At 40.1% G+C, this 144,179-nt stretch overlaps 2 protein-coding genes and 1 pseudogene across 6 annotated transcripts; 2 read left to right on the top strand and 1 right to left on the bottom strand.

Moving 5' to 3' along the window:
* The first annotated feature begins 25,735 nt into the window (after window positions 1-25,735).
* Window positions 25,736-25,845, top strand: LOC116632488 (annotated as a pseudogene).
* Window positions 25,846-46,593: 20,748 nt separating this feature from the next.
* On the top strand, window positions 46,594-108,775 carry TCERG1 (transcription elongation regulator 1). Of its 5 annotated transcripts, XR_004299412.1 has the most exons (24): window positions 46,594-46,680; window positions 53,075-53,300; window positions 55,568-55,720; window positions 56,612-57,017; window positions 61,302-61,544; window positions 65,872-65,934; window positions 67,097-67,297; window positions 68,013-68,125; window positions 68,881-68,969; window positions 77,271-77,431; window positions 79,085-79,141; window positions 79,488-79,554; window positions 80,648-80,698; window positions 82,043-82,178; window positions 83,002-83,091; window positions 91,370-91,488; window positions 95,596-95,746; window positions 100,067-100,231; window positions 100,472-100,654; window positions 102,597-102,776; window positions 103,452-103,535; window positions 104,869-104,969; window positions 105,782-105,875; window positions 106,152-108,775. XR_004299412.1 is itself a non-coding variant. In XM_032404436.1 (23 exons), exons 1-23 carry the CDS (start codon window positions 46,622-46,624, stop codon window positions 106,351-106,353), a joined length of 3,300 nt encoding a protein of 1,099 aa, XP_032260327.1. In that variant the 5' UTR covers window positions 46,594-46,621; the 3' UTR covers window positions 106,354-108,775. The 5 variants fall into 5 exon arrangements, 4 of the variants coding, with proteins under 4 accessions (XP_032260327.1, XP_032260329.1, XP_032260328.1 ...); XM_032404436.1 differs by lacking the exon at window positions 105,782-105,875; XM_032404438.1 differs by lacking the exons at window positions 65,872-65,934; window positions 105,782-105,875.
* Window positions 108,776-110,230: 1,455 nt separating this feature from the next.
* On the bottom strand, window positions 110,231-111,484 carry GPR151 (G protein-coupled receptor 151). Its single transcript, XM_032403548.1, has one exon. The coding sequence runs from the start codon at window positions 111,482-111,484 to the stop codon at window positions 110,231-110,233; it is 1,254 nt and encodes a 417-aa protein (XP_032259439.1).
* Window positions 111,485-144,179: the final 32,695 nt, after the last annotated feature.

Genomic DNA, 144,179 nt, shown 5'->3' with positions numbered 1-144,179 from the left:
AGATGTCAGATAGACACCTGAAACTATCTGTGCAAGGCTGAATTCCTGATCTTCCTCACTAAATCTTCTCTAGCCCAGCTTTCCCCATCCCAGTATATTGTAATTACATCCTTCCAGTTGCTCAGGCCAAAAACCTCGGAGTCATTCTTCAGTTTAATTCATCAGCAAATCCAGTTAGCTCTTCCTTCAAAGTCTATCTGCCTACTTCTCACTGCCTCCACAGCTACCACCTTAATCCAGGCTGTCATTACATCTTACAACAGCCTCCTGACAAATGGGGTCCTCCTGCTTCCACCCTTGCCCCTCAGTCATCCATTCTCAACAAAACTGCTAATATAAGTCAGCTCACGTCACGTTTGTGCTTAAAACTGTTCCCTTGGGGTAAATATCAGTCTTCATAGTGGCCCACAGGGCCCTGCATGATCTAGATTCCTGCTGCCTCTCTGACCTCATCCTCTACTACTATCCCCTCGCTCACTGTTCCACAGTAAGGCAAAAACACCAGGCCTCTCTGAATTAGGGTCTTTGCATAACTATTCCCTCTGCTTGGAATGCTTTTTCCATGACTATTTGTTTGCCTATCTTCCTCTCCTCCCTGAAATTTACTCAAATTCCATCCACTCACCTTCTGACCATCCTATACAATACTCCCACACCCAGTGTTCTTCATTCTCCTTACCTTGCTCGACTTTGTCTTTTCTGTAATAGTATCAATAATTTTCCAATTTATTTATTACTTTTATAGTCTATTTTCTGACTCCTTGTAGAATTTACATTCTAAAGGGCAAGGATCATTGTCTGTTTTGGGGATGTAACTTTCCCAAACCTCTGGAGCAGGGTTTCTCATCCTCAGCACTAAGACCTTTGAGCTGTAGAACTTTGCCATGGGGTCTGTTCTGTGCACTGTAGGATGCTTAGCAGACTCCATGGCCTCTACCCATTAGTTGTCAGTAGTAGCACCTAGCTGTGACAACCAAAAATGTCCCCAGCCATTGCCAAATATCCCCTGGGGGACAAAATAGTCCCTAGCTGAGAACAACAGTTCTAGAAGAGCGCCTGCCACTCTTAATAATTATTTGTTGAAAGGAAAAAAAAAAAAGATGAGGAATTTTAGGTCCATCTATTTCTCCAGGATTCTCCCAGCATTTATAGTTCACCATGGTCATCACCAGGACCAGCTTTCACCCTAGAGCAGGGAAAGCTAAATCTTAGGTACTCAAAAGACTCAATGGCTGGCTCCATTATTGTTTTTGTGCAAGATGGCATGTGGGGGAGAAAGGTGTAAAGTTAAGGGTAGTAAAATAAAATTATGCATCAGAAGAAAGTCACACTGAGAGGCATGGTGCCTATGAGAGTCGTGTGGATTTACTCAATGGGATTTCTAGATCTTGGGACACTTAGCACTTTCCCATACTGCTTCCATTTCCTTTTTATAGCCATCTTTGTTTCTCAGTATACCTAGGAATCAGTTTCAACATCTGGTTCTCTCTAAAACACTAGTAATAAAGGAGATATTAATAGTAAGAATAATGTCTGCTGAGCACTTACGTGCCAGGTCTAATGTGCTGTCATTTAATTCATGACAACCTTGGGAGGCAGGTCCTATTGTTAGCCCCCATTCTCCGTATGAAGAAACTGTGGCTCAGAGAGGTTAAGTAATTTGTCCAATGTAGCACAGCTGGGATTGAGAATGAGCTGAAACAATATAGTAAGCATATTAATTTAAGTATATTAGAAGTATATTACACATAACATTACTTATAAATAATAGGGATAGTAAGATAGTACAATCACAGACCCATGCAAAAGTCAGTCTCATTAGTTGAGAGCTATCAATGCCATCTGAGGCCATTATACTTCTTTTTTTTTTTTTTCCACAATCAGAAAATATAGAGCACACCAAATCATAAGGACAATAATAATTAAAAACTTTTTGCTGGTTCTTTGACTTGAGTGTTCTTTTTTTATTTTCAAAGGAAGACTACTCTGTAGGAAGGAATGAGGCCATCAGTTCTGTTTAGTGAAAAGACTCAGTGGACTTTAGCATAATTTGAGAGAGAAGGAAAGGCTGCCCTTACCAACGAGTATTTTTTGCTCATGGATGGGTCCCAGGAGCCAAGATTCCTTTGAGTCTGTTTGTTTATGATGGCGAAAGGCAAATCAGGCACATGGTACAAAATTTAAAAGGGGAGGGGGGTGCAGATGTAGAGTGAAAAGTAAGTTTCCATCCCTCTCTAGTCTCCTGTTCCTCTTTCTAGAGGCAACTCTGGTCTTGAGTTCTCTGAGTCCTTGCACTCTGTTCTCAGCTTAAACTGGCATAGAGGTAGATTTAAGGCTCCATCCATAGATGATTTTCCTGTTTCCAGAGCACAGCGCCCTGCCCTTCTCTTCTGATCTCTCAGCAAACAGCCCAATTGTATGGAAGAAATCTATTGATCAGCCCCATGCGTGTCCCCTTCACAGCATTCCTCTGGGGCCCTGAGACAGTTAACAAGGTCTGGCATTTGTCCCACAAGTCACTGCTCCTTCTCCACCTTCTTGGAAAAATCAGGAAATGTCTCACAGGTATTTAGTCCTAAAAACCAAATAAAGTGGAGAAGCATGTGCCAAGGTTGGCTTTTAAAAAAAAGTAGTGATCCTTGAATTTCCCTTCATATGCACACTTCTCCCAGCCTCTGCTGGGCTCAGATGACAACTGCAGGTTGCCATGGTCCGAAGAAGGACCTGTGGGTCTCCCTTGGCAGATGCTGCCACTGTTTTAGCCTGAGGGCCCTGCAGGCAGCCCCTGGCAACATTTTTAATTCAACATCAAACTTCAACTTGGAATTTGAAAAAGAGGGGAAAATGACAAGATGTCAATGTCTCGGAACCTAGCAAGTAGGGCTTGTAAATGTACCCAATCTGGATTGCTTTGAGCAGGGGAGAAGTTTTTTTACTTTCTCATTTTTTGTGGCCGCTGAAAGTGATTCTACCCATGAAAGGGGCCCTTAGGGATGCTGAAAGAGCTCAAAGAGGATGTTATGTCTCAAGAAGAGACCTCCAGATCTGGTCAGAGAGCCTTCTAAACAAAGGCAGGTGGACAGCTGTCCAGTTCTGTTCAGGGCAAAGCTCAGTGAAACTATGTATATAAAAGGTGCCATCTTTGGAAAAACACTATGTGTGTAAATGCACAGCAAAAAGTTCGGAAGTCTATACCCCTAAAATTCATAGTTGTAAGATTGTATCATATTTTAAAGTTTTCCTTTGTGTCTTTCTCTGTTGTCTGATTTTTTTTTTTTTGCAAAGACCCTACATATTACTTTCATAAACACAAAAATGTTATTTGAGTAAAATTCAAAAATTAAAAAGATAACAAAGCGGGGCTCCTGGGTGGCTCAGTTGCTTAAGCGTCTGCCTTCGGCTCAGGTCATGATCCCAAGGTCCTGGGATTGAGCCCCGCGTCAGGCTCCCTGATGGGCAGGAAGCCTGCTTCTCCCTCTCCCACTCCCCCTGCTTGTGTTCCCTCTCGCTGTCTCTCTCTCTGTCAAATAAATAAATAAAATCTTAAGAAAAAAAAGGTAACAAAGATGGGTTCCTGTGCTCTCAGTGCCCACAGACTCCTAGAATTGAAAGTAACAAGTCCTCAAATGCCTAGGCAGCTGGGCTGATTGCTCAAATTTCCAACTATCTAGGACTCAGGGACCAGCTCCCTTGGCAGTGTGCTGGGCACATTGTGAGCGAGAGCTCGGTAACCAGAGCTTCCCTCTGAATAGAGCTGCACTGTTCACCAGCGATCTCGTCCTTCCATGTGCTCTCACAGCAACTCTGCGAGGTATACAGAGCAGCCACGTTTTTCCCCCTCGATTTCAATGTAAAGAAACTGAGGCTCAGAGACATTTAGGAGGTAGGTGGTAGCCTTGGACTGAAAGCTTGTCTTCAGACTTGAAGTCCACCACACTTAGCGCTGCATACTTGAAGATACGTGTGCATTTGGGAACAATCTTGTGAAAACCTGACCATACCCTGCTCAAACTGGGGGGGGGGGGGGGGGGGGAACTTTCCTTTAGGACCAGAAGTGTAAACTCAGGAATCATTTGGGGCAAAAGATTCTGAAGGTCATGCATTATCAACCCCTGTTAGATGCATTGCTGGGTAAAGAGCTGATGTTCTCCAAACTGTGCTGTCCTACCAGACCTCCATGAAGACTTTGCAGGATTTTAAGGGAATGAACTTTTGGCAGGGACTGGCTGTCCCTTGTTCTGGGTTTGGCTGTGGCACGGAGTACATGTCTGATACACTGTGACACTCTTTTTTTGAGGAATAAAAGAATGAATGAACTCTGATCAGCTCTAGGGGAACTTTAGGGAACAACCTTCTTCCCTTTGCCCATGCTGAGTCTGGTTGTCCGCAAGGCTCACCTCTGGTCCTCTCTCCCTCTCTGCTCCTCATCTCCCACCAGACTGACATCCTGCCTGCTGGTTCAAACTTCGATGCAGAAATGAGTGGGATGGAGAGTAGAGCTGAGGGAAATGTGTGTGTGTGTGTATGTGTGTGTGTGTGTGCGTGTGTGTGTGTGTATGCTATGTTAAGAAGAGGGATGAGTGGCAAAATTGAAGCTGTAAAAAAAAATGTCTCTTTGCTCCCCCATCTCCCAGAAAAGGAGCGCATTTTCCTCTCAATTCTAGCTGCTCTGAGCTCTAACTATAAAAATAAAAAAATGAGAAATGGAGCCGGTTATCATTTCAAATATAAATGGGTGTGTACATTCAGCCTTTATGATAACTCCCACCTCCCGTGCTCTGGGTTTATTGGCTTTGACTTATTGATAGCGCATCCTGGGGCCTCAAGTCCTCCTTCCCACAGAGCAAAGACACCATCAGCAACCGCTTTCTCCTCTCGACCCATGAATAATAATGTGGAGGATGATGCCGGTGTTATTATTATCATTTGGTATTTAGCCAACGTCTTTCCCCGAAGTACTTAAAGCACTTTATAGGCATTGCCTTATTATTCCTCACAATACCTCCCTGGAGAGAGGGCGAGAACAGAGATTTGATTTCCATTTCACTGAGAGGAGAAGCTGAGACCCAGAGCAACGAAAGGGCTGCTCCAAGGTCACCTGGAGGAACCAGGCTGAGGTCAGGAGAAGAACCAAGGGCTTGTAATGGCTGTTTAAGGGCGCCTTCCCACCCACCCCAAGGGAGAATGAGTCATTAGCTCATTCACCGAGTTGTAAGTGTAATAAGACATTAAAAGGAAACTTTTGGCTGAGGTACATTCTAAAGTAAGGTGCTGGAACCAGATACAAACATTTTCAAAGTAGGTGTCTGAGAAACCCCTCGCTCATCTCAGGGGTGTATGAGCACCATTAGTTGGGGATTAGAGGATTTTTGAAGAGGATTTCTTCACCCCTAGGGGAGGGGGGGCTACACTTCATCTGAGCACGAGGAAAAAGACTTAAAGGAGACCACTCAAAGAGCTTAAAATGAGTCCTTTGCTGCTTCTGATGTACAGTGGATGTGTATGAGCTGTGCCCAAGAAATCTAAGAGCCTGAGTTTGGTCGAAGTGACTTCTGGTGCTGAATGGAGGGCTGAAATGTGGGAAGTCATCGCTCTGCTAGAGTGCAGTGGAGCTCGTGAGTGTTTTCCGTGATCAGATATGGACCACGTTTAAGAGAGCATCAGTGTGGGACCATCTTAGATTTTGGCCAAGAGGACCAGCAAAAGAGGCAATGGGAGCTTGGTACAGGAAGTGGAATCCAAGATACCCAGGGCTATGGATGGAGCTGTAAGCAATCAAACAGAATAGGAATACATTCATTCACGTCAAGGAAACTGAAGGAGCAATCTACATTGATGGAGTCTCCAAAGAACACATGAAGGCCCCTCAAGAGAGTCAGCCTTACACTTCTGCCAAGTCTAACATTAGCATTGTAGAGTGAGAACGTTACTTATGTTACCTCTTCTTCCTCAGCCCTCCTGGCCCTGCAGGAGCTGGGGTGGGGGGTGGAGAATGAAGCCTGTCACATCCCATTCCCCAGCTCCAGGACAAAGGGGGACCTTTAACAACATTTAACTTTAAGTCATACTAGACATATTTATTAAAACACGGGGGCTGGCCATTTTAATTACCAAATTGGGGCACCGTTTTATAAATTAAAGTGACCGAAGCTACTGAAGAGTAAACAGAAGTCATGAGACCTACCTGAAGTTTCATACAGTGAGGAGGTCCTTTTGTGCCTCTTCAATGCCCAGTGCTCCTCCTATGCCTCTTCTTCGATGCCCAGTGCTCCTCCTATGCCTCCTCTTCGATGCCCAGTGCTCCTCTTATGCCTCCTCTTCAATGCCCAGTGCTGCTCCTAGCAACGGAGGCACGCATTTAACCTTTCTGTTTTCTGCAAGTCTATATTGCAGTCTGCAGCCAGCCCAAATTGAGTATGGTGAGCTCAGCACAATGTCTCGGTTGCTGGCATTCAAGGGGTAGCTACTGACCGGCTGATGCTGCTTACATACAAGTGTGGTCTGTGGAGTCATTCATCTGCCATTTACTAGCAGTGTGATCTTAGGTGAATTACCAACTAATCTTAGGTGTGATCTCCCTGAGCCTTGGTTTCTTCATCTGTGAAATAGATTGATAATGCCTCCCTGGGAGGGCATCTGGGGGGATTGAGTAAGTCTCTTATCACTCTATGTACCTTTAAAAGTGATATGTTGTATGAATCACTAACTCAAATGCTGTCTTGTATTATGCCTTATTCACACACTTATGCCTTATCTTTCCTATCAGACCAGAGACTCCAATGGTGTGGGGCCGCTCTCATCTTCTATACAAGTGTTAGGCAGACAGTGTCGGGGGGGACACTAGTGGCTGATTAACAGTATCTCTGCCATGGAAGATTGCCCCATCGGGAAGCCCTCCCATGGATGTAGAGAGGTATACAGTCAGGGAAGTGCATTTCAGGGAAGTGAAGTAATACAGGTGCTCGATTAAGTTGCTAGATGATAAAAAATATATGTTATGAGCCAGTCGATATCCTAAGTGCCTTACATACAATCTCATCGAGTCCTCACACACCCCTATGGAGTAGACTTAATTGTTGCATCCTTTTTTTTTTGCTTTGTTTGATTTTGTCTTTTTGTGGCTTGAGGAAATTGAGGCTTAGAGAGGTTAAGTGACTTACTCGAGGTCACACGACTATTATGGGAATGATGGTATTGAAGTGCATTAACCAGTACTGGACCTACGAAGTTTACTTTCACGGATTCCTATTTCTCATCTCCCCTATCCACAATTCCAGTGCTAACCTAGTGTGACATTCATTGCTTCCATGTGTTTTCTTATTATCTATTATTTTGCAAGAATTTTGAGTGCAGGGACTGTGTCCTCCTCATCTTTGTGTCTTTCCAGGGCCTTCCTCGAGCATGTGCTCAATAAATGCTTGTTACATAGTCTATCGGCCAGGTCTACACCCAAACTATGTATCACTTCTGTTCCCTTCCCTCCGCTGCCTACAACTCCAGTTCAAGCTGCTAACATCTGCCCTGGAGAACTACATACCAGCTTCTGGCTTCCGACGGTCTCTGTCTCTATCCTTGGCCCCTTCAATTTCTATACTGCAAGTGTTGGGTTCTTTTTATACCATTTATAACAGGAATAATAATGTGAAGATATTAAACCAAGGTATCATTCTTTTCCCCGTCAAGAGCAGTCTCCAACAACTAATCTGTTACTGCAGCGTCTGGTAAGAGTGAATGGTGATGTCAATTCTGGAGGAAAGAAAAAGTGAGGTGGGAAATCCACACTGGAGGAATTAGGGGGCAGAGATGGTGAAACATGTGTGCTTGATCTCCCCTGTTAGTAGCTTGACGGGACATTTTCGCCTGGCTTCCTGATTCTGATTTAGACCCTGGGAGGGCCCCTACTTTGCAGGGTACCATCCAGGCAAATATGAAACTGTCACATCAGGGTAAAACTGATGTCATGGCATGCATAGAGCTAAATCATAAAAAATCTAGCATTGGCTCCTTACAGCATGGAAGGTGTCCAGAAGCTACCATGGACGCCATGGAGGGATGTGGTGGAGATGTTTGGAAAGGTAACTGACCTTGGAAAAGCTGAGGATGCAAGGCTGACCCCCGCGTCCGGGGATGACTGGGAATCAAGGGTAGGCTGCTGGTCTGCGGCACCAGCAAGATCAAGGCTGGGGTGTTGGAGGATGGAGAACACAACTAGGGCTAAAACAGGCATGCTCAGCAGTTACGGCCTTCTGCAGCAGGGAGGTCAGATGAGGAGAGCAAGCACTGTGCCGCAGGGGCTGAAAAGACTCTGAGAGCCACAGAAGGACCCACATTAGGTCCAAGGCCCTCCCCTGCCATCACGAGGATCGTGTGTAAGCTCCCCATATCCTAGAGGCCATCTTGGGGAAGAAAAGGACAAACGTGTTCTGGCATTTTCTGAGTGTGAGATACAAATATTGAAAAGTCAGCTTTCTCCTGGAGTTAGGAGAAGCTTAAGGTTTGGATCCATGAGAGGAAGTAAAGAGACTACATTCTCCTCACACATCTGAATGCAGCTGAGTCAGGTTTTCAGCTGCAAGTAGGTCACTTCTAGGCCCCTTCCCATGGCCTACAAGGCTTGGCATTGTCTGGACCAAGTCACACTTCCCCAGCTCCTCTCTGGACTTGCGTCAGCTCTTAGAGCACGCAAACCTCCTTCCTGTGGACTTGCATCGCTGCCTGCCCTCCCTGGAGCCCCCTTGGCCCTGTGTTCTCACTACTGGGGCCTCCTCTAACTTCAGGACTCAGCTTACAAGTCATCTACTCAGAGAAGCCTTCTTGACTACCTAACCAAAAATGGGTCCCTCACTGCCTTGTCTGTTAACCTCTCTCCTGCTACTCTATTTCCTTCAGAGCAGTGATCTCAGTTTGGAATTATTTTGTGTGTTTCTTCATTTGCTTGTCCACTATGTGTCTCCTCACAGAGACTATAAGCTCCCTGAGGACTGGTTTGCTTTTTTTTTTAAGATTTCATTTATTTATTTGACAGAGAGAGACACAGCGAGAGAGGGAACACAAGCAGAGGGAGTGGGAGAAGCGAAGCAGGCTTCCCGATGAGCAGGGAGCCTGATGCGGGACTCGATCCCAGGACCCTGGGATCATGACCTGAGCCGAAGGCAGACGCTTAACGACTGAGCCACCCAGGTGCCCCAGGACTGGTTTACTGATAAATATCTGTTGGACGGAGTGAGGAGAGGAAAGAGAGAGGGTGGAAGAGGAAGGGGAGTAGTGGGGGAGGAAGGAGGGGAGATGAATAGAACTGCTCAGTCATCCTCACAACTAGTTCTTGAGCCCTGGAGCAGCTGCTGGTGGTACCCAGCCTGGGTCCCTTGACCAGGTCCGCACACACCACCCCCTGCTGCTGCACCTGTTGGACTTGTCACCAAAGGGCTGTTTTTGGTTGCAGAGCCTCTTGGTGGGACATGCCTGGGAGTTCACGCGCATCCCAAGGGCAGGTGTGGCATTTGGCTGACTGATGGGGGGAATGTCACAGCCCAGCCCTTTCCCCTGGGCAGGACCACCTCTGAGGTGCAGTTTATCCTGCAGTGCTCCAGGGTGGGGGCAAGGGGATCAGGTCTAGGCTAGATTTTCCTAAGTCCCATCTTTGTCCAACACTTCCCACCCCCCGCCGCCCTGCCCTGTTTCTCCCCCACTTCCCATGACAGGTTTCTCCTGAAGGCGGTCCCTCAATAAGGCACTTGCAGAAGAATCCCCATCTCGGCCTCTGCGTCTAGACCACCTGACCCGAGTGGACTCTCTTCGGGGTCCGCCACTGGGCTGGGCCTGGGAGCCAGAGGAGGAGGGGTGCGGAGAAGGGGGCATGGGCTGCCGCTGAGCAGGAGCCCGCAGCAGCGCCACCTTCCTCTTCCCCATCCTGCCCAGCCTGACTCAGCCACGCAGATGCCACGGCTGTACCACTCAGAACGCCATCAATTATTGAAGAAGCTCTGAAAGGAGGGAATGGAAGCGAAGATGAAAGATTCCAACGGAAGACAGACAGGTCCCATGGCTTGGGAAGAACTTTGGCTCTCATGTCTGGGAAAAGAGCATTTTCGTTTCCTGCCGTGGGAAAGCTCCAAATGCTTTGGAGGCTAAAGAAGCAGTTGTGACAGAGACAGGAGCGGGTGGGCGGGGCTGACGGGTCTTTTCATCTGCCCCTCTTTGCTGATCAAGAGGCAGGGCATGCATCTGATGGCAAGGCCTGAGACAGTAGCAGCCCTCCTCTTTCTCTCCCCTCTTGTTTCTTGGAGACCCGAAGGGCTGGGAAGCCAACCAGGCCCCTGGAAGGTGGCAGCGGTGAAAGGGGAGGGCTCAGGCCAGAAGGAGGGTAGCCCTGGGCCTCAGAAAAGATGGAAAGGCCAGTGTGCGGGGCGAGATGTCAGGGCCTTCTCAGTCACCCTGAGTCATGTCAGGCACTTGCAGAAGGAGAGCAAATTCAGGTCATCATGAAAATCAAAGCGGGAACTCTTTTAAAGGTATATTTAAATGAATTGTTTTCCTCTGAAGCAACTCTCCCTCTCCCTCTTTTGGAGCCCCCAAATGTCCAACAGCAACTACAAATATTTATGAAGAACTCGGAATGTCCACATCGACATAAATCCCAGCCCCAAACGGAGAAAGGCTCCGCAGTGGGTTGAGACCGGCCAGGGATTGCAGGCATGCTGAGGACCTGGCCCTTGTATCACCCGTGGGGACCAAAGTCCACATTTATGATTCGGCCTCAATCGGGATGCTGGGGAGCCTGCCAGCCGGTGTCAGGGAGCTCTGTCTGCCCTCCTCCCCACTGTTGAGAACGGTGGCTGGAGCTGGAAGGGGCTCCGGACGGTGTGGAGAGAAAGAACCAGTGGGCAGGATAAGTGTGCCGACTTGGGATGCGCTGATAATTCAGTTCCTTTTCTCATGAGCAGGGTTTCTTAGGCAAGATATCTTGAATTTCCGGAGCTGCAGTTTGTTCAACTCTAACGTGAGAAAAAGATGGAATCCTGCTCCCCGGGTCGTTCTGAGGGGTAGACAAGCTGTGACGTACACGCACAGTGAATGGCCCGGAGGAAGCTTGAGCAGATGGCAGTTACTGCTATTGTGGAGACTTGTACATTTCTTATGAATAATAAAATGAACAATAAAATCAGGACTTCATAGGAGTAAAAACTGAATTGCAAGGACATCTGTGAATACATAAAGTAAAACGAAACAGGGCAGTGAAATCCCAGTCATCCTGACCAATCACTGGAAAAACTGTCAGAAAGAAATAAGGCCATTCTTAGTTGTCAAGAAACCTAAAATAGCAATTTTGAAATCAAGGAGGCAGTAATGTGTTACAAAATCCAGTGTGTCTATTCACATCTATTTCAAAAGGCTCAAAATTAAATGATCATAAAAAGATCTTTGAGAATATACCACGAAGGGGAGAAAGCAAGTTATCTAATTATGCATTGTGTGAATTATTCCTAATTCGAATCCAGATTTAATATAAATGCATTCATTTATAATAAGAACCTAATGATGATTTAAAAACATCCTACTCAGCTTTGATTTTAAAGTGAAATACTTTTTCCCTTACACAGATTTGATGTGATATGTCTAGGAAAGCCTATGAATATTCATAGCCTGCATATGAATTCCACGTCCACATCCGTATAATAGACACTTCTTACCCGGGCTGAAGGATCCACCCTGTTTCCTCTGGAAAGAAAATTGTTACGGTGTAGTTGAAAGTGGAAAAGCCAACAGTCCCTTAAATAAAAGTTGCAGCATCCAGAGAGGCTGCCAGTCTAATAAATTGTTTGTTTAACTGGTTTGGGTTGATGAGGCTGACAAGCCAACATGAAGCTTAAAAAGGAAATCTGCCAGGGTGGCCGATATGCCTGGGGCTCCAGCCGCCTCCGGTGCCTCCATCAGGCACAGTGAAACTCTTCAAAGCCCCACATGCTCTGCTGGAAGCAAAGACACCATTGGCTGAACTGTGTCAGTCGGAAATCTTGCTTCGCCCTTCCAACCGCAGGCAGTCCTGATCTTGGGGCCCAGGGGCTTCTTCTCCACTTAATACTGCATCTGGCTGCTCCACCTCTCAGAGGACCACCAGGCACAGAGACATCTCAAATGAGAGTTTGGGGTCTTGAGCAAGGATGTGCCCATACACAAGTGCACCTCGTTTTACTCACTCGCTGGGGTTCTCAAAATAACTTGTGTGGGGAGAAAAAGAGTTGTCTACATTGACTACCTTTTGCCCTGTACTATAATATAAAATAATCTTATAGCAAATTCTGTTGCAAAATAGGGAACATTTTTGGAAAGCTCTTCTATAATTACGGGGTGGACCCTGATGGGCACATACTGAGCAGCTTGATAATGAAGTGCATGGCCTTCAGGGGGCAGATAGTCCACATGTGAGTTCGGATTCTACCATGGAGTTGACTAGGGTTGTTCACCCTAGCTAAGCCCCTTAAGAGAGGAATCCTCGTCTCTAAAATGGAGATCCTGTCTGCCCTAGAAGGGAACTGAGAGAATGACATGGGCACTGGCACAGTGGCGCAGGAAGCCCTCGCTCAGTGTTAGCACTCCATAGAGCTGATGCTCCTTGAGTGGGAGAGATACCCCGCAAGACGGCTGAGTCAAGGCTGTGACTAATACAGGACAGGAGAGGGAGAACGTCTGGGCGGATTTCATTGTTCCTTGCCTGCTCCGCAGCCTTTGCATGAGCCCCCGTGAAAGCCCTTATCCTACTCTCCGCTGGTTGTTTGCATGTCTTTCCACCTCTCTACACTGAAGCTCTTTCAAGTGTTTTAGTAGATGTGTCACCATGGCCCAGCCCAGCGCCTGGCACGCACTGACTATGGAACTGAATTAATTAAAACTGCAATTATAACTATCCCCAAATGTGGCTTTGGGTATCAAGAAGAGGAGAAAGAAAGCCCTGTAAGTTAGGATGCCTTTATTTGTAAGTACAGAAAACCCAGACTAAATTGGCTTAAAAATAGGGCACTGGAAAGTGCAGGAGTGGGATTGGTTCAAATGATGCTGTGAGGAACTGATTTCTCTTCCTCTCTTGGCACTGCTTTCCCAGATTGGCTCCATTTCAAACAGGCTGTTTGCCTCCAGCTAGCAAAATGGCTGCATAGCTCCAGACCTAAAGCTTTCCCAGTTTCTAAACCAGCAGGAAAAAAAAAAATCAAGAGTTTTTGTCCCAGCAAAACACTCGTTGCAACTTTAATGTGCTCGTGTGTTCATCTCTGAGACTATCCTGATGCCATGAGTCAGTTGGCTCAGACCTGAGCCTTATACTCCCCCCGCTGAGTGGGAGGGGAGACTAACTCCCCTTTAACCATGAATTGAGAACACTTGGGGTGTTCTCAAGGTTGATCCTTGTTTTAAAGTCTACTTGGAGTTGGTTATTCCGATAAGGCCAGGCCAACACAGGGAGAGAGGTTTGCCACCGAAACGATAGTTTGTTACCCACAGTTCCCAAGAGGAGGGGGCCAGCCACACCAAGCAGGGCCACATGGAGGAAGCACCAGGGGGCAGGGGCAAGAGTAAAGAAAAGAAAGCAGGGCCAAAGCCTTTGTTGTGGTTTTCATGGGAAGGAATGGGCAAGAAAGGGTCAACAGGTGGCCAGGTTTAGGACTGGATAGTTCAAATAATGGAATTATTTTAGTGGGCTCTGGGCTACAGGGGGGGTCCCTAGCTATCTCATACCTGGCCTTAGGGTGATGTAGGGCAGGGGGATAGTGTCCACTGCAGGAGCCTGATAAAAAGGAGGTGGATGGGGGAGGGAGGTATGGATTGGTTTGCATATTAAAAGGGTGCTCACAGGCAAGTTGTTTGTTAATTCTAGGAATTAGGTACCCCTGGGAGGGGCAGTCCCTTGCTGGGTCTGTGAGGCCCCAAGATGGCAAAGCATCATAAAATATAGAAAACTAAAACATGATTAATACCTCGCTGGGTGGCAAAAAGCCATAGATATCTACTACGAAGACCAAGGTGCAACATAGGGATGTTATCTCATTCATGCACTCACCATGTACTGAACGTTCCTGATGTGCCACACACTGAATTAGGTGCAAGGGACAGAGAAGAGAAAGAAACAGGCATGGTCCCTGCCCTCCTGATTAGAGTCACTGAGCAAGTAATCAGAATTCCTAAAAATGCTTAGTTCAGTCCTACTAGGGACTATCCCACATCATACGGAATCAAGTATTTCATTTTTAAAGGTTTTAATCCACTTACTTCTTTTAGGCTGTAGTGACATGTTTAGCCTGGAAATGTATTCTGGGCCTCTGGAGAAAAGATTTGATACCCATAAATAAAAGTGCTCTCACAAGGGAGGCTAATCCTCCATGACAGGTATAGCATTTTAGAGATTACAGAATGCTTTATTCTCGAGATATCCCTGATGGAGATTATTATCATCTCATTTTACAGCTGGGGAAGCTGAGGTTTTAAGAAGAGGTGAAGTGATTTGCCTGAGGGTTTAGAGTCTGCAAACAGCCAGGCCAGGCCTCCAAACCAAGTCTGGTTCTCTTTCTACTTTCCAAACTGTGGGACTCCTACTAGGGGCACACAGATAGAGCATCTGTGAATACATGACCTCGCATGGTGAGAAGTTTATTTCCATTCCAATTCTCCTTCAATCCTTGTAGTTGTGCCAAGGGCAGGGTCTCATATCTGTGCTAATGTATCTTTAACACCTTTCACTTGCTAATCAATCTCTCTCGCTCGCTCTTTCTCTTTTTTCATCGCTCTCTCTCTTTTGAAACCAAGAAAATACAGGACTCAATCTTGGAATTTTTGGCAGGTAAATCAGATCTAGAATCTAATAACATCATTTCACTTTATTTAAGACAAAGGATAATGGTTTTAACATTTGTAAAGTTTCTTTACCAAAATTTTATTTTTGAAGTTAAAAAAGTATTGATTTAAAACAAGTGCTAAATAAATAACAAGATAGGTGGTTTGTGGAGATGCACAAGCTATGGAAATGATACCCAAATTACTGCCATCTGGAAATGCCATATAGACCAAGCAAGGAGGAAGAGACTCTTGGAAGGAATAGAGGGTTTCTCTCACTTCTCTCTTGTCCAGGGCGGAAGAGGACAGGGCTCCGTGTAGCAGACATGGTCGCCAGCCTGTCAGACAGCGATTCTCAAGCCAGGGTCCACAGGCTGATGCCAGTCCAAAAGGTTGTCTCCAAATCCTTGGTGAGAAGAAAAATAAGAACAATGTGAGTATCAGTGCAAGAATGCCAATTGTTCAGTCCTAGGTAAGAATGCGTTTATTCTGGAATTACCTCCTTCTCCTCCTCCTCCTTTTTTTGGTTCAAGTGCCTGTGTGTTAAATGCTCATTCTTTCATGATTACTTGATGATAGTAAATGGCCATTGTTTATTGTTAATATCTTTGTTTGGCCAAACAAAAGGGTGGCAATTTTATTTTAACTACTCCTTCATCTTTTTTCTACATATCACTGAACCTCTGGTCTAAGGAGACTTCAATTGCAGGAAACAGCTTGCCTTCTATTGTTAGAGGAAAAAGATATTGATAGACCTGGCATAATAACTGTGGTTGATAGTAATGCAGAACAGCAATCCATAACTCCTTATTGAGCCCAGCTGCGGCTGTTTATCATTGAAGAGATCCTTCTTTCTCTCCAGTGTCACTAAATAAAGATGGGAGATAGCAAAATAAGATAGCTGTTAAAGAGGAAAAAAAGTTCAAGTTTCAAAGAGGCTGTTACAAAAACAAACAAATATAAAAACCAACCGACCCCCAAACTCCTGGACTAATTTGTAGCTCTCAGTGACCCGCTTAGGATGGGTGAGCTGACAGCGCCCCCAAAAGTGCCAGCCCCACCCCCTCTCAGACTCTGATCTTGGAAATGTACGCTGGCATAACAGATGAACTCTTTGACTTGGCAATTCCTTTTCCACTCATTTGCCTGAGAAAACATCCTCACTGGGCGCAAATAATTAATTATAAGGATGTTCAGCAAAACCATTGCTTACATAGTGGAAAGCTGGACACAACTTAAATAGCCAACCCCAACAAACTGGTTGGGTAAATCATGGCACATTCATACACTAGATTATTGTGTAAATATATAAAAATACGCTGTAGAAAAATACTCAATGTCCTGCAAAGATGTTAAGAATCTATTGTTAAATGAGAAAAGCGAAACAGAGAAATGCTTTCAAACGTTGGATACAGTATCATTTGTTTTATTTAAAAGACGCACTTGTGCGTATGGTGACGGTGAAGGTATTCTACTTTTACTTTAAGAAAAAACAGTGATGTCTTTAAGTGGGGCCTCATTTAACCTGGTTAAAATGGGTCAGCGACCACCAGCATCGGCTGGAAGGTGTGTGTTGTGGGCTCGCGTTCTGCGGTGCTGACGTGCTTCCCCGAGAACCGAAGGGAGACACTAAACCTCTGCGCAAACTCTTTGTAGATTCCCATCTGTGACTTGATAAATATTTGATGTGGTGGCCAGTCAACATCCCTGCATTAGTGAAGCTTCTGCCCAGGAGCAACTGCACAGCTCTGGGCAATGAGATGGGAGTAAGTTAAAAAGAGTGTATTCATTAGCCACTTCAAAGGGTTTGGTTTTTCTGAGCTGGCAGTTTTGCAGGCTGCATTATTGGCTTGGCTATCTACTGTGTGATGACCAAAACACGTACTACTAGAAGGAGAAGCTTGCTTCTTCCCGGAACGATATCTTCTTTGTGTTCACAGGAGGCACGTGCAGCACGACTCACCCCTCCCTTCCCCTCAGTTAACAGCCGTGACCGGCTCAAGCGAGTGTAGGATCTACCCGGTAACCTTGTTGCCAAAAACCTGGAGTCTAGTCCCCCTTTCTGATGTAGTTTTGTGTGATGGGATGGGCTCCTTATTCTCTCTTCAGGTCCATGGTTACAACTGATAATTAAAAAGTTAGCACTTTTGTTCCTAAATATCCTAGCAGCCAAGTAGAATGGGTAAACAAAAGCAGGAGGGCAGGGAAGGGACCTGAAACTCGCGGAAATGAATCTCAACTCCAGGGCCTTTCAGAAGGACCTGGGCCAACTTCTGCTCATTCTTCAAACCTCTTGGCACCTCCTCCTAGAAGCCTGCTAAGATCCGTCTCCACTGCTCCAGGCTTGGTGACCTTCCTTTGAGCTTCCCGAGCTTCCATGCTTCTCTTGTGAGAGCTATATTATAGTTCCCTGCTTGTTTATATCTCTCCTAGGAAACTGAGTTTCAAGAAGACTGTGCTGTTCATCACTACCTCATATAGTATCTGGCCCTTTAAAAAGAGCTGAATAAATATTTACTGATTCTTGAAATTGCTGCTGTAGAAGACTTAGAAAATTACAGGATCATAGGATATCAAATTTGAAAGTTTCCTTCATTCATTGCTCAATGTCTTACTCCCCAGAGCTCTCCAAGCAAGCAGACTGGACAACTGTAACGGCAAGGAGTTCACGTCCCTTCAAAACTGTCAGAGGCAGGCTAGGAGGATGATTAAAGTAAAAGACAAACAGGACAGGTCCTGGACTAAATTGGGAAGGAGTTAATCTAGCTTCCCCTTTACCTGCAGGGCTTTGAGCTCACCTAACAGCCAAGTAAACCCTACCAAGGTAGCCACTGATGGCGGTTGAGGGCTCTGCTATTCAAACCAGAGGAGCAGACAGAATGCCAGAGAGCTTTAAACTCTAAGATGAACGTAGAATCCCTTCTGAAGTGTCATTTTTACTTGAAGATCTGGAAGAAAAACATTATATACACACACACAGTATGGAGAAAAATGTGTGTATGATTTTAAAGATTTTATTTATTTATTTGACAGAGAGAGACACAGCGAAAGAGGGAACACAAGCAGGGGGAGTGGGAGAGGGAGAAGCAGGCTTCCCGCTGAGCAGGGAGCCAGATGCTGGGCTTGATCCCAGGACCCTGGGATCATGACCTGAGCCGAAGGCAGACGCTTAACGACTGAGCCACCCAGGCGTCCCTGTGTGTATGATTTTAAAGAGACAGCACAAGAAATTGATCAGAATCTTTTGGGCTGAACCCAAAGAGTTAAGAATTCATTCTTGGTCTGATGGGTTATTTTGGTGGAAAAAGTCCGAGAAATACCACGGGCTTCGCATGTTATCATCTTAGGCTCCCTGGAAGTGTTTCTGGTTTCACTGGTTTCTTTTGTAGACTGGAAAGTCTTTGAAACAAAAAGCCATCAGTGCCTAATGATGGCCTTCCAGGGGTAGAGAGACTGATCTTTCCCAGAAGAGGCCCTGCATTCCCTGGAGTTCCATCAGCCCTTAGCAGCCAGTCCCCATCAGGATGGGCACAGTGAATGTACACTTGATTCAGCTTTGACAGCATCTGGGCAAGCAACTTTGCCTCTCCAAGCCTCAGTTTATAGTCCTAGCTGTAAAGTGAAATTGGAATGTTTACCTCATGGAGGTGTTGTGAACCATTGTATAAGCGGTAACAAGCTCAGTGCCTAGCTCATAATAAGCACTTAATAAGTATTAGTTATTATTGGCCACTCCCCCTGCTTGTGTTCCCTCTCTCGCTGTCTCTCATTCTCTGTCAAAAAAAAAGAAAAGAAAAGAAAAGAAAAGAAACTCGATGAATATTGTGCTGCTATTGTCACACAAGGTTGGTTAAATACACAACATCTATTCTCTTAATAATATCACAGCAATATCTTATATCCCTATTTATTTGTTTATGAGTTTCCTTGTTGATTATTCTTGTTCAGTTACTGTTACTTTAGACTTTTTTTTACAGTTCTTGTATTTGCATAGGCAGGTTTTTTTGTGTTGTTTTGTTTCTTTATGTATTTTTGGTTGTAAGTAACATTGTGTGTTCTTTTAATTGAGAACCTAAGTATTTCCACTCCCAAATACTTTCCTTGGCCAGAGCTGCTTATGAAGACTGACTAACAAAATACTTTGTCTTTGAACTTAAAATTTAACAGAGTTTCTACAGTTCCTCCATTTGAAAAAAATATTTTATAATAATATGAAATATTACATTTTCCCCATCTTTATCCAATGGAAAATTATTAGGCAACCATTTGAATCAGCTTATGTTGTTCTGGAAGCATCCTCATGATTTAAAAAGATCACGACAGACTTTTTGTAGGGTCACTTTCCTGTAAACGGTAAAGATTCAAAGTACCTCTGAAACAAATAATACATTATATGTTAAAAAAAAGAAGATAGTAGGAAGGGAAAAATGAAGGGGGGGAAATCGGAGGGGGAGATGAACCATGAGAGACTATGGACTCTGAGAAACAAACTGAGGGTTCTGGGCGGGGGGTATGGGTTAGCCTGGTGATGGGTATTAAGGAGGGCACCTATTGAATGGAGCACTGGGTGTTATACGCAAACAATGAATCATGGAACACTACATCAAAAACTAATGATGTAATATATGGTGATTAACATAACATAATAAAATAAAAAAATGTGAGAAAAAAGTTTCAAAGTTTTTATTTTTCTCATCCAATTTGCCAATTTTTTTTGGTAATTTCTTTATTGTCTAATGGGCAGGCCAGAATTGCATTTATTTCTTCTAAGTTGTGAATTTTATATAAAAAATTATCTTTTTCATTGTCATCTTTTGATCAGGGAAAAAAACCCCTTTAGTAAAGAACATAAAGTCATAGTCGTTTTATCTGACTGTTCAGGTTGTAGATTTGCTAAGAATACTTTCCTTGCTTATTTTGTTTTGCTCAGTCAGTAAGTCTTTGTTCAGTAAATAATTTGTAATGTTTGTAAATTGTATGTGGGTCATGCTTAGTGGAAGTCTATTTACTTTCATTGTCTGCAATTTAAAAACATTGAAGCAGCCCACTTTTTCGTTCATTTTCTTTTCAGCCCTTCCTCTTCTGAGCTCCCCTTTCATTATGTGTGGTTGTATCCCAATACCAGCTTGTTCTCATTCTCTATGATCTATAGGATTAAGAGATTAAATGTAATCATAGTCAAATATTCCAACTTTGCCTGTACTTCATCAAAAATGTAATTAAAGTAAATGTTAAAATATTGAAAAATTAAAATTATTTTTCCTGTATGGTCTCAAAAAGTTATTAAAGAGCAAAAAAGAATAATTAATGAAGAGTAAAATCTGAACAAAAATTATTCAAATAAAGCTTAGTTACTTGTTTTAAAATTTATATCTTGGGGCACCTGGGTGGCTCAGTCAGTTAAGCCTCCAACTCTTTATTTTGGCTCAGGTCATGATCTTAGGGTCATGAGATTGAGCCCTGTCTGGGGGTGGGGGGGTCTGCACTCAGTGGGGAGTCTGCTTGAGATTCTCTCCCTCTACCCCTCCCGCTCTCTCATAAATAAATCCTTAAAAAATTTACTTATATTTTATAAAATATTTTTATAAATATAAAATTGCATGCAATTCCTGTGTGCATGACCATCAGTTGCTAATGCAAAAAATTGGGATTATGCTTCATGCTTCAAGTATGCCAGGTCTAGACTACGCATAAAAAAGAATTAAGAATGATATTATTTGGGGTACCTGGGTGGCTCAGTCGTTAAGTGTCTACCTTCAGCTCAGGTCATGATCCCAGGGTCCTGAGATCAAGCCCCGCATCGGGCTCCCTGCTCAGCGGAGAGCCTGCTTCTCCCTCTCCCACTCCCCCTGCTCGTGTTCCCTCTCTCACTGTGTCTCTCTCTATCAAATAAATAAAATCTTTAAAAAAAAAAAGAATGATATTATTTAATATTGCAAACTGTTCTTTGGTTGCTATATGTACTATTGCTAAGACTGCAGTAATGTGTGAATACTAATAGGTCTGTCAACTGGAACTTAAAGAAAGCAAGAAAACACATGCTAAGTACTCCTGGGAAAAGATACTTTATTATGCAAGAATCTATAACATTGATGATATGCGAGAAGAAGGATTTGACAAGCTAATTAATTTGTCTCTTCTCTTACCTAAGTGCTTCCACAGCTCAAATCTTCCTCACACTCCTAAGCAATGTCCTTCCTGGCTGTTGGCAGAACAACCTACAAGTCCTCACGACATTGGAGAAAGTCACCAATTGTTTTGAGAATAGAGGGCAAGAGATGCAGAGAAACACTTCCTGTGGCCTATGTGATGTGAGTCCCAGCGTGGACTCTAGTGTGTGACTGCTCTGTGTCAGCCGTGAGTACCTGATCCCTTAGGTTCTTTAATATATTTACCTTTGCACTGTGTGCTTGTGACTTCCACACTGTAACCCATGAGGTCTGAGGTAGGAGCCTCTCTTGGCCAGGTGTAAGGGCTGTCCTGAGCTCGATAAAATATTCAACACAACTTACGCGTATAACCCACATGTATAGAATAGATATAGCTTTCCGCGACCAGTACCTGAATAAAGTACCGTGTAAACAGTTTGGTGTTTAATTTTCTAGGCATCTTTTATACTAACCTACATAGATATATGTATTTTTTACATAAGACAGAAAATACACATATACACAAATGAGATCATAATATAAAAGCTTTAGTAAGCTTCTTTTCCTACTTAACAATATAATATGCACTGCTTTCCATGTCGTTACATAATACTCAGCATCAACTTTATCTTGTTAATAACTACATGATACACACTAATTTTTTTTAGTCATACTTCTTAAATGGTTTTTTCCCCAATTTTTAAAAAAGATTTTATTTATTTATTTGAGAGAGAGAGACACAGCAAGGGAGGGAACACAAGCAGGGGGGGTGGGAGAGGGAGAAGCAGGCTTCCCACTGAGCAGGGAGCCCGATGCGGGGGCTCGATCCCGGGACTCCGAAATCATGACCTGAGCCGAAGGCAGACGCTTAACCCACTGAGCCACTCAGGTGTCCCTGGTTTTTACCTCAATTTTTGCCATTATAAAAATTGTACAGCGAATACCCTTGTGTGGGTGACTTGGTTTTCATTACGTAAAAAAAAATAACCTTTATCCTTTGGAATAATTTTAGACTTACAGAAACATTGCTAAGACAGTGCAGAGAGTTACTGTAGACTCTTCAGCGAGCTTCCCTGAATGGTAACATCTTCCATAACCAGCATTCATTTGTCAAAACTAAGAAATTAACATTAATTCAACATTATTGGCTAAATTACAGATTTCATCAAATTTTCCACTAATACCCTTCCCTTTTTTATTATCGTGGTAAGAACACATAACGTGAGATCTACCCTCTTAACAACTTTTCAAGTGCATAGTTAAGTATTCTTAACTACAAGTACAATGTCATACAGCAAATCTAGAACTTTTTCATCTTGCATGACTGAGACTTTATACCTGTTGAACAGCACCTCCCCCATTTTCCCCTCCCTCCAGCCCCTGGCACGCTCACCCTTCTAGGTTTTTACTACTTTTAGACTCATCAGAGGGAGAAGCAGATTCACGCTGAGCTCGGAGCCTTACGTGGGGCTCGATTTCACAACCCTGAGATCATGACCTGAGCTGATATCAGGAGTCGGATACTTAACCGACTGAGCCACCCAGGTGCCCCACTACACTATGCTTTTATAGTAAAGTCCAGATGTGGCAAGAGAAGCAAGAGACACAGGACATGTAGCTCTCCGGTTTGGCTGCACAGGTAGTGGGGAAGAGAGTTCTTGACTTCTCTCAGTAATGAATGATCAGCCCAAGGTGGCAGATACCTCTGGGCTTAAGTGGAATCAGGTAATTACAAGCAGCAGGATCCTGAAGTTAATGGCACCAAGAGAATAGGAAGAGGCATAAGGTTACAATTCAGGGCTCAAACTTATTTGTTGAATAAATGAATGAACAAATAAATCAATGGAAATGATGGGAAGATGGTAGCAGGGACAGTGAGGTTTTTAAATCTTCCGAAATCCCCTTTAAAAAAAAGACATAAACTCTAATGGCAGGGCGCCTGGGTGGCTCAGTTGGTTGGGCGACTGCCTTCGGCTCAGGTCATGATCCTGGAGTCCCGGGATCGAGTCCCGCATCGGGCTCCCTGCTCGGCGGGGAGTCTGCTTCTCCCTCTGACCCTCCCCCCTCTCATGTGCTCTCTCTCTCTCTCTCAAATAAATAAATAAAATCTTTAAAAAAAAAAACAAAAAAACAAAAAAAAACTCTAATGGCAAAATCCAAGGCCCAATGTCAACACCTTAAAAAATCTAGATGAACACGGTATCTTCATGAACCCCAAAATACGAGCAGGTGAAGGAAAACTACCAACAACTAAGGACACAGTGTCTATCCATGTCGCAGGAGGAAGCAGCGGGGTAGCTGAGAACTACTAAAACTGACAACAGGACTCAAACGCAGAGTGAAGCAGTTTGAGAACAACTGGAATGAGGAGGAGTTTTGCACACTCCAACAAAGCTGTGGCTGGGTGGGGTCCAAGGTAAGATCTGAAGGAGCTGGTACAGTCTTGGCTCTGTGAACTTTCAAAATTACAAAACTCCTTGGGGCGCCTGGGTGGCTCAGTCGTTAAGCGTCTGCCTTCGGCTCAGGTCATGATCCCAGGGTCCTGGGATCGAGCCCCGCATCGGGCTCCCTGCTCCACGGGAAGCCTGCTTCTCCCTCTCCCACTCCCCCTGCTTGTGTTCCCTCTCTCGCTGTGTCTCTGTCTGTCAAATAAATAAATAAAATCTTTAAAAAAAAAAAAAAATTACAAAACTCCTTTTCAGGAGAAAGTCTCACACCAAGGGGAGAGTTCTGAGAGTAGAATCCAATTGGGGAAGGACAGGGTAGAAGAAAGGAAAAAGGAAGTCTAAATGAAAGAGCAGAGGAACCACATGTCAGAAAGCGTAAGGCCATTAAAAAAGAGGATGCTGTAAGAGGAAGACCTAGAGCACTGAAGCCAGAAAAGTTGTCCTGACTCACCCCTTGTTCATAAAGAAAAACTGAATTCATATAAAAAGAAACAATAGCATTAGATTGTGTTCAAATCCAACATGAAGCTGGTTGTGTTAACTTTTTACATTTTACAAGTTTTTTGTAAATTTTTTTACATTTACATTATTTTTACATTTTATAATATACATACATAAAATCATTGAATTGTATACCCTAAATTTACACCATATTATAGGTCAATTGTATCTCAAACTGGTAAAAAAAAATCTAACACTAATTTATCATAGAAAAAAAAAATACAGAACATAACAGCCCAGCAATGAAAACATAACAGAAAGACATGCTTATAAAACAGCTGAAAAATATAACTTATTATTTCAAGATGAGCTTAAAAACTAGTAAAACATTAAATAAGAAAGGACTATAATCAAAATTAGAAAATCTCAGGAATGAGGTAGGAGAACTCAGAATTAATATTATTTGAGAAATGGAGACTAAAATGGAATCTAAAGGTGAATAAATATAGGAGATAATGACTTAAAATAAATAGGAGGTGAAAGGAGTGAATTTCAACAAATCAAAGAGATTTAAGAAAAAGTGGTAGATATAGAAGGTGAGCAAAGAATATCAACACACATACACATAGGTTGAATAATCACCTATTAGAAGACCTACAAAGAAGAAAATAAAAAGTAATGGAAACTTAAAAAGTAATTTAAATTTAAAAAAGGTAACATTTAAGAAAACTTTCCTGAAAAATAGAGATTTGACACTAGTACCTAGGAAATCAGTACTGAATGATCATTGTCAAGATATATCCTAAAAGACATCTGGAGTTTACAAAAAAAAAAAAAAATCATTTGGGCATTTAGTCAAAATATCATGACTTAAGTGATTGTCTTTGGACTTTATTCCAGAATAAATAGAGCAACATATTGAAAATATTCAAAGAAGGGAAACATAAGGCAAAGATTTTATATCTAGACAACATGTTAAAAGTTATGAACATGAGAGAATCAGAGAACATAGCTCCCATGTGCCCTTCGTAAGGAAACGTTTTTTAGGCAACCAAAAGGGAAAGACATTGACTAAAGGACTATGGATGAGCATAAATATGTAATTACCCATAAAACTATGATGGTTATAAGAAAAGTACATGCCCAGTCCACTTGAAAAACAGAATATACTTGTTGATTGTTTTATAGTTACTGATGGGGTAAAAGGATATTTATTCAAGTGAGAAGCTGGTAAATTGGGATGACAGGAAAGAAATTATTAACTAATTAAATATTGTTGGGGAACCAATAGATAATAACAAAAATAAGATGGTGTGTGTGTGTGGAGAAACTAAGGTTATTTTAGCTTTAATACAAAACTAACCATTAAAGGCATACCTGGGTAGCTCAGTTGGTTGAAGTACCTAACCCTTGATCTCAGCTCAGGTCTTGATCTCGGGCTTGTGAGTTCAGGCCCTGTGTTGGGCTCCAGGCTGGATGTGGAATCTATTTAACAACAACAACAACAACAAACTCATCATTAAAGTAAGTACAAATATATTTGAGAAAGCAAATAAAATAGATCACACAGAGAAAAATTAGTGCTATGAAAGACTTGCATATATGTAATATAGAACAATAGGAAATGAAAAGAATACCGTGCAAAGAAGTATATACCATACACTACCAGTTGAATAAAAAAGAAGGCAAAATAAGGACATATGTATGTATATGCATATATATATGTATTTGCTTATTTTTGCAAATAAGAAAGGATAAACCAGAAACTAATAAAATTTGTTATGTATGGGGATTGAAGAAAACTTCTCTGAGTTACCTTTTCGTATGATTTTGACTTTTGAATTATGGTACTGTTTTACATATTAAAAAATCATATTAGCACTCCCTTCAGCAGCACATATACTAACAGTGGAATGATACAGAGAAGAAGAATAGCATGGTCCTTGTACAAACATGATATGTAACTTCATGAGGTGTTCCATATTTTCATGATGGATGTTAACTAAACTTATTGTCATAATCATTTTGCAATATATACATATATCAAATCATTATGTTGTTCACCTGAAACTAACACAGTGTGAACTATACCTCAATAAAATTGGGAAAAAAAGTAAAAATAATAAAATAAAAAAAATAAAAATAATAAAAAGCCCACTACCACAAAGAAAAAAAAAAATCAACATGGAGAGGAAAACCCTAATGTGAAGAGAAACAAATGAACTTATTTCAGGTTTAGAGGCTTTTAGACACACTATTACCTTTAGTGAGCTATATTCTCAGGATAAAATAAAAACTGTAAATAATCTTGTACTTTATCAGTAAGTTTGTTGTGGTATAGACATAGTAATTCTGATACTATTCAGTGTATTGTAGAGAGCAGTAAATGAGCAAATATACTAATGTTGGTGACAGACAGAGGCGGGATGCCTGGGTGGCTCAGTTGGTTAAGCGTCTGCCTTCAGCTCAGGTCATGATCCCCCTTGTCCTGGGATAGAGCCCAATGTTGGGCTCCTTGCTCATCAGGGAACCTGCTTCTCCCTCTCTCCCTGTAGCTCCCCCTGCTTGTGCACTCTCTCTCTCTCTGTCAAATAAATAAATCTATAAAATAAAATAAAATACACTTCCTGGCTCTGTCCCCTAAAAGGGCTTAGAACCAGTGACACCCCATTTGCCATGAGCACCCTTATCACTCAGTTCTTGGTTTCTAACAACTGTTTCTCACTGAAAAGAACCAGGTCTGATCCCAGGTCTGGGTCAAGGAAAGTACAAGATGAGCTTGGGACTTCCTTTGCTAGAAGAGCAAAGAAGTGCTCAAAAACAGATAGGGATGTGTCAGAAGGATACAGAAACCAATTCTAAAGGGCTCCCGCTTTGAAGGGGACAAATTCGGGACAAACTGAAAATCAAAAAGAAAGTGGTAATGAATATTCTGAGTTCATCATGATATTCAAGAAAATTGCAAAAGTGTGTGTGAGGGAAGAGAAAACTTTCTTAAACAGTGGAGTGCCAGGTAATGAATGTAGAAAAAAAATGATAGAATTTTTTAAAATTGTGATTTTTGCAGTCACTAATATAATAGTTGATTCAGGCAAGCCTTATTAATTAAAACAGTGGCTGAAAGTTGTGGGGGCATGAGATCTTCTCATATTTTCAAAGTACAATCCCTCAGGTTACTTATTAATCCAAAGGAGAAAGAGATGCCTTTACGACGGAGAGTTCTACCAGACAGCACCCCAATCAACTGATTAAACTTAGCGTGACCAATGAAAGAACACAATGGCATCATGTGCCTTTTGTTGTGATGCACTGAGAAGGACCCAGCCTCACCTCTGCAGAGTTTCTGCTGAAAATCTTTAATTGGATATAATGAAGAAACAACCAGACAACCCAAATTGTGGACATTCTATAAAAACACTGGACTGGGGCACTTGGGTGCTCAGTTGGATAAGCATCTGACTCTTGGTTTCAGCTCAGGTCAAGATCTTGGGGTTGTGAGATTGAGCCCCACATCGGGCTCTGCACTGAGTGGGGAGTCTACTTAAGACTCTCTCTCCCTCTCTCTCTGTCCCTCCCTGCTGCACTCTCTCTCTCTAAAATAAATAGATAAATCTTTTTAAAAAAATGAATAAATAAACAACTGGCCCTGAAAGTCAATGACAGGAAAGACAAAAACAAAACAAAACAAAACAAAAAAACCAGGAGAATTGTTTTGGAATAAAGGAGAGACTGTAGGATGACTTTAAAACAGTCTAATTCTTGATGAATCCTGGATAAGAACAAAAGACAAACCCAGAAAAGCTCCAAAGGATATTACTGGTTATTTAGAAGAATGTCCTTGTTGGGGTGCCTGGGTGGCTCAGTTGTTAAGCGTCTGCTTTCAGCTCAGGTCATGATCCCAGGGTCCTGGGATCCCCTGCTCTGCGGGGAGCCTGCTTCACTCTCTCCCACTCTCCCTGCTTGTGTTCCCTCTCTCGCTGTGTCTCTCTCTGTCAAATAAATAAAATCTTTAAAAAAAAAAAATGTCCTTGTTTTTTAGGAGGTATATCCTGAAGTTCTTTGGGGTGAAGCTTCATTAAGTCTCTAACTTTGAAATGATTCAGTAAAAAAAAAAAAAATGTCCTTATATAGGGGAATATGTACAATGTATGTAGTGTATGTAGCTAAATGTTAACAACTGATGAATGAATCCTATATAAGCATTCATTGTATTATTTTCTCAACTTTTCTGTAGGTTTTTAAGTTTTCATAATAAGAGGTTGGGGTGGGGGGATAAACACATGGACTGGAGGTATAGATGCATGACTCCAAGGCAATAAATCTGCAGGGTAGCCAGCTAGTGACCTAGGACCTGAGTGACCTGGCCTGAAAAGATGAGCTGTACTGTATCTGCTGGGATCCTTTGGGCTTCAAGTAACAGGATACCTGAGTCAAAGTTGCTAAAACTGTAAGGACATCTAATTATCTCATGTAACAAGAAGTCTAAAAGTAAATGGCTACAGGGTTGGTTAATCCGTCAGCTCAAGGATGTTGTAGCCCTCTGTCAGTTCCTCTCTAGTTCTCTTGGCTTTACTTCATGGTTGCAAAATGGTTACCACAGCTTCAAGTATCACGTCCTCACATGACATGTCCCAAGCCGGCAGGAAGCGCTCGGGCTGACTCTTCCATAGGCTTTGCCCTCCGGGATCAAGTATAAAATGTTTTCCCCTAAACCTCCCCACCCTTCCTGAAGATTCCTCTTACATCTCTTTGCCCTTCCAAACCAATTTAGTTCACCATTTGGGGTTGTTCTCCTGAACAAAACTGACTGGGAGGGATGGTTGTTGGATGGGCAGCCAACCGTGTTTGCCACACGAGTCAGACTCACTTGGCCAGGAATCTGAGCCAAGAACCTGGCCTGGGTTTGGTGTTAGCATTCATGCTCTTGGTGAATGGACAAGAAGCTGAGTCTAGGCCATGGCATGCCAGGCTGTGTACAGACCAAGGTTAGGACGAGAGAAAACTCTAGAGAGAGGGTGAGGACGTCATTTGGTAGGGAAAGGAGAACATAGCACTTGTGCCGAGAAGGGTGGGGCTGCCTTGAGGGCTAGAAACTGTCCCTCAAATGCCTAGATCCCTTGTTTCCTGGTTATGATTTCAGTTCCAGGCCACAGAGAACATACCAGTTGGGACTCATTTGCCAGTTACAGAACAAACAAACAAACAAGAAACTGCCCTAGCATGAAAGAGCAATTAGTTATAATTGTACAGGCATATCTTAAATGACCCAAAGGCAGGAAGTTTGGCCTGTCTGGAAAATGCTAGAACTAGGTGACTCCTTTCTGCCTCTTCCTCTGTGTTTCTCTGGAGTTATTTCATTCTTATCTCTGCAGTAGGATATCTCTGCTTGCTGGCCCGATGGTAGCCTACATTCTTCCACTCTTCTAAATTTGCGTTCAAGTCTTGACCCCAAAAGAACCCAGGTGGTAGTCAGCCCCTAGGTCCTAGTTTCAAATTCCCACAGGAGAGAAGCTGAGAGGCCTAAGTTGGGTCAGATGACCAATGTACCAAGCCCATAGGCTTCAGGTCACAGCAGCCAGGCATGGGACAGGGAGGAGAGACAGTGCTAGGAGAAAGGGGTCATTGACCCAGGCTGGAAACATATCCCCAAAGTTATCCATCATGATCTTTAAGATCGTGGTTTTCAAGCTTTGGGTGGAAATTGGACACCCCCCAGGGGGACTTTTAGCAATGTCTGGAAACATCTTTGGTTATCACAACTTAGGGGGTCGGAGCTACCTGCATCTCATGGGCAGAGGCCAGGGATGCTGTGAAACATCCTAGGATGCTCCCACAACAAAGAACTATCTAGTCCAAAATGTCAGTATTGCCGAGATTGAGAACCTCTGCCTCCCTTTTGATTCTAGCAACTATTCTTTTAATCAAGCGGAGTATCTGTACCCACCAAGGACAGACCCAGGCCTGGTAAGTCATAGGGCTCAGGCAGTATTTGTGGGGCAGAGAGTGAATGAAAACACCATTCCTTAGAATGTGTGTGGCTGCTGATTCTGTGGCTGATTACCTGGGTTCAGTGGGCACTCTTGGTGCAGGAGCCCACAAAGGCAAGAGACCGTGAGGTTCTTGCCCTGGATGGGGGGACTGTTCAATAAAAAAAGGAGCTGGAATAAGCAGAAACATACAAGCAGAAGACAGAAGTATAAACCCACACACTTGGCTCTTACAAGTGCTCCAAACACAAACAGCAGCTGCCTAGCTGGTACCTGCTCCTCCCCACACACCATAAGGGAGAGCTGGAAATCCTTAAGTCCCAAACAGCTAACACTAACTTGTCAGGCAGAAAGGGAGAGGCTCCAGGCCACTGGGTTTCTTTTTGGCTTAGTCGGTATAACATCTGCTTTCCTTTCCTGAGGAGTGTTGTCAGCCCGAAATCTTAAAAAAAAAAAAAAAATTCTATAAATGGTACAGAGTGGAGAAGCCTTCACGAACAAGGAGAAGAAAGAGTTTGTAAGGCTGGACATTTTCCTGAAATTCCTGATAAAACCACGTCTACTATTTGGCAAAGGGAAATACGCTCTCTGGAGTTTTTCCAGCATAAACGGCAGAAGGTAGATAACTCAGGGTCTTTGCTGCCCTCTACTGATAGTAGTGAAGACTAGCAGGGGGTTCAGGGAAGGAGAGAGGCTTTTCAGCAGAGTGCTTCATCCCTTCATTGAATTTTTTCAGCACGTATTTACGGAGCTTATACTCTGCGCAGATGCTGGGCTAGGCATTAAATACAGTCGTGAGAAATACACACTAAGTCCCTGTTCTCATGGGATGTACATTCTAGCAAAGGTGATAGACTGTTAGTCAAGAAATAAGAAATATTTTAAGGATGTTCAAAATGCTCTGAAAGTAATGAACAGGGTAACTGGGGAAGAGGGGACAATTTAAGATTGGATGGGACGGGAGGGGACACAGGAGCTGAGGATGGAAGGCTGAGACAAAGCCAGCAGTGCTGAGAACGGGACCCAAGGCTTTCCAGGAAGATCAAGAAGTGGCTGTAAACTCAGGATGCAGGAAAGAGCTTGGTGGGTCCTGAACCCAGCGTGGAGCAGGGGACAGAGTGGAGGGAAGGCCAGGTCATGATGGGACCCTGCAGTCTGCAAAGGAACTTGGGTTTTATTCTGAATCAATCTTACTCAGTAGAGGAAGCTATTGAAGGTTGCTATTTTTGTTTTTAAAAGATTATTCTTTTGTTTAGTTCTGTTTTGTTTAAAGTAGGCTCCATGCCAGCGTGGAGCCCAACACGGGGCTTGAGCCCATGACCCTGAGATCAAGACCTGAGCTGAAATCAGGAGTCAGACGCTTAAACAACTGAGCCACCCAGGTGCCCCTAAAAGATTATTCTTTTTGATGCAACATATTTACTATGGGATATCAATAAAGATGTTTCCAGAAGTATCAGAAAGTTTACAAAGGTGTATACGTTAAGTAAATAAGTGAATATCTAATGAGCAAACATACTTTGTCTCCTGTGTGGATAACGGAAGGTAGGGCTGGGGACAAGACAAGGATGCGGAGCCGGATAGGGCTATGTGGGAGTCAGCCTGGGCCAGAGCGATGCCGTGGAGGTGGACAGAAACAGATGGACCCAAGGTGCCTTTGGGAGTTGCACCTGCAGGACCTGGGGATGGGTTGCAGGTGGAAGAGGGTGAGAGAGAGCAAGCGGCCAAGGTTACGAGGGCAAAAAAGTCAGCTCTGACATGCGGTTGAAGAGAAGTGGCATTTGCAAGCCTCCGCCCCTCACCCCTTGTGGGCCAGCAGGTGAGGGCCATTCCCTCATGTGCTTTGCTCTCTTTCCTTTGGCTCAGTCCGGGTGATTATACCTGGCAGGTCTCAGGGAGGCATTCCTCATAAAAATGGCTGTAAAGCCTTTTGCTAATATGAAGCCTCCCATAAATGTCAGGGGATGAGAATTACAGCCCCGCAACCTCATAAAAGAGAAAGCGTGTCGTGACTTGAGGAAGCCACAGCAACTGTGAGGGCACCGAGCTGTCTTTGCAAGCTGTATTTTAGTTTCGGGGAAGATATGACCGGAGGCAGTGGAGTGCTGGCTGAGGCCAGAGTGGCTCCCAGGCTCTCTTGAAAGGCCCAGTTATCAAACCTGTCAGCAAAGCCTCCGTGCACCTGGCCTGGGGCTTCTTCAAGGTGAAGTAGAACACATTCTTAACTTGTTCTTACTTTTTAACTGATGAGTCTGAAGGCAGAGTTAATCTTCCTAGCGGTTCTTTGTAACTGTTCTTACTAACTCAGCCAGGAGGAGGAGGGGTATTAGGGGAATCTGGCCTCGGGCAGCCTCTGATTCTGGGGAATAAACAACATACTGCTTCCCACCTCCTCCAGTCCTCAACCCACCTGTCAGCTAATTAGTACTCATTACCCAGGTGTTTTTCCTGCCCTGAGCCACTCCCCTGCTCACCATCTGCCTGACATCCCTTTGATGGACCCCATATGTCGAACAGCCGCGACCCCAATGCCCTTTATTTCCCCCCTTTTATTTCTCTGTCTTTACTACGAGTTCAACATACGGCTCAACATCCCCGGGATCATATGATAAGCATGGCATTGTGCTGAGGTCCTGGAAACTGGGCTGAGGGGCCTGCAATATGATCTGAAGGCCCTGCTCAGAAGGAGGTACTCATCGAGCTGACTGCCCGCCGAGTAACTTCGGGGAGCACATACACACCGAGAAAGTCGGATCAGAATAATGGTGGTCAACGTCCGGACTGAGGCCCAACTGCACGCCAGGCATCTGCCCAAGGGCCTTATCTCAGGGGGGCGTCAGAATAACCTGAGGAGGCGAGTACAATTGCTATTTTCCTTTTCATATGAGGAAGCGGAGGTTTGGGGAGGTGGTGACTATTGCAGGGTAAGAGTTGGTGAGTGCTGGAACCCTTTCTCCGTGTAAGTCGGCCTGATCTTGAAGCCTGTGCACTGCTTTGTCTCTGGCCCATCAGTTGGGATGACAGGAGATTCCTAATGGCATGGGGGATATTCGGCATGCTGCTCCAGCTCTGAAGCCATGCTGCCTTTTTTTTTTTTTTAGAGATTTATTTATTTATTTGGGGGGGTTAGGAGAGAGGGAGAGAGAGAATCTCAAGTAGACTTTCTGCTGAGCGCAGAGCCAGAGTCAGGGCTCAGTTCTCACAGCCCTGAGATCACGACCTGAGCAGAAAGCAAGAGTTGGACGTTCAACCGACTGAGCCACCCAGTTGTCCCACGCTGCCTTTGTTTTTTTCCTAATTCTTCTACACATCTGCATGTGCATGCACACACACACACACACACATGCACACACACACACCTTGATCTATATGCCCATCCCAACTCTTGGACCCTAGTGCATTTTGACATTGAATCAAAATTATACCAACATTATTACATGTTCATTGAGAAAAGTTTTTCAGGAGCAAACACCAATAGCCCCAATAACTTCCAATAAACTCCAACAAATAATAAACCCTCCCAAAACATCAACAAACTTATGGATCAATTTTCTATATTATAAAATATTTTTTACAATTTTTGCTATACTTTTTTATTTACTAAGGTAATGATAATAATAATAGTAAAGTAATAATTCTGTCTTTCTGACAGAATTAAGTGTTCATTTAAATTGCAGAGTGAAGATTTGAATCATCCTGCAGCTTTGCTCGCATCAGATTTTACCAATTTTTATATTGTTTTTGTGAGGGTTCTTCAGTGACTGTTGTTTCTACCAGATCCAACTCTCCTGAGACAAATTCTGCAAATATGCACTGGAAGATTTGATCTTCAGCCAATTTTTTAAAAAAATTTATTAATTTGTTTATTTCATCAGGAGGGGGGTGGCAAGGGAGAGGGAGAGAAACAGACTCTCTGCTGAGCACAGAGCCCAACGTGGGGCTGGATCCCATGACCCTGAGATTACGACCATGAGATCATGAACTGAGCCAAAACCAACAGTCCGATGCTTAACTGACTGAACCACCCAGGCGCACTGATCTTCAGTCAATTCTTAGTCAGCAACCACGTCTTACCACATGCAGTCATAGTCATTTTTGGTTTTAATTCATATTGGTTATTTTTACCAGAAATATCCATTATGTATTGGACACCAGACTAATAGTTTGTATTTATTTCTTAGTCACCCCTGAGAATGTTGAGAGCATTTTATGCAACCAAGAGAGTGAGGTAAAACAGAGAGAAAGATCCAGACATGGAGACATAAATAAAACAAGCTGAGATCAAGCAAAAAGAATAAAATTACAGTAATGGTAATAGCTACTGTTGATTGAGCACTTACTAGCTGCCCTGTTCTAAATACTTTAAATGGGCTTACATTTATTTAACCCTCACAATAACTCTTTGCAGATATATAATTATTATTTCCATTTTAAGATGGGGAAGCTTTGGCACAAAGACTGGAAATCAATTGTCCCCAAATACACAGCACTTAGAGGGCAGATGCAGGATTCAAACCTAGGCAGTCTGTGACAGAGAAGCTACAAGGGTCTTCTCAGTATTGCAGCATCAAAACGTCCTCTGGAACAAAATGGTGACATGAGTCAAAATGTCCTTCTTTCACACCATGCTTTTCTGCAACCTGAAATGCCCTCCCACACCGTCTGTACCTGATGCAATCATATGCTTCCTGTAGAGGAGCTGGCCTGGCCCGCAGGAGGAGGGGCCCACTGCCCACAGGGGAGGCTGGGGCTCTGCCCTTCTGTTGGGCTTCCCAGAATCTGAGCCAATCCTTGCTGGAGATCTTATCATCTATTTTGCAATTTTTGCTTCTTCATCTTCCTCCTTAGACCACAAGCTCCTTAAGGGCAGGAGTTGGGTTTCATTATATGTTTTCCCATGTCCTAGTGTCAGACTGGTACAAATTATTAGAAAGGCTATGAAATTTCCTGAATGAATGAATATGTCATTTCACTAATACTGAATTCCACTAATAGTGATTTGCTTTATTATTTACTTTTTAGTGTTATTACTTTGGCCTGACAAGTTCTTCTGCATAAAGGGGCCTGTGACCTGTCATGGCAGTTCTGGAAACTTCCTAACTAAAAGCTCATGAAGTTTTGATGTTGTGGTGCAAGTGACTGGGCTGGGGGAAATTATTTAATTTCCACTGTTTTCTGTTTTGTTCTAAAAATCCTATGGGTATCTGGTAATAACAGATTTCATTAGCAAGGGAATTTGAATGTAATAGAGTAAATTAAAGTCTAAAACCAGAACAAGTCTATTTAAATATGTATCTGTACTGCACTGCGTGTATATATATGCATGTGTGTAGATACATACATACATACATGCTGTACTCTATATTTGATCTATAATGTTGGAGAAGTTATCCCTATGTATTAGCCAGGCAGCCCAAGTCAGAAATCCTAACGTTGCCTAAAACTCCCCACCTGTCCCACACTGCAATCCAATCCATCACCTAGTTTTGTTGATTCTATCCTTTTCTGGGCGGGGGGGCGGGGGGGGGGGGGGGGGGGGAGAGGGGGGGGGGGGGAGAGAAAATCCCAAACAGACTCAATGCTCAGCCTGGAGCCAGACATGGGGCTCGATCTCACAACCCTGAGATCATGACCTGAGCCATAATCAAGAGTCAGATGCTTGATCTACTGAGCCACCCAGGTGCCCTGATTCTATCTTTTAAATGGTTCTTGAGCCTGTCCCCTCTTCTCCATCTACCTGTCGTTGTCTTAGCTTAAAGTCTCATCATGGTGAATAACAAAAGCTTTTTACTGTCTCCCTAACTTCAGTCTTGCTCTTTTAACTCCTTATTCTCCCTGTAGTCCAAGTGATCATTTTACCAAGCAAATCTGATCCTGCCATTCCCCTGCACATTGGTCCTTTCATCATGGAGTTCCTAAAATTGCTTCCAAAACACTGTCCCTAATGCATCCTTTCCTAGTTCTTTTGCGGCTTCAGTTTCTGTGTCCACAGTGGAGTCTAAATATAGTACCCCCCTTCTGTGTTTCTGCCTGAGTTCCAAGCAGTATGGCATAGACATTTGGAGCAAATGCAGATGTGTGGAATTGCCTGAGTGGCCCACTTACACCATAGGCATTTGGGCAATTCAGTTAACCTTTCTAATTCTCATCTGTGAAGTGGGGATAATAAGTAGCTGCTATGTATGATGGTTATGAGGAGTTCCATGAGAAGTTCCACGTAAAATGCTTGCATATAGTAATCCCTTTGTAAATACTAGTCGTTGTCTTGGCTGAGATTTGGTTAATCTACCTCCTCTGCTAGACTGTGTACTCCATGACTGTACAATGACTCTTGCATCTTTAGCAACTAAGATAATTTCTCACACAAAATGAATGTGCATTAAATGTTTGCTCAATGGACAAATGAGTGGATTTGCCAAATGGACAAGTTAATTATCTTCTGAATCATTTGGTCTGATACATTTTGTGTAATGGAGAAGAGTTCAAGTAACTTCTAAAATGGTGAGTTATTACTTCACTCTGTCCCGAGACTGGTGGGTTGCTTAATGACACACTGCAGATGTTGAATTTCATAAATTCTAAGAGACAGAGCTTTTGGTCAGATTTAACTAAGGAAGCATAAGGTCATGGAGACCGGGGTTCTAGCCCTATCTCTGCCACTAACTGGATATGTGACCATGAGAAAGTTAAGTCCCAGGGTCTCTGTTTCCTTCTGTAGACCAAGAATGTTGGGCCAGATGATATCAGAGATTCCTTTCAGCTCTCCAATCAACTTCTTTTGTAACTTGTCAAAGTAGTAATTGGGGAAATTGCATATGACAGGTAGTATATAAAACAAATGCAATATAATAAAGTCTTAAATATTATCTTTCGGGCGCCTGGGTGGCTCAGTTGGTTAAGCGACTGCCTTCGGCTCGGGTCATGATCCTGGAGTCCCTGGATCGAGTCCCGCATCGGGCTCCCTGCTCGGCAGGGAGTCTGCTTCTCCCTCTGACCCTCCCCCCTCTCATGTGCTCTCTCTCTCTCATTCTCTCTGTCTCAAATAAATAAATAAAATCTTTAAAAAAAAAAAAATATTATCTTTCAATGATTCCTGATATGATGTCACTTTAATTTTGAGAAACACAAAAATTTTGATAGTATGATTTTGGAGCTGGAATGAGCCATAAAAGACATGATTGTTGTTCATAAAAGAAAGAGAAAGGCTCCCTCCCACCAATCCAGTAAAAGAAATAATGTTTACTTTACACAATGGGTTTGACGAACTTGCGTTAATAACCAAGATATTGTAAATGTGTCATTGAGTATTTGAGGACAAATCCAAAGGTTCTGAGAGTTAAACTAGTACAGTGAATATACATAGTGGACTTAGATCTAGTCATCTGGGTTATAAACTAAAAGCTCACACATGAGTGGGTGGCTATTCCAGGACAAATCCAAATTAGGGTAATCTTAGGGAATGTGATTATCACTTAATGAGTAGAGGCCTAAGTAATCACATGGTATCTTACTGGGGAAAAATTGTGGAAACAAAACGTAGATGGTTGTCTTAAAGCAGTTTACTCCACTCTGTGGCTCACAGATCCCAGGTGGTCCATGGAATTATCTTAAGGGTCTACAAATTCATGAGCTCATTAACCATTTATTGTCTGTTGACTGAATCAACCAATGATGTTAATGATAAAAATGACTTCCTTTCTGTTTGTTTCCTATAGAGCAGAATAGAAAAGAACACATCTCTTTTTAAAATGTCCTTCTAGGGGCGCCTGGGTGGCTCAGTCAGTTAAGCTGCTGCCTTCGGCTCAGGTCATGATCCCAGGGTCCTGGGATCAAGCCCCGCATTGGGCTCCCTGCTCAGCGGGGAGCTTGCTTCTCCCTCTCCCTCTGCCTGCCTCTCTGCTTACTTGTTCTCTCTATCTCTCTGTCAAATAAATAAATAAAATCTTTAAAAAAAAAAAAGAAAAAAAATGTCCTTCTAGCTAGGGAAGTAAGCTTAGGTATACATGGGAAGAAGAGGTTCTTGGGTAGGGCAGAGAGGTCCCCACTGCAAGGGCAGACGCAGATGGTCTAAATGGAAGGTATTTCTCTATTTGGAACAGTGAATTATCAGGCTGTCATGACCCAATGTTATTAAAAATTCAAATCAACTTACTGCCCTTGTTCTGCATCTGGTCTCATTGAGCTGTTTTCTGATAATTTTGCTAGCTCTGTAAATTTGCCCACAGAGAGGACAGGGACATCTTGCTCACTTGACTACTGTAATTCTCTGTAAATAAATTGGCATTCTGGTTTATGGAGATGGATCTTTGTGTGCTCAGTTTAAAGTGAGTGTTATTGACTTCAGTTTTGGTCTTCTTCTGCCAAGGAAATCTATTTGGGAGACTGTAAAGCTGGGAATACCATCCTTAACCACAAGTATTTCCCAAGGGTACCTTGGGAGATCACTTGGCGCTCACGGAGCTGAGGCTTTTCTAGGGACATTTTGCACTGCTTGCCCTTATCACTGGGTAAGCATCTTGTCCAGTCCTCTCATTTCGTAGATGGACAAACTAAGGCATACATCACAAAATGACTGTGGTTTTATGTTCTGCACTTAGTTGGCATCACTGAGAGCTAGCTATCTGCAAGTTTATGATGTATTTTGAAAATTTTTTTATTTTGAAATAATTTCGGATTTACACAAGAAACACAAAGTACAGAGATACTCTGCATCCAGCTTCCCCTAATGTTAACGTATTACATAACCATAGTGCATTTATCAAAACTAAGAGGTACAATACTAACTGAACTATAAGCTTTATTCAGATTTCCTCAGTTTTTCCCACTAGTATCCTTTTCCTGCTCCAGGATGCAATCCAAGATACATACCACATTGCGTTTAGTTGTCACATTTCCTTTGTTGCCTTAAATTGGTGACAGTTTCTCAGTCCTCACCTTTCTTTGATGACTTATTACACACTTTTGAAAAATATTGATCAGGTATTTTGTAGAATGTCCCCCAATTTGTATTTGTTTAATGTTTCCTCGGGTTTAGACTGATGTTATGGATTTTGGGGAAGAGCCCTTGTCACGTGGTATCAGGAGTGCATGCCGTCACTGAAGATATTAACCCAGCACTTGGTTGAAATGGTGTGTGCCAGATTTCTCCACTGTAAGTGTAAATGCTGTTAGGTAGAGTCGCTAACGTCAACCTCCACTCAAGGAGAGGGACATTGAGCTCCATCTTTTGGAGGGAGGAGTATCAACAAATTCATTGGTGTATCTTAAAACCACCACACTATTTTATAACTTTTGGGTGGAGATATTTTGAGCCTATACAATATCCTGTTTCTCTTTACAGTTTCATCTACTAATTTTAGCATGACTCAGACGAACCTGCCTAGAGCATAATTACTGTGGTATTCTAATGGTAATTTTATTTTTCTCATTCTTTCTATGTTTCTTAGAAACAATATTTTTAATGGATATCTATTTGTACCCCAGAGTGTTTTGTGACCTGGCATCTTTTTATCTGGCTTCTGAACTTGGTCACCAGGGATAAGTCCTTGTCTTGAGATCTTTTCTTCTAGAAGAGAGATTCACAGGTTTCTTTCCCCATTCCTTTTGTAGTGATCAGATTTTCTCTAAGTCTTGGCATTTAAACAATATTACACATACCATTGTTGTCAGCTTTCCAACAAAAAAGTCAAACATGAGATTTCTGTTATCTTAATCTGTTTTATAGGATGCTCTTACTCTTAAAAATTTTTTTTTATTAAGTATAGTTGACATATAATGTTACATTAGTTCAGGTGCACAATATAGTGATTTGACAATTCTATACATTACACAATGTTCGTTACGTTAAGTGTAGTTACCATCTATAACTTTAAGGAGCATATTACTCTTTGCATATCTAATTTAGCTTGTGTTGGGATAGCTGGTATCATCAGTTCACTTTACTTTCTTTCTTTATTTAAAGATTTATTTATTTATTTTAGAAAGAGAGAGAGAGCATGAGTGGGGGGGGAGGGAAAGAGGGAGAGGGAGAGAAAGAATCTCAAGCAGACTCCCCGTTGAGCACAGAGCAGGATGCAGGGCTCGATCTCACAATCCTGAGATCATAACCTAATCTGAAATCAAGAGTGTGATGCTTAACTGACTGAGACACCCAGGCACCCTGTTCACTTTACTTTCTTACCTTTTGTTAGACTACAGACTAAAAATGTAAGCAGATACATTTTGCTGTGTATCAGTTTAAGTACTTTTATGTAGTTCCCTACATTTCAATGTTTCAAAGACTTAGAATATTTTCTTTGTTGTGCAAGACTGTTGAATCTCAGATCTGTACCTCTGAAACAAATAATGCAATATATGTTAAGAAAGAAAAAAAGAAGAAGAAGAATGTAGCAGGAGGGGAAGAATGAAGGGGGGGAAATCGGAGGGGGAGAAGAACCATGAGAGACAATGGACTCTGAAAAACAAACTGAGGGTTCTAGAGGGGAGGGGGTTGGGAGGATGGGTTAGCCTGGTGATGGGTATTGAGGAGGGCACGTTCTGCATGGAGCACGGGGTGTTATGCACAAACAATGAATCATGGAACACTATATCTAAAACTAATGATGTAATGTATGGGGATTAACATAACAATTAAAAAATTTAAAAAAAAGAATATTTTCTTTGTTAATGGAAAATTTTGAATATTAAAAAGTAGAAAGGATAGTATCATAAACTCTCATGTACCTATGATCCAGCTTCAACATTTCTCAACGTACAGTCAACCTTGTTTCATCTGTAACCCTCTCCCCTGCCTTGCAGCTTCCTACTCTTGTTTATTTTGAACCTAATCCCAGGTATTACATTATTTAATCTGAAAGTCTTCAGTAGGTATTAGAATGTTTTTTGGTGTCAACTAGAAATGATAATCAATTAATTAATTTGCTCATCAACTTATTTATTGACTGGCATTGAGCTACATTCAAGAGAAATGAATAGAAAAAAACATGAATTCATTCCCTGCTCTCTTGGAGTCTAGATTCAATCGCACACTGAAGTTACTAACCGAGCCACCTTAGTGACTTCACTTCTTAGTTACTTAACTTCTCTTTGGCCCAGTTTCTTGGTATGTAAAAGTGGATAGTAATGATACCTTACTTAAAAGATCCTTGTGAAGAACAAATGGATAATTTATGGAAATTCGAGCATCGAAAATGATTATTGATTTTAGTTAATTGAAATGGATTCAATCTATTGAAAACCTGCAAGTCCATGCTAATACTTAAAGAAAGGAGTCAGGGGAAAAAAACTAATTTGTCTCTAGTTGAGATGGCTATCAAACCACCTTTTTATTTTGAAAGCTGATAAATAAAGGGAAAGCATTAAGCATTTATCTACCTTTTAAAATAGAAACTATATTTTGGGGTAACTAAATAGCCACTATTGTTCAGGGAAATCTCTAATTTACAGGATTGTTAGCTAGTAAATGTAGAAGGTAACATATAATTAGAAACTCATTATTTTGCCACCCCCTAAGGAGAATACTGATTCAGGAAAAGACAAAACCATTAAACCATTTAAGTTAATGGTTGATAGGCAGGGTGGCCATTCATCCAATTTTGCCAGAAATAGTCCTGGTTTTGGACTCTAGTCCAGATGTAACTATTCATACTGCAGATAGTATTCTGATTACAGTGGAAAGATAGAGCTGTCATTACTGTAACCCAGTGTCAATCTCAGCATCATTAAGGATGGGATCATCATGTACACGTGTACTTCTTGGTGTTTTATAACGGAAATAAACAGTATGACTTCTGAAGTTCTCTTCATAAAAATGTTCAATTTCTATCTAACCAAGTCTTCAGATCTAAGTTCCATCTTACAGAAATACCAGGGTAAGAGGGAGCGATCAAGCAGATCCAGGAGGTGGAACTGGCCTGGGATCTTCAGCAAGTCAGTGTCCTGACCAAAGGAACTCTTCTAGGTTAAAAGTGACGTAAGCAACATGGCAACCAGATGCATTGCATGGTTCTGAATTGGATCGTAATTTGGACAAATCAGCTGAAAATGACATCTTAGGGACAGGTGGGGGAAATGTGAATATGGATTTGGCATTACTGTTAGTTTTGTTAAGTGTGAAAATGTTATTCTTGATATGTAGAAAACTGGTTTTTTTTTGTTTTGAGAGAGACATACTGATGTATTTAGTCGTGGAATGTTAGGATGTTCATCATTTACAGTACCACAGCATTAAAAACAAAAAAGTTGACAGGAAAAGAAATAAGACAATATATGTAAAACATGTCATGTACATAATGCTCAGTGTTACAATATGTAGTAACGAGTGGTCGGAATGTTAAGAGACATGAAGGGTGAATAGGGGAAATTACCAAGATGGGCATAGCAAGAGGTCCGATTTTCTCTCTGAAGAATGCTTTCTGGAGGAAGTAACGTGGAAGCTGAGACCTGAAAAAGATAGTGTGGCAGGTAAGATGGCCCCCGGGGCTCCCTGCCTGCTGGTATTCAACTCTTGGGTAATCTCCCCTTGAGGGTGAGCTGGATTGACTTACTGACCTGCTTCTAATGAACAGGATATGGGCAGCAGTGATGAAATTTCACTGCCAACATTAAGCTACAAAAAGTCTGTGGCTTCTGTTTTGGGCATTCTCTCTCTCACCCTCTCTCTCTGTCTCTCTCCCTCCCCGCCCCCCTTTCTCTCCATTTCTCTTTCTCTCTCCCTTAGATTGCTTATGCTAGGAGAAGCAAACTGCCACGTTGTCATGGGCCCCATGGAGAGACCCATGGGCGTGTCCTCAGCTGTTAAGAATGTACAAGGAAGGGACACATGCCAACAACGAGATGAGAACACTTAGAAGCAGATCCTTGAACTTCAAGTGAGTCTTCTCCCTTGGCTGACAGCCTGGCATTCTCCTCACACGAGAGTTCTGCAGCCAGAGGCTGCGCCTGGATTCCTGACCTGTGAAAACCGTGAAATAATAAATTTTGTTGCCTTGAGCTGTTAAATTGTGGGACAATTTGTTATACCCAGAAATAGATAACTAATACAGGTAAGAAAGAGTTACCTGGCTGGAAAAAGGCAGAGGTAACCTACTATGATTATTTTCTGCTCTGATCCTTATGTTGATTTAGTATGATATTTACTATTCGTAGACTAATATTGTTCTAGTTCTTGGCTGAGAGCTCAACGTCTTCACATGTACGGGTGCAAAAAAGCTGAAGTCTATCTTGATTTTAACCATTTAGGTAAAGCGTTAGCTAGGAAAATACCCCAGAGCAACTCAGTTAACAAATATTTATTGAGGCCTGTTAGTTGCTGCCTCAATAAATATGGTGAATGGTTACTTATAAAACCTCACAGCAACTCTTCCTTTCCCAAAAAAAGAAGCTGAAGCTATGGGAAGTCACGTAATTTGCCCAGGATCACACAGCCAGTAGTTAGTAGAGCCAGGATGGGAACCCTGTTAGCAACTGCTATCCATGTGGCCTCGTAGGTACTCAGAATCTGTATCTCCATTTCTGAGTTCTCTTTCAGTGTTTCCAAGAGCAGTATTTCCAATAAAGAATAATATAGCTGTCAGCACGGTAGATACCACTGACCTTATAGCGGAATGAATACTCTACTAGGACTTGGGGATTTGGTGAAGAAAACAGAGTCCTTTCAAAGTATTTCAGTCTAGAGGAGAAAGGAAGAAATTGTTTATTAGCTCTGCTATCTTTCTGCTTTGGGTGAGATGTGGGATTTAGCAGTCCCCAATTGGCTTTGGTGTGGCATACATCTGTGCTTGAATCCTAGCTTAACCTCTTATCAGCTGTGTGAATGTCACTCTGAGCCAGTTCTATACTCTCTGTGAGCCTCAGTTTCTCCATATGTAAAATGGTGACAATAGGTCTGCCTTGCAGGGCCGCTGAGGGGATTAAAGATAGTATATGCAAAGTACCTACCATAGGTTTAAGACGGGTGTTCCAAAACGGTAGTTATTAAAAAGAAAAGCCTGATTCTGCACTGGAACCACTTTTTATTTTTTATTTATTTTTATTTTTATTTTTTTTAAAGATTTTATTTATTCATTTGAGACACAGAGATACAGAGAGAGAGAGAGCATGAGCAGTGGGAGAGGCAGAGGGAGAGGGAGAAGCAGACTCCCTGCTGAGCCAGGAGCCCGATGTGGGACTCGATCCCAGGACCCTGGGATCACGACCTGAGCCGAAGGCAGACGCCCAACCATCTGAGCCACCCAGGCGCCCTGGAACCACTTTTTAAGAGTCACTTCTGAAGAGTGACTTCATAGCTAAAACTTAAAGCCCTGATGATATTAATTAGTCTTAAACAAACACTGTCTCTTTACCTCACTTTGATATAGTAAGTTTTAGGGTCTATAATTCAACTGCTGCCAATTGGGCAAGGGTGGTATTTGTTTTTCTGTTCTGTGTAGCTATGTACATTTTCAGTATCCTGAGTTATCAAGCTTTGACTATAGGAAAGTGCATTTTGTCTCTTGAAAGATGCAATGAGTCCCTTTAATTATTTCACATTGATTCAATAAAATGGTTCACTGTAGTTTCGGCTCAGATCAGATATTTGCAGTATGATTTGTGTAACTATTGAGCGCAAAATAACTGAATTTCAAGCTCATGTTCATTTGAATAAGCTGTGGCAATGAAACAATGAAATGATTATGTATGAATATATATATGAATAATCATGTACATACGATACATATACATCTGCATGTATGCCTGCTCTAAATATCTAAAAAGAGAATAATCCAGTAAGATATAAATATCTTAATGTCTATATATAGACAAGTAATAAAACTCTCAAATGACAAAACTTTCATTACAACTGCAAAGAGTTTCTTCCATTCATTCAAGCTGATAGTTTGTTTTCACTTTTTATACATGCCAGTGATTTGCTTTCTGTAACTATTTTGAGGTGTTTTATTTCTCCCCCAGCAGTGGGGATTAGTTTGTCCTCAGCCATCTATATCAGTGTTATTCTCAGAATAGTTTGCCAGGATTTGGGGATGCAGGCTGATGTTGAAAAAGGGACCTGACCTCTCACTCTTAGACTCCAGTTTGTTTGAATGTTACATATTTAGTGAAATTTTAACCATTCTTTCCTTCACCAGTTGATTCCCTCGGAACTCGGTTCAGTCCTGATTACATTTTATCATAATTGATCTTGAATATTTTGCTGGGGTTCAATATGACAGGTATTTATTGCAATATAATTCACATCGAATAAACCTCACCCTTTAGAAGTGTACATTTCAATGCATTTTAGTATACTACCAAATTGTGCAATCCTCACTATCTAATTCCAGAACATATTCATCATCCAAAAAGTAATCCCATACCAATTAGCAGTCACTCCCATCACCCCCTGGAAATCCTTAATCTACTTTCTGTCTGTATTGGATTTGTTTATTCCAGGCAGTTAATATAAATGGAATCATACACTATGTAGCATTTTCTGTCTGGTTTTTTTCACTTAGCTAAAGGTTTTCAAGGTTCATCTATGTTGTAGCATGTATCAGTACTTCCTTTTAATGACTGACTAATATTCCTGTGTATAGATTAGATACAGCACTTTTTTATACGTTCATTACTTGATTGGACATTTGGGTAATTTTACTTTTTGGCTATTATGGATAATGCTGCTATCAACACTTTGTATTAAGTTTTTGTGTGTGAGTATGTTTTCAATTTTCTTGGAGATGGTGCTTAAGAATGGGGCTTTGCTCCCTCACTGCCTTGGTCACGCTCTGCCATTCACTAGTTCTGTGAAGTTACTTCTGTACCTCAGTTTCACCTATAAACTGTGGGTATTCATAGTACCCACCTCTCAGTGTTTCTGAGACTTCAAAGAGCTAATACATGTAAAGTACTTTGGACCGTACCTGGTACGTGTTGTTGGGTGTGAATAAAAATTATCTATTATTTTAATATTTTGAGTTCCTTAATGATAGGGTTCATCTTCATTATGCCTATGATATCTGAGTCTAAAGGTTTATTTTTGATTTTTCCCCTTTAATAAAAAAGAGAAATAAACAGAATTCCTTCGGGGTATCAGGGTGTGCTGATTTCAGATAAGCCTATTTCAAACTGAAGGACAGATGCTTTATATGCTGTAAACTGAGCAGAGGCTTGCCACCTCCAACTTGTCTTAATACAGCAACTTATAACACTCATCAGCCGGCAATACAATTTAGGAGGTACTTTTGTAGTTAGTAATCTATTATTAATAACGCGGCTATAATCGCGTGATCGCTTAAGACTCGAGTTTGAAAAGCTGGGAAATAGCTTATTTCCACAGCCACTCTGCGATTGGCTTAGGCGCGACCCAGGTCGATTTTTTGATTGGCTCTCGCACGGAAAGGGACTCTGCCTGAGCCAGTATTGCCAGTATGGGGCCAACATGGCTCCACAATTGGCTTTCCTGGAAGCCGGCGGACACGTGGCCACCGCAGCCCGGACGACGTGGGAGGACCTAGTTTTCCCCACCGCGAGAGGGCGCCAGCGGTTCCTCGGTGCTCAAGTCTCATTTCCCATAAAGCCTCCGAGTGACCAATCAACTGGCTGTCTCGATACCGCTTTCAAAGTCGGCGGGCCCTTTCACCAATCGTAAGGCAGATACCGCCCCCAGCCTGAGGATTGATGGAAAGCTTCACCAATCATCTCATAGATCTCCGCGATCTCCGCCCCGCTCGCACGGGATTGACGATCCGTCCGGCCAATAGGGGACGCTCAGTCGGCGGGTGGATGAACGCGGCCCTCTGTAATGGCGGAGCGTGGCGGGGACGGGGGGGACGGTGAGCGATTCAACCCGGGGGAGCTCAGGTAAGGGGCGCTGCCTTCCCTTACATTTCAGCACAGTGGAGTCCCAGGGGGTAGGCCTGTGGCGCGGAGATCCGCGGTGGGAGGTGGACGGAGGAGCCGCGGCGGCTCGGGGCCAGGACCGCATGGGGTTGGCGAAGGGGGAAGGGGAAGGTGGCTTGAATGAGAGAGCCGGCCCGGGGCTGGGCCGCGGCCTCCTGCGCCTTGTCCGGGTGCTCCCTGCGGTTTTCGCGGGTCCCCAGCGCCCCTCGCGGCCTGCGGCCTGCGGGCGGGGTCCGGCGTTCCCGCCTTGGGGCCCCGCCTCAGCCGCGTGCCGCCTCCGCCTCCGCCTCGGCCCCTCTCAGCTTCCTCTGGGCTTTGCACCGCCGCGGGGCCGGTTTTCCTCATCGACCCCTTCCACTCCGCGCTGAATTCCCGGGGACCCCTCGCCACTTCTGGTTCAGCATTCCCCACGCCCTCCGCGGCCCTCGGGGGTCTCCACGTCTGCCCTGTGCCTTCATCCCCACATCGCTTGCTTTTTTGAACTTCCTGTGTGTTTCCTTCCTTTCTCTCATTTTATTCCTCCTGCCGCATTTGTGAATCACAGCAGTAGCAACAGCCGTTTGTTACGTGCTTCTGTGTGCCTTTGGAGTAGTTGCTATTGTCATTTTGCAGGCCCCTCCTCAGTTAAGTTACTTGCCCATCTTACAGGTAAGGAAACTGAACCCCGTAGAGGTTGAGGAAGTGGGACAAGGTCGCATTGGTGGAATTGTGGCTCCAGGAAGTGGCTTGAACCAAGGCAGTCAGGCTCCAGAGCCTGCAGTCTGGATCGCTCTTCCATTCTTCTGCTTACGCCATTGCCCTAAAGAGTGCAGTGACCTTTCTTCCTCTGGTATCTCAGTGCCTATGGAATTTGTAATTAAGATTTGGTACAGTAAAAGTGTCTTGAGAAAGTAAAATTCTTTAGTCAGTGATATTTGGGGACAAGAGGTCCCGAGCTTTATGTATATTTGGTACATCCCCCCCCCACCCCCCGCATGGGAAAAATGTCATTTCAGATGTTCAGCTCTCATTCTGAATTGTGCCATTGTCAGCATTTGAACATGAAAAAGAGCAGTGTAGGTTATGAGGACTCTTTAGTATTGTCTGGAGCTCAAGATGAAATTGTATAAAGAAATGGGTATTGTTACCCAAGTTTTCAGGAAAAATGTCTTCTAAATTCTGAATTGTCACACACAAAAATCCTTTTTGACAGGAATAAAATCTTGTTTTCTTTCAGAAATGAATTTCAAATCCTTTAAACCCCATATGTACACTTTAGTAATGAGTGATCAAAGTGCATTGTCAGGGTGGTTCAATATTAGTGATGGAAAGTTTATTCCTGATTGTGATCTCGAGTTACTTACTTAGCTAGTCATATTGGGAACATTACTTTGCATTTTAGAGCTTTACAATGAGTAGCCTTTTAGACTTTATTAATAATAGCTAGATATTGTTGCAAAACTGATTTGAATAGGGTTTTTAATTAGGTGTTCTGTTGCACATATTTTATACCTTGGCCTCTTGGATTGGAAGTTTTGCTTCCAGAGTGTGCTGTAAAAACTATTTCACTTAAATAATTTATTTTAGTACTTCTCAGGGTTTAAGAGAAATTACCTGTTTCTATGGCTTCTTTGATGGTAGAAATTGAGGCTTAGTTTTTGTATTGGTATCCTTTATGTATATCACGGTGTGTCTGTCATAGTCCCTGGCAAATGAGGTGTTCAGTGGATATATGGTAAATAAATGAATAAAGGAGATTGAGAGATGGTTTCCTTTTTGGACCTATATTTAGTGTGTGCTTTGTGACGGTCATTGACCTCTGTACCTGCTGGCAGGTACTGTAGAGCCTTGAAGCAGACCAGAAACCTTTGTCCTCAAGGAGCTTCCATGCTAATTAAGATTGATCTAAATCCTAATTGAACTAACCTCATCAGATGATCAGCCTGCAAGTGTGAAGAGACTTATGCAGGGTCATTGAGTAATCGGCAGGGTCTAGGTCTCCTCACAGTCTTACTACTTAATTTGACTCCCATCAATAGCATCTCTCTATTTTTGCTCCTATTAAAGGAATTGCAGCATTGTCTTCACCACTGGGGACATTGCATATCTGGGTAGAATACTTGTAGGGAAGTACATTTGTTCTTGTAAAAAAAAAAATTGCTTTTCTATTCATGTAAGTAGCCTTCTCTGTTCCAAAAAGGTTGAAAGTGATAGGGGTACAAATAACCCACAATAGACAGAATTTATTCAGAGATCCAAATGCCATCCATCCCTTAATGGTTGGGACCATTAAGAAAACTTTTATAGAGTCGTATTTGTATAGATCCTTTATCCAAGGCCTTTGTTTACTTACCTATTAATGCTTTATGTCTTACGACAAGGTACTTGCAATCTCAATTTTCTCAACTGTAAAATGTGAATAAGAATACAGTGGTCCTACCACTGGCCAGCTGCCTTAAAAAAATTGGTAAAAATGGTGCCAAACTTATAACCCTATTGGGTTGTGGTGAGAATAAAAGAGTTAGTACAAATACTGTCCATATAACTTGCCTGGTATGTAAAAAGTATCCAGTTTTCATTTCATAATAATATCATTATTAAAAGACTAATGCTTGAACAGTTATCAACACTGGGTTGCAGCAGTATACTAAGGGGAAATTACATACTAGTGGGTAGAGGTAATACAAAAGTAAACAAGTGAGAAATTTCTTCATAGCATTTATCATAATTGAAAATTCAAACTGCGTAATGAGCCAGAGAGGGGCTAGGAGAGGTTTGGGATGGGGAAAGAGTTTGAGGTAACATTTGAACTGAGGCTGAATAATGAGGAGCCAGTTACGTAAACATATTGGGAAAAGCATGCCAGGCAGAGGCTTCAAGGTAATGAACTTTTGAATTATTTGATCAAAAAAGAAGACTGGAGTCTATAGAGAGGTCAATTATAGAGGGGTCAGGTTATAGGGAGTCTGATAATAGTAATTATAATAATATAGCTAACACTATAGTATAGCTAACTTTCTAATATTAATGCCATTTAACACTTACTAATCTTACTATACTGACGTTATAGCCACAGTTATAATAGCTAATACTTAACAGAGGACTTAGGTGGTAGGTGCTGTTCCAAGTGCTTTATTAGCTCATTTATTCCACCTTGCAGTTTCTAGTAAGGCTGTTGGAATGAAAGAGTGGTATAGAGAGCTCAGCACATGTGCCATACAGATCTGACATCAGAAGATGGCAACTTTAGGCTGTTGATGGAGGAAATTCTGTGAATTTTGTCACCATTTTTAGTGGCAGACTTCATAGCTAAGCTGTTGAGTCAAATTGACAGTGAAGTGCCTTTTCAAGTAGAGCACTCTGCTAGGTTTTGTGGGGGAAGGAAAGTAATGATAAAGTAGTTTAGTGTGTACCAGATAACTATCCTAAATATTTCACAGGCATTATCTCATTGAACAGAGAGATAGGAGATAAGTTTTATTTCTCTTCCCCTGCTAATTTACATCTGAGTATACTCAGGCTCAGAAAAAATGTAACTAGCCTACAACAAGAGGCAGAGCCCTGATTTGACTGTTCTGTCATTCTAGAGCCTAAATGCTTAACTTCAAGCTATAACTAGGAAGTGAAATTCTAAAGAAAGAATTACTGTAAATTTTTCAAAAAGGGAGAGGCAGACTCCAAGGAAATCAGAAGATGAAGGCACATTATTAACTCAGTGCTGAAACAGAGTATTTTTCCTTGGTGCTTAACTTTTTTTCTGCTCAAAGGTTAAGATTTCCTTCAGTAACAGTGGCTATCTGTCTTTGGGGAGTGCATATAACTTGAAGACTGATCATTCTGAGAAAATCCTTACTTCTTTTTGTAGTCACCATTTTTACATCATACTTTGTAACCTTGAGTGCAGGATCATTTGCAAATTTGGTTAAATACACTTGGTATAGTAGTTCTTGGATGTGTTTATAATCCTAGTGTTCTCATGGAAGCCATCTTGGTTCTTAGGATTTTTTGTGACAGTTGAACTACATTGTGGAAAATTAGAGAAAGTTCAAAGGATAATCTTAAGCAGAGGGTTGAAAATGTAGGAAAGTTGGAAGAGCTTGGTGAGGAGAGTATAAAAATGATTATTTTCAAATATATATAAGGAATATAACTATTAATCTTGTGAGCACAGAAATGTAAATTTCATATATAAAATAGAGAGTTGAAGTAGCTACTGGGAAGACTAAGGCAAATTATATTAAAAATAATTTTTATAATACTCTACATACCCTACTTGTAAGGTAGCTTAGGTACGATATCACCTAGGTATTTATTGGTTGATTCCACACATACTGAGACCTACTGTGTGCAGACCTAACTCTGTGCTGGGAATATACAGGAGAGCAGGACAGACAGAATTCCTGCTCTAAAGGGCCTTATATAGACAGTATGGTGTAGTGTTTAAGAGCCAGTTGCCTGTGTTCGAATCCTGGTTTTACTACTGAACCAGCTGTGAGGTCTTGGGCAAGTGATACTTAACTTTCCTGTGCCTTAATGTCCTCATCTTTAAGTCTACGATCATACCACCCTGAACATGCCCGATCTCGTCTGTCCTCATCTTTAAAATGAGGTTGATCATACAGTTGACCCTTGAACACGTGGGGATTAGGGATGCTGACCCCCAAACCCCCCGTGATTTGAAAATTCGAATATAACTTTTGACTCCCCCAAAACTAAACGTTAATAGCCTGCTCTTGTCTGGAAGCCTTACCCATAACCTAAGTAATTGATTAACACATATTTTGTATGTTATATGTATTATATATTGTATTCTTACAATAAAGTAAACTAAAGAAAAGAAAATGTTAAGAAAATCATAAGGAAGAGAACATAAGTTAATATTGTACTGAATTTATTGAAGAAAATTCACCTGTAAGTGGACCTGTGCAATTCAAACCTGTATTGCTCCAGGGTCAACTATAGCATCTATCTCATAGGGTTGTTATGGTGGTTAAATGACTTAAAAAGAGCTTAGAGCACTGCCTGACACATAGTAAGCAGAGTTAATAATTTTTTTAAAAAACACTTGTGAGAGGAGATAGATAATACCATCTTAGGTGATACTACCTATCTGTTTAAGTGCCATGGAGAAAACAAACCAGGGTGTTTAGAGATTGCGGGATGGGGTGGGGCGCAGTGTGGCAAAAGGCTTTTCCTTTAATTAAAGAATACTTGTGATCACTTAAACTGCTACCTACCTCTCCCGTAAAAACTTTGTATTTGGAAGTAATTTCAAAAAGGTGCAGAAATGAAGGTAATACACCTAGTGTTAATATTTTATCTCCTTATTATTTGTACACATGCATGCTCTCTGTTACTCTGAACCATTTGAGGGTAACATACATACACCATGGCCCTTCACCCCTAAATACTTGTGTCTATTTTCTAAGAATGGAGATACTTAACTACAACATAGTTATCAACTTCGTAAATTTACACTGACACAGTACTTATTCTCCATATCACAAGTGTTGTCCATTAATTCAAAATGTCCTGTATAACATTTCATCTCTTTAGTACAGAATCCAGTCTGGAGTTAGTATTGTGTTGTCCTCTCTTTAGCTTCCTTTAAAATCTAGAACATTTCCACAGCCTTCCTTCGTCTTTTATGTATAACATTGACATTCGTAAAGAATACACTCCCTTTCCTCCTTTTTTTTCTTTTAAGATTTATTTATTTTATTTTAGAGAGAGCACATGCATGAGCAGGAAGGGCAGAGGGAGAGGGAGAGAGTATCTGAAGCGGACTCTGTGTTGAGCTTGGAGCCCAGTGCGGGTCTCCATCTCACGACCCTGAGATCATGACCTGAGCCAAAATCAAGAGTCGGACGCTTAACTGACAGTGCCACCCAGGCACCCCTCCTTTCTTCTCCCTTTTTAAAAATGGAACATTCCTCAGTTTGTATTTGTCTAATATTTCCTCATTATTAGATTGAGGTTATACATTCTTGCCCAGAATAGGTGATACTGTGTCCCTCTCCATCACATGATACCCATTTATCCTTTTTAGAGATGATAGTAATTTTGATCACTTGGTCAGGCTGTTGCCCAATTTCCTTAATATGTAATTAGTAGTTCTTCATCCTACCCTGCAATTGTAAATAGCATGTGGGGAGACATTTTAAGACCATCCAAATAATCATCCTCATCCAAATTTCCTCCTGGGTGACCAATTATCATTCTTACCGATGCACTTTTTATCATGATGTTTGCAAAATGATGACTTTCCAACTCCACTTGCTCTTAAGGGCCTTTTAAATTTGATTTTAATTAGAGATCAATAGCTACATTTTGTAATTTTGAGAAGGAAAAATTTATACATTGCTTTCCCACACAGGATGGCTCAACAGCAGGCCTTGAGGTTCCGAGGCCCGGCTCCCCCACCAAATGCAGTGATGCGAGGCCCACCACCTCTTATGCGACCTCCTCCACCTTTTGGTATGATGCGAGGCCCTCCACCACCACCTCGGCCCCCTTTTGGACGTCCTCCTTTTGATCCTAATATGCCGCCAATGCCTCCTCCAGGAGGGATTCCTCCACCTATGGGCCCTCCGCACCTCCAGGTAAAGAATGTAGAGGTTGCTGTTTGTCAGTGTTAGTATCAGTATTATATGAGTTTTGCTTAAAAACTAGTTCTTCGTTTCACTGTTTAGGAAAATGGGAGCTGAAGAGAACATCCTTCTGTTAATGTGTTTGTCCAAAAGCAGTGGAAGCATAATTAGTATAGAAATTCAGAATGGGAATTTAGATGGTGATAGAAAACCATACATATAAAATTAGGATTCAGCAAGGTATTTCTTACATGCCTTTATCTCTTGAGAGTTTAGTAATCTGTCTTTATGGGATATGAAATTTGAAATCTTAATATATAGAGTGGGTGAAATTTATTTTCAGTGATACATGTTGCCAATAAATGTAAATATATGTATATATATTTCTGAGCAATTCTCCCCAGAAGTGATGCTTAGGATAGAATCTAGAAAGTGACAAAAAAGACATAAGTATAATACTTGGATTTTCTCTCCCTGAGGGGAAAAAAAAGGGTTATCTTAAAATTTTAGAAATGGAATTATTGTGGGATTTCTTTAAATAAATACTTTTCTGGTATTTTAACCTGAGGCATAATATTCCTCTCTGGTTTATGTAGACTCAGTTATTGTCTGAAATGGTGTCATGAAGGTATCAACTCTCAAATGTCTACTTTTGAGATTGTTTTCTTTCTTTTTGTTTGAGTATGTATCTGTTCTCATGTTTATCCAGCCTGCATACCTCTGAAACCAAATAAATATAGTGCTGTCATCTGCCCTCCATTAGCTTAATCAAGAATGAACTTACTAAAAATAGAAAAGGGTAATGAGGTAGTATTTAAGTGAAGTTAACTCAGTTTAGACAGGGTTATATTTATGGAAGAGACACAAAGTTTTAATATTTTGCTTAATAATTATATTGTCTTCCAAATAATGGATAGTTCCTACCCCCCCAACAAAGTGTTAAATGGTTTTATATTTCCTTGAAGATTAGAATAAGAAATAGGTTTTTGACCTACTGATTCTGGTATAACTTGTAATAATAGGTGGATTTATTCTAACTTGTGCCTTTAAGAGTTAAATCTACTTGTAGAATATTATAAAATGTTAACGGACTAATGTGACCCTCGAATGGAAATAAATCAGTTGTTGTAATGTGATATTTTCTAATGTTTTGATACTTTTCTTGGTCTTGATGGATAAGTGTGTAGTTTTACTTTAAATCCAAATTTTTTCCACCTAATGGTGCATGAGACATATTTGGGGTAGTTATTTCATAGAATGAGGGTCTGTGTGCTGTTGCTGGAAAGACTAAACTGAATCCAGAAAAACCTGGAATATGGGAAGAAGACAGTTTTAGGAAAAGGAAATGCAATTTTGTATTATTAGCATAGTGTACCATTATACAGATTAAGGTGCTTTGGATAATTGAATTTTAAAGTAACTTACAGATTATAGAGGAAATCTTTTTAATTCCTGTTCAGAATCTGTTTTTAAAATGTCAGGCCACATTTCGGCTTTAGTAAGTAAGAAATAGCAGTTTCACTTAAATTGTTTGGTTTGGGGTCTTGTGTCAGCAATCTTTGAAGAGTGACAGTAAAGAGTGACAGTAAAGGACAGAGAGAGGATTAGATCAGTAATGGTTCCAGGAAATTTGTTTAAAAATTGTAATACATACCATTTAAATTTTTATTTTCACTAAAAGTAAAATGGACAACTCTTTTACCGTGTCTTTTAAACTTCCTGATGTTTGTATGTTTGAGCTACATTATTAGTATTACTTGAAAAAAAAGGAAATGATGAATATTTTCCTACATTATAGTTACTTAATGGGAAAAGAGAATAAAGGGTTATGTATAGCTGGTTTTTCAGTTATTGCTGTGTTATTTATAAAATAATGTTTCTTTTATGGTTGGTTCCTGTTGTAGGTGAGGTATGGAGGCATTGGTGTGCTTGGTGTTCAGCAAGATATATAAATCAGTTTTTTCCCTTTGAAAATAATCCAGTGCCCAGTGTATGAAATAATGCTGTTAAAGTATAAAGAAAAAGCAAGATTGATTCATCCATGATGCCGTAACACAGAGAGGACTTCTGTTAGTGTTTTGATGTATTCCTTTCTAGTCTGTTTGAGTATCATTTTTGTTAAAGAGAAACTTGTCTTATACAATGTAGGTGAATGTATTTGAATGGGCTATAAAACTAGTTTCTCTTATAGTACTTTACTTTTGGGTAGAATTTAGTCATTTGAAGGGGAAAAAAAAAGATAAATACAAGTGACCATTATTGTGTTTGTTAATTGACAGAGACCACCTTTTATGCCTCCACCCATGGGAACCATGCCTCCTCCTCCGGGTATGATGTTTCCACCAGGAATGCCTCCTGTGACTGCTCCTGGTACTCCAGCATTGCCTCCTACTGAGGAGATATGGGTTGAAAATAAAACTCCAGATGGGAAGGTAAATTATAAAATGTATTTAGGTCATTATCTTGGTGGTGACAAGAGAGTAAAAGTTAAGAGTTCTGGCAAATGGAGATAAGTTACAGTATCCTTGCCAAATGAAAATGAGTCTCAGACAAGCACCGGATAGGGTAGAACTCCAAGAAAGGCTCACTGGATTGGATTTCTGCACGGACATAGGGTTGCCTGGAGTGCTTACGTATGTTTACCTGTGATTCTGGAAGCTTGTATTTTAAATAGTGTCAATGAGGTTTGGTGTTCGCTAGGACGACTCATAGAACTCAGCATATAGTAGTACTCACAGCTAAGACTAATTGCAGTGAAAGGATCCAAAGCAAAACCAGCAAAGAAAAAAAGGTGTATGGGGCAAAGACTGGAGGAAACCAAGCATAAGCTTCCAAGAGTCCCCTCAGTGGAATCACATTGAACAATTTAATTCCTCCAGCATGGAATTGTGAGAATACGTGTGAAGTGTTGTCTACCAAGGAAGCTTGCCTGAGCCAAGGAGTTGAGGGTTTCCAGGGAATGGTGGGAGCCCTTCTAAAATTCAGGTGTCCAAATGCCAGTCAGGGCCAACTCTGCAAGCAAGGCTTTCTAAGGAGAGCAGTCTGAGGCCTTCTCAGTTAAGTTTGTGCACAAAATACAACCTTGGTTTTCCTTTTTGTGTTAAAAATACAGAGCGCTCATTATAGAAAATTAGGGGAAGGGGAGAAAGGAGGGGAAAATTACCTCTAGTATCAATACACCAACAGCCAATTCCCATGTACTTCTCTTTTCTAAGTGCTTTTTTTTTTTTTAATACCTTTTAAGACAGGATATAGTTGCATTAGTGTTTTTTTAATGATAGTTGACAGATTCTGGGATACCAACGATTTTGCTTCCTCTGCAGGTTTATTATTATAATGCTCGGACACGTGAATCTGCATGGACCAAACCAGATGGAGTTAAGGTTATTCAGCAGTCAGAACTGACACCTATGCTTGCAGCCCAGGCTCAGGTTCAGGCCCAAGCCCAGGCCCAGGCCCAGGCCCAGGCGCAGGCGCAGGCACAAGCACAAGCTCAAGCGCAGGCCCAGGCCCAGGCGCAGGCCCAGGCTCAGGCACAAGCACAGGCTCAGGCGCAGGCCCAAGCGCAGGCCCAGGTGCAGGCGCAAGTACAAGCACAAGCAGTAGGAGCTTCCACCCCTACAACCAGTAGCCCAGCACCTGCAGTGTCCACTTCAACATCATCATCCACCCCATCCTCTACCACTTCTACCACAACAACTGCCTCTTCGGTTTCGCAGACAGTATCAAGTGAGTACCAGCCAGCATGTGTTTTCATTTAGGGGCTAGAGAAATGGACAAGTAGGGACTGCATTGCAAAATGATCCTAGTGTTTCAGGTGTGATCCTTGATGTTACTTAAAATACATTTTTGACACTAAAACTTCTGGGTTAAAAAAAGAACAGGAATTTAAATTAGTAGAAGAAATTATTTGTCCTGTTGGCGTTCATGAAGCTAAAGTGGGAAGTGCAGAGGTAGCTATTCCATCTCGGCCAACAGTAATGCTGGGTGCTGTGGGGTTTGTAAAATAAGTGTAAGTCTTTGTTCCTGCCTTACAGGACTTTCAGTTTTTCTAATTGAGGCAAGAATAATGTATGTGGAACAATTAGGGAGTAGTGTGCCCAGTTATACAGTGAAAATAGAAGGTGGTAGGAATTTAAGAAAAGGGAGAGATGAGTAATGGGTGGACAGACTGTGTGGGTATTGAGATTGACCATGAAGGATGTCTGGTAGGATTTGAGTAGATTTCAAAGTAAAGAGAGATCTTTCTGGTAGGGGAACAGCATAAACAAAGGTCAGGAGGTGAGGATAAATGCAATTTATGGGATTGTTAAGAAAGTCTTCTGAGGTGGGGGGTGGTTTATATTGGTTAACACATTATTCAGAGTGAGACCAGGTTACGAAGAGTTTTAAGAACTAGCCATATGGGTGAGGCAGGTAGGTTCCAGGGGTCCAGTATAAGTGCAGTGTTCTGGAACATTTTTCTGGCGTTCTTTTTTTTTGGGGGGGGGGTAGTTATTGAAATAGGGAAAGTTATTAGGAACTTTTTAGTAATTTCGTGTAGAGGTAGGTAGGTCCTAGAATGGGATACAGGCAGATGTATGAGGAGCAGAGATAGAAGCAGTCAGAAATGAAAGAGAATTTTCATGTATAACGTCACAGAGGCCCCAGGGTTAGACCTTTCCTAAAAAGATGAGAGGGGATTATAGCAGATTTTAGGAATGAGAAGAGAATTATTAATTTGCTTAAAAGATTGTCATTAATATTAACACTACTAGTTTTGGGAGGCTTTTGTTTGTATTTTTATATATATGGTACTGCTTAATCTTTAGGCTGAGGTTGAGCCCCAAAATATTTAAATAAGGATTTTATTGATTTGATTATTTTGTTTTGATACTGGTATGAAGATACATAGTTAACCCTATAGGTGATTAGAAGTTGGATTATTTTGCTACCTGGATAATAGATGAGAATAAGAAAAGATGGCTTCAGGGACTTGGGAGTTATTAATGTCTTTTATCCTATAAGAAATATGTGAGAGAGATTAAATCATAACAGATTCAGATTGGATTGGAGTAACTGAAGAAGTAAGGTACACCTAATACAGAGACAGTTTTTTAACAGCTGTGCTTGATATAGTTTAGACAGGTTGGGGGAAAATGCACTTAGTAGGAAGATGTAAATAATGCTTTACATCTTGATTAGCTAAGGTGGATTCTGATATGGAAGTATAACTGACAGTTACTAGCTGGCTGAGGGGTTTCCCTTCTCATAGGCTAGTGTTTCTAAAAACCTGTGTGGTAAGGCAGGAAACTACCAGTTTTTATGGGGTACCTGTGCTGGTAATGACAGAAGGAGATTAGTAAAAGCATTGCAGTTCTGTGTGGAGGCTCTGTGTTGCTTATGCTTTTGTTCCCTTCCCTCTTAGGAAGGAGAAGTAGTAGTACTTTGTTTTAAAGAAGGTTGGTAGCAGAATATTTTAACTGTCGTATATGTATTCCGTTTCTGTATCAGTGGTCTGTCCAGAGGTCCATAGCTGTCTTGCTGCTATGAACTATTCTATTCAGAACTCTGGTTTGTCATTTTTTGCACTGCCGTTCACTGATTGGGAGGCCCTTATTCTAAGAACAGAGTAGCAAAAACATGTTCTTTTTACTGCCCTTAAACATCACTTTTGATGTTCTTTCTGAGTATTCCTGATGTCTGTTTTTATTTCACTTGATTCAGTATCCTGAAGTGTTGTCATACGACAGTCTTAGTATTTCTCCATCTGTTGTAGTCACTTGTCTTTTTTAATTAAGACCTGAGACTGGATTAGGAGTATATTTGGGGCCTAGCCTTTCACTAGTTATTTTAGCAAAAGGTGTTAGTAGGAGTTTAGTGACCATTAAGTTCTAGCTCCCATTCTCCCAGTTTCCCATTGAATTCTTTCATTGCCTTTATGTCTTTCCTCTCATGACTCATGGCCACTAATCAGATTTAGAAAATCCTGTGTCAGCAGGAGGAGTGGGTTGAGTGAATAACTTTTTGCCATCTCCATTGGTGTTCCTTTCCATTTGAAATTTGATGATTTTGTAACTCCTATTCTTTTCCTGAGTATAGTACTTTTTATCGTACTTCTGATTATATCTAAATATTATTACCGTAACATTTAAAAAAAATGTAATTGTATGAACTGCAGTATAGTCCTGTGGGTAAATGGAAATAAAAATTAAGAAAATTTATATTTTAGCCCCAGTTCAGCATAAACTCATTTTATCCTGTGCAAGTTTGTGAAAAATGCTGATGAAATCCTCCTCCTCAGGGAAGTTGGGAAGAATAACTAGATATATTTTCAGCCATTACAGTAGATTACAGATGCTAAGTGGTATATTTATGGGACTGGGCAAATGTTGCATGTAATTTGTATTTTTCACACTGTTATAAAATTATATTAATATGATACTGTACCCTAAGGCTAGGTCTATGCTAGACCAACAATTCATTCCTGGGCCCCTGAAGATACTTGTTTGGCCCTGCTGTCTATTTAGCCAAGGTGAGTCCCTCATTAACAAGTATGAAATTGCTCACATCTTCCCAGCCTAAGTGAGTTTTTCATTATTAGGAGCTGAAAAAAGATACAAATTTTGTCAGGTGGATTATTGGGTGGCTTGTATTCAATAGCGTGCTTTCCCTTAGAATAAAATTGGCATAAAGATTGGGAATGCACTGTTCTTTTCATTTAATTTGATAAATTCATTCTTAGTCCAGTATAGGTAGTTTAAAAATGCAGTATTTGTTACCAATGAGTTACCAAAATGAATTTTGTTTTGGAACTAAGTGGGTTATAAATAAATAACAAAAATGTTTTTATAATACTTGAGAACTGAAACTTTTTACAAAGTATAAAATACAAATTTTATTTTTTGGGTCACAATTTGATTTTAAATGTGATAAATAGAGATGAAATGTTTTATTTTTGGTACTTAAAAATAATGTATTAGAATCAAATTATCCCGAATTTCATATTCTCCTGGTCTCTCACACTGGAAACATGAGTTATTTTTATTTTTTCTTTTTTTACCTTTTTATTTTGAAATAATTGTAGAGAAACGCAACTTGTTTTTTACTCCATTTGTTCATACTCAGTCATCATTTATTGCATATCTTTTTCTCACTGTTCTTCCTTGCTTGGATAGTTCCAGATAGGTTGAAATTGATTTTCCCCCCTCTGTTCTTCCTTTTCTTCCCATTCGTCTGTCAGATTAATTCATCAAATGAACACTGCTTAATTCTCTTCCATACAGAAACCTTCATTTTGCCTCCCCTAGACCTCTTTTATGCTCACGAAGTCACACGAATAACACATGAATGCATTCTTATAAAAAATTTAAGCTCTAATGAAGGATATGTAGCAAAATGTGAAAGGCATACACAGATGTAGTGAGTACCTACATTTTGGTGTGCATTCTGTTAGGTCAGATTTGTACATTTACCTTAGTTCTTCCCTTTCACTACCCAGTAAAGTGCTGAAACCCTAGTCTTCTGCCAGAGCCTTGTACTTTATGCCTCTGGCCTGCCTTTCCAGCCATAACTCACTGGTTCTTTTGATATGCCTAGTGTTTTTACTAGTTGACTGCTTGCTTTGTATTTTCTGAATAATTACTTGTTATCTCCTCTTTGCTTTTACTCACTTTTCCCACTACTTGCTTATTTTCTCCTCCTACTTTGTCATTGTCCTTGTTGAAATCCTAATCTTTCAAGGCCTGTCATCACAGTATACAATTTTCTGTACCCTCTCACAGTTAGAAATGGTCTTTGCGTCTTGATTTACACTCTTGTACATTTATCCCATTTCACTTTGTATTTTAGTTATTTTTTGTATTTCATTTAACCGACTATTTTCAAGCTTCTTGAAGACAGAGACCTTGTTACAAATTTCTTGCAGTGCATGGAATGGGCCCTTAAATACTTACTGAATGAGTGAATGATGAATGAATATAGCGAAATGGTTTATGAAGGAGTGATACATATTTTTGTTTTATCTTTTATCAGCACCCACAACACAAGATCAGACCCCAAGTTCTGCTGTTTCAGTTGCCACGCCTACAGTTAGTGTTTCAGCTCCTGCTCCTACAGCCACACCTGTGCAAACTGTTCCCCAGCCGCATCCCCAGACGTTACCTCCTGCTGTTCCTCATTCAGTACCTCAGCCAGCAGCAGCAATACCTGCTTTTCCACCAGTAATGGTACCTCCGTTTCGTGTTCCCCTTCCTGGCATGCCAATTCCACTTCCAGGTAAACCAATAGATTCTAATAGTCCTTTCCAGCTATGTTTTCATATTGTCAGTTAGTTTGTTCTCATGTGTCTGTTGCATTTGAAATTTGCCTTGAATCTCACCTGTTTGAAATGTTTTTTGAAAGATTCATGGCTAACTGCAATATTTTCTCTTCAGTTTTGGTAAATGTCCTTTTTTTGTTGTTGTTTACATGTCTTAAAATTAGAGCCACATTTGAAGTTACACTCATTTTTGGATAATGGCCTCAGTGAATTAAAAATGATCATCTTTTCATGTAACTATGTTCAAATGCAATATCTTTAAAGGATTGAGTCTGTGAAGTTGAGAACTTTACAAGTCATTACTAGCTAATACAAATTGAGTGATTTTATATATTGTGCCCTGTTCTAAGCACCTTACGTGTAATAACTCAGTTTAATTTTTGCAACCATCGTATGAGGTAGGTACACAGACAGGTTAAATTACTTGCCCATGGTCACATAGCTGATAAGTGATGATGTTGGGATATGAGCTGAGCACTCCAGACCCGAATACCATGCTTTTAATAACTGTGCTATACTGGGAAGAAAATGTGAATCACTTAACTGTAAGAAATTCATCTAAAGCAAAACCAGAACTTTTCCTTGTAACATGAAGTGAAGTGAAGTATAATTTGCATCATTTAAGTATTTAAATAGGTATAGTGAGATTGTGGCGTAGAATTTTTCCTGTAGGGATTAAACAGTGATAGTGTCGGGCATCCTAATTTGAATGCTTTTGGCAAACACATTTAACCCTTAATCCATGGTCTGTTCTCCTAGTATTACAGTTTGAAGCTTTTATACCTTAGCTCAAGTTCACAGGGCTAGTGTGTAGCAAAGATGGATAGAATGTAGGCCTCTCGTCTCCCAGTTTCATATTCCTCATGCTATCTATTATTGCTGTTTTATTGTACTAGTTTTTATGTAAGAATAGGGTTGTAGTACAGCTGTTTCTTAGATCTGTACATATTTTAAATATCGCTATTGTTCTAATTGTCTTTTTCCTTGTGACTGCTTGGAAAAGAAGCAGCCACTTAGGTATTGCACCTTAGCAAGAAAGAAACCAAAAATTTTAAGAATTAGGGAGGTTTTTTTCCCCTAAGGAAAACCTTTCGCATATTGTTGATGTAGTGTTAGATAATTAAATACCCAATATGTGATGTTTAAGAAACTCAGATCATTTAAAAGTAAGCAGAAAACCAAAAATGTTTCCTCGTACTAGGGATTATCCTTTTTCTAAATTAAATTTTAAGCCAAGCTGCTGGATAATTGCCTCTGGATATACTTTTGGTAGAAAACCAGGTGATACATGGAGAGTAGGTTGACACTGGTCATAAGCTCTCACAGTCTTGCTCTGCTTTGGGATCAAGGACAGTATTCAGACCATATACTGGATTCTGAATCATCTGAAGGAGCTGGGGTTGTGAATTCTGTAGAGAGAAGATTGAGGCATAGCATGGTGATGTTACCGAAGTATTTGAGAGGTTTTGTAAATGGACTTTTGTTTTGCTTTGGAGGTTCTTAATAGAGACCAGTGGGTGAAAGGTACAGAGTAGCAAAATTCATTTCTATAGACTGTTGAATTTTATCACAATAAAATCCCTTTACTTATAGGTCTGTTTTGATATGGTCTTCTCTGACCCTCACCCATCTTTAAGTTTTAAAACAGATGGTGGTGACCATTTGATCAAGTGAGGTGGTACTTAGGAAGTTTAGTAGTAAAAGGCATTTAATAAATGACAGTCACTAATGTCATTTTGTAGGTCATTTGGAAGAGAGCTTGAGTTGGATAATCTGTAAAATTTTGCCCAAGATGCCAAGATTCCTTAAAGAGTTAATGTTTTATAGAAAATAATAATAATATTTGTTTATATGGTAAGGCATCTTTGATATTATGAATTCATTTTCTCATTTTCCCTTTTAACTCAGTTCTCCAAGGTGCTTTAGTGGGAGGAAAAAAAGGAAAAGACAACTTGTTTTTCTCTTCCCCAAATCTTTTATACACAGCTCTTTTTGTTTCTTTTTATCAGTTTGGCAGTAAGGTAAACAGGAAAGATTTGGATGTGGTTTATCCTGGAGCTTTAAGTTCTCTCTGTAATAGCAGTGTATGGCTCTAATGAGGATGATTAAGGAAAGGATAATCAAATAAGATGAAGGAAAAGAGTGGAAGAATTAAGTCTAAGACTATAAAATCTTACTTGGAATTTTAAGAAACTTATTGACATCAGAACTCTTCAGAATGCTAAATGGAATTTTCTAATTTCCTAGTAGAACATAACTTGAGAATAAAGTTACAGGAAGATTGAATAGATGCTCCCTTTGGATTTTTTTAAATTTTATTTTTTAAATTTGTTTATTAGAGCAAGAGCCAGCACGAGCAGAGGGAGAGGGAGATAGAGAATCCTCAAGCAGACTCCCTGCTGAGTATGGAGCCCGACATGGGGCTCGATCTCACGACTCAGAGATCATGACCTGAGCCAAAATTGGGAGTTGGATGCTTAACCAGCTGAGGCACCCAGACGTCCCAGATGCTCCCTTTAAATAGAGGTTTAAAAATTTGGATGTGTGGCAGTTTTGTGAGTCTTATGTATGTAGTTACCCTCAAAGAAAACCTTAAGTTTATCTTTTTAGCTTGAGAAGAAACACACATGACCTTTCAGTATGGTCTCTTTGTTGTCCGTCAAATATAGGAGTTCTGTGTTGGCCCAGTTGATCCTTAACAATGGCACTTAGGCCTAAATATGAATAGATTTGATTTTCTTCTGTTTCAGTTGAATAGTTAAAATTACCTTTTGGCGGGTGGTTTTGGAGAACATTGTTTGAGGGAAAAAAAGTTCATGTATTCTAAGAATTGAATTTCCAGGGCTGACTTACTAGGTTCAGTGGTCCTGCAGATGGCAGTATTTATACTAATTTAAACCTAATATGTGGTGTAACTTCTTTAACCAAATGAATTTTTCCATTGCTTTCTTTTAACATTAGGGAAAACAGAACCATACATATGACTTAACTCAGCATGCTTTTATGATCCAGTGCTTTTGTTTTAGTTTCAGAGGTAATAGAAAGTTTAGCTCTAATATTCTTTACTTAAAATAGTAAATAAGAAATTAAAGGCATTTTTCAAAAATTGGCAGTATTTTTGTGTGTGTGTGCGTGAACTTAGGTACATTACAAACCCAGGGGTTTAATTTCAGTTTTTAACTCTAAGAGAAATTTCTTTTCCTATACTTTAGTGGGGAAAATAGTATATTATTTTAAATTTTCATTGGTACTAAACTAGGTTTAGTTTTTTCAGCCAAACAAATAGAAATTAAAACTAAGTCCCCCAACTCCTTTTCTTCCTGCGTTCAGCCTTCAGCCTTTTCCTTTAAAAATTTTTTTCTAATTCACACTTAATTTTGGATTTCTTCAATTAATCAGTCTTAGTTTTCCAGCTTTTCCTTTCATTCCCTTTTTATCACCATTGTAATGCATCATGATGAGTCTTCATTCTTCTAAGAACTGTACGTAATTTCCATTCTTTGATACAAGTGCTGCTTCTTTAGTTGGCTTAAATAATAGAGGTTTCTGAACAATCAGCCCATGTAGTCATTAGTGCTACTAAAGGGGCTGTATTTTTCTTCACGTTAGCCTGCTTCCACACTGTTTCAGGCCTGTGACATTCCATAGAGCAGGTCCTAAACATGGATATTTTGTCATTAGTTGAATGCTACCCTTCTTTTCATCTCTGCCCTTTTATTTAAAATATTATTTGCGTTGGAATTTTGAATCCATCTCATACCTTACTTTCTTCCTTTCTCTCGTACCCCTCTTTGTCCTATTTTATTCTTTTTCTCCTTCTGCATGGTTATGCTCCATGCCTCAGCTTCTGCATGTAGTTCCCACTTAGCAGCAGCACAGAGAAAGCGTCTTGTCAGTGTCATGCTGCATCCGCCTTTCACTGGTATCTAAGCAACAGCAGCATGGGTTTGATGTCCTGTGGGAAAATGTCCCACATGAGAACTTGTTATATATTTGTAATGAAGGGGCTTCCTTCATTGAATTTAAACTCTCAAGACTCCTTCAAATATTATCAGAGCTGGTTTGATAAAAAGGTAATTGATGCTATAATTTAGAATTAGTTATCATTGGATTTGGCACCACTTCCCACAAAATGTCAAACAAAAAGAAATTCTACTCCATTCCTGGTCTTTTTCATTGGAAATAGCATTCTAAATTGTAGTGGTAAATTACTTCCCTGAATCCCAGTGGTAGCCGACATACCATGGCAGCTTTCCAACGTATGCTTGCTTATCCATTTTACAGGTGTAGCAATGATGCAAATAGTCAGCTGCCCGTATGTAAAGACAGTCGCTACCACCAAGACCGGTAATTTTTAAAACCATCTTAGTTTGTTTTGTCTGTAAGTTGGCATGGTAGTGAATGTTGTTGTTTATCCTTTTATTTATTTATTTTTGCCCAAGTGAGTGGATTTTTTTATATTTTTCTTTTTAATGAGCAGTATAAATGCAGTTGTCATATTTGGCCAACACTTAATTTTCCCAATTGCCTGTAGTATTAGCTTCTTTGGTTCACAAAAGCAAATAAGGTCAGATCACTTTATATCTTAATTTTTGTAATAAGTGTAAACAACTTCATTCTCATATTCATAACATTTAATTTTATTTTTGATGTGTGTTTTTAAGTTAAATATAAAAAAATCATTTCCATGTGTAAAGTGATGTGATTATGCTTGCATGCTAGTGAGTATATGTGTGTGAATATTTGTGTATATAGTATAAATTTACATTTGAAACCTACTGAAGATAGCTACCTGAAACTTAAATTCCGGAATAGGATATGAGGGTTTTTTTTTTTTTTCAATTTGGATTCGTATATCCTTAATTATTTTTGTATAATGTCAGCTTGTGTAGCTGTCTTGTAAAAAAAATACTAATTTTGGCTTATCTTTTAAAAAACAGAAGAAACTGCCTTTTTTTTTTTTAAGGAAAAGACTAAACTGACAGAGTTAACAGGGACATCTAACTTAATCACTTAGTATATTAACGTGGATTTGATAATAAACTCAGTCATTTACTTTAAAACTGAGAATTTTATTCATACCCTTTTAGGTACCTTAGAACTAGAAAGTAATTTGCCTCAGGAAATATGCTCAGGAAATATGTTTGTTGTCTTGATTTCATTAGAATTTGAGAAATTCTTTATAAAGATATATTTCTCATCACACGTACAGAATGTGTCATGATTTTTATAATTATTGTTAGGACTTCATCATAACTTCAATCCAAATTTTTGACTGTTCTTAAGGTACTTCTTGGGTTGAATATCTGAATCTAATTGAATTTAGATCTTAGAACTAAACCAGGGAAATAGGGTTAATTAATTAAATCACATTTAAATAAGTTGTTTTTGTTCCAACTGGCTCATTCTTTTATTAATATTTAATAGAAAGATATAGCTCATATTTTAAAGTTTCATTTTGCTATACAATTTGATACTTGGACCTAACTTTGTATTATTCTTCTTTTAGGTGTGTTGCCAGGCATGGCCCCTCCTATCGTACCTATGATACACCCCCAGGTTGCTATTGCAGCTTCCCCTGCTACCTTAGCTGGAGCGACGGCAGTTTCTGAGTGGACTGAGTATAAAACAGCGGATGGAAAGACGTATTACTATAATAATAGAACGTTAGAATCAACCTGGGAAAAACCCCAAGAGCTAAAGGAAAAAGGTATAGTTTTAATGACTTGTTGAGACGTAGTAAAAGCTATGATACAATAAATAGAATGCTATTTGAAATTCTGAGTTAATTCCTTTTTTAACACATTTGAAGGATTTACTAATTCTATAGTTGTTGGATTATTTGTATCAAATTGATAAATACGTATGTATTTAAAAAGCCAGTTCCACTTACATATTTGTCCATGATTTTTCCATCTGGAGAAATTAAATTACACATCTGTACACATATATTTTTGTGTTAGGAATTGCATAATTATTCTCCTGTGTAATTACTGAGATTGATAGTACTCTCAGGAAGAGATGTCTGTATTGCATCTGTTCTAAAGAAAGAAATGTAGGCCCTTGGAGTCTTGGATGAAGAAAACTCATAATTTTCTGTATCACAAGTTCCTGTTTCTAAGTATCGTAGTATCTTGTCCCTTTGAGCAAAATGAATCATTGCTACAAAGGATACGTGAGTGACTTGAAAGACTATGTCCCTCTGCAGTCAGTGATTTCTTTTCTAGTGACAGTTTTCTGATGGTATAGCAGGGTATTTGAAGTTGACCAGTACGTTATATTGAAATTGATGATACAAAGAAGAACATTTTATCTTTGTGGTTAGTAACTTCTAGTTACGGAATGTCTTAATTGCTTAGTATTTGAACGTTCTTGGAAAATTACACCAAAGACCATTGAGTGACATTGTCTTAACTTTGTAATAGAAAAATTAGAGGAGAAGATTAAAGAGCCAATTAAAGAACCTTCTGAAGAACCTCTTCCAATGGAGACGGAGGAGGAGGACCCTAAAGAAGAGCCAATAAAGGAGATAAAGGAGGTAAAGGGCCATGACCTGTTAACCTGGGAGCCAGCATTAATTGCTGGGTACAATTTACTTGTAATTGAAAACCCATCTGATACAGTTTTAGATAATTGTCCTTAGTCTGATTTCTGAAATTTTGGGGTTCTTTGAAGTTTGTAATTCAGTTTTTCCTGTGAAAGTTTCATTAAATTACTTCTTACAGTAAACCAAGGCCCCTAGAAAGAAAGGGCCTTGGACCAGGGCATCCAATCCCAACCTCCTGATTTATAGACTGGCACATGGTAAAAATTATAAGTACAATTTTATATTTGGGGGATGTTTTATCTGTCTTCTCCTGGCATGGAATGATCTCTATAGAGCACTAAAAGAGCTCTGCTTTTTGGAAGCTTTCTTTATTCAGTGAGGGACTAATGGTAGTCATGTTTTATTAGTAAGGAAGTTAGCAGGAGAAAGAAATAACCTTAAATGAAGAGGTCTCATCTGATTTTCTATCCTAAGTTCTCCATTTCTGCTCCTAAGCAGATGGTTAGTGAGTCTGTAAGATAGGACCATCTGCTGTTGCTGGGGTCTGCTGTTGTAGAATTCAGCTCTGTCTAGGGAGCAAGGATTGAGAACTTTCTTAGCAATTCCTACTCAGTGTCCTCACTATGCTAGTAACAGACCTTATGTTGGTTGCACTTTGAGGTGTTCACAGTTTTACTTGTATTTGTGTAAGATTCAGGTATAGTGTTATGATACTAATGAAATGGGAGTAACATCATTTCCCATAGGAGCCCAAAGAGGAGGAGATGACTGAAGAAGAAAAGGCTGCCCAGAAGGCAAAGCCAGTAGCTACTACCCCTATTCCTGGTACTCCATGGTATGTACTTGGCTCAGTTAGTGAGTTACTTTATTTCATTCTTGTTTGCTTATTTATTGCTGTATTTGATTGTTACATGGTTTATCATATTAGAAAGAAAAGGTGCTTTAAAAAAATACATGCTAAGTAGGTGTTTTTATCTAATGAGTGAATATTTTGGTTTGTATTTCTTAAAACTCAATTGCTACATTGTCTTTCTCCTTTCATGGTACTGTCCATTAATGTTTATTGTACATAATTATAGACTTGAACTGCTGTGAGATCCTGAATTTCCTTTTTACTGAAATTTTAAAAGTTAATTTTGTACATATGCCCACATACATGATTATATTTATAGAACTGTATAAAGTCTCTATTTAAGTTTATTTTTTTATTAAGTCTTCATTTACTTAATTTATTTCTTTTCTTCTCTGGTTTGGTTTTCCCTTTTCTTCTTCTCCCTGTGTCAGTGCTCTCTCCTATTCCTGCTCCAGCCCATGTGATCCGTATACAGTCCACATATTGCAGGGAGTTCTTCCTTACATCTTGTGATCTATTGGTTTCCCTTCATTGTGTTTTCATTGCTTTTTCCTTTCTGTTTTTGTTATTTAAAAAATAAATATGTTACATGGAGACTCAGTCTGAATGTTATTGTTGCATCCCCTTGGTATTGTTTCAGTCTCCTGTTCCTGAATTTCTTGCAAACTAGCAAGTATATGTAGAGACCTGATCAGATTCACATGTGATCTTTTTGGCAAGACTAGTTCAGAAGTGGATGTTTGGCAGTGTCTGGAGACATTTTTGGTTGTCATAACTTGGAAGGGATTAATAGCGTGTAGCCTCTAGTTGTTAGAGGGCAGGGATGCTCCTAAATATCCTACCAGGTACAGGGGAGCTCCCTACAAGAATTAATTATTTGGCCCAAAATGTCAGTAGTGCTGAGGTTTTCACAAGAATGAGTTGGTTTGAGTAATACAAATTCATAGATTTAAATACATTTTCTTTGCTTCCATCTGTTATTATCATTACTGAAGTTCAGTTGTTTCATCTTGGGCTGGGTGAAGCCTCTTAAGGTTGACTGGGGTTTTTTGTTGCAACCCTGTCTTTGATACCTTTCTTGTTTTCTACTCTGACAAAGATGTTCCTGGCTTTCTCATGTATTTCCTGTCTCAGACCTAGATTTGGCCATTTTGCTTTTTGTGGGACGTGGCATTTATAGGATCTAGGGATAGTTGTTATTACTGAATTAAGTCATTATTTTTAGACCTCTTTGGTAGACACAGATTGAAGATGCACACATTTAAAGATACATCATGTGTTCATATTACTTGCAGTTCAGATTTACAAGGTTTTTACTGAACCTCATTATCTATTTTAATTCAGCATCCCCTTTCCTGCTCAAAATCTTTTGCTGAGTGATAGCAACATAATTACTCATTTGCTTTTCTCACACACAAGTCACAGAATTATAGTACCAGCACTGTCACTAACAGTGTGATACTGAAGATACTTTTTAACCTTTATTATCCTCCCCCCCCCCCCTTTTTTTTTTTTTTATTTTCAGGGTATGTCACTCCAGGGATTTGTAGTCAAATACTATGTTTTAAAGGCATTTGGAATAATTGTATTCTGTATATTTCATTCCACCAACTTGATACATAGCCTCATTTTAAAAAATAAGTAAGCAAAATATTTACCTGGATCCAAAATCAAAGTTATGGAAACAGTCTATTTAAAGAATATGTTCCTAGGTTGTGGTTTCTGAGTTTGAGTTTTGTACATGAAAAGCTGGTAATTACCTCCAAACCCCACCAGTCTGAAGCTTTGTGGACCCTCATCAGTTTTCAGGTTTGAGTCTGTCCCCAGATTAGTGGAATTTCTTTTGGAATTTGTTTAATTATTGCTTCTCTTTATCTGTTTGTTTTTCCTTTTCTGGAACATTTGTTATTTGCATGTCAAGTCTCTCTTTTTTTTTTTTTTTTTTTTTTAATATTTTTTATTTATTCATCAGAGAGAGAGAGAGAGCACAAGCAGGGGGGAGGAGCAGAGGGAGAGGGAGAAGCAGGCTTCCCGCTGAGCAGGGAGCCCGATGCCGGGCTCGATCCCAGGACCCCGGGATCATGACCTGAGCCGAAGGCAGACACTTAACCACTGAGCCACCCAGGTGCCCCTGCATGTCAAGTCTCTTATATTTATCACCCTCTAAACCTCTCTTTCTGTATATTTTATATCTATGGTTTTTGTGTCCTGCTTTCATTTATTTTCTCATTAATCTGATATTATTAGAAAAGAATATGTGAATCCATAGAAACATACAATATGAAAGAATTATATGGAGGAAAAAATTAAAGAATTCCACTTTCCCCAAGCCTCATTAATGAAAGTTTGGTTACATATGCCTTCTGGACCCTTTGTTGTTTTGTGTACACGTGTACAGAGTTGTATGTGTGGTGTGCATGCATCTTAAAGTGTCTCAAAAACTGTATTCGTCAGTGGTTTTTACTAAATATGTCTCAAATTTTGCTATTTTTGTAAATATAAATCTATGTGATAGCATAGTTTTCTGTAAATGCAGAGTTTTTCTATAAGTGGATGATGAGGTTGTCCTCCCATCCCCCCCACATTAACAAAAGTTGCTGTTGCTGTTTGGAACATCCTTGTACATATTTCTTTGTGAACACATGCAAGTATTTCTGTTGGATTAATTCCTAGAGGTGAAATTGAATCAAGTGATACTGTTATTTAATATTTCCGTAGATAATGCTAGGTTGACCTCAGAAAGGTTTTGGCGCGGGGCGGGGTGGGGCAGGCTGGACTGTGCCAGTTAATATTCCCAGCAGTAGCCTCAGTACCAGTTTTCTCTCCCTCTTACCAGTGTGGCATATTCTATTTAAATCCTTGGTAACCTTTTGAGAAAAAGATTCCCATTACGTGTTTTCAGAATGCTGGTGTAATTCAGTTTATTTCATGTTCATTGGCTGTGGATTGCTTCCTTCACAGTTTCCCTCATCTTTTTTATGGACTTGTCTTTTTCTTAATGATAGGAGAGAGTTTTTTTTTTTTTTTAAGATTTTATTTATTTGAGAGGGAGATAGCTCGGGGAGGGGGTAGGGAGAGGGATAAGTAGACTCCCTCTTGAGTGTGGAGCCAGATGCAGGGCTCGATCCCACGACCCTGAGATCATGATTTGAGCTGAATTTAGGTGCTTAACCTACTGAGCCACCCAGGTGCCCCCAGAAGAGACCTTTTTATGCATGCTATTAACCACTTTGATTTTTTACATACATTATACTTTCTCCCTACCTGTTGATTATTGTTTTGATGTCTTGTCGCCCATAAATTTTGTATTTCAATGAGATCAAATTTATTGATCTTTTATTTATAGCTTCTAGGTTCTGGGTATTTCTTAGGGACTGTCCCTCACCCCCCAGTGCAACTATATGTTCCTGGTGCTTTTATAGTCCATGTGAATATACATGTAAGATAACTGCTTGTGTAAATTATTTTCCAGGTTCTGTCAGAGAAAAATGTGTTGTCAGTAGAACTTTAATTCCTTAATTTTTTTCTATTTCTCGTAAAATGGGTAAATGCTAACTTTAAGCAAAACAAATTACTTGGGGTGGCTGGCTGGTACATTCGGTGGAGCATGTCACTCTAGATCTCGGGGTTATAAGTTTCAGCCCCGTGTTGGGTGTAGAGATTACTTAGAAAAAAAAAGAGAAAGGAGGCACAACAAATTTCTTAGCTAATAAGCAGGCTATGCCACTTCATTTGGATAATCAGATTTTTATTAGTGTTTCTATCTCCTCATAGCTTTAAATGTTGTTCTTGAAGTAACTGTTTCTTTAGAGTTAAGAAGCTGAGTGTAAAACATGAAGTTTCATATTTTCCTTACCAATATTGGGATTTTTTTTTCCTGGTATTTTACAGCATTAGTTTGACTCTTTAAAATAAAGAGAGATCAAAATTAGAAGCATTTTTTATTCCTTAGGATCAGTAAACTTCAGTTTCTTGTCTAAGAGAGTTTTTAATGTTTTGAGAAAAGTTTTAAAGGTTATGGACTGGGACACCTGGTGGCTCAGTCGGTTAAACGTCTGCCTTCGGCTCAGGTCATGATCCTGGGGCCCTGGGATCGAGTCCCGCATCAGGCTCCCTGCTGCTCCCCCTGCTTGTGCTCTCTCTCTCTTTGACAAATAAATAAAGTAAATCTTTAAAAAAAATAAAGGTTATGGACTAATTGTGGTTTTTCCATTGCTTACTGAGATTGCATCCTAGAGCTTTAGCTTGCAGTTACTTTTACAGTGTCCTGCAGAGTGCACAGTGAGGGCTGCCTGTATTTGCCGTGCTTTCCTTGTGTATACTCTTTATTGGCTTTTAACTTAGGAAAATTGATCTTTCAAGTTTTACTCACTTTTGCATATACTGAGAATGGCACAGGACCACTAGTTAATTAGCTCTCGTGTTTCTGTAGGTTTTTGTTGTTGTTTCCAGAGCTTTTTGCTCCAGTATTTTATTATGAAAAAGTTGAAACCTATAGAAATGTTGAAAGAACGTTTTCTAGAACAGTGAGCACCATATACTGACCTAGCTTCTACAATTAACATTTTATTCTATTTGCGTTATTTATTTACCATCTCTCAGTGCATCTGCCAATAATTTTTTTGATAGGTTAAAAGTTGCACATATTAGTACACTTCATCCCTAAACATTTTCTCATGCATACATGCATATTAGCACAGGGCAGTTTTTTTTTTTTTTTTTTAAGATTTTATTTATTTATTAGTGAGAGAGAGTGAGCAGAGAGGGAATGGGACAAGCAGGCTCTGCTGAGGGCTCGATGTAGGGCTCGATCCCATGACGTGTGAAATCATGACCTGAACTGAAATCAAGAGTCAGATACTCAACGGACTGAGCCACCCAGGTGCCCCAGCACAGGGCAGTTTTTTGGTACAAGAATTCTTTGTTCATAATTTTTCTGTTAGTTCTGAAATGTCCTGACAGCTTCTCACTCCACATTTATCGTTAGGACTGATGGAGTATATTAGCACACTTTGGTGTTTTGAAGCCCGCATGAATTAGTAAAATAGCATCTCTTTCCTAAAGTAGTTACTGTTGTTAATAATTAAATAGTGTTTTAGAAACTGGCATAGAAAATTTAGGGTCATTTTTTTTCCCCCCGCAGTAAAGTTAAACATCTGTCAAGATGACTTAAGTATCTCAGGATTGTTCTTTTTTTAATTTTTTTTTTTAAGATTTTATTTTTAATCTCTACACCCAATGTGAGGCTTTAACTCACAACGCCAAGATCGAGTCACATGCTCTCCCAACTGAGCCAGCCATGTACCCCTCTCAGGATTATTCTGATGGAACATAGTATATAACATATGTTTACCCCACACCTGCTTTTATTTATTTATGTTTATAAAGATGTATTTATTTGAGAGTGAGAGAGAGAGTGCATGAGCATGAGCAACAGGGGCAATGGGAGAGGGAGAGAGATTCCCCAGCACACTCCGTGCTGAGCACTGAGCGGGACGTGGGGCTCGATCTCGCCACCCTGAGATCACAACCTGAGCTGAAACTAAGAGTCAGGACACTTAACTGACTGTGCCACCCAGGGGCCCCCACACCTGCGCTTAAAATTAATTGTAAAGAGAGGTCCAAAGTAGAAGTGTTTTGTTTTCCCGACGATCACTGAGCCTTGGTTTTTTGTTGGATTCCATGACAAAAAAACCGCATCTAGTCCCATTTCCATAAAAGATTTTGATTTAGTAGTACATTATACATTTTCTCACTTTTAAAAAAAGATTTTATTTTTAAGTAATATCTACACCCAGCGTAGGCCTCAAACTTAGAACCCCGAGATCAAGAGTTGCATGCTTTTCCGACTGAGCCAGACAGGAGCCCCCGTTTTCTCATTTTTTTGTGTTACTTAAGTAAAATTGAAGAATGATGAGCAGAAATATTTGAACTTCATTTCCACAATCAAAATAAACATTTCCGGTAACCCTGAAAGTTTTCTTGTGTCCCTTTGTTATGCATCCCTCCTTCTAATCCCATCCCTAAGGATCCTTCTCCTTTCTGTTATTTTATTTTTTTTATTTTTTTATTTTTTTAAAGATTTTATTTATTTATCTGACAGAGAGAGAGGGAGAACAAGTAGGCAGAGAGACAGGCAGAGGGAGAGGGAGAAGCAGGCTCCCCGCTGAGCAGGGAGCCCGATGCGGGGCTCGATCCCAGGACCCTGGGATCATGACCTGAGCCGAAGGCAGCCGCTTAACCGGCTGAGCCACCCAGGCGCCCCTCCTTTCTGTTATTTTAGATTACTTTGTATTTTCTAGAATGTTATGTCAAGAATCATATATACTTTTTTGTCTAGCTGCTTTTTAAAAATATGACAAGTATATTGAGATGATTCACAGAGTTGTGCAGGCATTACCATATTCAGTTTTAGAACATTTTCATTAGCCATTTTCATTCCCATTCCCCCCCCTTATCCCCCCACGCCCCAGAACTTTAAGAATGTTGTTTTACTTTGTTCTTGCCTCTATGGTTTCTGGTAAGAAATCCAACGTCATTGGACTTGTTCCCCCGTTTGTGGTGTGGCATATTTAGAAACCGGCGTAGAAAATTTAGGTTAGGTTTTTTTTTTTTTTTAAGTAAAGTTAAACATCTACGTAAGTGACATTTATGTAAGGCATTTGATATAGTCCCTTAGGTTTCCTGAAAGCCTCTTGATTCTTTTTTTCCTCTCTTTATTCTTCAGGTGGGATAATTACTGATGTACTTTTAGTTCACTGATAATTCCCTGTCATCTCCGTTCTGTTCTTGAGCCAATCTAAAGAAATTTAATTTCAGTTGTGTATTTTTCTTCTTCTCTTTTTAATTTTTTAATTTAATTTTTAATTTTTAATTTTTTTAAAGGTTTTATTTATTTATTTGACAGAGAGAGACACAGCGAGAGAAGGAACACAAGCAGGGGCAGTGGGGGAGGGAGAAGCAGGCTTCCCGCTGAGCAGGAAGCCTGAAGCGGGGCTCGATCCTAGGACCCTGGGATCATGACCTGAGCCGAAGGCAGACACTTAACGACTGAGCCACCCAGGCGCCCCTTAATTTTATTTTAATGTATGATACTGTTTCAGGTGTACAATATAGTGATTCAGCACGTCCATACATTACCCGGTGCTTGTGACAAATGTACTCCTTAATCCCGATCCCCCTACCCACCTCCCCTCTGGTAACCATCAGTTTGCTCTCTGTAGTTAAGAGTTGTTTCTTGGCTTGTCTCCTTTTTTTTTTTTTTCCTTTGCTTCAGTTGTGTGTTTTTCATCTAAAGAGTTTGGTTTTGTTTTTTTGCAGCTTCTGTTTCTCTAATGAGAACTATGTTTTCATTTCAAATTTTTTTTTCTTCGTCTCATGAACTCTAGTTATAATTGCTGCCTTAAAGTCTTCGATTTTCTCAACAATAGAGGTTTTATCTGATATTTTCAACATCTAGATCAGCTTGGCTTGGCAGCTGTTGTTGAACTTGTCATTATCTTGCCATAAGTACCTGGTTTCTATTGGGAGTTTTCACTGCCTGTGCTGCCACCATCATGTACCAGGTGACTGGTGGCCTTTAGGGCAGAGGTGTAAGGGAGGAAAAACGGGAAATTTACACCCTCGCAATTGCTGCTGTAAATATTAACTCTCTTCCATACTTATATTTATTTTTAAAAAACTGTATACAGTCCTTACATTCTCGTTTTTTCTATTTTGTCTGAATTTCTTGTAATGAACAGGAACAATGAGCTCTAGTGGGCTCTGGTGTTATAGTGCAATCAATATTTCTTATTTTTTATACCAGATATAGTAAGATATTAAAGACTTCATAGCAGGTTGCATTTGAGTAAGTAAAATTCTGATTTGGTAAGAAATACTAAGAAGTATTACATAATAGGTATTGTGCTGTGATCTTTTCTTTAGTTTTAGAACTGCTAAATAGCATTCTTATTTGTTGCCATTGAATTCATCCTTTGTGATAGGTTAAAATATAACACTCTCAGACTGAGCCAGCTACACCAAGTTCTTGAGCACTCTAACCACTGATTATGAATTACTTTGCTTTTCTTGGTTTTTCTCCATTAAAATATTGAACTGCTGTTCTAATCTTAGCCACTCAGCTCTCTCCTCCAGAAATTGTATTTGGCTCTGTAACTATTATTAAATACGAAGGTGTCCTCACCACCCCTCCACCTCTCCTTTAGGCAGGATGTCAGTAAAAGACTTACCTATCAAATATGTTCCATAACAGAAGAAACTGATATTTGAATCAATTCGTAGGTGTGTTGTTTGGACTGGTGATGAGCGGGTCTTCTTTTATAATCCTACCACCCGTCTTTCTATGTGGGACCGACCTGATGATCTGATTGGAAGGGCAGATGTTGACAAAATTATTCAGGAGCCTCCTCATAAAAAAGGAATGGAAGAAGTGAAGAAACTAAGTAAGTTTTAAATTAGGAATTTATCCTCTAATTTTATTATTATTTTAATATTTTTACAGAAAATTTGAGGCCACTTAGGAAGAAGACTTGCTGTTTTCAAGGAATATAAGAAATTGAGAAATGGGAAATAGACCGTTATGCTAGTTTGAGTTCAGTAGTAGAGATATTAAAAATTAGAAAGTTTGGGCAATTATTTCTTTGTAAAATATTTACATGTATATTTTTTTTAACTTACTGTCCTTGTCAAGATTTTTAGTTAGTCCAGGTTATGTTGGTTCTGCTTAACATTTGCTCTGTGCTTACTTAAAATATTAAAACACTCCTCAGTGAGTCTCTCAGCACTTTTTATAACTAGTAATATATTTTTTGAATAATCAGAACTATACAGAGTATTTTAAAAATATTGTTTACTAAGTTTTTACAAAATACAAAATTTTGTAAAGTTATAAAAGCTTACTCTTTTAAAGATTTATTTATATTAGAGACAGAGAGAGTGTGTATGCAGTGGTGGTGGGGGGTGGCGGTGGGAGGGGCAGAGAGAGAAGGAGAAAGAGAATCCCAAGCAGATTCCCCATTGAGTGCAGAGCCCAACACAGGGCTCAGTCTCATGACCCCAAGTCATGACCTGAGCTGAAATCAAGAGTTGGACGCTTAACTGACTGTGCCACCTGGTCGCCCCAAAAGCGTACTCTTTTCAAGTAGATGAAATTTAGGGAATAAAAGCCTTATTCCTGACAATAGAGAGACAGACTTTATTAAGAGATTATCTTTTGGGGCGCCTGGGTGGCTCAGATGGTTAAGCATCTGCCTTCGGCTCGGGTCGTGATCCCAGGGTCCTGGGATCGAGCCCCACGTCCGGCTCCTGGCTCAGCAGGGAGCCTGCTTCTTTCTCTGCCTCTCCCCCTGCTCGTGCTCTCTCTCTCTCTCTCTGTATCCCTGTGTCTCGAGTGAATAAATAAAATCTTTAAAAAAAAAAAAAAAATTATCTTTTAAGGTACCTTGTGTTCAGACAGCATTTCAGTAGATATAATGGACACATATTTTTACATAATTTTTATTGCATATTTTTTATTGGTAATTTGCCCTCATATTGAGATGATTGTGTTTTTATAGAACCCCCCCCGTGTGCTGTAGCAGCATAAATGAATCACCTAATACTTCCAATGAAATCAATCCAAATATATGTCCTAATAATTGAGCAGTCTTTATGGGTTATATATATGTGGTGCTACATTTTTTGCTTGTAAGTCATTTGCAAATCAGTGAAACTTTGCCTGCTTAGTGGTAAAGTCACTAGGCACCATTTTTTCCCTTCAGCAGTATCTGTTTTATAGCTGTGATATTGATGATACTTTATAATCCTAGTATTGAATTATGCCAAGGAGGTATGAGATTTGCTTTTGTTTTTATGACTGTTTTCAAATATTCAATTCAGTTATTTGATAAATACATGTCTCATGAATAAACATTTCAAAGTGAATTGGAAATTTAAAGGGAAGATTAATTTAGGAAGTTTAGAATTGTTTAATATTTTATAAAGGAGAGAGTATTATGGGATGGGTATTTTATATAAACAGTACCTTTTTAAAAAGAAAATATTGTGTAATATGTGCATGTAACTATTCATAATAATATTTGATATATTTTTGCCAGGACACCCGACCCCCACAATGCTGTCCATCCAAAAATGGCAATTCTCTATGAGTGCAAGTGAGTAAACTATAGATTGTAGTTACCTTTTTTTTTTTTTTAAGATTTTACTTATTTATTTGGGAGAGAGGGAGAGATAGCATGAATGGGGAGGAGAGGGAGAAGCAGGCACCCCACTGAGCAGGGAGCCCAATGCAGGGCTCATTCCCAGGACCCTGGGATCATGACCTGAGCCAAAGGCAGATGCTTAACTACTGACTGAGCCACCCAGGTGCCCATGTAGCTACTTTTTAATACTATTAAAGCAAGTGTTCTGGTAGTTGCTAGAAGGATTCAGACTTAAATGTTTAAATTGTTGCTTGCTGAATTTTATTCTGACAAGGTTTAATTAAATTTGATCTTACAGTTAAAGAAGAACAAGAATTAATGGAAGAACTTAATGAAGATGAACCTGTTAAAGCCAAAAAACGGAAGTAAGTAATACTTATAGTTCATGTAATTCCGGTAGATTATAATACTATTTTAAAAGTTATTAGGTCCCAGTCAGTTTGTGGTCGGGACAGGTAATGTGTATTTTAGGAGACAGAAGTCTTGATTTCCTAAGGCCTAATATTAGAAAGCTTTTCTTTAGAATGTAGAAATGGTGTCCCTTCTGTTGCTAGATGTGCAGAATACTTGATTACTTCAATACTTGATTACTTAAAAAAGTATTATAAAGCCAAGTGACATTTTAGGAATTAGATGATAAATTATTTTCAGACATTCATTAAGCCTGAATTTTATAAAAAAATGAATTTCCTCCTTAATATAGACCCCAACAGACACCATTCCAGAAATTTCGTAAATATAGACACACAGACTTCTCTCTCTTTTTATGTACTTGTCACTTAGCCAGTCCTTGAGTCTGTGTCATTACTACCTGGTGAAGAGGGAACCTGTGAGCTTAGAAAATGCTTTGGGAGAAAGAGATTGCCATAAGCAGGAGCATTAGTTTGGCCAGTGCTCTGTAATTGGGTAAAATATGAATGTTTCTAATTATGGGGGATGAAAGGCTTGGGTAGACGGTATTTGTGTGTGGGTGGGGGAGGAATGGGACCATTATTTAGCAGCAAAAAGGAAAGTTTGACGACATTATTAGGAACTGGATGAACCGTAGTCCTTATCTAAAAAGGACAGATTGAATGCAGCCAAATTATGGCAAAGAAATCAGTAAGACAGCCCCTCGGAAGGGTGGTTGTTTTTAAAAAATCGTTAACAACAATGTTAAATTAAGATATTAAAGAGAGTCACTCATAATCAACCGAAGTAACATAGCTGTTTTCATTTTTGCAGTTGACTTTTTAGTTCTTGACCAAATATGTAAATATTAGTTGTAATCAACTGATTTTGAGTCCTTAAATAAAATGTAGAATAAGACATTTGTTTTCTTAATAGTTATAAATGACTGTATTCATTCTGTTTATATAACCATAATTTTGGATGTTCCTACAATGTTAAACTTTTAGGTTGTTTTTAATTGTTTGTTCTTATAGACAACTCTGTAAGGTTTTTAACTGCTTTTATCAGGAGAATGTCAAAGAAGTCCTTTATGTGGATTGCCCGAGCTTCTCTATTTAGGTACAAAGTTAAAAGCCTATTTTTCCTGGCTTAGTTTTTCTTTATTTCTTTTATTGAGATAGATAGTGATAGTTTGTATTGTGACATTTCCATTTAGTGTAATTCTATAAAGGTTATTTGTTTTCATTAGTTATATTTCTTGGATGTCTTTTAATTCTTTATTTAAATAGTTCTTAAATAAATTATAAGAGGGTATATTGTTTGGCAAATTACTTTTACCTGTTTGTTTTGTGCATATCTTAGGTCACAGACTATCTCGCTAAGTTCCTGCAGGTCACGGACTATGTCTTCTATTTCTTTTGATGCATTCTCTAAGTTGCTAATTACCTCTCACTTAACATGTATTTGTGGGTTAGCCTTAGTTCCATTTAAATCTGCTGGGCTACCTTCACTTCCCTATATAGCATGCTTTTGAAATTGATGATGTTTTGTTTTCCTGATTCCCTTAAGTTTGTGTAGGGAATATGAACCAATTTTACTTTTATACTTAGCAGATCATATTTAAGAAGGAAGATCTGCTCAAACACACCCGAATATTATTGAATTACTTACTGTTTTGGATTATTCACATGAACGGGCCTTCTTCATAGTGCAGATGTTTGAGAGGTGACTCGATTTCATGTTTACAATCTCACTTGAGTGAGAGCAACAGCAACGTTGTCCTTAGCCCTGAGGTGCATTTTTTGAGGAAAAAGAAGTAGTTTAGTCATTGGTGAACAGTTGTAATTCCATCTAACTACTCCTGGGCCTATGTTGCTCTCTGGGACCTGTCCTTCAACTTAAATCTCAACTTACCACCCAGAAAGTGAGTAAAAAAGATGGCAGGTAGGTAAGGTATATATCTCACATATCCAAATGGCCAAGTTTGCAGATATTTTCATTATGAATATTTGAGATTACTAAGACTTATCCAATTTTTATTAGATTAAGAAATCTTTTATGCATCTATAATGTAAAACATTTTGGAAAATACTATATCATTTCAAGAACTAAAAATTACATTTTGTGCTGTTTGTTTCTAACACATAAAGAGTTTTACTGCAATGTTAGTTTTTTGTTTTTGTTTTTGAAAGTAAGGTAGTTTATTCTGTGTATCAGGGGGAGAGACAGCACAACAATATAGCCATTATAACATCATTAGAAGCTCATTGTAACTTTATTATTATTATTATAATGGAAGTTGCTTATCCCTTAGAGTTCATTTGAAACCCTCAATATAATTTTTTTTGCCAAAAATATGCTGCTCAGTAGTGAGTCTTGAATATTCCATTGATGTAAAGATTTTAGTAAGATTCCTTATTAATATTTTGTCAGTTGATGCCTTATATTTTATTTTTTCTATAGGAGAGACGATAATAAAGACATTGATTCAGAGAAAGAAGCTGCGATGGAAGCTGAAATTAAAGCTGCCCGAGAAAGGGCCATTGTCCCTCTGGAGGCCAGAATGAAGCAGTTCAAGGACATGCTGCTAGAGAGAGGGGTCAGAAAACAATCTTTGGGGGAGATATTTCTGTTTTGTATAAGTAATATAAATATGTCTTGCTAAAAGGTCAAGTCTAAGGTTAGTGCTCATGTTGTGGGGGGGGATACGGGAAGCCTATCAAATTACTGTACTCTCTCAAACAGCCTTTTTCTTGGCTCATCCTATCATGTTTAACTAAATGCCATTTTACTATCCTTTTAAATACAAATAACATTTAACATTTATTGGGTCATTACATTTTGGTGAGTAATATAAGATGAGTATTAACAGAGTATTAACATTACAGAATGGCGGACTACGTGGGATAGGTAAGGCATATATAATTCTTTAATACTTCCCAGAATGGTTTTGGTTAAAGGAGAACTGGTACTTTATGATATTATTAATAAAGCTTAATTGAGAGGGGTTTTCAGCCTTTTGGTTCACATATTCACATATTCATTTGAATAAGTATATTTGTTCAATTTAAAATCACAACATTGTTCACAAGATTGGAGAAAGCCTGGGAAATCAAAATGCAAATCTTCAAGGCTTTTTTGATGTACTGATTTTTAAAATGTCACACAGTAGTGGTTATTTTAATGACTAATTAAGTGTGTGTTATTTCTATATAATATAGAAATGTTCAGAGCCAATTAGTGTGGAAATTTGCTGTTGCTAGCCTCCCACTGCTTGTCATTTATTAGTGATGGAAACTTCAGTATGGTTTTTATTATGTCTCCTTTTTAAGCAGATGTCCTGTAGATTTCAAGGAAAATTATATGACCTTTATGTTTTTAGAGCCAACTTAATTATGAGGCAATACATTTTTATTTTAAAGGTGTCTGCTTTTTCAACATGGGAGAAGGAGTTGCACAAGATAGTTTTTGATCCTCGGTACTTACTTCTCAATCCTAAAGAGAGAAAACAGGTAAAAGGAAAATAATTATTTAAGAAATGTATATCCCTTAGCAGCATAATTTTTAAAATGTAAGGAATAAAATACCATCCTTCCCCCCACCCCGTAACACAGTACTTTAAAAACATAGTCTTATATCTTAGAAACAGTTACCGACTATGTGGACATTTAAATAGTTAGTTTTGCCTTTATTATGGATGTGGCTGTTGCTTCATCAGCATTTTGTCTTTATGCCTCATACATGCTGAGGTTTTATCTAAAGTTTTCAAAATGCATTTCATTGTGCTTATTAATTTACTTTTTCTTGGGCAAATGCTGCAAATTTAGAGTAGAAAAAGAAAAGTACAGATGAATGGAAAGGAAAAAGAAACACCTACAATCTTACCCAACTGATGGGACCATGATTGGATACTGGTGTTAATAACCTTCCTGTTAGTGCCAATATATATGTATGAGAGTGTATATATATGTATGAGAGTGTGTGTATTGTAGATAGACAACATTCAAAGACATGTTTACGTTTTATGGGTACATTCTACATCTAAGTGGCAACTGTTAAATGTCTTTTCGTTATACACTTAAAGAATTGATGGATACTTGAGGGTGTCTGCTGAACTAGAGTTAACATGAATTAGAGTCGCCTCTTATTGAGTTGCCATTGATTCCCATGGTGACTCAGCAATACGTATCATCTCACAATGACTGCTTCTTCCTCTAAAGCATTGCACACTTTCAACTTACATAGTTTCTGAATTACCTGGACCACCCAGACAGTGATGTCTTTAGAATGGTGAGTATGTTGAACCACTTGCTATAGGGCTGTTGAGCTACAGGATTTCATTTGGTAGTCTGTCCTGTATATTGACAATTTAACAGTTGGAATAATTCTCTGCACTGCTTGTGCCATTATGCATGTAGGTCTCATCACAAACTTTTTATGATGAGAGGACATTTATAGTGTGCCAGACATGTATTTTGTATGTGTAATAGAAAAGCATGACTTCCAGATATATTTGCATCTGCATTTCAAGCATAGTAGGGTTTTTTGGTTTTGTTTGTTTTAAACTGTGTGATGGTCTCATTCTCTCCTGGGTTGATGGCCCTATCAAGAAGTATAAATCAGCCTTGATTCTTTACTTCTCCCCATTGCACATTTCAAGTCTGTCAGCAAAATCTGCCTCTAAAAGCTTGTAAATACAACTTCTTATTCACCATTTCCCCCAGTATTACTGTATTTCAAGGCACCATGATCATTTCTCAGCATCCTTGTAGCCTCTGACTGATATCTTTGCTTCCTTCTGTTCTTGCTTTCTCTATAGTCAAGTTCTTTTTCCACATGGCAGCCACACTAATTTTAAAGTTTAAGTGACAGATTAAGGTATTGTTACTGTTCCCTTGCTTAAAAAATGTCCAGGGCTTCCCATTTCATTAGGATAAAATTGAAATTCTTTATGGTTAACACTCTTAACTGCATACTTCTTGAAGCTCTTTTCTTAGATTTATTCATTCTGGCCACACTTCCTTTGTTATGCCTTGAACAAGTAAGGCATATTCTGGTACTTCTCTTTGTCTGGAATGTTCTTCCCCCAGGTGTCTGTATATGCTCTATCATTTTATTCAGGTGCTTGTGCAAATGCCTTCTGATCAATGTATCTCTTTGCCTTCTTTCCTTTATAGCACTCATAGCTCTGATTATCTAAAATTATCTTATCTTCTGTCTCCTCCTACTGCAGAATATAAATTCTGAGTGCTGGAACTTTGTTTTGTTCATTGTTGTATGTGTAATGCCTGGAACAATGCTTAACCTAAATATCTCTGGAGGTGTACTTTAAAATTTTTGAGACTTTCTCGTCATGCTACTGAGTGTTATAGTTTCTTACTGAGTTAAATTACAAGCTTGTATTGAGAGCTAAAATTCTTTCCCAATTTAGGAGGCATTTTGTAAGCTGATGGTGTTACACTCCTATTACTCCTATAGGAGTAATAGTTAAAAAGAGGAAAAATACCAAGCATTGTTTTATTTAAATAAAAATTTTACTTAAAGGTTCTCATGCCGTTTGAGTGGAATTCTTCCAACTGCAGTGTAAGAAATGAAAGGGGAAGCTAACATTTGGCATTAATCCATGTACTTTTTCAGTACTTAGTTTTATTATTTGCATAAGAGTATAAAATCAGGGAGAAACCAGTTAAGTGCTAGGTTACATATTTGCACTTTATAACTTCATTTCTGAAATACGTGTTTTGATTTAAAAAAAACTAACAATTTCATTGAAAATGTCTCATAACCTAAAAGTACATCTTTCGCTTCTGTCCTTTTCTAGTTTTCTTTGGATTTATGTATATCTTACATCATTATAAAAGCAGTATTTTATATAATTGTAACCGTAAATTTTAACTTAAGATTTTCTTTATATAATCTTGTTTTTGATAAAAGATCACTTAAGGAGTCAAATATTTTTGTTGTATTTGTTTTGACAAGTTTATTTTATTTATTTTTTTAAAAGATTTTATTTATTTATTTGACCGAGACAGAGCAAGAGAGGGTACATAAGCAGGGGGAGTGGGAGAGGGAGAAGCAAGCTTCCTGCAGAGCAGGGAGCCTGATGCGGGGCTCGATCCCAGGACCCTGGGATCATGACCTGAGCCGAAGGCAGATGCTTAATGACTGAGCCACCCAGGCACCCCTGTTTTGACAAGTTTAAAAGTGAATAACATTTTTCAACAGAATCATAGCATTTCCATGCAGGATTTTAGGCTCTGATGTAGAGACCAGTTAGGCTAACACTTTAAAATAAATTGTCTGTTAACCTTATTTCAAAAATAAACATTTTAATATAGTTATGTGTTATTGAGAGCTTTTTAAGATTGATAGTGTTAGAATATGGTAATACATTACCAGGATAGTTAGTGACTGTCAACTGGCCGTCTTGGCCACTGTTTACTGAGTCAGTATCAAATTATAAATTGAATTAAATTGAAGTGAGAATCAAATAATAGAGACCTGTTGAAAAGGAAAAACTTCCTTTACACATTGAATACTTGGACATCAAATGTGTAGGTATTTTTCCACATCAATCAGTTCTCTGACAGTAGCTGGCTGACCCACCATTAAGTTGAATTCTGACACTGTCTGCATGGAATTAGGGTCAGATCCCACAGATTAAGGGCTTAGTCTCACAAGATCTGCCCTCTCTTTGAATGCCAATCACAAGTAGTAGGTTCCCAGGTTCTGCACCCTTTTGTTGAGTTTGGCTACAAATCAGGGTTTCCCATAGTACCTTCCTCAGGTTTAATAATTTGCTATAATGGCTCACAGAACTTTGGAAAACACTTACGTTTACTGGTTTACAATATAAGAAAGGATATGATAAAGGATACAATTGAACAGCAGATGACGTACATAGGGTGAGATCTGGAAGGGTCCTGGATGCTGGAGCTTCTGTCCCTGTGGAGTTGGGAGTGTGCCATTCTCCTGGCACATGGAAATGTTTACCAAGCCGGGAGCTCTCTGAACCCCTTTGGTTATGATTTTTATGGAGGCAGCATGACATAGGAGTGATCAATTAAGTCATTGACCATTGGTGATTGGACTCAGTCATAGCCCTTGGAAGTTCCAATGCTCAAATGATATGGTTGGTTCCACTGGCGACTTTCTGCCATCCTGTGGTTATCTAGAAGCTTTCCAGAAATCATTTCACTGACACTAACTTAGGTATAGGTGAAAGGGCCTTGTTATGAATAACATCAAATTGTTCTTAACACTTAGGAAATTATAAGGGTTTTAGGAACTCTGGCCAGGAGCCAAGATGAAGACCAAATACATATATTTTCTTTTTTATTTAAATTCCAATTAGGTTGCATATAGTATAATACTAGTCCCTGGTACACAATATATACTTCCATACAACACCTGGTGCTGCTCATCCCAAGTGCCCTCCTTAATCCCCATCACCCATTTTACCCATTCCCCCCCCCCACCGCTGGTAACCATCAGCATGTTCTCTCTAGTTAAGAGTCTATTTCTTGGTTTGTCTCTCACTCTTTCTTCCCTCTGCTCATTTGTTTTGTTTCTTAAATTCCACATATGAGTGAAATCATACGATATTTGTCTTTCTCTTGACTTATTTTGCTTAGCATAATACTCTCTAGCTCCATCTGTGTTGTTACAAATGGCAATATTTCATTCTTTATCAAATATATATATATTTTTTCTTTCTTTTTTTTGCTTCTCTGTTCTTTTTTTTTACTTTTATTATGTTTTCTTACAACACAATATCACACCCATACTTTTCACAAATTTATATTTTGAAGAAAAATATACATAAAGTCTAAAAATCCCAAGTTTCACAAAGTGCGCATAAATAGTTATGCAAGACAGCTAAGTCCTAGAGGTTTGTATTGCATAGTGCCTATAGCTAGTGGTACTGTATTGGATGCTCAACGTTTTGCTAAGAAGATAAATCTTAAGTGTTCTTAATACCACATATAAAATAAGAATAAATTAAAAGGGCTGGAGGAACGTTTTGGAGGTGATAGATATGTTTTTGGCATAGACTGTGGTGGTTTCCCAGATGTATATTTATCTCCAAACTTATCAAATTGTATACATTAAATGTGTATAGCTTTTTGTATGTCAATCATACATCAATAAAGTGATGTAAAAAAAGCAAAAAAATGGAATATTACCAGCACCCTGGAAGCTGCTTTGGCTTAGACAGTATAGTCCTTTATTTTGGATGGTTTTGATTATACCTATAAAAGTCAACTAGGAAGTTTTTAAAAACTTACTAACTGTCATGGTGTTAATTACAACATTTTGTTCACAAGTTGATGTTGTAAGAAATAACTGCTTAAAGTAGGAACATAAAGCCCAAGTGTATTGGGAGGCACGACACAAATAATTAGGAGAAACTTGGAAGCATAACAGAACTCCTAAATCCTAACCTTGGTGTGGGATATCCCAGAGGAGGGGATGTGAAGTTTTCTCGAGCTTCTGAAAAGAAAGTTAACATAAATTCACTTGGGTTTTATTTCTAATTTATTACTTTCACAAATAAGAAAGTATATACCAAGGGGGTGCCTGGGTGGCTCATTTGGCTGGGGCCCTCGACCCTCCTTGTCTCCCTGCTCAGTGGGGAGTCGGCTTCCCCTCCCCCTCTCCCCCTCCCCCGTGTACTCTCTCTGAAATGGATAAATCTTTTAAAAGAAAAAAAGAAAAAGAAAGTATGTACCAAGAAAGGAGAGAGGGGTTGAAGAGAGCCCTCTTTCCCATTTCCGTCAGCATGCAAATGCTTTCAGGATTTATTGCAGTGATATATTTAGAGGGTACTGAAAATGACCTACATGCCTAGCAGGAGACTGGTGAGATAATTGTAGATAATTCTCTTTAGCTATTAAAGATTAGTAGATATATATGGACTGACCTGGAAAGAAGTTTGAAGTTTTTTAAAGAAAACATTTTTTGCTTGACTTTTTCTGAAGATGTGCATGCACACATTTAAAGAGTCAAATAGTTCTATAAGATATGCTAGGAAAAATATTAGAGTGCTGCCCCAGTTTTATCTTTCTGAAGACATTTCTTCCAGAGCCTTCTGATTTGCTTCATTCTGGACTGGTTGCCCTCTACACCTGATGTATTGCTGTCATTTTTGAGGATGACCAGTCTTTACTATCATCCTGGGATTTCCCTCATCTCTCTTTTTGGTGGGCCGGGGGTGTGAGGGGGGAGGGTTCACCTGTTTCCTACATCATAAGTCTTTTCTTTCTTGGTTTACTCCGTTTTGACGCATTTCATCCCTGTAATAGCTTCTTGGGAGAACATGCATGGGAAATAAATTTCTGAAGCCTGGCATATTTGAAAACACCTTTATTGTACATCCTTAATTTGGAATTGTTTGGTTAAGATATTTGAAATTGGAAATCTTTTTCAGGATTTTGAAGATGTTGCTTTTTCTAGTTTTCATTGTTTTTGAATCCATCTTTACTTGTTCCTTTCTTTATGGACGTGTTTATTTTTCCTTCGTAGGCATGTAGGATCTTTCTCTTAGTGTACGGAGTTCTGAAATCTCATGGTGATTATGTGCCTTGGTGGAAGGGGCCTGTTGTGCTGGGCCCTTGGTGGCCCTTCTAGTATGTGAATTTGTATCTTTCAGTTCTGGGAGATTTTCTTGTATTGCTTTTTTGATTTGTTTCCACCTGTTTAAATTTGCCCTTGTGGGCTTGTCCTTAAAGTTTTTTTCCCTCTTGTTTTCTACCTCTGCCCTTTTTTAAAAAAACATTTTGGGTGACTTTCTCATTTTTATAGTCTGATCCTTTAATATTTCATTTCTTCTGTCATAATTTAATTTCTAGGATTTCTTTTTTCTTGTTTTATGGTTATAGTATCTTAGTTTTATGAGATTGTTGAGGATTGTTTTCTTTTAAGTTTTCATTTTCATGCACAGTTTCTGTTTTCTATTTTGGTTTCTATTTTTCATGCTGGAGAGTTTCCTTAGATGTCTTTAAAGAGACCTGGACTTCTCATGATTAGGAATGAAGCACTAAAATGCTCTTTGGGCACTCTGAGCATCTAATTGGGCTCCCATGACTTGGCTTTACTGTAAAGCCTTGCTTCTCAATCAGGGACAGTTTTGCCCCAGGAGACATTTTTGGTTGTCACAACTGAGGGGGTGCTGTTGGCATCTGGTGTCCACGGTTGCTGCTAAACATTATTTGGCCCAAGTGCCATAAGTGCTGAGGTTGAAAAACCCTGCTGTAGGGTGATTTAAGCCAGTTTGTTGAGGATCTCCTGGTGCAGGTAATTTTTAGGCTGGTCAGATTCTTGATAAGAACCTTTCGTGTCCTGATGAGAGGACAGAGTCCTTACTGCTTTTGTTCTGGGAGAACTGTGTCTTATGTTTGGTATGTAACTGGTTAATTCACTGTTTTCTCTCGTATGCCCCATTTCTAATTCATGTTGTCCCTCCCCCGCACCCCCTCCCCAACTCAGGCCAGAGATACCGCATACCTTTTAGAGCAAGAATCAGCAAAATTTTAACATAAAGGGTCAGATAATAAATATTGTAACTTTGGGGGCCATCTGGTCCCTGTCACTATAGTATAATTCTGCAGCTCTAGTGTAGGAGGATCCATAGATAGATGTAAAGGAGTGAATATGACTGTTCAAATAAAGCTTTAGTTACGGGCCCTAAAATTTGGATTTCATTTAATTGTCATGTGTCATGAAATGTCATGAAATTTTCTAGTATGTTTTTTCCTAACCGTTTAAAAATGTTAAAACTTTTTTGGGCTGTGCAAAAATAGGCAGCAGGCCAGATTTGGCCGGCAGATTGTGAGTTGCCATCCCTTGTTCTAGAGACTAATCACCTGCCTTTTACTTAGGTTCAGGAGTGATAGTGCCCTCCAGTACATGAAGTTGGCAAGGGGGATCTACTGATTGACTCATTCTTAAAGAACCTTATTATAGCTATACTCTACCCTCACTTCTATGGATATCTGGTGCTGTCACCTGTGGAGCTGTTTGAGGATTCTCTAATTAAAAAAAAGAATTGGTTTCTTTGTTTTCTTGACTGCTAAATTAGGGTCTGCTTTCTCATGTCCTCCAAGTCCTTTACTACTTATCCATGTGCTTTTCACCATCGAGAGTTGCTCTTTCTCTTTTTCCCATTGGCCTGTTCTTGTTGGTTTGTGATTTAAAAAAAAAAAATCCTCTATTGGCATTTTATGGCATTTGAAGAAAACAGGAAATAGGTGTGCGTGTTCAGTTTATTACCTTGTCTATATGTTACTAAGTGGGAAAATACTATAGGATAGATGTAAAGCATTACGTTTTGGTGAAAATAGTTATGCCTTAAAGAGAACCACAGAAATAAATTTAAACTGTAAAGCATTACATTTTGGTGAAAATAGTTATGCCTTAAAGAGAACCACCGAAATAAATTTAAACCCATACTGCTGATGTTTTTTTCTAGAAAGATTTGGAAGGACTGTAATTTCTTTTATACATTTTATATTGCCTGAAATTTTTTTAGTAAACATGTATTCAATTTGTAATCAGGGAAAATGAAAATTACAGGGGCTTTTTAACTCTGTTCTGGAAATCTAAACAGAGGGCTTCTGAGACTTGCTATAGATAGTCCGCATATAATTGAGATATCTATAGTTAGTGTATTTTTCTGTTACATTCTGGACAAAGATATTGACTTAGTATTTTCTTACAGATTCCGTAGTTTGGTAATTAAATTATTTATATGAAAGACTAACTTGTCAAATTGGTTTATTTTTGTGATAGGTATTTGATCAGTATGTAAAGACGAGGGCTGAGGAAGAACGCAGGGAAAAGAAAAACAAAATAATGCAAGCCAAGGAAGATTTCAAGAAAATGATGGAAGAAGCAAAATTTAATCCAAGGTATATGGTTCATTATTGTAACATTTCAAAATATTTATGTGCTTTCTCCTAAGACCAGCTAAGAGAATACGTATCTTTTGGATAATTGGATTATTTGATTATTGGTGGCTGCATTTCTGATCTTCATTCTTAATATATTTCCTTTAGAGGAATCTCTTGTGCCCTGTGAGAGGCATTGGTTTTCAAGAAGGGTACCTTTGTTTTAAAAGCTTCCCTAAGGGAATAAATTTCCTTCTCTAGAAACTGGTAAATGATTAAAAAAAAAAAATCTGTCTCCATCTTAAAGTTTTACACCTAATAACTTGCAGCACAGGGACATTATTTTGATGGAATTGGAGTGATTAAGGACCTCTCTGTCTAGATTATGTTTTTGTCTGACATTTTCAATTGATTGTTAATGGGTAGTGAGTATGTGTAATGGGCCGAAGAAGATGAGACATTTTAAACTTATGTGACTAGCATCATAACAGTAATGGCATCATTTCGTGGATATTTTATGTGCACTTAAAGATATATGTACAAACTTACACGCATGATTAACGGACTCCTCTCATACCTGTTTTGCAGATAAGGAAAGTAAGAGTAAATTAGGTAGCTTGCACAAGTGAATGTGGGATTTCAATTAGATTCCGGTGCTAAGCACAGATTAGGCAAGGGAGAATTACTTTCTTATTTGTGGCTTAGTTTTATCAGTTGTGTTTTTAGGCTGCTGTGAACACCTCATAATATGGAGAATTTCCAAAACTATAGGGTAGAATCGCAGAGCATCTGGGTTAAATGGTAGTTTTTATAAAAATTCATCTTGTTTAAACAGTCACTTTTGTCATTGGAGATAAGAGTGATGTTGTTTGAGAAAGTGTACTTGGTATTACAATTTTATGTTTGAAACATGAAGAGAAACCTATGGCATTAATACACTTCAGACAATAAAGCCAACAGAGTATTTGTGGCTCTGAAGAATGTAATATTTGTCAGGGGGTAATTGAGTTTCAGACTCTGAGGGGTCTTGGGCCTTTCTGTTGGTTAATCAGAAGGGTGAGTTCTTGGGTCAGACACTTGCAACTGGGATGCAGTTGAGTAAATTTGAACATGGTTTGTTATTACATATTAGAGAATTCATAGTTTTTGGGGGTATTGTGGTTGTGGAGGGGAAAAGGTTTACTCCGAGGGAGATACATGCCGAAATATTTATAGGTGAAGTCTCATGATGTCTGCATGTCTGCAGCTTGTTTTGAAGTGATTCAGCAAAATATATCTATTTATTAAAACCAGTATGAATCTGGCAATAACTGAGACTCTGAAGAGATTTCCATTTTGTGGATTTGACAAAGTCTTGCTGTGTCACAGTATCCTGTTGGTGTTCTTTTGGGGCTCATAGAATTGTTGGAGTGATCTGTACTTCGCAGGTTACTTCAAAAAATAAAGCCATGAGGTACATAACTAGAAGTCTTGGCACTGCGGACATTGTGCTGTATTGTTATATTAATACATTCAACACTAGCATAGAGATTAGGACCAATTTTAGTGAGTGGCAGAAAATGAGGAAAAACTTAAAATGGAGAAAATAGTGCCCATTAACTTAAGTCCACTTTGTAATGGAAAAAGACTACTATCAACAAAGCTTTTTAGTAGAATTTGTAGATAAAAAGCCCTGGAGTTTATTCTAAGGGAAAGAATGACTGGGGAGAATTACCTTAGTACCCATTCTCTGTCTCTTTTCTATTTTGATGGAAATCTTAAGGCATTCCTCCTAGGGTCAACTCCTGGTCACTCTACTCTTACTGGTCTACTACTACTACTGTCCACCCTCAACTCTCCCTGAGAAAAAAGGGTAACATGTCTGTTACCAAGCAGTGCTTTTTGGAGTCATATAAAAATCTATCTGAATCTAATGCTAAAACTTCATCTTGGTCTTTTCTGGTGAAAAATAATAATTATTTAATTCTCACTTTTATAAGTTGATTTTACATTTTAAAAAAAGGTTTATTCTTTAATCATAGTAGTAATTGCTCTTCTTTCTTAAAACTATAATGCAAGGTGCTTAATTTATCATGAAAAGAAACATTTGATGGGCTACATGTGATCCCTTTTCTGGGACATGCAATTTTTACTTCAAAATTTTATTAAAGTTACATTTCCATTATTCAGACCAGGTTTACAATATATCCTGTTGTTAAAAATGTTGAATTAATGAAATTAGGTATTCTAAGTAATAACAGTTGCATGTAAAAGATTTTTATAATCTGGATTTGGTTGCTGGAGCGTAAAAATAACAAATGTTAGCTGGGAGTGGTACTCCTAGTTTTCAGTTGATGTTTTAAATTCTAAATTCCGAAGTTAACCAATTTTTTCTTTATTAATGAAAGTTGTAGTAGAACCTTTAACACCTGAGAAGATGTAGTTTTATGTGTGCGTTGAAATAGTTAAATAGTTCTTAAAAGGAGAAAGTAAGATTTATTTTTCCCCTCTAAAAACATGCTAAATGTGGGAGTATTTATTATAAGAGCAAATTATCATTATGTAAGGGGAAAGCTTCAAATATTGAGGTATATTCAAACGTATGAAGACTATATAAATGCCTTTTATTTGTGAAGAAAAATTTTTTTTATGCTGAGCCTCATTAGCCCTCATAGGCCTCATCTTTTCATATAGCCTGCTTGGCAGCTTGCTGTGCTTTTTGCATATCTGTACATTGATGTTTTCATCAAATCTGGAAAATTTTTGATCAGCATTTTTTCTGCTCTGATTCATTCTTTTCTCTTTTAGAATTCTAATTACACCTATTTTAAAGTGTTTGGTATTATCTCGCATGTCTCTGAGACTATTCTCCTCCTCCCCCTAATTTTTTTTCTGTGTACTCTTTTGATTAGATAACTGTTACTGATCTAACTTGGAGTCACTGGCTCTTTATTCTATGTCTCCTCCTTTTTTAAGCCCATCCAGTGAATTTTTCCTTTCAGTTAGCTTTAGGTTCTTTTTTTCTATTTTCTGTATCTCTGCTGAAACTCCCTTTTTTTGTTCATTCATTAAGACCTTGTTTTAGTTCTTTGAACCTATTTTTCTTTAATCCTTTCGGTATAATTATAATAATTTTAAAGGATTTGTCTCTGCCTAGAACAACATCTGGACATTTTGGGTTTAGTTTCTGTTGATTTAAAAATTTTTTGGTATGGATTATGCATTCTTGGTGTGTTTAGTGTTTTCTGATTGAATATTGGAAATTCTGGATTTTTGTTTTCACAGGCAGTTCACTTTATTACAGGCTGATTATGTTAATTTAATTGTTTTGATTTAAGGCTTTGTTAGTGTGGATCTCAGAAGGTGGAAGGTGCTTTTCAGCGGTCCAGCTTTGTCTCCCTTGTTCATCTTTTGTGGACTTTATTGTCCTAATGCTGTTCTTTTTCTGTACTGTCAACTTCTAAGATCTGTTTTTTGCTCTTAACCATGTAGCACTTTGGTGGGGGGCATGCTGTTGCAGTCCAGCCTTGGCCATACACTCACGGGGAATTGCTTTTTGGTGTACTTATGGGGTACTTTCTTCCTATAGCTTTTTCCTCTGCCATTTTAGCACCCAAACTCTGATCTTCACTGCTTCTGACTTTTGAGGCCACTGTACTCTGCTTGGAGTACAATTTCTTGGGAAATTGTCCTGACGCAGAGGGCAGTGGGGCTTTCCTCAGTCTTAGTACTCTCCCTGTTGTCTACTGTTTTGAAATCAGTTGCTTCGTGTATTTTGTCCTGTTTCATAGTTGCTCCTGGAAGGAGAGCTAATTCAATAAAGTTACTTCTCCACAGCTGGAAGCAAGACTGAACCTCTTCTTAGTGTGAAAATAGATGAGCTCTGAAGTCTCTTGGAGCACATACATTTTTTGTTCTCTGATGTGTTATCCCACCGTTTGCTGATAGTATACAAATCGCTAACCACATTTTCACCCTTTAGCCCTTTTTTACTCTTTTCTGTTGCTCATTGTTTACTGTTTGGGCAGATGTTGGGGCTCAATGGCTCTTTGGCACATACTCTTGCTGGAAAAATGGTATCTTCTGCTATACCTTTCTACAAGCAGAAATAGCTCTACCAAAGTTAGCACACTTGCCATTTTGTTACAGAGCTACTTTTAGTGAATTTGCAGCCAAGCATGCTAAAGATTCAAGATTCAAAGCAATTGAAAAGATGAAAGATCGAGAAGCCTTGTTTAATGAATTTGTGGCAGCTGCAAGGAAGAAAGAGAAAGAAGATTCGAAGACCAGAGGTGAGAAGGTAAGATGGTTTTAGTTCCGGTGGTGTGATTGATGGGAGTGTGAATAGGAAGGGACTAATGTGGGGCTGTGTTGCTAATCTTGTTCATGGGCATAAATTACAGGACTCACATTTACTGTTTAGCTTTATAAGTTAACTTTTATATTCGTTTATATGTGTGAATTGTCCCTTTATTTCCATGATGTTTATTTTATTTTTCATTTTTAAAAAATTTATTTATTTATTTGAGAGAGAAAGAGAGCGTGCACAAGTAAGGGGAGGGGAAGAGGGAGAGGGAGAAGCAGGCTCCCCGCTGAGCAGGGAGCCCCACGTTGGGGCTCCATTCCAGGACCCTGGGATCATGACCTGAGCCGAAGGCAGACACTTAACCAACTGAGCCACCCAGGTGCTCCATGATGTTTATTTTAATAACTTCACTAAACTACTTAGATTTGCTTTATATTTTATTTTACATTTACAATTTATTAATACTGAGATGCCCAGTAAACCCAGAACTGACTTATTAGGTCTGTTTATTCACTGGTGCCTGCTAAGATTTCAAGATTCTTAATAAGCAGTAACCTTTAAATTTCAAAAAGGTTTCTTATCTTTTTTGCCTTCTAAAAGATAGCATTTTAGTGACTTTCTAATCTTTTAGTAAACATATCTTACGTATAAATTATTGCTTATCAGAAATAAAGGTCAGCTATTAAAGATTAATGAATTCCAAATGTCATTTGATAGCAGTGTCAGGAATGGAGGGGAGCCCACCACTGGAGAAGCAGACTGGTGGAGATGGCACCAGTGGTGCGTGAACCGTCAGAACATGCAGCCACTCTCCTTAGTGTCCCTGTGTGCTTTGTGAATGGAGAAAAAGAACCTCTGAAGCCTAATCATTTTTGACATTTAAAATGGCCCGTTATTCCAGAAAGTTAAAACATCACAACTTCTTTTAAGAAATGTTGTTAGGGAAATAATACCACTCTTACCGAGAAGAAGCCTTTTTCACTGTAAATAGTAATAGTATTGGGTGAAATGACTTTTGTCAGAAATACCTGAAACTTCCTGATTATATGCTACATTGGGCTTCTGTGTAGATCCTTCCAGAAATTTTTCAGTGTCAACTTTTTTCTTTTTCAAATGATTATGCTTCTCAGGAAATGTGCAAAATTGAGTGTTCAGTTAGAGTCATGTTAGTGAATTGTTTGCTACTTTTGACTTTTAGTAATAACCTATTTGATTAAAGAAAACCAAGTAAATAAATGAATGCTACTGTGTGATTGCTTTTATACAAATTGAATGTTTTTGTCTTTGCATTTGTAACTAATGTTCTTTTTCTAAACACTTTTTTTGTCACTATTTTTGTGTATTCTGTTTTATAACAAGTGGATAGACTTTACAGTTTTGTGCTGTGCTGCCTTTCAATCAGTTCAGTCTGACAGCTGTCAATCACTGATACGCAAAGTATTATGGGATTCCCTAGTGAGGAAAGAATTGGTATCTCTCTGTGGTGACTTTAGCCTCCCACAGTTCCGGTACTTTACATTTTTTTAGTCTTTTTCCTTATGAAGTGATGAGAGTTGTGCCCACAATGTGTTAATTGAAATAAATTAAATAGACATTACATCTAAATAACCCTAATATATTCAGCTTTATTTTTTTTTGATTATAAAATTCTCTAAATTACAGGTTTGGTTTTGTATCATTACTTAATTTTTTAAAAAGAGGCCGGAAATTACTAAAGTGAAACTTTCTCAGCCAGTTTAAAGAATGCAAAATTACTAACTAGGCCATGGAAACAAAAATCTTTAAAGTAAGGGTTTAAATATAGTATATTTTATATTCACATTCGGAGAAGTAGCTGGTTAATGAAGTTTTACCACTTCATGACTTTTACTGTACAGTAAATATTTATTTTTATGAAGTATATTGTCTATACCGTTTTTTAAAAATCACATTTTAACTAATTGAATGGTAGGATTAGTACTAGTAGCATGGTGCTGGTATATTGGAGTTTCTTTCTTTGTTCTTGTGATTCTCTAGCTGCTGTTTGTAGCATTGAGATAATGCAATTAATAGCTGAATAGTAAAGGTTTAAAGGTAATTACTTGCTGAGTCAGAAACCTATGAAGGACATTGATTTTTGGTGAAGTTGCTTTTTTCCTTCAGTAGACATTTTTAAGCTAAAGGGTAAAATCATTTTCATGGAGGTTTTACTGGTTATTTTCAGTTTTATAAAAAAATGTCCCTAAAACTCTGCTTATTTTACTGGGCTGTTTTGCTTGCCAAAATAGCTACCCTCAAGTTTTTGTTTATTTTATTACAATTTTTTATTATAACCAGTTTTTATAAAATTCTGGTTCAAGTAACATACCTTTTGGAACAACACATTTGAAGTTGCATATAATAGAGTTAATCCTCTCATAAAGTTGGCATTTTTCTCTCTACCTTCCCTTAAATTTCATTTTGAACAAATTAAATATTTTTGTTACAGTACATTATTAGTCTAGGGAGACTTTTTTTCCCTATTAAACTGAACAGCGTAGATGGTAAGGTACTTCCATTTGGAGACAGAAGAAAATAGGGGATACAGGGCCTTGAATTGCTGCTAGTGGTAACTTACATTTTTTTTTTTTTTTTGACATTTACTCAGTTGTTAAATAATTCCCATACAAATAGCAGCTTTGGTAAGCCATGTAATAGCCTGTCATGGTAGTATCCATAGTGAAAGGAAGTTTAACTTCATTTAAAGTTCACTTTGTTTATACATCACACATTTTTTAAGACCTGTATGATAATCCTTACTTTATAGGTTTCGTGTCTAATATGTGAAAATTGTCTTAAATCAATATAAATTCCTGTGGCTTGGAAAGATTCCTATTTGATACAGCTTGCATGCTTTATTTAATACAAATTTTGTCAATTTTGCTTTGTAGTTATATGCATCTAGGAATTGGGTGTTCATCATGTCAGATACAAAGTAGACAAGATGAACAGAAAAATTGTTAAATCACTATATCAAGTAGTTTCTTTTTCACTGTCTAGAAATACTGGGTTTATGAGTATTTCTTTCTATTCCGAACAAAGGCAAGAGCTAAGTTCAGTAGTAAAGAAATCCACAGTTGGTTAGCTCTTGTCTTTTTAAAAAAAATCTCTAATAGGGAAACTCTTTTTCACAACCTTACCATGTTTTCCAGAAAGGACATCATTCTCCCTTTTAATCCTCTCATAGGGGAAATGAGGGTTGGAATAGGCAGAAGGAATGATTCCATTCCTAATTTCTCCTTCCCTTGGTCAGGTGGGAAGCCAGCATGTTTAACCCCTATGGGGAGGAGAGGTTCTTGACATGGCCAGAATCCTCTTGAATTGACTGCTACCTCAGGTATCCCCCCTGGTAGGAGTACAAGATAATTTAAATGAGACTGAATTTTAAAACAGGTCCTCAAAGGTGCATAAAAATAAATGCCTTCTTTATCCCTTTCTTCCCTATTTAAAAAATGAGAATTACAGTTTGGGAGAGGGATTCTAAGTATTGTATATGTTGACACTAAAGGATTAATACCATTTCATACCCTTGGTATAATGTTACTAACTTGGTACTTGATTGGTTAAGAATGTTAAATTCATTAACACTTTTATTTTGAGTTGTATAATGGTAAAGGCATACATATTTAATGGCTAAATACAAAAAATTAAATATAGTTTATGTAATGCTTGATTATGACCATAGAAATTCTGTAATTTACATGTAAGGGTGCAAACATTGCTTTTTTTAAACTAAAATACAAAAATTTACCGTTTTTTACCTGTTTTTAGACGTTTGACAGTATAGTTTCAAGTTTCGAATGAATGAGACTTATTTGTGCTCAGCTCTAAATTCCCCTTTTTGTAACAAACAAAAAATGTTACTCATGTACTTTTTAAAATAAGTCATTCTTAGTGTCTTGATGTTAAAGTATAGTTTACTGTCAGTTCATAAGCCTGAATCTTACCTAAAAATAAATGTGAGTTCTTATTTCTTATAAAAAAATGGCAGTTCTGAAATGCAAAAGTTAAAAACAACCTAAGATTTTTTTCTGCATTTGAATAATTTCACTGGAGAAAATGATTTATCTTGAACTTGGTAGATTTTAAATGAGAGCTTATATGTGTGTTGTCCTTTATATTTTTCCTAAAAGAGCGATTCTAAAAATTATTCCACTCTAAATAAATGCATTTAAAAGTTATTACTATTCCCATCTTTAAGGTAAGTGAATAGTTTTTTCTGGTTACAAACATTTGCATAGGAGGAATTTCTCATGGCACATTTCCCCCCATCCCATTCCATGTTTTGAAATACAGATTAAATCGGATTTCTTTGAATTGTTATCAAATCATCACTTGGACAGTCAGTCTCGATGGAGCAAAGTGAAAGACAAAGTAGAAAGTGATCCACGTTACAAAGCAGTGGACAGTTCATCAATGAGAGAAGACCTTTTCAAACAGTATATTGAAAAAATAGCCAAGGTAACTGAAAGCATGGAATAATAAAATTCTTAATTGCTATATTATAAAGGTATTCACTCCTGTTTGGGATTTGGAATTTTTCTTGTTGGTATTCTTAATATAAGATCTCTAGTAGTTGGTATGGAAACGAGGTATAGTGTTTAGGAATTTTCTTGCTAAAAACCAGGTTTGAAATTTTCTATTTGGCATACTAGTTATTCTGTGGAAACCTATTTTGATCCTGTAATTTTACTTTTACAGAATTTAGACTCAGAAAAAGAAAAGGAGCTTGAAAGGCAAGCCCGCATTGAGGCAAGCCTTCGAGAACGAGAAAGAGAGGTTCAGAAGGCTCGTTCAGAACAAACAAAAGAAATAGATCGAGAGAGAGAGCAACACAAACGAGAAGAAGCTATCCAGAATTTCAAGGCTCTTTTGTCTGACATGGTATATATTACTCTTGCTTTCCCCCTCACCCCTTTATAGTACTGGACATGAGAGATCTGTTATATTACTTCGTTAGTGAAAATTTTCATATTTAGATTGACTCTGAGAGATATAATTTGCTAATTTGTTTTATAAGGTGTTTTAAAATGGAGTTCTTGGCATTAGCACCATTAGAATAGGAAAACCCTAGTTATTTAACATTTTCAGAGGTTAGATGTTTTGTATATATAAAAATTTGTAATCTTTTAGTCTCAAAGATAACTTCTTTATTCTTGATGGAAGTCATCTTAAATTATCACAAACTGACATGCCATAGTAATAAAATGTGCTGAACGTAATTAAACCTTTTTCTTGATGATTTAGGGTCATCACTGTGATGATGAATTACTGTACATGTAGATGGTGTGAGATCTAGGACTGGAGGTGTACTGACCTCAGGAGATACCCTGGAATTTTCTTGACAAACCTTTCTGCATCACCCAGGGTTGTTGAGGTGTGTAGGGTTTTCTCTGTACAGTGAGTGCCCAAGGCTGCTCTGCTGTTCTACTTTTTTCATCCCTTCTCCCTGTCACCGTCTCTCCTGCTGTTTCTGTTCTCTTCTTTTGTAAGGGCCCTTTTCATTACTACTGTCATGTCTTCTGATTTCTTCCCTTTCTTCTGATGATCTGTTTTCATTTTCCTCTTTTTGTTCTCTGGACAGTTACAGTCGTTCCCTGATTGTTCTCCCTGCTTTTACTTCCCCCGAGTTCATCCTCTTTATCGCAGTCATAGAAGTCATCATAAAAACCAAATGATTTTGTCACTTTCCCTGTGGCTTGCAGAGAGAAGGTTCTCTGTGCTTCTAGTGGTCGCCTACATTTAAAACTCTGTCTTAGCATAATACATAAGGCTATTCATTTCTTGACTCCCCCACCTTCATATTATGTTACCCTCTTTGGTTCCTCTCTTGCCCCCTATGCTCCAGCCTTTCTGAGCTTACCTCTAATGAACCACACTTAACATTAATGAATCCTGTCATTGCTCAGGCCAATCCCTCCAGCTAGGATGCTTCCCACTGCAGTTAGAAACTCATTGTTCAAGATCACACTCAGATCTCTTTTGTGAGGTTGATCTTGACCCATCTAAGGCGGATTTGTTTTTCCTGTTCCCCTTGGCCACCCTGTGGTCAGCATACACCTCTGCAGCCCTTACTACATGCAGTTGCAATTACTTGCTTATAGACCTCTTTCCCCTTAAAAAAGTGAGTCCTTTGAAGGAAGGGATAGTGTCTTAATTTTTTCCAGTATCAAGCTCCGTGTTCAGCTGACACATTGATCGATGCTTGATAAATGTTGGTTAAATAAATGTTTTCGTATTTTTCTTTTTTCTTACCTATCTTTTCAGCCTTCCATATTTCTTTAGCATTGGCAGCAGTGTGACTAGCAATAACTGGTGATGCCATTTGAAGCCATGAAGCGTACCTTTCTGCTGGTTGTTGAACCAGCCTGATCCGCCATGTCTTCTCTCCTTAGCCATGTTAATTTCTTGCTTATACTCGGAAGTGTCACTTTCCATATGTAGTTGATAAGTACACATTGGAGCTCAAGATTTGTTGAGTGTTTTTTTTTTTTTCCTGTGACCTCTTTAGTACTACAGTAAGATATTTCCTGTTCTATTTGGAATAGAATAGGAATTTCTCCTACTGAAAGTTGGTAAGATGTTAAATAGAAGTTCTTCTCTTCATCCTTCTCCACCTGTAAATCCATACTTGACAGCTTAGGGAAGCTCTGAGTGGTGGGCTTTCTGGCTTTAAAAAAGATTTTCAGTGACTGCTTAAGGTGGAATCACCAGAAGCTGCTTTTATTATTAAATGTATCATTCCTAAATTAAGTAAATAAGCCTTTTATTGTTGAAATATGAGAAGATAAGTCTCTGGTGATACAATTTTTTGGTACGTTTTTAGGTACGTTCTTCAGATGTGTCATGGTCTGATACTCGGAGGACTCTGCGGAAAGATCACCGTTGGGAATCTGGATCCTTGTTGGAAAGAGAGGAGAAAGAGAAGCTTTTTAATGAACACATTGAAGCACTTACCAAAAAGAAGAGGGAGCACTTTAGGCAACTTCTGGATGAAACTTCTGCAGTAAGTCCCTTATTTTCCCTGTTTTAATCTAGATGGGCCTTCATGAATAATTCCAAAAGTAAAACACTGATGTGATTATTAGCGTCATGGTCTTTAGATCCGTTACTAGAATTCATGAGTTTTATGACACTTTCTTCTTTGATTTTATTTTTCCTTTTTAAAGTAAAATGTTCGTGGCATTCTTACTATGTAGAGATTACTTCCTTCTGCAGTTTCAACATTCGTATCTGCTCCTGTGGTAGTTCGTAATGTCCCAAGCTGTGTAATCATCGATCCCTCCTGATGAGATATTTAATAGATTCCATCTTTCGCTCCATTTTCAGTTTGGCACCATGGCTCCCTCCTTTGGCAGTTTGTACCCTCTCTTGTTCAGGTTTTCTCCTGATTATGTAATCTCTTTTTGGTGATGGTTTCTTTAGAAGTTATGGTGTTACCTATGGAGACACAGGGTTTGCAGGTGATAGTCTCAGGCCACATTGAAATGTGGCCATGAAAATAACTCTTGTGGCAAGCCAAAAAGAAATTGCATTAAAGCTGCTTCCCTGTCCAGTTACTTTTGGGCATTACAAGAGATGGCAGGTCAGTGTGTGATATCACGTACCATATGTGCTGCCGTTTGACCCTCTCAATAAAAGTGAGTTGTATTTATGTTTTTTATTCACTTGCCTTTCAAAGATTACCTTAACATCCACATGGAAAGAAGTAAAAAAAATCATTAAAGAAGATCCTCGGTGCATTAAGTTCTCCTCCAGTGACAGGGTAAGAGGATTTTGTCTGAGATTTACTACTGTCAGTTTATAAATATTAATTGGGTGTTCAATCAGTACGTCTAGGATCTTGACCAAAATGAAATTGATGGTTTTAAGTGAATAACTTCTAAGTGTATGAGAAATAAATCTGAAGTTTAAATTCATATTTTCTGTCTTGCACGATACATAAACAAGAAAGCACAGGAGAAACTTAAAAATTTAATCCTTGGGGTCAAGCCTGTGTTTGGGGATGTTAGAGCTTTAATGAAGCTGTAGTTTTTATTCATTGTATAGTCAGGTCCCACTAGGTAGATAACATTAATGCTGGTACCAGACTGTCAGAGCCCCTGAGCCATGCTAGCAGAACGCCGCAACACCACCTCTTGTTCCTGTATGCTCCAGAAACTGGAGTAGAGGAACATCAGACGAGTGAAGTTTTAGAAGCCGAGCTTCGTTCTGGTGCACTCTGCCTCCTGTGTGGGAAGCGAATTCAGCTGGCTTCTGAAATAGTGAATGAGGCCAAGGGAAACGTAGCTGACTGCTGTCTTATTTTAGCCCTTTGCCTTTCATTTCTTCCTGTCCCCATCATTCTCTTTGCCTGGTTGGTTTCTCTGAGTCTAGAGTGCACAGCCCCATAGATTTACTTTAATAAGTTGGGTTATAGATGTGCAGACCACAAAGTACATACGGCTGGGAAAGAGTGGTAGACTGGGAAAGATAGCTGACAGGTCCAGTCTCAGTTTCTAACTTCACTGATTGTTTACAATTGACAATAAGGTCTTTTTAAATTTTATTTAATTTTATTTACTTTTTTGTCCAAAGAGTTTATACCCGTCATTCCTGTTCCCTTACTAGAAGAGCTAAATGCTTAGTATCACTTAGTAAAGTTATGACTGTTAGTTGGGGTTCTCCAAAAGTCATACCACATTATTGTCTTGGTGCTGGAAGAGATAAATACAGTCTGTAGGAAAGGCACGTTTACCCCTTAATCTCTTATTTTTAAGAGTGTCTACCACTTGAGGTTGTTAGGAACATGAAAGGAGATAGCCTCATCAAACCCTCAGCCGTGTCGCACCGAGCAAGCCCCTTGAGTCTTAGCTAGTGCTAATACAGTGTATGGGACCTTTTCGTGGTTTCTTTTGGCCTTAAAAATGTACATTGTGCATTTTGCATTTTAGTAAATGTTACATGAACAAAAATGCACCTTAGTGCCTTTTTCTTTTGAATTATTTATAATGGTTTATAAATAATTTATATTTATATTATAAGTAACTGGTTTAATAAATAATTGATTCTAATTTTGACTTTTTTTTTTTCCCCTTAATCTTAATGTCTTTTTGCAGAAAAAACAAAGAGAATTTGAGGAATACATCAGAGACAAATACATCACAGCCAAAGCTGACTTCAGGACGCTTTTGAAAGAGACCAAATTTATAACCTATAGGTGTGTGCAATGAAATGTTTCATATCAGCAGTCATTGTCTTTACTAGTTCTTACTCTAATGGCCAAAGCATTCTTTGCATTCACACACATGTTGACATTATTAATTTTTAGGAAAAGAAGAAGCCAACTTTTATCAAAGGCCAAATACAGCCCATATCTACGTTACCTTTTTTTTTTTTTTTTTTTAAAGAAAGGGCCCAGATGTCAATTCTTATTTTGTGTTACCCACCCATCCAGTTTTTAAACACACTTTTGTTTTTACTTCACTGCTTTTTTAGGAGTACCCCTAATTATTTAAGAATTGTATTCGTGAAGAGACTTTTAAAATAATCCTTCACTATCCATTATCTTTGCTTCCTGTGAAGACTATTCAGTGTTGTGAAACAGTTTGAAAGCTTAAAATCATCTTACTTAAGCTCAGCAAAAACATTTTCTTTTTTCAGATGATAGCAGTTTGCTGGATACTTTAAAAATTTTAAATGATAAAGTCAGAGTTTTGAAACAAGATTTCTCTGTAACATGCCCAGTAGTTCCACATTCCCAACAGTTTACCATCAGGAAAACAAGTTAACGTTGCTTAGCAGTCAGTGCACAGGAAACAGTTTTGTTTCATGCTCCAGCTTTTCTTCCTTTAAGAGAAAAATTGGAAACATCTTAATGAAGGGTATGTGCACGGGAGGATAGATAGTGCTGAGGGTGTGGTTTTTAGGTATTTTGTCATTGGATTTTTTTGGTCAGGATCCTTAATGTTTTGCATCAGCTTGGGCTTTTAAATTAGATGTGAAGTAAGACTTCTTTCTACATTTTTATAGTTAATTTAGTGAAAGATGTGAAAGTGAAAGCTTGTGAGAGATGCTGGGATTGGCAGCCCCGCAGACTGAAGTCCTCTGTTCATCCACAGAACAGGTACAGCACGGGCAAGATTTACCCACCCACCCTCAGCCCTGATCTGGAGGGACCACCAGTAGGGGTGGGAGGGTAATTCAGCTTCTGAGGCCCTTTCACTCCTTGGAGTCTTTGCTGAGGCGACTTACAAAGGTGACCACTGCAGTGAAATTTTTCTTAAAAAAATAAATAAATAAAATGGAAACACGATTAGGAACTAGATGGACATTTCCAGCTCATTTCTGAAAGACCTAGGAACAGCAGTCAGTAATTCTTGGACTTCTTTTCTTATTTCAGATCCAAAAAGCTAATCCAGGAATCTGATCAGCACCTGAAAGATGTAGAAAAAATCTTGCAGAACGACAAACGGTATCTAGTACTAGACTGTGTGCCCGAGGAGAGGCGTAAACTGATTGTGGCATATGTGGACGACCTGGACCGCCGGGGTCCACCCCCACCTCCCACAGCATCAGAGCCCACGAGACGATCAACAAAATAATTCTCAGTACTCTTCCACAGGGGGATCTTCATTCAAAACGCTTGCATGAGCCAATTTTCAGGTTTTTACATGTATGTGCATTAGTCAAACTATTGCAGAACCATCTGACGAACAGAAGGAGAAGCATTCGTGAACCGTTTCTGAACAGAGAACACTTTGGAAATAATTTATGCTTTTCTTTGTGTGGCATGACTGACATACATACTCAAATATAGGCTGTCTCTAGTAAATCTAAAATCTCGAAGCTAAAAATCATCCTTTTATGAGGTGTGGAAGTCAGTGACTTTTGGTGACGTTCTTTCTAGCAGTGTTAAAACATGCAAGACGTAAGAGCATTTGTGGTTTGAACTTGCAAGATGCAAATACCACATACTCCAAGAAAACCTAAGTTGGGGGTTGTTCTGTTTTGATTTTGTTTTTTAAAGCGGGTAAAAGAGAAAACACTGAAAATTGAATTCTTATCTTCCAGAGGCTAAGATTATTATAATGGACATACTTTTACCTTTGTCTCTAAAGAACATTTTAGTTTTGTTTGTTCACTTACGTGCTTTGATTATCCCCTCAGAATTAGAGGCCAAGTCTTGTTGTTTAGCCTAAGAGAAGATTTATTTAGTAATTTCTTCTCAGGTATGGAACCATGGTCATAACTAACATATTGGCCAGAATAGGACTGCTGGTTAAACACATTTTATTTACCATTAAGTGATCTTTATCAATATTCTGGATTAGACAACAAATTACCTTTCTTGGGTGTTCCCTGTAAACTATACTCCTGTTTGAATGTTAAACTTTTGTTTCTAAAGTTTAATTTTAAGATGTTTGAATGTTCAGTTTATGTATTTGAACTACAATAAACCAACCCTTTTTATATATGTGGATTGTATATGATTATTGTTAAAGAATTTTTTAAAAAAACTTCTTTTAAACCTGTTCTTAAAAGCAGTAGCAAATGTAATTTGGCACAAAGAAAGTTGACTTTACATCTTAAGTATCACGTAGTTTTTAAAGGCTTGAATATAATAAATTATTTGCTGTATAAAAGGGAAGGAATGTAAAGAACCACTTTGGTGCTCAGTCTCTTAGCAATATCTTATTGCTTCGTAGCAAGAAGATGCGGATTTGTTGTTCTCGTTTTTGTCTTTTTATGTTACATGTGGCTGATTACTGCCTTCTTGGCATCCTTTCAGTGGGTCCTACACATCATACCATGACACCCACCTTTGACCCCCACTTGCTCTTTCTAGCTGAACCTCCCCAGTTTAAAGACTCCTCTGTCTCCTTCCTTCATAGATTTCTCATTTCAGAGTACCACATAAATGCTTAAGGAAAATACGTTAAATTGGATAATTTGTTTTCCCTGTTATGTCACACCAGCTGTGATTGCAACAAAACATAAAATGAGGAAGAACCAATAGATCTGTATTTGTATGTCATGTGCACACAGACACACGTCACATGCATACACAGGCTTGTTCACACTTACGTTACTTAGTACTTAGCTTAAGCATATTAAGTGCCACAGAAATTATGTATAGGAAACTGAAATTACCTGACTAAGGTCTTAACCTCTACAACTGAAAATTAACAAGATATTTTTCTCCCTTTTTTCGAAGGTCATTTTTATAATTCCACTGAGTGGCTTTTAAGTTCTGTGAGGAATGAAACTGCAATGTTTGCCAAAAGGAACACAACTATTATAGGAATATAACCTACAAAAGTGAACTTTCTAGAATGTTATATTTTTCTGAATTCCACATAGTATTGTTTGCCCACTCACTACTTTCTGTTTTTCACAGTTGCAAAGTGTGAAAAAAAAATGGTTTGGTGATACCTATTCTAATTTCCTACTTCTGTTGTATTTGGGATTGATTGTTCATTTAAGGTGCAAATCAAACTTTACTATGCAGATTTCTTTAAAAGATCAAGTCAGGACTGTGTATTAGGTTCTTAATGAAAAGGTCATTGTAATTACACTGTGTCTCAAAATGTCCATCTTGACTTGGCGCTTACCAGCAAACTCCTTAAAAATACTTGATTCAGTTTACCCTGAGACCTATATCAGTGTTAAGGTCTGACCTCCCCATAAAGCCCCATTGTGCCAAATAATGATTTTGAAAGGAGCATTCAAGACAAAGACAGCTTTTTAAGTCTCCAAAACTATCTGAAATAAAGCAATTGTTTTTATTTGTTTACAAGTTAAAATGTCAAACACTGGAAGCTTACATCCAACACTTACTATATATAATGAACAGTCTTTAAATCAAATAGTTCATCACAGACAATTTTAAAGGTACTCCCTTTGTATAACTATTGTCTCACAAAACAATATTTGGATATTTGGGTTAAATTGTACTTTGTGATCTTGTGAGCCTTAAAATAAAATTTGTAATGAACTAAGTAAAATGAAAACAGCCCTATCTTCTGTGTTGAAAAAGCAAACCACAAACATTTGTAAAGACAAAAAACAAAAAACCCACAGACTGAACATTTTTTTAAAGATAAAAGTTCCATCCACGGCATATTTTTATATTTTAAGTTCTCCATGGCTTGGCCTAAAGGCATTTTTTTTCTGAGGGAACCCCTCAGTGCAAATACCCCAGAGTTCCATTACAAAGTAATCAAGAATCGTGGATAAGTGTCCTTATGTCCAACAGGGAAAGGTATCAAAATCATTATGTTTATTGGTTATGATTTACCTTGCTGTAAAATGAATAGTTACAGCCTTTTACTCAAATTATACTGGTAATATGTTTGGGAACACAAAATTCAATAGCACTGCTTTTCTTTCTGCATCGCCCTTGTGCTGTTTCTTTTCTGTTCTTAGCCAAATTCTGTCTTGCATCCATGGAGTTTTTCTTTTCCTACTAATTTTTTTTTTTTTTAATATATACACTTTTCTTGTTACTCTTGATCATCTTTATAACAAAGACCCTTAGGTATTTGGGCAGGGTTCAAGTTGAGTGTTTAGGAGACATTTAGTACCATTTAACAAGAAAGACGACCATCCCTATTCCTTCATACTTGAGGGTTGCCTTCAGCAGTTACTACCTTTATCATTAACTTTAGCTTCTATTTATCTTGACTGAAAGATACTGGGAGGAACAGGTAATTGGAAAGAGAAGGGCAGTTTTAAAAGTTGTCTCTCCATATCAGAATTTAGAATGTCATGCTAAGCTGCTAAAATTCTCAGAAACTGAAGACAGTTGGCTTTACAAAGACGAGTGAAGCAGGATATTTAGGATAAGGCGAAGTGTGGATTTACTTAAACTTAGCCAAAAATAAGCCATGGTTTGAAATCAGTCCACATTAAGGTGGTGGTCCTTATTTTGTAACCTTCAGTCATGGAAATTCTACATGGATTAAGCAAACGAAGATAACTCCTTAACATACATTAATGTTTTTAAAATCTCTTAAGTGGAAGTAGTTTTTGAGTTTTGGTTATATGAAAGTTTGATAAGGAACGTTAAGGCTAGCAGGTTCAGGAAGAAAGTAAAAGGAAAGGAGTTAAGCTTTTGGCAAAGATGGACTCTGCTCCACCAGGTACAGACAGGGTGGTCCTAAGGAGTACCCAGTAAAACCGACTGTGAACAAGGGACAAAATACCTGGAATTTCTAGTGCGTGTGCCGGAAGCATCTTCACACAACACTTAGGTTAACTCTTTGGATAGCCAGGATATAATTCTGAAACACAATCATTATCCCTACCATGGTGTTCTACTTACCAAATTGCACATTTTGCAAATGCATACTGGGAAGCATTTTTGTAATTCCTAGCATTAGTAATTGTATTGTGTTGTATATGGTAAAGGCTGTAGTGTTGACAAGCAGTGGGACAAGTCAATACAATAATCACAATTTGTTTGCTTTGAAACTGAATCTATTTGTCACAATCTCCCATCTCCTGATCTTCATGTTCCCAGGGGATAGGGTCATTGTCTTGTACACAAGGGACTGTGTCCCTCTCATGCCAAAACTGCTCTACATCAGGGAGGATGGGGATCTGTGCCTTCTCACTTCCCTCTATGCCAGAGGAGGGAGAGCCGGTTTTCTCTTTCTCTGGGGTGGATGTTGGGGACTCGGGAGATGGGTCATTGTCGGGAGGGACCTCTGAGTCACCAGCTGGTGTTTTCTGAGAGTCTGAGGCAGTCGGTTGCTTTTTGGTTATCCATTTCCATAAGCCTTTCAAGTCTTCCTTGAACTCCTCTGACATCACTAGAAAAATGAGAGGATTTGCCGAAGAGATGGAAAACATGAGGACTTGAGACAGGGCTATAAAACCTTGTGGTGGGGCCGGGCCTCCGGCCTTCACGTGCCATATCCACAGCCAGGCTACCCATTCAGGGAGCCAGAGGACAGCCGAGGTGACAGCAATGCTCAGCAACATCACCGTGAGTTGCTTGGAGCGCATCTGGTTTCTAAGATTTTGAGTCTTAGTTCCTCGTTTTTTACATTGGCCATAAGCTCTCCAGAAATAAAAACTGGCAAGGAGTGACGGAAGGCAAAATGCCAGGAGAGGGTAGAGCTTACCAAACATGGCCATGAACTCTTCGGCCACAGGGGGTACATCCATGAGGCACATTTCCACACCCGCGTGAAGCCTGGTGGTGCTAAAGAACCATTCGGGCAGGGGTAGCAGGCTAGCCACAGCCCAGATGGCCACCAGCACTGACCAGATGGTGCAGTTGTGGATACTTACTTGCTTGGCTGGGTCACTTGCATACATGAAGCATACTTTGGCCACTGCAACGATCGTCAGGCTCTTGGCTGCCATGCACGTGTGGATGAACCAGTCAGAGGACTTGCAGACAAACCAGCCGAGGTCCCAAACACTTTTGAAGTATGCTGTAGCTCGGACAGGTGCAGAAAAGAGCAGGAGAGAGAGATCGGCCAGGCTGAGATTCAGAATCAGGGAGTGGATCATGGATGGCTTTCCTTTCCAGGCGCTGTGAAGGAGGACGCCCATCACGCAAACGTTCCCCATGAAGCCCACCAGGCAGACGGCCACCAAGAGAGCCGGGACGATGGTCCTCCAGTCCTTAGAGTCAGAGGGCAGGTACCCTCCGGCAAAGTGGAGATGAGCAGACGTGTTCATGGTGCTGGAGTTGGAGCCTGCGAAGGCGGTTGCCAGCATCACCTTTCCCACGCAGCTCGTCCTTACAGAAGTCCGCTTCTTTTTGTCTTTCTGCCTCGGCTCTTCGGTGTAGGAAATAAATATGCTGTCATCAGTGTCCAATGACACCTCTGGGCCCTCCCCTTGCTTGTTTCCTGAGAGCCGAATGTGGAAGAAGGTCGGTTGCTCACCTCTGCTCTGTCGCATGCGAGACCCCACCGCTGCACTGAACGGCGGCAGCGGGGACGCTTGGGTGCTGCTCATTAGCGAGCCTTGTGTCACATCGCCAGCCCTGTGGCGCTAAAACCCCATAGACTCATAAATGATAAATGAGGACAACACACATGTAAGTGGGATGTATTCCTGGGGGGTCACGAGCCAGTGAGGCAATTATTTTCAAACAGCTGTTTCTAAAATCTTGACTGCAGTCTGTAAATCAGCAAACACTGCTGCCAAGAAGTGACTCGTGCACTCCAGCCTGCCCCAGAATCACCTGCATACCTGATCCAGTGGGTCAGGAGTAAGGCCCAAGAATGTGCATTTCCAACAAGTTCCCGGCGGATGTGGACGTTGCGGGTTGGGCGGAGGTGTGTGTGGGGGGGTGGGCACTGCCCTGTTTTAAAGCAAGAACGAACGCTGCTTTTCCGCCTGCACAGAGGAGCTCCTGCCTTGATCCAGCCTACCCACCAGCAGCCACTTGAGGTCAAGCGCACAGAGCTGGATAAAGAAAACGAAAACTGCAAAGAAGGCCTATGTAAAAATCTAATCACAGATGGGTTTAGTCTGTAGTTTATCCAACTATTGTGAGTTTTTTAGAAGTGATTTTAGACTCTGACTTAGACTATGTGGAATACGATTTCAACAGGTGGTGATGATGATGAAGGCAAAACAAGTGATGAGTTAGGCTGCTTTGCAGAGAGAACTCCTAGAGGATTTACCGAAACAAGAGGAATAGAAGAAAAACAATTTCTATGTGGAAGGCATTTAAGGCGTTTCAAAGAAAGTTACATGTTAACGTTGGAAAACGAGGAAGTTCTTGGAAAAAAAAAATCATCCTGGTGCTAGTCTTGCCACTTTGTGGTAGGCAGTGGAAAGATGCTCTGGAGGAATCAGAGGAGCCAGAATTGTTCAGGGAAAGGGGTTTGTGGGATTGCCCTGAAGATGCGCCCTGCTTGGAGTGTAGCTGAACCAGAAATGCTTAGTATCGGGGGCACCTGGGTGGCTCAGTTGGTTAAGCGACTGCCTTCGGCTCAGGTCATGATCCTGGAGTCCCGGGATTGAGTCCCGAGTTGGGCTCCCTGCTCGGCAGGGAGTCTGCTTCTCCCTCTGACCCTAACCCCTCTCATGTGCTCTCTTTCATTCTCTCTCTCTCAAATAAATAAATAAAATCTTAAAAAAAAAAAAGAAAGAAAGAAATGCTTAGTATCGGGCACTGAGAATGTGCTGGGCTCGGAGTCTGACCTTTGGGTTCTGGTACTAGCTCTGCTTTCACCAGTTTGTCTCTGGAAAGTAAGGGGATGACACTTCAGAATTCCTCAAAGCCCCGACCGCACCCGATAAGAACGGATGGAATAAACAGCTCCTGATTTTTGGGAAGGCTGTCTGTGGCGCTGGGTTTCTTTGTGTCTGTCTGCCTCCCCTCTCCCTCTGGAAAGTCAGGGTACTTCAGAAACAGAAATGGGCTCAGTGCCTTGTCCCAGCAACTGCCATAACCCTTAGTTTGCGCTATGGCTGGGGAAATAATATGTGCACACCCCAAAAGCACCCCTTGTGGGGGTAAAGAGGCCACGCCATCTTCTAAGGAGGAAAACAGGGGCGGGGGCGTGTAGAGAAACTTCTTGAGCACTACTTGGAGCAGATGGACATGGTGTGAATTAGAGACTACCTGGTGTATGTGGAGGACATCCGTTCAGGACCAGAGACAGAGACTCCTTGACTTCATGGCTTAAAGTTTAGGACGCTCCAGGCTCCCGAAGACATGCGACAGACCGCTAAATGAGTTCCAGAAGGCTTTAACGTCACAAAAGTCTGATCTTTAAAAGACAACTAGGGAAACAAAGGCCCGTCAGTCATGTGGTTCTTCCCCAGACTATTAAAATGGACTCGGGGAAGGATCCCCCGGTGCTCCAGCTAGAGACCAAATGTTTGGCCTGAAGGATGGGAAGGCTGAGTTTTCCACAGTTTTTGGAGGTAATGCACTTTAACTTTATATTTTGAAAAAATTGCAGACTTAGAGAAAAAAATGCAAGACCTTATGCAATTCATATACACTTCATCCAGATTCACTGGTTATTAACATTTAAGTACATTTGCTCTCTCTCTCTCATATATATGTGCCCATATTTGTATAGATGCACATACATATTATTATTTTCTGAACCCTCTGAGAACTAGAAATGAGTTTTTGAGTGTTCTTCCTGAATCATCGTTAACCATAGAAATCAAAATGAGACTACGTGCTTGTAGCAAATAGAAATTCTCTCCTTTGGCAAGCCCCAGTACCAAGTCCCGGTCTCTGTTTTTCTTTTGATCTATCAGCACTTGTGCCCCTAGGTACTGCCAGGTGTGATCTGTAGCTTGTGTCCACTTTTTCTGCATTTTAATATCATTTCCATTTAAAGGCTAAATGTAATTTAGCAAACCTAAAGGAAAAAAACCCACTATATGCATGTTTCTTATTTGTAAGTTGATCTTTGTTGATAACATATTTACTTTAATACAGGATTAAGTTGTATGCATAATGGACATTTGTCAGGTTTCCCTGTTTTTATTTATTTTGGGGAGTTACCTAGTATTTGAACCCCTTTCCTGTTTGGATAGACGGGATCATGGGGAGAAATTATGTGGGGGAGGTCGACTGAGCAATACAGTACAGAAATAAAAAGGAGAGTTATGTGGGATGAAAAGCAGAAGTAGCCTCCCCACCCCCAAAGTGCTGGAAACAACCCAAATGCCCACATTGGTGAATGGATAAACAAATGGCTGCATTGGTACAAGGGAATACTATCCAGCAATATAAAAGAATGACACATACTACAGCATAGGTGAACCTCAAAAATACTATGCTAAGTGAAAGAAGCCAGACACAAAGACCACAAGTTGTGAAATTCCTTTTCTATGAGATGTCCAGAAAAGGCAAATATACAGAGACAGAAAGTAGATAGTGGTTCCTGGGGCCAGGGGTGGGAAAGGGAGTGAGTGCAAATGGGCACAAAGGATCTTTTTGGGGTGATGGAAGTGTGTTAAATTGGATGGTTACACAATTCTGTAAATGTGCTAAATATCTTGACTTGTACACTCAAAATGAGTGGATATTATGGTATGTAAATTATACCTCGATAAAGCCTTTTTTTTTTTTTAAGATTTTATTTATTTATTTGAGAGAGAAAGAATGAGAGACAGAGAGCACGAGAGGGAAGAGGGCAGAGGGAGAAGAAGACCCCTGCTGAGCAGAGAGCCCGATGTGGGACTCGATCCCGGGACTCCAGGATCATGACCTGAGCCGAAGGCAGTCGCTTAACCAACTAAGCCACCCAGGCGCCCAAGCCTTTTTTTTTTTTTTTTTTTTTTTTAAGAGTTATTTGGGATGGAGTAAAGGTAAAGAGCAGATATGTCCCTGCTCTTAGAATGCTCAGGAGACTCCAGTAGAGGGGATATTCTAATCTGAGACTGTGATTTACAAAAACAAATGATAGAGCCAGGGAGAGGGATTGCAGTTTAGAAGGACCAAACCAAAATACAGTCCTGGGCAGGGAAGGAGGATTATAAGAGGGCAGCAGGGAGAAAGGGAGAGGTCTCAGAATTTGCCGTCTCTGGTGCTGGTTCCCAGCTTGGAAATGGACTCCCAACAAAGTCTTTTCCCTCTACTCCACACTCATGTAAGGCCCCAGAAACAGTGCTGCTACACCTTCTTCCCAGCAAAAGTCTGCGGGCGCCAGGCTGTTTTTCCTGATAGGGACACCACCTATAGCAATGATGCTAAGGGGAAGGCCCTGGTAATGGAGCAGCATTAATAAAACAACAGATAATCTAAGGCATAGACATTTAAAAAAAAAAATTCAATTTGTAGAGGTGCCTGGGTGGCTCAGTCGGTTAAGTGTCTGTCTTCGGCTCAGGTCCTAATCCCGGGGTCCTGGGATCGAGTCCCGAGTCGGGCTCCATGCTCAGCGGGGTGTCTGCTTCTCTCTCTGCCCCTCCCCACCACTCATGCTCTCTCTCTCTCTCTCAAATAACTAAATAAAATCTTTAAAAAAATTTCAAGTTGTAAAGGACCTCAACCAGCTTAAACTTCAAAAGAACCCAGACAAAGCAAACTAGTGGCCACGTTTTTAAGTGGCTTTTAAAAAAATTTTAATTCCAGTGTTGTTAACCTGCAGTGTTACCTTAGTTTCAGGTGTGCTTAAGTGGCTTTTGATAAAAGCAGAGCTGAGTGGGCTCTCTTCCGGGGCTGGGCCAAGTTTACCCCATAGCTCAGGTCCAGGGAATGGTGAGTGATACTAACAATCATTTACTGGGGGAGTCCTCAGTGCCAACCTTGATGCTCCATGTTCTACCCACGGAATCCTCAGGACAGCTCTTGGAGAGGGGGGCTGCTCCGACCGCCTTCTTACAGATGGGGACTCTGAGGCACAGAGACCCGAAATTATTTGCCTGTGGGTCTGTAGAGCTCACAGCCAACAGATGACAGAGTTGGCATCAGGACCCAGAGTTAGGGACCCAGAGGTGGTGTCCACAAATAGTGTGCTATCCTGCCCTCCTAAAGAATTAGCTGTGGGATACTTCCTGTTCATCATGATTCTGAAGCTGGTAGAGTTCAGTTCAACAACAGGTATTGAGCCCGTTGGCTCTGGGAATATAAAGCTTGTGTATTTTCCTTTCAGTGAATATTTACCAAGCCACTCCTCTGTGCCGAACACTAAACATCTGTGCTAGACCTTGGCCCCCCAGGTGGTGGAAGAGTCCCTTTTCTTAAGGAGCCGCGATCCAGGTAGAGGCACGAACCTACAGGAAAGTTCGGAGACAGGGCTGTAAGAGGCTTGCTGTCGTGGGGGGCCTGAGTGGGGGCACCTGGAGCAAACCAAGAGTCGGTGGTGAGCGTCTGGCAAAGGCCTCCTGCAGACGTGAAATCTAAGCCGGGACCTCAGCCCTGCCCTTCCCTGCGCGTCTCGGCTAGAGCCTTTGTGGAGTTCATGCGTGCTGTGTATTCGGTATCCCTGTATGACACCCAGCAGAAAACAGCTCTTTCTTATCAGAGAAGTTGGCACGGTTGACGTCAGGTCTCCGAGAGTTAAAGTCTCCCTCTGCCTGTAGGTGTAGGCTCTAAACATGGCAGGCGCAGCTCCGGGAGGCGCAGAGCAGATCGGGCTGGGCTTTGCTGGTCAGCTGCAGCTGGGGAGCTTGCTGAGCATGCTCCGCTCCGGCTGTGCGGGCTCTCTGTAAGTTAGCCCTCAGCGATCCAAATTCCTTGCCGTCCCCTCACTCCCCCTCCCACTGTTGAAGCGGGGTCACAATGCACTGTTGGTGTTTCCTTCTTTGCTGACGGCATTGCTGTGTTGAGGTTTCCTTTCCCCAGTGCCCTGGTCATGCCATTTGTTGGACCACAGTTATCTTGTTGGTGTGGAGTCACTTTGGCTGGGGGTCTTCCTGACCGGCACATCCCATTACTGCAGGTTTAGGGTCGTGGAGGGTTGTTTCAGGCTGCAGGTGCAGGCTGAGTGAAAATCTGTCTCTAAGGTAAGTGTTGACTAGGTCTGGCTGGGTCTAGGTGGCCACTCCTACAAAACAGCACCGCTCCTCTTGTTTCTGCTGTTGGTTATGTGCCTCTTAAGTCCACTGTCTGGATGACTATCCTGTAGATTTCAAATTCCACAGACTGCGAGTCTGGAGATTGGAACCCTGCCCTGAACAAACGAGACTGTTATATCTGAAAGGGGCCCCTCTGCGTTGTGTGGGTCAAAGCTTCATTGTCCAGCTGTGAAGACAGATGCTCTGACCTTGGACGTGACTTGTCCCGTTAAGGCGACTGGCTCCTGGCTAGCAGGGCACAGGCTGGGATCCGTGAAGCCAAATGGCTTCTTGTTCTTTCCATCGTCTTGCACTTTGTCCTGCTAGGGATTTTTGTCTTTGTGAATAATTCATGTTTTGATTTTTATGGATGATAAAATTTGGACATGGATGTGAAGGCTCTTCGGAAAGCATGAGGATGGTAAGAATATAAGGACGTGGATGCATCTTGTTTGCTTAGGCAGAACTTGAAAAAAATCACTCCTAGTCCCATTGAAACACAGCTGTGGTCGATATCGTGATGTATTGTCTTTGATCTTTTTTTTAATGAGAGTTTGTTTGCTTTTTCTGTTGTTAAAATGCAAATGATAATTGTAGCCATGATCTTTGTTGTAATGAGAGGCCCAGTGAAAAAGACCATGGCTTCTCAGGGATTGATGTCACCACAGTGAAGACACAGGTCGGTTTTTGTTGGCGCACATATTTCTTTGGGCCCAGAATGGTTAAAATTCTGCTTTGGACACAGCCCATCCCTGGTCCCAGCTCTTTTGTTTTGTTAGGATAATCATTTGTGGCTGGACCTTAAGGAATGACAGGTCCCATCATTTAGAGGAAAATCTAATTAAAAAAAAAGAAACAATTCTTTTGCTATGTCCATTTCTTCGACCTTCTTTTTTTTAAAAAGAACTTGATTGAACTATGATTCACATGCCATACGAGCAGCTCCAAGTGTACAATTCAGTGGTTTTTCGTATTTACTCTTGGCACTTGGGTGCCCATCCTGATGGGATGATTTCCTCGGCACTGACTAAAGCTGTTTCCATGACCGACAAATCCAGCAGGTGGCGCTTGGCATTGTCACAAACCTCCCAGCACAGGATGAGCTGGGGAAGGAACGTGCAGTGTTCAGAGGTGTGGTGGTCACCTGGTTTCCGCAGCAGGTTAAGGAAGAAGAAAGGACGTTGCCATCCCTGAGTCTGGGATTTGTCTTTCTTTTAAAAAATGGGAGAGGCAGCTCTTGTGATCTGTAGGTTTTGTCCTTCCTGTTGACTCTGGCAGGGAAAGAAAATTTAAAAAAAATTTGTTAAACATCCTTAATGACTAAATATCATACTGCAAATCTTTGAAATGTTTGGATGGAGGGGAAGGAAGGCAAGGAGTTGATTCCAAATATTTCAACTGGGTATACAATGTTGGGTCGGGTAGCTTTGAGGCTGAGTGCGTTGACAAAAGATCTTTTTCAGCCCTTCATTATAAATCCTTGATGGAAGTTCAGGACATTCTTCTAAAACTTTTCTACTTTATGCATTATTTTACCCCCCTGCTAAGTACTTGTAATTGACAAGAGTTGAAATATGCAAGTTGGAATTACTCTCATGAAGTAGGTCTCTAATTTTCATTGTCATAAAATTTTTTAAAATTAGGTAAAGGAGTTGACAATATCATCACTTTGTAGAAGAAAGTGAAGCACCCCGGAGATTTTGACCTGATAGTAGTTACCAAATGGGTTAACTGCGGGACTAAGCTAGACGGTGGATTCCTGATTCTGGTTCCAGCTCGTCCTACCAGGTAAGCCTCTCAGTGGGACATCAGTACCTTGACAGATGATTTCAGGTATTCTCTATCGGTTTCCTATTCCTGCTGTAATAAATTACCATGAACCTAGCGCCTTAAAACAGTACAAACCATCTTACAGTCCTGGAGACCAAAGGTCCTAAAATGAAGTGTCAGCAGGGCTGCATTCCTTCCAGGAGCCATAGGGGAGAGTCCATTTCCTCATTTTTTCCAGCTCCTAGAGGATGCCTGGATTACATCAGGCCCACCGGATAATCCAGGGTCATCTTCTCATCTCAAAATCCTTACTTCACATCTGGAAAGTCCTTTTTGCCATGTGAGGTAAATATTCACAGGTTCCTAGGGCACAGGCATCTTTGGTGGAGGGGTATTATTATCTCTTCCATGTATTCTAAAAAAAAAAAAGTTCGGTGGTAGTGAATTTGGGAAATGCTGGACTAAACAAAGTTAAATAGGACTTCTCGGCACTTAAAAAAATAACTGAGCTTATATTTGTTGAAACTTTTGTATATGTGAAGCACTTTGCTAAATTTTACATGGGTTATCTCATTATTGTGACGATACTAAGGAGTTCAGTTATTCTCATTCATCAAATGAAGAAACTGAGGTTCAAAGGTAAATGACTTGCTCAAGGTCACACTGCTCTAAGTGGTGGAGCTAGAATTCAAACTCCCATCTATCTGATGCTAGAGCTTGAGTCTTGAGGTTCCATGATGTTAATACTCTGATATGTAAGGCAGGGGGTGCGGATGCAGAATTTTCCAGATGAACCTAGCCGGCATTATAGCATCTTACCAGGCTAGTGTTCTTCAGAACACTTTATGAAATGATAAACTTGGTGGCCTTGTTAGCAATGTTAACCAGTAGTACTTTCTGTGATGATGGGAATATTCTCTAGCTCTACTTTCCAATATGGTAGCCACTAGCTACCTGTGGGAATTGAGCACTTGAAATGCTGTTAAGATAGCTGAGGGACTGAATTGCAAATTTTATTTGATTTAAATTATTTAAATAGAAATAGTCACATGGTGGGGGTAATAATAGTGACTGGGTGGCTCAGTCCGTTAGGCCTCTGCTTTTGGCTCAGGTCATGATCCCAGGGTCCTGGGATAGAACCCTGCATCAGACTCCCTGCTCAGTGGGGCGCCTGCCTCTCCCTCTCCCCTCTCCCTCTCCCCCTACTCATGCACGCTCAGGCTCTCTCAAATCCTTCTGAGAAGGATGTGCTTTGGGGTGGAAGATGACAGTAAAACAGGATTTCAGGCGTCATGAGAAAAGCCAGTGGAGATCTGTAGACCATTGAGTCCCAGGCTTTGATACACCTATCTTGGTTGTTGGTTATCTGACAGTGTCCTGTAAACATGAATGTCCTAGTGGAAGTATTCTCAATTGTTCAAGACTCTATGAAGCCGTTCTATATAACTGTGGGTAAATCAAGGCAGTAGGACTGAGGTCTTGTAGAGTCTTTGAAGCTAGTCTCTTTGGGGAGACAGTATGTACTTTGGTGAAAGATCATCCGTCGTGTTGCATAAAACAATACCATTAGAAATGCAAAGTAAGAACCAAGTTAATACTGTGGTCAATGGTGCTGACTCTTAATTTAGGTATGGAAAACCTTTTTTCAGATGAAATCTTAGGCAGGACCCCAATATCTGTAACAGATAAAATGAGAGCTGTTCCGTTTGAAGCAGTTGAGTGAATCATGGTCCTATTATCTGAGCCCCCTTCACTTAATATTGAGGCCTGTGAGGTACGTCTCGGAAACTCCAGGGTATATCCGTCACTGACAGAATCTAGAAAAGAGGTTAAAAGCTCAGAGGCAGGAGAGCTTCTGGGTTCCTCAGGGGAGGCTGCAAGGGAGAAAAGAGATGTGACACCTCCCAGATGACTTTATATGCATATTTTCAAATATATTTCATATGTAATTTTGAAAAGATGAAACTAGATGTCTTTGTAAATTTGCTTTTTCATATTCTGTCATAAATAACTTTAAACAATTGATCAACATCTTTAAAATGGATGCTGAGTGTTCTCTCACATGTTTGTACAGAACAGGGTATAAGTTTGGGAGGAAAGGATTTTTTTAGGATTTCACGTCACTGATTGAAGTCAGGCCATTCCCGTCAAACTTGGGTATATTCCTTACTTAGAACCAGACTTAGCAATGACTAAAGAGCCATTCTTGCCCATAAATGCCACATGACACTGGAGATCATTGAACTGGATTTAAATCTTGCTACGGTCATTTGCATTTCCTGTATCATGTGGGTACTGGGATTACCTGGACAATGGAATATTGAATTCTTGAGTTCTTCACATTATCCATTACGAGGTCTTTGCCCACTGAATCTTGAGCATTGCATTTCATGAAGTAACTAATTCAATGTCATGTGGTCAGTAAGTGATAGGCCTAGGATTTGATCCTAGGTGGTCTATCTTTGGCATTTGAGCTCCAGAACATTAATGTGTCTCCAAAATAAATTTTCTTTCTAATAACTGTAACTCTAAGTAATGAATTATCAAAGGGAGCTATGGGGTCCACTCCTGGGGAATGGTAGAAATGTGTGTAATAGACACTGTCTCTGTGCTTGATATGAATTAGTTATTTCTCCTGTGATAATGACTAGAATCTAGACATTTTCTCACTGGAGTCTCCTTTCAACCGCAGTACTGCTTACTATAAAACACTTTGGTGAAGACTTTCCATATATATTTCTTTCTGCATATTTAGAAATAAACCTATATATATGTATCCAGTTGTGAATGGGATCCTAGTAGATTCCATCATGAACGAATCTTTGTTTTTGGCTGTGTAATATCTGTAACAAAGTGGTATGAGTGACTTTTATGCCTGGAGTGTGAATGGAGGTGACCTATGGAAAAATGGGGCATAGCTCTGCTCAAAGTGCAATTAATAAATATGATAAAATACCCAGTAACTTGTCTTTAGAATTAATAATTGATATATTTCCTAGAATCAGACAAGTTTTTTTGTTTTGTTTTGTTTTTTAAGCAAATTCTGTGCACGATGTGGCGCTTGAACTCACAACCCTGAGATGAAGAGTCGAATGCTCTACCAACTGAGCCAGCCAGATGCCCCAGAATCAAGTAAGTTCTTGGTCTTGTTTTTTGTCTTACATGGACACACACAGTTGACGGTCATAAAGCCTACACTCCACCAAGGCCAGATAGTTTTTAATACATTTTGGCGTGCTTACTGATGTCTTTTGCTATTTCATTTGTGCTATGTTTGAGACCTATACTTCTGGTCACCACCTGCAATTTGAGTTTTCCAGTTCCCATCCATTTTTAATAGAAGTTCATGTAATGACACAATGTGGTAACTCAACTCTACCAAGACACTGCAGCCGAGCCTGAACTACTGATGAGCAGGCAGTGCCCCCTGGCGACAGCTGGAGGTATCGGTTCGGCTGATGGAAAAAAGAGTCAATGTGATGTTCTAAAGGTAGTTGCTGAGTGCCTGTGAGTAACTGGCAAAAATAGGGGTGGAATGAAGGCTAGGGACTATTGTTGAATGGGACAAAGATGAAAAATACTTTTAATTGGGATAAAGACATCTCATTGTAGACAGAGGAAAACGAACACAGAGATTAAAAAAAAGTTAAAGATTCTTATGAGAGGGCAGGTATATAATCTTCTAAACTGTGCATTGAGGACCAGCAGGTTTGGCCTTCTTGGGAGCTCGTTAGAAATGCAGAATCCCAGGTCCTACCCCATGGTCACGGAGTCAGAATCTGCATTTACTAAGAACCTCAGATGATTCATCTGCACTGTGAAGTGTGAGAAACGCTGGTGAACAGCAGAAGCGTTGAGCTCTTGGACTTGAGATTTAGATAGAGCTGGGTTGGAATCCCGGTTCTGCCGATCCTTAGCTGTGTGCCCTTGAGCAAGTAACAGGTGCTTCGGCTTCCTTACCCGGAAGTGAGGAAGACGTTGGATTTGGATTACTGTAAGGCAGCCATCACCCCCGTCACTGCCAACGTCGAATGAGGGCTCACATGTTTCAGGCACTGTTCTGAGCTCTTCTTAATGAGATCTTGCAGGCTGCATGTCTAGCAAATGGTAAACGCTCACCAGTGGAAAAAATGCTGGGTAGTGATGATTGTAATCCTCCTACAGCACCGTCTTTGAGCAGGCGGATGGAATGGAAATGCCTCAACAGAAGACACAAAGACTGTAGGGTTGGCAGGTGGGACCTGGGGGCCGGGTGCCGAGGCCCTGGGGGAGCTTTGAGGGCCAAATTCTCAAACTTGACCCCTCTTCATTAGTGATGCAAAAAAGATTATTTAAGATGAAACCAGTCTTCAGAAAGCTTGCTTAATCTAATAAACAACTGGATATCTGTTTAAAACAGTGGTTCTGTAACCTTTTGGTCTGAAGATCCCTTGACACTCTTCACAACTATTGAGGCCCCCCTCGGAGCTTTTGTTGATGTGGGTTATATCTGTCAATATTGACCTTATTAGAAACTAAAAGCTGAGAAAAATTTTAAAGATTAATTCATTTAAAGATATATTAATATACGTAATAGTTTTTTTTTTTTTTTTTTGTAAGAAATAACTACACTTTCTAAGAGAAAAAAATTCTAGTGAGCAGTGCGGAGTATTGTATGTTTTTGCAAATCTCCTTAATACCTGGTTCAATAGAAGAGAGCTGGATTCTCCTATCTGCTTCTCATTCAGTCTGTTGAAGTATCATTCATCATGTAGACTCTAGAAAACTCCATTGTACACTCGTGAAAGCAGGAGAGTAAGAAAGGCAAATAACATTTTAGTATTATTAGAAAAGAGTTTTGATCTCGTGGGCCTCCTATAAGGGTCCCAGGGACTCCCAGGAAACTGGTGGTTTAAAAGATGAGAACACATTCTTTGTAAACAAATAGATGTAGTTAAAGGCAAAAACTATTCTTTGAGATTAATTAATTGCTTAATGGGCCAGGGCTCTGCTGGGACCCCAAGTTGTACTTGTAATGCATGAAATGGTCTCTGTGAGCATTAGACTTCTCAGCTTTGCTAATTCGGATTGGTTTTACACACCTGTGGGGTTTATCGTATTTCCACGGGAGTCTTTGATTAGGTGCACTTGGCAAATTACCTTTAGATTTCCAGTTCAGCTGCAAAATATTTGGCATTTTACATTCTTGGGCTGTTCTGCTGCTAGTTAGGAATGTGGTGATTAACTTGCAGGGTGGGATCAAAGCATTGCTTGGCTTTCCTGTCATATTTTATCTTCTAGAGAGAAGAGAATGGTGGTAAAAATAGAGCAGAAACCTCTAATTAAATATGCCTTTCAAAATAGAACTGTCAGGGGAGCCTGGCGGGCTCAGTCGGTGGAGCCTGCGACTCTTGATCTTGGGGCCGTGAGTTCAAGCCCCACGTTGGGTAGAGACTTTACTTAAAAAACATAATAAATAAATAAAAATTAAAAACAAAATTGAGTTGTCAAAGTGTGTTAAGTTGGAGTGGGCTATAAAAATCTTTGCATGCTGATTTGGGAAGACCTTGTAAGGTAGTGATAGGCCTTGCTTGGAGAGCTGCATTTGGCTTGAGTTCAGGGACAAAGAGCCTCTTGTGCTTTGGCCCCTTTTCTGTGACACAGCTCCTTTGAGCTCCATGTTGGGACAAGAAGGTAAGCTTCCAGTCTTTGGGGTGGCTAAGTGCAGTGTTGCTCATTAAACTTGAGGACCAAATTGATATGTATTAATCACATTCAGAAATATGGGGGGAAATTATTTCAAACTGACTATTTTGGGGAAAAAAACCACAAGGCTTTGTTATGCAAATGTCGCAATTCTGAATTTTCTTCACAAATCTTAAACGTAATAAGAGAGCAATTTGTAAGTTTGGCATGCCTATTCGCTTCTTAAATGGCTGTCTGTTAAAGTCAAATTCAGTTCGTATTTCTTGAACACCTATCATGTGATGCTAGGAGAAGTTCAAGAATATGGTTAAAGAGAATTTTGTTTTTGAGAGGCTTGACCTAACTGGCTGGTAATGAGCCGGCTGGACTAATGTGGTAGCTTTATGCAGTTGCATGGATCTGCCAGCAGAGGGCGAGGGACAAAAGTCCCTTGCTGGCGAGGACAGAAATGCTGTGTAAAGGGTATGAAATCTAATACCTACATCGTGTGTGGGCAGTGGAGACCCCCGCGAACTGGAGCGGGGTTCTGGGTTTCAAAGGACCAGCTTGCACTCGTTGCTAGCTGATGGTTGCCTTGTATGAAGACAGCCCCATTTTTGGTCAGATGTGCTTTTTCAAGAGAAGAAAGTATTCCAGATTTCTCTGTGAAATTTTCTGATTGAAAATAGTTCTTAATTTCTTTTAAAGCATCATTCAGACAAAAAAAGACATGTTTGTGGGTTGAATTTGCCCTGTGGTCTGCCAAGACCTATAGAATCCTAGGATTATAAATGGCCCAGACTTACTGCCTCTTCTTAGAAAAGGAAATTACCCTGGTCTTTCTTTATAAGGGAGGAGAGTGGCATATAAAAAACAAAGGTAGGGTGGTTTTAATATTTCAGGGGAAAGTCATGCAGCCTTGAATCCTGCGGGGATTAAAATTTCAAGGTGATAATAAACTTTTGTTTTGGAAGCCTGACATGGGAGTTGAGTTATTAGTCAAGAATTCTCCTTCAACAAATTCCTTTTTGAGTATTCATCAGTATTTACATTTGGCAATATTTCCGATAAGCCTCCTGTTGTGGGGATGACCACACACTCTAGGTGTGTGGGATTGTTTGTCTTTCACATATTCTGTCTGGTTTCCCCCAACTGCACATGTGTCATTGTGGTTTCTTGACTCGGGAAGCGTGGTGACCCTCCGGCTGGTGCCCCAGTGTGGGCCCTCAACTCCTGCTGCACCCGCCTCCCCACAGGTCCGTCCGCATTTACTTTGGTCTTCCTCCAGACGGTTCTTTGTTCTCTGTCTCTGCGCAGCAACTCAAATTTGGTCACGTTTTTCCTGCTTCCGTGTTCCTTCTTACTCTTAAAACCCTTGAGTGGCTTCTTACTGCTCATTAGGTTAAAGTGAAAACTCTCCATAGCCTGGCCCCTGCCTGCTCCCCCGATTGATCATAACCGTGTCCTCCGCTCTGCCCTCCAGCCACCTGGCCACGTATTGACCACATTTTCTTCCTCTCACAGCTTTGGAACAAAACTGTTTTAAACCCTGAAATAGAGCTTTAGATAGAGTTGAAACCACAAGCTGTAAGTTCTGTGGCAGACGATGAGAAATGCTGAGTAAAGGGGATATTGACACAAGTGTGTTTTTTTTAATTTTTAAAAAAATTTTATTAGAGCGAGTGTGAGCACTAGTGGGGGGAGGGGCAGAGGGAGAAGCAGAATCCCCACTGAGCAGGGAGCCCGATGCAAGCACGGCTTGATCCCAGAACACTGAGATCATGACCTGAGCCACCCAGGTGCCCAAACACAAGTATTTTTGAATTTGGTTTATTCTTTATCCTTTATTTAGAGACATAAAGGAAAAGATAGAGGATAATGACAATGGGAAACAAAGTTTGAGTGAAATCTCTATTGATCATCTTTTCAGCATAAAGGTAAATTTCTAAGTGTTCACTTAAAAAGGGCAAAGAACTTTTCTGTAATACTCAGTGGTTGGCTTAAAGAGTTATCTTCTGAGGATTGTGGATTTGTATCTTGGAAACTACTTGAATTTGTAAGGAAAACAGCATTTGTTAACACGTTTGTAGAAGAATATTGATCACTAAATTTGTGATATTAATCAAAGACCAGGAGTTAACTAATCTTCCTATAATTAACCCAAACAATACATTTAAAAATAAAAACAAACATTATTTTGAATCTTAGATCCACTCTTCTGCTCCCAGTGGTTTAGATCAGCAGCTCCCGATAGTACTTTCCTTGATGATGGGAATGTTCTCCTTTTGTGGTGCCCAATATGAAATGGGCTAGTGCAATTAAGGAACTGAATACTTAGTTGTAATTTTTAATTAAACTTTTAATTTTAATTAAATTATATTATTTAATTAAACTTTTTAATTTTAACTAGACTAGCCACATGTGTGTATTGGCTACTGCTATGGTCTCAATGTTTGTGTCTCCCCCTTCCCCCAACTCATGTTGAAATCCTAACTCCCAAGGTGATGGTATTAGGGGGCGGGGCCTTGGGGGAAGGTGATTAGGTCATGAGGGTGGAGCCCTCCTGAATGTGATTATTCCCATTACAGTGAGAAGAAGTCTGTGACCGGGAAGAGAGGCCTCATCTGACCATGTTGGTGCCCTGATAATGGACGGCAGGGTCTAGAACTGTGAGAAATCAATTTCTGTTTACAAGCTTCCCAGTCTGTGGTATTTTGTTACAACAGCCTGAACAAATGAAGATAGTTACCAGCTGAAGATGACTTGGTTGTTAAGAAAGTGCCAGGAAGACTTTGCTTCTTTATTTTTGCAAGTAAAAATACATGGGTGATTCTAATAGATGAATTTGAAAGTCCTATGTGAACACGTTGTTCTGTCATCGGGCCTGTGAATTCCCACTGCTGGGAATATTCTTCCCCCTTCTTTCCCAAGCTAACTTGTCCTCATCCTTCAGATCTTTGTTCAAGCATTGCTGCTTCTGGGAAACTTGGCCTGATCTTTCTTAGGAGATCCAGTCTCCTCTTAACAACACCAGCCCTTCTACTTCACTGGAGTAAACGTGTGTTGGGAGGCATGGTGGAGATGCAAAAGATAGATGAATCCCACCAGACAGGTGGCAGTTGCTTTGTGTGACTGGGCCGAACCAGGAGATGGATATAGATGCAGGGAGGTTTTCCATTTGCGGTGTCAGGTGGGGGAGTTGCTGTCTAGTACTGTTTTTCTGATAGGGACCGCCGAGTAACAGGGGGACTGAAGGTGGAAGATGTGAGACTTAGGACGTGTGAAGGTGTGGTCCTTCTGAAACAGTAGAATTGCTGGAGCTGGTCCAATGCCTAGTTGAGATTGGGGATGCTGATTTATTATGATTCCGGTCTGCTCGGGCGAAGCTTTCCAGGTGTGCGTGTAGACGACGTTGATGGTTGGCTCTTCAGGCTTGGGGTTTTGCCAAATCTGGAACAAAAAAGGTCAGACATGTTGAAATCAGGAAAAATTGCTCTTCATTTCTGCTCTGTTGTTGAGACATCTGGGGCTTCTTGCTGATTTTGCTAATATGTAATCTGAACTTGGTGAATGTGAGTTGATTGTGGATGTGAAATCTTAGTGACATACTCCGTTTGCTTCCCTTATCTCTGTCAGTTGGGGTGGGGGGGTCCACAAGAGCAGCAGAATATGTAGGTCACGCTTTCTTCCCAGGCCCTTGGCTGACTCAGGATGGAATTGTAGGGCATCGCTCTTACTGCACAGGAGAAGTCCGACATGACATCATCTTTGTGACATCCATACGCCTCCCTCTGACTTAGAAATAGTGATGGTGAAAGCCAAAACGCTTCTGAGAGGGCAAGTGAATGAACCTATCTCTCACCTTCTGGGACCTAATGATTCAGTGACGACAAAGCCCTGCAAATATCTCAGCTGGGATTCCTATTTCTCTGGAAGGAACCAGGTTCGTTGCCTGCTGGGGGTTTCTGGCGGTCAGTCCGCAGGTGCAGTGTGTGAGGGGCTACCCGGCTGACAGTGAGGGTGAGAGTTCCCTGCGGAGGCGGTTGCTGAAACGGCCCAGCCCTTCTGTGGCTGCGGCGGGGTAGCTCGCTGAGAAGCAGCTCCAGAGCACCTGAGGCCCTGAGCCCTGCCAGGTGCTGCTTCCTCAGGCTCTGCCTCATTCCCTCGTTTCATTTTTTTTTTTTACGATTTTAATTATCCATTTGAGAGAGAGCGAGCAAGCACGAGCAGGGGGAGGAGCAGAAAGAGAAGCAGGCTCCCCGCTGAGCCAGGAGCCCAATGCGGGGCTCGATCCCAGGACCCTGGGACCATGACCTGGGCCGAAGGCAGACGCTTAACCGACTGAGCCACCCAGGCGCCCCTCATTTTCATTTAACATGGATGCTGCCCTTTTATTTTAAATCATTTCTCAGATGTACAGACACATGAATGAATTCTAAAAAAAACAAAATGGGAAAGAGCTGGATTTTCCTTGGCCTTCTCTGTGACTGCAGCCTTGCCTTCCTTTCCCCAGAGATGATAACTGAAAGTATCTCTGCAGACTGCTGGATTTGGCTTCTGTATTGCTGAGGATTTAGATTTGGCTGCCTATGATTGGGAAACTCAAATACAAATAGCCTAAGTAAGTTAGAAGTTTCTTTGTCACATAAGGAAAGTCTGGGTGGAGGCGGTCCAGGCTCGCAGGTGTCATCAGGGATCCAGGCACCTGTCAGCCAGCCTCTGTCCATTTTCTCCATCCTCAGGGTCACCTTCTGGGCCAATATGGTGGCAAGAGCATTATTCGTTCTCTGCACGTCCAAGGCCAGACAGGGAAGGAAGGAAAGAGGTCTTACTTGCGCTTATTTCTGAGTACGGCTCATTGACCAGAATTCAGTCATTAGGCTATACTTATTTGCAAGAGATCCTGGGAACTGTAGTCTTTCAGGCAAATTCATTGCTGCAATAAATAAAGTCATGATTCTGCTATGAGAAAACAGCGGAGAAGGCAACTGGCAATTCTGCCATGCAAACGTGTGTGGATAAAAGTAAGTAGCATTATTTTTATTGATCATTATCACACATAGACTTTTTCATCTTTTTTTTTTTTTTTAGTACAATACGTTTTAGAGATCTTCGCATGTTAGGACACACAATTTTGTATTTTGTTCATGGTTGCATAGTGTTCCACATTGCCAAAATACTGTGATTGGTTGAGCTATTTCTCCAGGGGAAATCACTTAGGTTATCTTCAGCTTTTCACTATTAGTAGTATGGCCATGAACACCTTTGGATGAGGTTTCTTGTGCATGCTTGGGTGTTTTCTTAGTCTATTCAGGCTGCTGTAACAAAATACCACAGCCTGGGTGGCTTACAAATGAAAGGGACTTATTGCTCCCATTTCTGGAGGCTGGAAGCGCAGAATCGGGTGCCAGCACGGTCTGCCTCTGGTGAGGGCTCTTCTGGGGCTGCGGGCGGCTGACAGCTTGCTGGGTCCTCACGTGGTAGGCGGAGCTAGGGAGCTCCATGAGGTCTCTTGTTTCTGAGGGCTCTACCTCCATGACCTAACCACGGATGACTCCCGAGGTCCCCACCACCTAACACCATCACAGTGGGTGGGAGGATTCCAACATGCGATTTTGGGGAGGACTTAAACATTCACACGGTATCAGGTGTCTTCCGGAAGGAAGAGAGTCTGAGAAGTGAAATTGCTGAGTCGAATTTGATGCACATTCACAGGGTATCAGGTAAGGCCGAATTTGCCTCTGAGCTGGCTATCCTATTGGATACCTCCTCCATCTGTGGGTGAGAGTTCTGGCTCACTTACTTTGCCTACACTGGATGTTACATTACTGGAAAGTTTGGGGCCCCTCATATTGGCCTCAAAGAAATGCCTGTTGAGATTAAAGAGTTTGCCAGGAGATCTATAAATTAGTTTTTATAACTCCAAACTTCTTGTCTATTAAGTAATTTTACCACTAACTTCGCTTCTAGTTTGGAAGGCAGCTCTCCTACGTAGCTACATCTGCATCATCGGGGCAACAGGATTTGTGTCAATCAGAGAAGAACTCTGTACTGAGGGCCTATTAGTACCAGCTGACACTTAGTATTTCCTATGTGCTTGACATGCTTATGTCCAAAGATCTTCTTACGTGTTATCATTGACCTTCTTGGTGGATAGGGACCGTCCTCCCCACTTCCAAAGATGGGGAAACCAATACATCAAGGAGGGGAAGTAAATTGGCCAGGGTTTCCCAGGAAGAAATGGCAGCATTGGGATTCCAACCAGGCTGGCTAAGATTTCTTTTTTTTTTTTTAAAGATTTTATTTATTTGACAGAGAGAGACACAGCGAGAGAGGGAACACAAGCAGGGGGAGTGGGAGAGGGAGAAGCAGGCTTCCCGCAGAGCAGGGAGCCCGATGCGGGGCTCGATCCCAGGACCCTAGGATCATGACCTGAGCCGAAGGCAGACGCTTAACGACTGAGCCACCCAGGCGCCCGGCTGGCTAAGATTTCTTATGCAACCTGAAACGCTACACATGCCTGTGGCCATTTAATATTTTACACACCACCATTTTGAGTCTCTCCATATGCATAGCACTGATAATGAGAGCTGTGGATGTTGTGAGTAGGGAGAGGGACAGAGGAGTGAATGGGAGGGTTAAGGGTCCTGCAGACAGCCCAGTCATTGCCTTCAGGGCCAGCTGCTAGTGGGGACGAGAGTGGAGGACTCAGCTAGTACTCGCCGTCACGCCTTCTGGCAATATTGACCTTGTAACGTGTAGCCAACGCTGTGTGCCAGGGGAGTTCCTGGGGTGGTGAGGACCCCTTTGCATGGGAGGAGGTAGGTCGTGGCAATTTCTGGAGAACCTGCGTTGAAGCCACTGTATGCAAGAGCCTCCTACCCCCTCTCCTTCCTGTTGCTTTTGTCTTACACGCATGGAGTGGCCTTTCAAAAATGGGAATCATACAGTGTCATTATACTCTGATGACACTTGTCTTCTTGCTGGAATATGCCAGATATTCTCATTTTAAGATCTTTACATTTGCTATTTCTCTGGAATGCCCTTCCTGGAGATCTTCTCAAGGCAGGCTGGGCTCCTTGCAGGGAGGTGTTTCCCAGGTTCTGGTATCCCAGTGACAGCCATGCAGCCGCTCTCCCCCAACCCCCTCTCCTCCCTTGAGGGTCCTCACCTGCAAGTCCTCATGCTTCACCAGCGTGTCTGGCCCATGAGGACAGCTGTGTGTGAACAGCTCCACGCAGAGCCCTTGTTCACGTTCGCATCCCTGCCTGGAACAGTCTGACACAGTGAAAGGTGGTTGTATGATGAATGCAGAGGCTCAGGCAGATCAAGGTGTAGTTTATTTGCAACTTGGTTCCTTGGAATCTGTGTAGGGGGAAATGATTCTGTAATAAGCAACTACTATGTGGCAGATAAATGCGCTATTTGACCTATATGATTTCAGGTGAAGCTCACCATAATCCCGTGAGGAACCTGTTGTTTCCCTCAGGCATGTGGGGAAGCTGAGGTAATGGGCATAGTCGGGACTAGAGCTGGCCCTCCCAAGCTCATGCCCTTCTCACTGCTCGGAAACTCAAGATTTCTAGCGGGTTTCTACTTCCTTGACACTATCCAGTTGGGTTCCTTAAAGATTCCTGAGCAAGTAGTGCCTTCAGTAAAAAATAAGGCTGAGGATGTCAGAACCAAATCCCTTTGAGGAACACTGGCACAACTTTATCCTACTTTCAGCAAAAAGCAATTACTCTCTTCTCCCTCGTGTTTGGATCCTAGTCAATCAGCTATTTTTACCTTTAAAGTAGATGCAAGCAAAGCAGTCCTCTGTTTTCTTGGTATCTTTAGGGTGGGTGGCACAGTATCTGCCCTGCTAAGTTCCAAGTCTGCCCTATTTTGCCACTAAATAAATTTTGTTAGACCGGCCTGGCTTGGCAGGAGATTACACGTTATGTCGGTGTATTTAAAAAGTGGGTAATTCATTTGTTAAATGAATACGGCAATTATTAATTTCAATTTATCCTGTTTATTGGGAACAGCTGTTCATTAACATTTATTTAACTGCTAATTTTAGAGCCAGACTAATTACCTCAAACACAGCGCTGTGGTATTCTGTATGGAGGAGCACGTCTAACTGCTCTGCCTGCCAGAAGACAGAATTAGTGAGCTCCCCAGGCTGCTGTTCTGCAGGTGACCAGGTGGGGGCTCTCCTCAGTTGGAGTTCAGACCGCATGCCGCAAATCTGTCCTCAGGTGGGAAAAGCCACCAGATACTCTCAAGCCACGGTGGCAAATTGTCCCTAGTGGCCAGGCATGGGGTTGGGGGAAAGAAATGGGAAGGTCTAGGAACTCACACAGCATCATTGTCTATATTTGTTACTATACTTTTGATTGACATAGAACTAGAAGAAATCTTTCTTAATAGTAAAAAAGACAAGCATGTCGATAAATGGACCTCGACTGTCAGTTTGAAATTCCAGGTGACAGTGGGTCTGGTGGGAGTTGTAGCAAATGTTGGAGCTGGGGCAGGGATTTGGCAGCTGCTTTCCAGAGGAGCCAGCTGGGAATGTGGGCCCCAAATGGTCAGCTCTTTCAATTTTTCAAGAGCAACTGGAGGGGCGCCTGGGTGGCTCAGTTGTTAAGCGTCTGCCTTCGGCTCAGGTCATGATCCCAGGGCCCTGGGATCAAGCCCCACATCAGGCTCCCTGCTCAGCGGGAAGCCTGCTTCTCCCTCTCCCACTCCCCCTGCTTGTGTTCCCTCCTCTCTCGCTGTCTCTGTCTCTCTCTGTCAAATAAATATATAAAATCTTTATTTATTTATTTATTTATTTTTAAAAGATTTTATTTATTTATTTGACAGAGAGAGAGCACAAGTAGGCAGAGTGGCAGGCAGATGGAGAGGGAGAAGCAGGCTCTCCGCTGAGCAGGGAGCCGGATGTGGGGCTCGATCGCAAGACCCCAGGATCATGACCTGAGCCGAAGGCAGCCGCTTAACAGACTGAGCCACCCAGACGCCCCTATATAAAATCTTTAAAACAAAACAAAACAAAACAACTGGATATACAGATTTTTATGTGAAATCTCCCAAAGTTTAGATGTTAGCTCAAATGTTAAAGGAGTACATAGTATACAATAAAAGAATATGTCATCATGGAACACTACATAAAAAAAAAATAAATAGAAAAAAAATAATATGTCTGTGGCTTGAGGCCTAGCCGTTTGTAGCTTTGGATGAACGGTTTCCCAAGATCTGTTTTCTCTGCAGGTAATACTCAGGTGGCTGGTGAATAGACTTGACTTCTGAGAATAAATCTAATTTATTTGGTTTTCAATCATTTGGTCTCACTACAAGTCTTCATCTGAAGCAAAATTGTTAACCTGTCTGTGCTTTATTATCCTTGTTTGTGAAATGAAAGAGTTGGGTTTTATTTTATTTTTTTGAGGTCTAAATGAAATTTTCATGATCTCCAACTTTAATATGACTTAAAACTATGTAAGAAACATGGAATTTATAGGAGTCATTAAAATAGTAAAATAATTTTCATGTAGGAGCCATTTGGCTTTGGATCTTTTTTTTTTTTTTTTTTGGTCTCTTTTATAGGCAAATCCTCTTGGCCATAGTCAAGAGGACCTCAGCTACAGTGTGTATGAGGATTACTCAAGGTCCTTGTAAAAATGCAGGTGCCCAGCCCCCCGGAATTCTGACTATGTATTTTTGGCATCTGGTGGTAGGCACGCCCAGTGGTTCTGAGGCAGAGGGTCCCTGGAGAAGCTTTGAGAATCTTGTGTTTTGGCACTTAGTGTCTATCACCTTCTCTGTCCCCATACTCCTCCCTCATGTGGATGAGGAAGCTAAAATCCACATTCTCCTGTCACTCTGGCCATTCAGATTCTTGATGGAATTTAGGTCCTGGCCAGCGGATGACCTTGAGAATTTGAAGGTAATAGGGAGGCAAAGACCATTTTTTTGTTTGCCCTGAGATTTTTGTGCTGCCAATAAATGTGAATGTTGGTAGCAGCTGGACTGCATGTTCACTGTTTGTTCTTTACTTTTGTTGTCTGGCTTCAGCTTGGTGGTAGCCATGGGAACAACTACAGCTTGGTAGCTCCCTGGCAATTGTAGTTCCTGCTCTCTGGATGGTGGCTGTGATAGTTGATCATCTTCAAGGCAGAACCTGTTTGAGTCCGTCTAAGTGAGGTTCTGCTGGGTAACAACCTCAAAATCTTAAGTGGTTTATCGTAACAAAAGTTTATTTCTTGTTTATGCTCTCTGCCCCATGTGGATTGGCAGGGGGCTGTGCTTTGTGTCTCCTCACTCTAATCTTGAGACAGATGAAGTAGCCATCAGCTCAGTCTTTGCTGGGTGCCATGGCAGAGGGATGAAGGGGGTGGAGGGATGTTGTCCTGGCAATCACTGCTCTGACCTGGAAGCAATGCATGTCTCTTCACTCTAAGAAATCAGTGATCAGAGCTAGTCACAAGTTTCACTAACCACCAAGGGGAAGGAAGTGGTCTCAGAGGTGGAGAGCTGAACTCCTTGGTGAGCAGGACTTAAGACCCCCACAGATGCCTAGAGGCAGCCTTTTAAATTACACTTAGCTAACTCTTGGAGTGATTTTTTTGTAAGCATCTAATCCCTGAATTAAATCCCAGTCTTTTCAAGATACCTAGAGTGGTTTTTGTTTTCTGTACCAAACTCTGACCAGTAAATAAATACCACCTTACAACTTGTTCCCCCCCTCCCCGACTCTGTATACTCACCATGCAGATATACTATCTCGAATTTGTATTAGGTTATATATTATATATTAAATTATATTCTTTGAAAATGCTTAATCCCATAATGTTCTCACCTGTGAAGTTCCCACCTTAACCGTCTCCATTAGTTAAATGCTGTTTCTTATGTTTGTGTAACTTTGGCATATATACCCTCCATCAGAACTCTGGATTTCCAGAGACCCTCCCCTCTTGTGCATGACCCCTTTAGCAACCGCTCAGCTCAAGCTCCCATGACCTCACTCCACAGAGGGGCTCCACTCTCTGGCCAGCCAGCGTAGTCTGATAGTTAGAGGGTGGTGGCCCCTGGAGCAAGGTTGATGGGGTTTCAATCTCAGCTCTACCATTTCCAGTAGTGTGACCCTTGGGAATTTCTTAACCTATGTCTCATTTTCATATATATATATAAACTGGAGCTATTTTCTGTATAAGAGAGTTATTTTGAGCATAGATCTTTTAGAATGGTCTGGTTCATGATCAGTAAATTTTACTCAATTACACATTGTCCAGTGTTTAAAAAAATATGAGACAGAAATGATCCAATAGATGGTTTTGTTGCAGCACACAGCCTGAACATAGGTAGACTTTAACTGACATAGGTATATTCTTGTAGTTATCTTTGCATTTCAAGGACCAAGTCTTGGCTAATTGCTAGTATGTCTCTTACTACCTCTTTCACACTGATGAATAGTTAATGAATGAAGTTTGAAAAACCCTGATCCAGTCCATTAGCATACTTCTGCTGGTCTCCACAACTCTGAAGCCTTTTCAGTGAAGAACTTACTCATCCCCATCCAAAGTTTGTAAGTTTTGTAGTTTGTAGTTTTTCTAAAGCAAAGAGGGCTTGAGAGTGAATGTTGATCTGGAAGCACCTTTCTGACGCTGGTTGCCAGGTTAACAGGCCTTGCTGCATTTTCCTAGTTTGCTCCAGCCATACCCTTACTAACAGATTAAATCTATCTTTTCTGTTTCCCTCAAAGCTCAGCTCTCTTTCCTCTCTCCCTTGTTTCTGTTAGTGGTGCCACCATTTTGCTGGGTAAGTTTTGTATTTCAACTTCTCAGGATTGGTTGCCTGGAAAGAAAGATTTTTAGAAATCTGAAAAGAATAGAATGGAGATCAGTCATAACTGTCTGCCTTGGGTACAGATTAGGCGGAAGCTGGCTTAACTCGATCAGTTCCTCAGCTACAATCACACTGGATATTCAGTCTCTTATCTATGACTTTATTTCCTCCATTAAATCTTCCTGGGGATATTTCTTCAGTTTTTCACCAATTTCTACTCCCTGTGAAGACCCAAAGAAAACCCCATGTTTCTTCTTTTTTTTAGGGCAGTTTTAGGTTTATAACAAAATCAAGAGGAAGGTACATAGATTTCCCATATATGCACTGTATCCATATATGTAAGCCTCCCCCATTAACAACCCCCACCAGAATGTGTATATTTCACAGAATGTGTATTGCTAGACATACTAGTAATTAGCCAAGACTCTGTCCTTGAAATGCAAAGATAACTACAAGAATATACCTCCATTAATTATACTCACTTGAAGTCCATAGTTTGCCTTAGGGTTCACTCTTGGTGTTGGACATTTTATGGGTTTGGATAAATGTATAATGCCACGTACCCATCGTTATACTATACAGAGTATTTTCTTAATTTTCTAAAAATTTCTTTGTGTTCCACCTATTCACATGCTCTGCCTCCCTGCAACCACTGAGCTTTTTATTGTCTCCAAGTTTTGCCTTTTTCTTTTTTTTCAAGAATGTTAGATAGTGGGAATTATATAGTATGATTTTTTAAAAGTAGCCTTTTCAAATTGGCTTCTTTCACTTAGAATTATACATTTCAGTTTCCTCCATGTCTTCTCACAGCTTGATAGCTCATTTCCTTTTAGAGGATATTTCATTGTCTTGATGTACCAATGTATTTATCTACTCACCTACAAGGATGTCTTGCTTATTTCCAAGTGTTTGCAATTATGAATAAAACAGCTATGAACATCCAAGTGCAGATTTTGTGTGTAGGTAAGTTTTCAGCACCTTTGGGTAAATACCAAGGTGTGTGATTGCTGGCTCATATGGTAAGAACATGTTTAGTTTCGAAAGAAACTTCCTTTTTGGCAACTTTGGAAACTGTCTTCCAAAGTAGCTGTACCATTTTGCATTCTTTCCAGCAATGTATTAGGGTTAGATTTTTAACATAGTTAGATTTTTGTTTATAGATATGTTTTCAAAACTAGATTGGGTTTTATGGATGGCAGGGGTGAACCACATCTTATTGTCATCTGTATAATCTTCTTTGTCTTATTCACAGAGGCTTAAACAATAGCACTGGACTTGAGAACTTTTGTCCTTCAGTTGGTTGGCATGTGAAGGATGGGTCTAGGGACATAAATAGTTCCCAGTTAACAATGATGTTCAGAGACTTTGGAATTTCCTAGGAAGGAATGAGGATAAGGCAAGTTAGATGACAGCCTTACAAAACTTTTCCTCTCTACCTACCTCATCCACTCTTGACCTGGGTACGAATTCATATTCTTTGCTTCTCCGCTTGGTTGCTACACTTGGTTAGAGAAAACTTATTTGTCTTACCTGGGGAGCTTACCCTTCTGTTAGCAGTGATAACTTCTACATTTTGCATCTCTTTGCATTTCTTTCTATAATCACTGTGTTTTTCTTCCAAAAGTCTGGAAACTTCCAGCATTCCCTGACTGCCTTTGCTCTTCATGGCATCCCCAGAACACATTACTGCTCCCAGCAAATGGGAAGCACTGAATAGCCACTGTTCAGATGAAGGAATGAGTACCCAGTATATTAACTTTTAACTAAATTTTGATTAATTAATCCCCATCATTTTGTATTGTCACTATCATAACTTGGATTACACTTTGAACATATTACGATGGGTAAAAGATCTGGCATGGTGGGGAAGTGGAGTATCTTTAAATAATTATATATTCTAGGTTATAGTAACCTTAAACACAATGCTAATTTTCTATTAATTTCACTAAATCTTACCCAACACTGAATGTGTGGGTGTTTTTGGTTTTTTGTTTTGTTTTGTTTTTGTTTTTTCTTGACCGTGATGTCTCTTCTGAGTCCTCTAAGCCCTCAGGTTCACCATTAGTACATGATCATATACCTTGGCTATGTGGAAGAACCAAGCAATACAAAGTTGTCTTAGGACTGCTAGAAGCAACTCAAATCACACGTTGAAGAGAATAATCCCCTTTCAGGATGTTACAAAGACCACAGTTTCCAAGGTATTACTTCACTTTTAATTTTAGTTCAAAGCCACTGATGAATAGGACTTGAACCATGGTGAGAATTTTGCCCTTAAAAAAGTCCCCATTGTACACAGCAGAGAGATGCAAAGAATTAATTGCCATGTCAACCTGCATTTTCTGCCTAGTTACACTGAGCTAATATCGAGACTTCTGTATTTTTGATGCAAACAGTGTGCAAGCATACCCATATTCTTTTGAAATTACAAGGTTTGAGCCCACATGTTAACTTCAGAGGACCTCAGATCTATCTTGCTTACACTTGGGACTTGAGACAAATCATTCAAATGGAAGAAACTTCATGAGCAAAGCTGAGGACCCTGCTCATGGTGTGGTGGAATCTGTAAAATGGAAGGAAGGCCCTGGCATAACAGCACCAGGTTTGCTGCAGAGCTGGAGATGGGCCTCCAGTGTCCAGGTGGACTATGATACATACCTAGAATGGTTCATGAGTGGCCTTGGTATTCTTAGGTATTATTCCTCAGAGGCATTGGCCTCTATGTTGAATGTCTATAGTTGTATCCTCTCCCCATGATCCCTCGTCATGAATTCATAAAAAATGAGTCTTTTTATCACCTGCCTGTCTCACCCCTGGTGGCCAGAGTGGTAGTTGCTAAAAATAATGCTAATTATAGCAATAATAATAGCTGCCATTTATTGGCCATCTGCTGCATTCTTAGTCGGTTGCTAAGGGCTTTCTGTGTGTCAGGTTGTTTATTCTTGAACCATCCTGTTGTCATGGACATGTCTCATCTTGGGGAGAGTTGGCTTGGTGCATATCTTCATGGGACTCTCTGTGGTGTGGGGTAGTGCCCCACCTCCAGGGGTGTCACACTTCCTCTCTCTCTGCCTCCAGCAGGCAGGTTAGCCAAGCAGACACTCAGGCCGGCTTCTCTGAACTTGAGCATGAGCTAAGAGACAAGAGGGCAAAGACGGGGATGATGAAATCTGTTTGGGCTGCTGTCAGTAGCGTTCTGGACAGACTTACTGCCCTGTTGGTAGAGCACTGGGGGCTCCTGCTGATCTTCCATGTGTGCACATCTATACTTCTGGAGATTCTCATGTGCTCTTCTTGACTGCAGCCAAGTATCTGGTCATATCTATGAACTGAGAACTTTTATACCTATTTCACAGAACAGGAAACTGAAACTTACATAAATTATTGACCAAGGTCATGTACAAGTATGTTGCGGGCTGGGTATCTCACAGACAATGGATATCAGAATAAGTTGCTTCCATTGACCATCCATTGTCCAGGGTAAGGGACCCTTTAGCTCTGCTTCCCTAGTCCATTAGGCATGGTCACAGCATCCCAGAAAGACAACAGAATGGCCTAGTCCTCACAAAGGACACATGACAAGGTGTTTCCTTCATTTGATGAGATAAGCTGCCTTGATTTTCTTTACCCGGGTTGATCTATTAGATGTCACCCTCATCCTTTCCCTCTTCCTGTTCCCCTTTAAATGCACCGAAGGATTGCAAACCCACGAGAGATTTCAAATTAAACACAAATTTTTTGTTTCTTGAAATCTAAAGCTCCAATTAAAAGAAAAAAAAAAAACACAACTGCATAAAACTTCATCACTTGAGCCCCAAGACAGGAAGCAGCCATAAAACGGTGACATGCTGGAAACAAATCACATGCATTTATCAGTACATGGGGCTGTGTATGCTAATGGTCTTCAGCTTGGGAACTTGAGGCTTGGCTGTGTCAGGCTGGTTAAAAGCACAATTAGGAGCCAGTGAAGGATACACTCTCAGCGTTTAGTGCCTGCTGTGGGTCCCACAAGAGCAGCTAAGTATGTGCATGTTCTTTTGGAATGAATTCTGCTGGACTGTGGTTGTGAAGAGGCTTCAGGGCAACAGGGCCACCCTGACCCAGCCCAGGCATGGGAACCTAAGATGGATACTTCTCAGGTTCCTGGGATGTGTCAATTACTGTGCTAGGAGCTTTATGGGTGGTTTTTTTTTTTTTTTTTTTTGGTCTTTGAATCCTCAAGGCAACTTTTTTTTTTTTTAAAGATTTTTTATTTATTTATATGACAGAGAGAGACACAGCGAGAGAGGGAACACAAGCAGGGCGAGTGGGAGAGGGAGAAGCAGGCTCCCCGCAGAGCAGGGAGCCTGATGCGGGGCTCGATCCCAGGACCCTGGGATCATGACCTGAGCCGAAGGCAGACGCTTAATGACTGAGCCACCCAGGCGCCCCAAGGCAACTTTTTGATATGGGCAGATGACCACCTTATTTTATAAGTGAGGAGATGGGGATGTGGAAATGTCCCTTACTGAAGGTCACATAGGAAGGGATCAGTACACCTTGACCCTATTTTTTTAGGTCACCTAGGTAGGCTGCCTTACCTCACAGGACCTGTGTCTGAGGAAGAGGAGCTCTAATAGTCAAAGCATTTGTGAGCATGGGCTTTCAAACTGGGCAGACCTGGCTTCAATATCATCCTCTAACTGTGTGACAAGTAAGACCTCCCTGCATCTGTTTCTCTGTTCCATGGAGTTTTAATACGTTGTTGTAAGACATCACATTGAACCAATATGTGCCACAATGTGGGGCCCATGTTGACAGTCAATGGTCATTGATACTGCTGCTGTTATTTTCTTTTTTTAAAAAGATTTTTATTTATTTATTTGACAGAGAGCACAAGTAGGCAGAGAGGCAGGCAAAGGGGGAAGGAGAAGCAGACTCCCTGCTGAGCGACTCGATCCCAGGACCGTGGGATCATGACCTGAGCCAAAGACGCTTAACCAACTGAGCCACCCAGGCGCCCCTGCTGCTGTTATTTTTAACTTCACTTGCCTTTGAGGCTTGTACATTCTTTGTGTTTATTAACATCTGTATATCTAAAGGACTGCAGGGATTCCTTTTCCTAGCTCTCAACTGTTCAAACTGTCATCCCAATTCATGGGCATTTACAGAGCCTTCCTGTGTTAATGCTATGGACCTGGTGCTGTCCGGAATCAAATGGAAATGGAACTGTATTGGTGAAGACTACCTTTTTTTTTTTTTTTTTTTAATTTCATGTGACAGAAGATAAAATTCAAATAAGAGCAAAACTGCCTCGAATTGAAGAGTGTATTTGGCTTCAGATGTGGCGTGATCCAGGCTCCAACCATGTAGTAGGCATCTGGTGTGTGTCTCTGCTTCTATGCCTGCATTTTTTTCACTCTGTGTTAGCTCAGTTCAAACCTGAAACCAGTGATTCCAATTCTACATTTCAGGTTCATGTCCTTGGGAAAAGTTAGAGAACGCTTGAAAGTCCCAGGATTCACTCTGGACCAACTGAGACAAGTGCCTCCAACCCCACTGTTGAGCCCAAGGGGACTGGCTTAATGATTGGTCTTACAGAGGTGGGCCCCACCCAAAGGACTGTGCTGAAAGGGAAGGTCTCCCTCTGAAAGGAAGTGGGGTGGGCCTTCAGAAGGAAGGAGATGGATGCTGGGCAGCAAAATAACCAAATACTGACAACAAGAACGTAGTCTTTTGTCTTTCTGGTACTAGTCTAGTGCAGGGATCAGCAAACTTCTGGAAAGGGCTGGATAGTAAATGTTTTAGGCTTTGTGGGCCATGTGGCCACTACTCAACTCTGCTGTTAGAGTGTAAAACAATAGGAGGCAATTTGTAAATGAATGAGCATGGCTGCCTTCCAATAAAACTTTATTCATGGACATGGGATTTGAATTGCATAACTTTCATGTGTCATGGAATATTCTTTTGATTTTCTTGAACTGATAAAAATGTAAAAACCATGGCCCAGCTTGAAGATCATACAAGAACAGGCAGCAGGCTGCATTTGGCCAACCCCTGGTCTACAGGTTAAAAACAAAAAATTTCCCAGCCCTCCCATTGCCATGTTTTTGTTTGTTTGTTTAAATTTTAGGCAGTTCACATACAGTGCATCATTTCAGGAGTAGAATTCGGTGATTCATCACTTATATACAACACCCAGGGCTCATCACAAGTGCCTTCGTTAATCCCCATCATCCATCTAGCCCATCCCCTACCCACCTCCCTCCATCACCCCTCAGTTTTTTCTCTATTGTTTTAGAGCTTGTTTCCCTCTCTCTCTTTTGCCACCCTGCCCATGTGTTTGTCTGTTTTCTTTCTTGAATTCCACATATGAGTGAGATCATATGGTATTTGTCTTTGTCCAACTGACTGACTTCACTTAGTGTAATACACTTTAGCTCCATCCACGTTGTTGTAAATGGCATTGCCATATTTATCTCCTATCCTACCATTAGCAGGGGAAGTAGGGCAGTCCAGGTGAGAAGCAATTGCTCCAGCGTTTGATGGGTAGTGAAATTCAGTCCCAAGTACCTATGAGCAGTTTTGTATTTAACGGGTTTTTGTGGCCACTCCAGATTATTACGTTGGAGACGCTTATGAATTTTCTGTTTTGTAAGTCCTGGAGCGCTCTTTTATCAATCACCAAGTATTTTCTTGGTTTCCAATTAGTCTTCTAAATAGCCATGGAGGCGGAAAGAAGACAAGAACCCTTGGATCTACTCCTTCTCTCTTAACTATAGTCAAAGTAAAATTCCTGTTATTCTGCAAGAAAAAAATTATTTTACATTAAAAAAATTGAGCTCTTTCTTTTCCACATATGTGAGCTTCTTGGAGGCAAATTAAAAGTATTGAGATTTCCAGAAGAACCACCATTTAAGACTATGCACTAGAGCTGCTTTCAGATGTTTTTCTTTCTCTAGTAAAGTCTGGAAAAAAATCTGGCAAATACCTTTGTAAAAAATTCAAGTATAATTAACATAGAATGTAATATTGTTTTAGGTGTACAATATAATGATTCAACAATTCTATGCATTTCTAATGCTCATCAAGTAAGTGTACTTTTAATCCCCATCACCTATTTCACCCATCCTCTCACCTGCCTCCCCTCTGGCAACCACCAGTTCTCTATAGTTAAGAGTCTGTTTTTTTTGTTTTGTCTCTTTTTGTCCCTTTGTTCATTTGTTTTGTTTTTTAAATGCCACGTAAGAGGGAAATCATATGGTATTTGTCTTTCTCTGACTTACTTCATTTACTTCACAGCATAATACTCTCTAGATCCATCCATGTTGTTGCAAATGGCAAGATTTCATTCTTTTTTATGGCTGAATAATATTCCTGTGTGTTTGTGTGTGTGTGTACACATATGCCACATCTTCTTTATCCATTCATCAGTCAATGAACACTTGGACAGTTTCCGTAATTTGGCTATTGTAGATAATGCTCCTATAAACGTCAGGGTGCATGAATCCCTTTGAATTTGTATTTCTGTATTCTTTGGGTAAATACCCAGTAGTGCATAGGGTAGTTCTATTTTTAACTTTTTGAGGAATCTTCATTCTGTTTTCCACAGTGGCTGCACTAGTTTGCATTCCTACCAACAGTGCATGAGGATTCCTCTTTCTCCATATCCTTGCCAACACCTGTTGTT

The sequence above is a fragment of the Phoca vitulina genome, unplaced genomic scaffold (assembly GCF_004348235.1).
Source record: "Phoca vitulina isolate PV1807 unplaced genomic scaffold, GSC_HSeal_1.0 scaffold6, whole genome shotgun sequence".
In the NCBI taxonomy this organism is placed as follows: Eukaryota; Metazoa; Chordata; class Mammalia; order Carnivora; family Phocidae; genus Phoca; species Phoca vitulina.
The sequence above is the reverse complement of the archived record's forward strand: the minus strand, read 5'-3'. Positions and strand labels throughout refer to the sequence as shown.

What these genes read in the sequence shown, in the direction of transcription:
- TCERG1 (XM_032404436.1), top strand. Translation starts at nt 46,622, where the DNA reads ATGGCGGAGCGTGGCGGGGACGGGGGGGACGGTGAGCGATTCAACCCG. An exon ending in GGTTTCGCAGACAGTATCAA is followed by an intron (nt 57,018 to 61,301) that starts GTGAGTACCAGC and finishes ATCTTTTATCAG; the next exon opens with CACCCACAACACAAGATCAG. An exon ending in GGAAGAAGTGAAGAAACTAA is followed by an intron (nt 77,432 to 79,084) that starts GTAAGTTTTAAA and finishes TATTTTTGCCAG; the next exon opens with GACACCCGACCCCCACAATG.
- GPR151 (XM_032403548.1), bottom strand. Translation starts at nt 111,484, where the DNA reads ATGCTGGCAACCGCCTTCGCAGGCTCCAACTCCAGCACCATGAACACG.